Consider the following 144,179-nt stretch of genomic DNA (forward strand, 5'->3'; position numbering starts at 1 on the left):
TTACTGGAGCACTCAAATTGTGAATCAATGGAGATAAACCAGAAAGATTATGCGAGGTCATTGCAAACACGAAAAAGAATAAACAACGTAAATAATGATTCAACGTATACACAGTATAAAAACACTTTATATATTATTATAAGAGGTATATTTACAAAACAAAATACTTTTCTTTTTTTAGAATAGAATAATTCCGATATGATAATATTATACCAGAGAGGAATATTAACAAATACTTATCAAGTAAATATAAAAATGTTTTTTTTAAATGGAAATAAGATACTAAATGTCATAAATATAAATTTTTGGAAAGTTATCCTGGTAATACATATAAAAAATAAGAAAATAAAATATTACAATTTTTATACATATTATATTCAAATATTATATTGTTATAATTATAGCAATTTTCTGATTCGTATTAGGAATCTATAGGAGATGGAACATGTGAATCGTTATATATAAGAAAGATGTATCAGCATTACCGAGTTATATCTAACGAATACTTTAAAGGTTTTATATGCACTACATCATGTCGATCGCTGCTTGTCTTTTAGCAATGAAAAACATGACTTTCACCAATGTCTCCAATATAACTCCATCAAACCAACTACAACGTATTCCTGTGAAAGTACTACGTATTTTCGAGCACATCGGTGAACCTGACAACACTCTAGATTTGGTGTTGGTTGATAAAAAGGTATTCCGGTGACTCCATATTTTCTGTGCATATCACTTCTCTGATATACACATTTTTGTTTTTACAGGGTGATAAAATACATGGATCAATATCAAAAGGGTTTATAAACAGTCTTACAACAGAAGTGAAGCAAGGAGATTCAATTATTCTGTATCGTTTTGGTGTAGTCCTTGTCATTGAAGACTTGAGACCGACGTTGCACAATTATAAAATAATATGGAATTCTCAAACTTATTTTTCAAAGATCCCTTTCTATGATAACAACATCTATCTAAGTATTGTTGAATTTGGTAACATACACAACAATCTCCGAGACCCATTGTTTTTCGTTGGTACGACTTTAGATAAATTAATTAATAATAACATGAACATATATGTTATCTTATATTTACAAATTTTCACAATGACTAACTAATCTTTTTGTTAGATATAATTGGACACGTCGCAGTGATTGGAACATTTAGACACAAATCCTCCAAAATTCAAAGAAAGTGGGGTGATGTTTACGTGGAGCTTCGTAACGAATCGTAAGTTTATCAAAATATGTTTTTCAATTGCAATCACTGTAATTATCAATTTTTACTATATTATTTGATTATTGTATGCCCAACAGAGATGCTAGATTGCAAGTGTTATTACGGAATGACTACGCACTGGACCTGATGACTGCTTTATCACGGAAAGAACACAAAATCAACATATGTGTTATTCGATTCATCCAACTGTTCAAATTCGCACATGGTTGGGCAGCGATAACCGCGTACGATTGTACCAAAATTTTATTAAATCCTAACCTACCCGAAGTCGAGAGAATGCGGACTACAATCACAGAATCAAACCATGGTGTTATATTAAGTCTTTGATTATTATTTTTTTCTGTGTGTCTTGTTTTCGTTTTTCTTTATGTTTTCATAATTTGACTCAATAAACGACAGTACTATATCAAAAATCAAAACTCTGCTTATAGCAATATTATTCCTTTCGTATACCTTATTTTCTTTTTCTTGTTTAAAATACATTTTTATTATATATATACATATCTATGTTCCTAGCAAAATATTGTAATACTTTTAAATCAACAACGGTGTCAGTTGACTATGAACACAATTTTGCATTGAAATTATAAAGTGACAGTCTTTATAAATCAAAAACAATACGCTAAAATGAGATTCTTTGCGAAACAGAAGAAGTTTATAGATACTGAATAATTTATTTATTACAATAAAAATAAACAACATCAATGTTTTTCAAGTACATAACTTATAGAAACGAAAAAAAAAAATTAATATCTCCTACGGAAACTGATCTACATATCCATCATCCAAAGGAGTAAAATCAACCGAAGTTTCAAGCCTGAAACAATATGACAATATTATAAAATCATAAAAACAAATGTCAATAGAATACATATACAGGATACAATATCAAAGATGCGATTTACATACCTCATCTTTGCTATTGCCACTTCTGGTGTAGGAGGATCCTCGAGAATATCAGATATGAATCTTTCTGATTCAACTATCCACTCATCTAATTACATATACATATCCAGTACGCATGTGGAAACAATATATATGTTACACTTCTGATTAATTGCTGCATTGAATAGATCACTAATTGTTAATATTTACGTACCTCTCCACCTATTGAAAGAGAAAAATCGCAATACAATAATATACCTTGAAGACCTATCACGATTCGTCCAAAGTTCTTCAAATTTTATTGCCAAGTTATCCCAAGCAATACATTTCAAGGAATTTCCAGTGTATATATTTACACCAATATATAAGATAATTAACATAGTTTAATATACCAAGAAACCCCAAGTCTGACACCCATTATTTTGAGGATAAGTTGTACTTACCTGAAATCTTCAAGTATAAAACGAATAAGTGGACGTTCTTTGGGTGTATCCGATGTATCAAACATAGGAACTCCTCTTTGAAGTTTTTGAACAAAAGTGACAACCCCGAGAAGATCAACTGCAAAATTAAATGATTAAGTTAGAAAAAAATCATTTCTTAGTTAAAGAGATAAACCAATACAATAACATGTGCATGTAAAAAACTTACCAAGATATCGGTCTGTTTGAATCGATGCAAGCAAAATATCTATGAATGGACAGAAAGAGTATATTTCTCTAGAAGACTTTGGATCGGTTTTTTCAGTGCCTGTCTCCTCGTTGAAACGTATATGACAGTTGTTTGATGATATACTTGGATGGGGTAACCTGTCGGTAACTGCAAAATTACCAAGGAAATACCACTCTCCTTCGAGCAATGCATACTCGAATTTGTCAAGTATTTCAAATGGCATGGTACACAGGATGCGATTGTCCTACATAGTTTTATTAAAAAAGAGTCAATAAACGATTAATTCCAAAAACATGTATAGGAGTAATCTTTGAAAATCTCATAAACTTACAAATTCATCAGCAAGAACTAACATCGGATTAAGGCAACCAATGAGACTAAAATCATAATAATTTCTAATTACTTGGACACAAATACGATCAAAACTTATGAAAACTATCATTCAGCTAGTCCTGGAGACTGGGTCACCAACAACACGTCGCCTCCATAACTTTTATCTATGGTCCCAAACAAAGTCGGATGGAACCTCCGAGTACAAAACCACCCTATTTTCTGAGAACTCTTTGTTGCAGTGCATCCATGCAGTGTATTTAGAATTTATAAGAGGAACACGAAACTCGTCATCATCGGTTATCAAAATCCCAGCTTCTGGACGATTAAAAGGCAACACATTCAAATGAATGCGTCTACCTTTGGCTGCATCTATAAAACATAAGTAGGTTAAAAATACGAATTACTATTACAACTTACAAAAAGATGAAACCCAATAAACACAAATCAATGACAAATTACATATAAAATATACCATGTACCTGATGAACTCATTGTAAATGCCTAAGGAAAAATCTTGATGAAGGGAATTGTGTAAATAACAACAATGACGGTACATATATATATATATAACCAAATATTCTAGTTTTTTTTCAGAATATTTACTTTTTTCATTTTTGGTTAACAAAAATATGAACACGTATATATCAAAACGAATATTCTCTAGGGTATTACAGCACCAAAAAATTTATATAATATTCAGTTGCCACAAATAATCGGAAATTTAACAATAAAATTATTATGATCATTGTAAATATACGACGATGAGTTTTTAGTTACATACATCTACTCGGTATTTAATTTTATTTTACCTATCTCTATATAGTTACGTAACTAAGAACGTATAAAATATTTAAAAGTAAACGTCACAAATAAAATTCCCCAATATATATTTTTTATTGAGTAGAGTATCGTCACAAAATTAATCATAAGATCCACCATCCGAGAATATCCCAAAGAATAACTTCTTTTTTTGCTAACTTAAATAACATAATGATTATAACATCGAATAACAAATCATTAAACTATATAAAAAAATATAATATCGTATAGAATTTCCCTATTTGATGAACGCAATTAAATCAACAGGTCTAAGAATTAATCGTCAACGATCTTCTTCCATAAGTTCAATAGATTGTTCACTTCAGGAAGACCTGGGTCCAACATAAGCTGCGTACAACTATAAAAGAAAACGTCACAAATAAAATTCCCCAGTTAAAGAGATAAACCAATACAATAACATGTGCATGTAAGAAACTTACTAAGATATCGGTCTGTTTGAATAGATGCAAGAAAAATATCTATGAATGGACAGAAAGAGTATATTTCTCTGGAAGACTTTGGATCGGTTTTCTCAATGTCTGTCTCCTCGTTGAAACGTATATGACAGTTGGTTGATATATACTTGGATGGGATAACCTGTCGGTAACTGCAAAATTACCAAGAAAATACCACTCTCCTTCGAGCAATGCATACTCGAATTTGTCAAGTATTTCAAATGGCATTGTACACAGGATGCGATTGTCCTACATAGTTTTATTAAAAAAGAGTCAATAAACGATTACATTCCAAAAACATGTATAGGATTAATCTTTGAAAATCTCATAAACTTACAAATTCATGAGCAGAACTAACATCCGATTAGGGCAACCAATGAGACTAAAATCATAATAATTTCTAATTACTTGGACACAAATACGATGTCCGCTGTTTGTCTTCTGAATTTCAGAAACCCTATCACATGGAGACATTCTTTGTTTTAGTTAGATTGGAGATGAAAGAGGAGAAAAATAAGTGTTTTTTTATATAGGATGGAGTTAAACGGTTATTATATTTTTAACCGCGGATTTAATATACTTAAGAAACGACGGTTTAGTTTCTAAAGGCGTGTTTCATATACTTAAGTAACGACTCGCGAAACTGACAAAATTAAATGACAATTGGTTAAATTGTGAACTTAAATATATATTTAAGAAACAATTCGTCAAAACTGTTCAAACTCACACGTGAATGAGCAGCGATAACCGTATACAATTGTACCGAATGTTCAAACTCGCACATGACTGAGCTGCGATAATTATGGAAAATAATTATGAAAAAAACAGCAAAAATAAAAAGGAAATATTATATCAATTCTAATCAGCTAAACCTAATGCACGACATGCACTTCTAAAAGAAGGATAAACGGTTCCACCAAAAGTTCTAATATCATCAAAGTTACACGGACCCCTCACTACATCTAACAAAATCCTAAGATAGTAATCTTCTCCATACTCTATCGGTGATTCCTCTATAACACATGGACCAGGATTTCCACGTCGTCTTGGTCTCCACAACTTGTTTTTCTGATCCCATACAAATCGAGAAAGTATCTCCGAGTACAAAAGACATCTCGCCTCCGGGTAAACCTGCTTACACTTCATCCATGCATAGAACTTAGCTTTTCCAACCGGAACATATGCATCTAAATCATTAGCAAACAAAACATCTCTTTCGGGAAGATAAAATGGTAAAACTTGCAATCTTATGCGTCGACGCCTGTGAGAACCTGGTCACCAAAGTCATAGCAACGAATCATTATTAAAGTTAAAACAAAGGTTTGAAACATGAAACCAACATTAAAAATACAGAACGACAACAAAACATAGCATAAAAACAATAATTAGTTTATGTATAGCATAATGATTACCTATCCCCTCCATCGCAGAGCCCAAACCAATAACTCAACTCGGAAGTCCATCGTATGTGCACATATATATATATACATATACAACGCTCTTGCTAATCAAAATTAACAATTTTTTATTAATAAAATAACCCGATAAATATAGATGAGTTCCATTTTTATATAAATAATTAATTTTATTATTTTATGATAAGGTAAACTTCCATTACAGATTACAACGGATCAAAGGATGTTATTCGAAATTTTCCAAGTATAAATTTGTATTGAATAGATAAGGAATATTGTCAAATTTCATTATTAAAAATCTGCAATATATATAGCTAGGGTTAACCCGTGATGATCAATCTTATATTACGAATTCTCTCCCTTTTACGATTATTATTATTAGCCGATATATCCTACATACATGGATCCTCATGAATTCCAAGATACCAATCATAAAAAGACTCGACCATTTTGAAAACCTAAAACTAACTTCTTAGTCACATTGATGTAAAGTATCAAATACTTCCATTTCTAATTAGAATTAGAATATATTACGATGTTTATATTTACGTATTCAATTTTGATAGACAAATATAAACTTGTATTTAGAAAATATACAAATCGTTTAAAAGTCTAATAAACTGGTATTTAGAGAATATATCAATCGTTTAAAAGTTTAATGTAACCGTTCAGGAATATTACATATTAAATAAAATCATTAATTGCCAAGACTTTATTGTTTAACAAACCAATGACATAAAAATGATGAAATAAAAAAGAGATAAATAGAATATTTGCTCGCATATACACTACTGAATAAGAACAAAAAAAACGACCGATAGCTGATCCAAGAAGTGAAACCAAAATAGAAGCATAGCATCGTCTAGTACTCAAGACGTACTCTATCTCCCAAACATATCCTCTTATGAGGATACCTACATTCACGAAAAGAAAAATAACAAAGACATCAGATCATCAAAATAAGAAATTAATAATCTACCAATATCATTAAAAACTTACTGCTCCAAGAAATCATCAACTTCTGGGATAGAAGGATTGAGCTCAAACGTAGTAGGATAAGTGGACGATATAGTAATTTTCCCTGCTTATATAAAGACATACATTGGATCAAAACAACTAATATATAATACCAAACATAATACGATAGTAAATTTTTTTATAAAAAAATACCTCCAAAATAATCAATGACTGCCCATCTTAGCACACACACAATCAAATCCTGACCACAGAGCCTTCAAGATGTGTAAAAATCTCTAGCCATCGTTCCAAAAACCACTAAATAAAAACAAAATAATATAATAAACAGAACTAATAATACACATTACTAAATCATACACAAATCAATAATTCTGATAAAGAAATACCATTTGTCCTTTAAAGAAAAAGTAACGATTGAATATGCACCCCATTCACTCTGATCAGTATACTGATCAGATATCAGACCAAGACAACTCGTAGACCGTTTCACATCCAAGACACAACCTATCAAATCTAAGAAATTCAACAAAAGTTAGACCAAATAATCATAATCATCAACATGATAATCAAAAACTAACGCTTATAAGAAAAATAAACACACCAACTAAGTAATCATCATCATGGACACGATCCAATATACTTTGGAAGTTCACGAAGTCAAAATATCTGTTTTCACATTGACGGGATGTCTTGTCAATGGTACTGGATGGTAGAAACACTATCTTGTAACGATGAGAGGTCGGTCTACAGCTACCATTGCAATCGATAACATCAAAAAGACTGATAACAATCCAACTTCCAACATCAACACGTGACTCAACACCAATCAAGTCGTTCCCTCGAGCAGTCGCTTGGATTTTAACACCCTTGAAAACAAAAAGATCATTATATAAGAACAAACGAATGTTTTTATAAATATGTTAAAAACACAAATATTTCTTTACATAAACCAACCACCTGTTCATCTGACAATATAACCTCAAAAGAAGAACGTTTTGAAATTAGCTCATGCGTCCACGTCTGTAAGACCTTAACAAAGATTGTACACTGAACTTTCGAAGGTCTTAAACGCGAGACACATCCTCCAAAACACATCGACCTAAGCGGAATAGTATAAGTCCAAGTAAGACCTCGGCAATCGGAGACACTAACATCTCTCGTGATAAGTATTTCAGACGAATCGACGTTAGGATGATCATCTACGCCATCACCATTTTTAGTCTCACCATCCAATCTAATACCATCATCACCATCACTATCACCATCAGACAAATCACCATTATTTTCATCATCTCCACTATCATCCCATGAATGATCACTCGAGCCATCAGAGCCATCAAAACATTCATCATCGTTGATATATCATCATCAGAATCATAATCATCTGTTTGATCTTTGTCAACAGTATCATCATGCGATCCATAATCAGAATCCATATAATCCTCGAAACCTAAATCTTCATCAGTTCCACGACCAGACAATACCTCAGTATCTTCAGAATGGGTATCATCAGAATCACCAACCACTACACAATTAAAACAAAAGTTTATCAATACATGATAGCGTAACATCAATCATGGATAAATAAAAACAGATATACTATGGTTTAGTATTCATATATACAATTAGCATCGCCGGATCCATTGTTTAGAAACCAAGCATTTCTCTGAAAATCCCAATCAAAGGGGTAAGGAGAGTGTTTGTTCGAACGTCCATGTCCACAAACTAATATAATAACATGCATGCATATTAAAAAACAAATTAATTAGGCCAAAGATTAATAATACAACGACAAAAATTAAAGCATCAGGGTATTCAGAATTACCTTTTCTACTTAAGATCTTTTCATCAGAAACGGATATACAAATCGCAGAACCATGATCTACGTAAAGCAGTAAAATATTAAACTTTATTATAAAAATATTATCTCAAAAAGTACTAATTGTGAAAATAAAAGTTAGCTCATCAAACCTTCAATTATAGGATTGTACGACCGCAGAACCCAAGATTTAATACCAGAATCCATGAGCAGCAAGATTTAATACCCAGAAATCCAATGAAGCAAGCTGGGGTGGGGGGATACTAATAAAGAAAATACAATTAGTTTAGTGTTGAGAAGAAATTTAAATACGATGGAGACAAACAATAACCTTTCTTTTTAGATATATCGGTGAAAACGTAAGGAGTTATGTAACGATAACCCGATATTCCGTTTCATCCATAATCCGGACTCAAGAGATCGGCAAGTTTCATCAAATGAAGAAGAATAACCGTCAGCAAGATCCGGGTTCACGGAACCTGATCATCGTATTAAAAAACATTTAGTATAATAAAGAGTATACACATCATTACTGAGCATGTGGGTTTAAAACATATATATCTGTTGATGCAGACGAAGCTTCCAAAGAAATCATAACTTTAGATAGATGAGCAAATCTGTAGTCAGAAGAACACATTGTTAGGATTGAATGCAAGTGAACAAATATCATGAAGAGCTTCAAAACCCTAGAAAATTTGATGACAAAACGTACAAAGCTCACAAACCAATTTATACATAGGAATAACCTAGAGTTTAGACGAATATGTATATTATTGAGTATTACGGATAAATACAACCCTCCATGAGAATATTTATATAAGATCAAAATTAACATTTTTTATTAATAAAATAAACCGATAAAGGTAGAAAGGATCTCATATTGATATAAACAAACAATGTTGCCATTTTACGATAAACACAACCCTCCATGCGAATATTTCTATAAGATCAAAATTAATATTTTTTATTAATAAAATCAACCGATAAAGGTAGAAAGGATTTCATATTGACAAAAACAAACAATTTTTCATTTTACGATAAAGAAAACATCTTTTTCAGATTATAACGGACCAAATATAAAAAAATATATTGAATAAATAAGGAATATTCCCAATTTTAATTATTAAAAGTTGAATTGGATAAAATTATATAAAAAATAAAAATATTATATAAATAAAAATTTACAGTTTTAAAATTTACACGACAAAGAATTCGAACCCGCGATATACGTATAACAAGAAAGATCTCCTAACCAATTGTGCCAGAATATTTTGTTCGTTGATTACGAAGCTGTTTTGTTTATATTGGTTTGTACTCGGATTTTCAAAAAAAACTTTGGGCCGCCTATATTCAGATTCAGTGCAAATCCATTAACGATCTCAATAAAAAATTTTATAAAAATTAAAAATTACCAAAAATCGTTAAAACCAATCAATTTAAACCAATCAAATTATAACAAACACCGACCAATCAGAAAGCTCAAAATTCATTAGTCAAAACGACATCCCAATCTGTGCATTGAACCACAGCTCGATTTACTTCGCAAATAATATAATGATTTTTTTATATTAATTTGGATCACTTTATGAAGAATGATATATATATATATATATGAATGCACATCAGTTAGAGAATCGATGTATCTACAATTTTTTGTTAACATTATTTAAAAAAATAATAAAAATATTAAATCAATAAAAAATGATGCTGATAATTTTCAATCAATAATAATATGATTTTTATGATTTTTAATATTTGTCCTATATCGACAACTAAGGTAAGAGATAAGAAGTTTTGTTGCTTATAAATAACTATACTTTGACTTTGAATTTTGGTAGATACAGTAGAAAATCTATAAATTTATATTCAATAAACTAATAAATTCAATTAAGTAACAAATGTTTTTGGTCTCAGATTTAAATTTTGACTTAACTCTCTAAATTAATAAAATTTGAAAATCCTTATATTATTAATTTATAGATTTTTTATAGTATTTAATTTAAATTTTGACTTAACTCTCTAAAATAATAAGCACAAGCCCAATTTTTTTCATATCGCATCTATAGCAAACTTTCTCGTTGTCTTTTTATTATTTTTTCGTTAAACTTGTCCATCTTAACTATTTTAAATGGATGATTCAATATTCGCTAATGGGAATAGAGATGATCTATTTGGACAAGTCTGATGGTTTATCATCACAAATTCATTATTTTGTTCACTAATATCAGAGGATTTACATCAACTCTACCTGTTGGGTGAGTCCTCCTTCTAGGGATTCAATCTCTCATTTGGCTATAACTCATTGCCAAAGATCTTCAAGATCTTTTCACGTGATATATTCAGAAAATTGGCCTTTTTTTATCTGAACTATGAAAACATCTTAAATTTATCCCTTTGTGACCAGTGCTATATCATACATCAACTTCTTAATAATTCAAATTTCATACTTACACTTTTGACTTCGTCCTAAAACCTACGAAACCCTACACGGTGTTAACAATCTGTGAACTCATGTTTACATGGCAGCCATGTCAGAGACGACGTTGTTTAGGGGTTGCGAAAATTGTTAAGTTTTAACAAGCAAAATGACGTCATTCTATCTCTAATGTCTAAACTACGTTGTTTTTGGATATTTTTTCTCTTCCTCTTTTATTCAACCTCTTGACACTCGATGATTCACCATTGATACTAAAAGAAGGTAAAAAGATATGGTTATATTACCCTTCTGTGTCAAGGATAACCCAAAGATAAAGCATTGTATCATCACCAAGTATCCAATAGAAAAGAGGAAGAAAAAAAATCCAAAACGACGTAGTTTAGACACTAGATATAAATAAAAGTCACTTTGCTTGTTAAAACTTAACAAATTTTGCAACCCCTAAACGGCGTCGTCTCTGATGTAGCTACCATGTAGACATGAGTTCACGGATTGTTAACAATACTATTTATGGTTTCGTAGGTTTTATCATGAAATTAAAAGTTTAAGTATGAAATTTAAATTATTAAGAAGTTGACGTATTATTTAACACGAGTCACAATTTCAGATATGAATTTAACATGTTTTCATAGTTCAGGTCGAGAAAAACAAGTTTCCTGATATATTCACTATATAAACCATCATTTGATGTGTTGGCTTAAAAATATCATGAACTCTCTTTTTTTCATCTGATATCGCTTTAACCAATTAATTTTATAATAAAAAGACTAACCATAATTTTAGTGGAAAATCTTTTATTTCAAGGAAAACCATTTTATTTAGTTTTTAAGGAAAACATAATAAATTAAAACTTATAAATTTATGAACATAATAAAAAAAATTAAAGTAATCATTGAGTAGTCTACCATATAAATGAGGATGCAAAGCCAGAGTGTATCATGAATTTGAGAAGACAGAGCCTACCATATAAATTAGGAGGAAGGATAACCTTACACTACATACATAATATAAAAATTTTAAAAATAATATAAATGTAAATCTTACCTACATTTTGATGAATGGATGAATGGAAAATCGAAGTTATGGTGTAGGAACGAGTAGAGAGATTACTGTGTGTGTATTATTAATTTGCTTGTGTTGTTTATAAACACTTGTATATTATAAGAGAGATAGAGATAGTTGTAGATGGAGAGAGTTTGATAAACCAAAGCTTTTTTCATCCACTTATGATTTCTCAATATATACAGGGAATAAGTTGGAGAAGCATGGAGATCCCCTACATCCACTTATCATCTTGCTATGATTATCAACAAAATTCTAAGAAACATAGTCAGCTCCATTTGATCAATAGATCTGCAATACGAGTCGGCTCTTCTCACTTGGTTGTCTTCTCACGACCAGGAAACTCAATAAGCTGATCGTGAAGTTCTGGTTTCTTAAAATATACTTTCTGTTTTCGATTACAATTTGCATTTTGATGTAAAAATGATTTTTTGAAAATAATTTAACATTCAATTAAAAAAAAAAGTTGGAAAAAGGTTTTGAATAATTTGGGAAGTACTTAAGTATTAGAACATTTCTTAAATGGGTAAATAATAGATAATTACAGATCCAATTTCAGAATATGTACATTGTTTTAAATTAAACTACAAAAGAAAGATGAGTTTCTGTTTTTTTTTTTCTTTCAAAAAATCAATATCTTTGGCCGAAAAAGATTAATATTTTTAAATTATCACATATCACCATGATTTGCTGAAAGGAAGTTTTGAATATGGGAGATGTTTTTTCTTCTCTCTCTACTCTCACTACAATCTTTCAGAGAGAGAGAGAGCACTTTTCCTGTCCATTTATAAATATTTCAATCAAAATTGGATCTTCTTTTCCATATAATACGAGAATAATTTTCGGCTTTGACTGATAATAAACTTCCAACATGGTTGGATTGTGTTGTTGCCCTCTCTCCTCCAACCTTTGGAACCTCTTGTAAGTGAGGCGACGTTTAGATCCGGCGTAAAGGTCTGTGATTTTTTTTTCTTCAATTTTTGGCATCATCCTCTCTTGATCGAGAGAACTCTCCCCCAGAATTCCATTGTGAACATACAAGGCAAAAGGATGAGTCCTGAGTTTCAGATGATCGGTGGTCATGCCTTAAGAAGTAGCTAGTTTTCTATTCAGTTTCTCATTGGATCTCAAAGGTGGAGACAGTAAACGAAGAATGAGCAGCAGCTTCAAGGTGGGTGCAGCCCCGATTAGAGTTTATCACGATTTGAACTCTTTGGATTTTGGTTCTATGGCGGAGCTCTGACTGTCGATGTATCAGCAGCATCTTCTTCCCATTGCCGACATTCAACTCAAAGCTTCCACGTGTTTCATAATTATCAACTAGGCGTTTGGTCCGCACCTTATGCGGGCATAGAAATTTCAATTTTATAAACCAAAAACTAAAAAGAATTAAAACTAACTATTTAAGAGATACATGAATAAAGCAAACCCAAAAAATAAACATTATCCAAAATTAAAGACAAAAATGTTTACTAAATAAGTGTATTGAACTCACAAACCAATTGAATTAAGACAAAATAGTTCTTCGTCTCCACATAATTGTTTTTCATCTTCTTCTTTTTACTTCTTATTTATTTTTTAGTTTTTCTTCTTTGTCATCCTTTCCTTATATTTCTTTATCCTCTTCCATATTTATCTCCACTTCTTCTCTCACACTTCTTCTTAGTTTTCTTTCATTTTCTTTTATTTCTTTTTCATTCTCCTCTTCATTCTATATGTCTTTTTTTACTTCTTATTCTTTAAGTTTTTTTGTCACATCTTCTTCTTGTTTGCTGTTTTCCTCATCTTCTTCATATTCTACTTCTTCTTCTTCTTCTTCATCGCATTCGTCTTCTTTGTTCTCTCTGACTTCATATTCTTCTTATTTTCCTTCATCACTAACATAGATTTAATATCATGTACCAAGAAGGTTTAACTCTCTCTACCGTTTCTCTTTCTCTCTTTCTCCTCTTTCTCTCTCTCTCTCTCTCTCTCTCTATCTCTATTTCTCTCCCTCACACTCTCTCTCTCCATCAACATGTGTCTGAAGCATCTACATGTCCCTGAAAGCTTTAACTCATTTTCTCTCTATCTCCCTCTTTCTCAAAATTCATCACCCGCTTCCCCTTCTTATTCTTCAATATTTTTCTTCTTGTCATAATTTTTCTTATTATGATTTTTCTTTTCTTTTTTTCAGTCTTCTTCTTCGTCTTTTCCTTCTTCTTTATCATCGACGTCGATTTTCTTATTCCTTATCTTTTTTTTCCTCTTCTTCATCGTCTACAACTTCTATTTCATTTCTCTCTTCTGATTTGACTTCTTCTTCTTCTTCCTCTGTTGTTTTGTTTTACTTTTCTTCCGATTCTTTATCTTTTGGTTTAGTTCTTCTTCGTATTTTTTCTTCTTCTTTTTTTATTTTTTATTCTTTCTTCTTCAATTTTGATTATTGCTCGGCTTTTTAATACTATATTTTTAATTTCGTTCATCATGTCTGAGTAGTTTTATTGTTGGGTCAAAGGGATTTTCGATGGGGATATATATGTTCGATGAGGATTCCATGAGCTATTGAAGCCGAATCCTAGAACTTTTTCTTCTGAATTTACTTTTAATGCATGTGAGTAGCGTCATGAACTACAACCTGATTCACATCCATGGTGATACGAAAGTATTCATCCGGTGTCAGATCTAGTTTGGGAGAGCAAAACAAACATAGGAGTGGAAACCTACCTATGGGCGATTTGTGAATGCTGACGATTCTTAAACATATTGAATGTTTTCTCTTCCAGGGCCAGAGTGGAAACTTACTGGTCAGGGTTGAGAGAGATAGTTGTCTATGACCACGACAGTGTCGTATTCATATGTCCGTGACTCGAGTTCGAAAATGTTTAACTAGGATCTTATTAAATCTACCCTTTAGCAATGTTTTGAATCGTTCATACCCCGGAGAAAACTTCCCTGAAACCCAGCACCTCTTTTCTATTGATTTTCCCAGATTTCATTTCAAGCTTTAGTTCATAATTTTCATTCTCTTAATCGATTTTTATTTAAGCAATTAAGTTTAGCCGTTATTCTCGTTTTTTGTCGATTTCATTAAGTTTAGTTATTAGGTCATTTTAATTCTCGTATTTTCTTGTTAAGATTAGTTTTTACATTTTAAAGACACCACCAAAACCTTCACAAAAATCGTCTGGTTCTAGACTTCCTTACTTTATATTTCTTTTGAAGGCTTTTGCAGGAAAGATCTTTCTTTTCTGTGGATTCGATCCCTAAGTACTACAATCGATCAGCTGTGCACTTGCGGCTATTGATTTCATTTAGGGTAAAACTTGACAACCCTCACGCAGACACACATCACATATGCATGTCAATGAAAGAAAAAAAAAGATCAAAACTAGACAACTAAACTATCTAGAATCACATCTAATGAAAACAAATGTTTCTAAATTGATACCTGCATAGGTGAACCCATGCCTTGTCCACCATTGTATACTCCAACCTTAATGAAAATTGTTAGCAAAACAACTCAAACCTAAACAAACACTCTAAAAGTACTCCTAAAGACAAAGGAGATTTCAATATCAACGAGTTTTCAAACAAGTCTGGCTAACCCGTAAACCGATTAACGAGTTACATTAACCTTGATTATCGATGAAATCAGACCTGATTGAGGTTCGTTCGCCGTCTTTTGGTTTCTCTTCAGCTTCAAAACCTCAATCTCATGACATGAGAATGAAAGTAAAGTAAATAAAACAAGTATAAGAATTAAATAAAATCGAATGATGGAATTACATTTAGGGTTTCTGAAGTGTGAATCGGGGATACATTTGCATTTGCGTCGTCTAGTTTCAGCTGAATTTGACCACCGATTTTGCCTCAATCGCCGGAAACTTTCGGTAAAGCGTACAAATCTCAAAATCGGGAATGGAATTCGAACAGGAATCAAGCTGACGATGAGCACGAGCAAACCCCGAAAACGACACTGAAGGTGATAGAGATTTCCGACGATGTGGGTATCGCAGACGTGAGAGGAATCGGCCGGATGAATTCGATATTGTTGCCGAGGAGATCTCGATAACCCTATAAGTTTCTATTTTTTGTTCACCCGACAAAATGGTTTTTTTTAGTAGACAGAATGTTATAGGTTTTGTCTAAAACATAGTTATTTTTACCAAGTGTTGGTGGGCATAAGTGTTTTCTGTGAGCCAATGCTCTTTTTTGTTTCCGCTCCCATTTTTTTACAGTTTAGCATTTTTAAAACGTTATATCAGAGTACCGAATTTTCCAAATGACTTTTAATAGCAGTTACAAATATTACGCTATATCAATAGACATATTTCTTGTAGTGAGAGAATGATAAAAAAATTTTCAAAAATATATATTAGAAAAAAAAACCTGCGTGTACACGCGAGTAATCTAAAGATAGTGGGTCGACTTATATATGTGGTTGTTACGCACCCTGAATTGTTTTATAGCATTTACGTTCTTTCTCAATATATAAATGATTTGAAAATCAATCACTAGATAGCGGCTCTATAGACTGTTTGCTACTTAATTTCTAATTATGACCAATGTATGTTACCTGATCAAACTATGATATGCATTTATATGGATTGTGTTATATAGATTGGGTTACTTGCCCCCATATCCTCCGTTCAACTACGAGCGAGTTCATATATTTAGGAAACTCACTGATTGCTTAGAAGAAACAAAAAAATTCAATAGTTAGTTAATCATTTGCGGAAGCAGGATATAGGGTCATGGATTTCATAACTCAAGAGCTTCTTTGGTTGAAATGTTTTCTTATAGATATTAGTCTTGATCAGGTTCAATCGATGCCTGTTTCCTTTGACAATAAATTCGCGATTCAATTGGCTGTTGATCATGTCTTCTAGGAGCGAACAAAACATTTAAGGATTCACTATAGGTTTTTCTAATCATTTAAGCTCGACTTTGTTAAGTGGTAGCACTTCTGCTGCATATAACTTAAAAATTGTAACTTGAAACAAATGCATGTCCGTTGATTCACTTTAAAACAAACTTGAAACACAACGTACAACACTAATCATGTATACACGCTTTGTCTTCATAATAGATAACAACTGTCTTTTTTTTTAACTTTACTCCACACATAACCTTATTTTGATTTTACTTTTTGTAACCAAATTGAATCGACGTACGATTGATGTAAATAAGTATTTTAATAAATTATTTTTTATTTCATTAGATTCGTTACTCAAGAAAATTGAAAAGTAAAGAAATATAATTCAACATACAAATTGCAAAATTATTAAGGAGAATCTTTCTCTTATTTATTGCAACAACATTGAGCATTTTGAGGACCAACAATCCAACACGCTCCATTATGGAAACCTCTTCCTTGTTCCTTGACAATCTTTTTGGCATTCATAAGCTCCATACCTAGATCCATCTTGACGGAACCCACATTTAATATCAAGGCAGTTTTCGGGGTCTGCACATATACAATCATACATTAATATTTTGATTTTACGTATAATATATACTAAGACTTAAATAATAATTATTACACACTCAATGTCCAGGATTAATGGCTATTATCAACTCAATATGCAGAAACAGTGGGAAACAGGATCAGCACTATCCAAGGCAAAGACAACAGATTTGAAGAAGATCACACCATCTGGCTCGCAACAAGACACTAAAATTTTCATGAAATGTTTTCTCTTGGTTCAAATTTAAATTTAAGGATGCACTTGATGTAACAGACAATGTTTTTTTTTGTTCGTGAATAAATTTAACATTCCCTACAAAAAAAATGCAATTTCAGAAAAATTGTTGTTCAACTATTGCTATTAAATTATCAAAAATAAATAAAAAATAACAATATAAATTATGTTTGTAAGAAACAACATACGTGCGAAAGCTTCCGCCAAACCTTCGTTCTTTGACAATGAAATTGCGAATATTACTACAAGAAAAAATGTAACAAGGTGTTTTGTGAAGCTCATTGTTTTAGTATTATTTCTATTGAAAAGTAGAGTTATTTCTATAATGTTGTAGTTCTTCATGAAAAGCTATATTTATATGAGGAATATTTTTCCTGGTAAATTACAAAATTACTCATATTTTATTTTTAACCATAAATAGATCTTTTATATTTGCTAATAAAAAATTAGTCAAAGATATTAAGATTTTTGAGTATATTCGCATGATTTAAATTATTTTATATCATAATTATTTGGTATAAATATTATTACAATCAAAGTTATTCTGGCATATTTATAACAATATTTAAATGTATAGACTTACATATTTTATTTTGTGTTTTTCTAACTTATATTATGACTCAATGCAAAACAATTTTTTTTGTCAACCAAATTTATTATATGTCAAAAATGGACTGACTTGCAAATGGTATTCGAAGTCCATCACCCATACAATTGTTAAAGCCCAATCATAACCTACAAACAGAAGATAACAATAGATCTAAAGTAAACACGTGTCCCAGAGTGGACATCTCTAATCTCACCACGTGTTCTCTCTTATATTGTTGGAGATGAGCAGCGCTTCACCGAAACCTCCTCCCGATGAGTTTCGAGCAGGTTGAAGCCGATGAAATCAAACTGATTTCACTCAGTTCTTGCCCAAAACTTTTTGAAAACCATTTGATTAGTCCTTCTTTGGAGATAAAGTCCTTCCACAAAAAACAAACGAAATCGCAGATGGTAGAAAATCTTCTAACCACCAACAAAATAACTTCTGATCGTCTTTAGCTCGAGACCCAGCACCCTCCACCTTGACTAAGGCTCTTCAATAGGGTATTTAGGGAGAAATTTCTCCTAGTCAAGAGAAGACAAAACCAAATTTAGGGACGAGATTCACCATCATCACCGCCTCACATAAGAGGAGTAAAGCTGTAGAAGAAGACAACTCCAAACAATCCGGTCAAGCCGGAATTTTATTATCCGATCAAAGTCTGAAACACAGAAACCGATATAAACGAAAAAGAAACTTCGATCAAATGATCGGAAGTATGGGAGAAAAAGCTTCGTCTCTCTGTGAAAGATGTGAAAGAGAGATCACAGAGAGCGAAGCAAAAAACTCTTAATCACCTCTTCAATCGCCCTAAGGAGAGAGAAGAGAGCGAAACCCCATGCAAAACAATAATCAGCACATTATTGACATTAATTAATTTTTATATGAATTTTGACTAAACTTATTTACAAAACAACTAAAACATATTTTTTTGTTTGTTTGTTTGTAATATTGCAGGCTTCAATCAAAAATGAGTTATAAGTCCTTTCTCTTCATGTTTAAAAGTGATTGGAAGTTAATCACTAATTTCAAATTACAAATAAATGAAGAGGCGATAGCTACAGCAGTCACATAAATTTTATATGTCACTATTGTTAGAAGTATTTTTCTAAAACAAATAATCAATTTGTGGAATTTGAATCTTTGGAAGATAATCATAACATCTCTCCAAAAGATATGAAAAATTTGTGTAGTTTATATATTTGTATGATTATCAGAACATATCTATAAATCATTTAAAGACTAATGGTGATTTTCTTAGTTTATTCTAATAATTGTGTTTATTTATTTTCATTGATATTTGTATTGGAGTAATCATTAATTTTAAATAGACTTAATGAGAGCTCTTGGATCAGACCTATCATGCTTTTGATGTTGACACATAAAAAAAATTGTGATGAAATGTGAAAAGTATATCTTTTGAAATTATAATTTTATATTTTATAATTTATATACTATATTGTTCTAAACTTTTTGAAATCTAAAATATTAGTTGATATATTTTTTCTTTTTGTCAACAATATAAATATCTAAAACAGTTCAAGAATGCAAACCAGAGGCACAGCGTTTATATATGCAATATCATAAAGGTAGGCACGAGCATTTCAGGCTAACTTCCTTCTTTAATTTTTACGAATTCCTCAAATATACTATGAAAGCATGCCACTGCTTTGGTGTAAACACCATCTATACCCGCTAAGAAGAGTGTTGTAAAAACTAGGTTTGGAACGAAGCCGGATATCCGGATTTTTCAAGGTATCCAGATAAAGATCCGGATCCACCGGATAATCAATTTTCCTATCTGGATCCGGATCCGAAAACTCCGGATATCCGGTTTGAACCGAATATTTACGGATATCCGGTTTCATTGAATTTTTTTTTAAAAAGTCTTTAATTTTTAAAATTATAATAAAATAACATAGATAACTAAAATGTATTATCAAAGCAGAATTTACAAATAGCAAAAATTAAAAAGCATTCAAGTAGCATTCAAATAACACAAAATTTAAAAGTTTACATAGCAAAAGAGAAAATAGTAATAGAGAAGTTAATTTATCTTCATGTCCATGTGCTATCCATTTTCTTGTTCTTCTCTCACAATCTGAAATAGAAATTATCATGCAATATGAATTTCAATCATATGTAAAGGTTTTAAACCAAAAACAATTTTCATACATAATTAAAACAAAAAAAATGAATGCATGTCCAAAAATTTCTAAACTGATTCTTATCTCATCTAAACTTCATACTCAAAAATAAATAAATATTACTAAAAAATAAATAAATATTTAGCAAATGGATAACGGATAACAGATATCCGGTTTCAAAATTTTCTATTATCCGAATCTGTATCCGAAATTATCTAATACTTAATTTCACTATCCAGATCCGAATCGAACTACACATATATTCGGTTTTTACGAATCGGATATGACCGGATACTGGATTGGAGACCGGATACTGGATCGGAGACCGGATACCGGATAATAATTCTAGGGCTAGTAAAAACTATGGTTTTAACCCTAGATATAAGCTGCAAGACCACAATAATCACAATAGTATTTAGAAGTCAAATCCACTAGAGACCCAGAAATTGTAACACTACGAATTATGAGAGATGAATCAAGCAAAAACGAAAATAGAAATTGTTTGTGTGGTGATCATTAAATTGCAAGTGAATAAACTTAAAGCAAGTAAATAACTTTGTAAGTATCAATAGAGATTGTGTTGGGCGCCAGAGAATTCACAGGAAATATTATAGAACGATTAAATCAGATAAATTAACAAGAAATCTCAATAGATATTTTCTGGAACTCGAATCACGACTGAAATATTGACATACTCCTGCAGCGCCAATTACTATACCTAAACAACCTAAGTCACTAAACTTCCTCAGGTAATCAAGAAGTTAAATATGCATAAATAGTCAAGATTCGATATAGTCACAAATCTTCATTAACTACACTCGCGCAGGTTACGACGCTTTGCTCATCCAAGTGAGTTCAGGTGATTTATCAAGGTTTTAGAAAATGAATCTGCGTAAAAGCAGTAGCTAGATGGTTCATCAAACATTTATTTCTATTTTATTCATTGAAGCATCCCACACCCACACTGGTGAGACCTGAATCACACAACTCACATTCCATTGAATTAATTGGTTTTAATGACCTCATTTTAATGTATCTCGTGACAAGTTTAAAATAAAGGATTTGGCCATAAAATTTTATTTTTTTGGTATCAAAGTGTAGAAGTAACAAGATGTGTAACAAATAATTGTAGAGGAAAATATGCTTTGGACACTAATAGAGTTCATGAGCAAAGAGACTTTGTGGAAAAGATATTTTCTGTATTCGATCAAAACTCAATGTACAAAGTATATATATACATCTATCCTAAACCAACTGAACCGAGAAAATTAAATACAACTAATCTAACCGGTATTTACAATGTTGATACCCCCTCCCCCTCAAGATGTGGATTCATAGATATTTTGAAAACCCATCTTGGATATGTTTTCCCGAAATAAAGAAGGGTATAAGGCCTTTATCAAGACATCAGCAAGTTGATTCCCTGTTTTGACTTACATAGTCTTGATAATTCCCAAATCAATAGCTTCGCGGACTTTGTGGCAATCAAACTCGACGTGTTTGGTTCTCTCGTGGGAAACCGAATTGCTCGCAATGTGTAGAGCCAAGGTGTTGTCACAATTCAAGTAAGCTGGAGGTGAGAAAGGCACACGAAAAGCTTTAAGAAGTTGACTAAGCCAGATCAACTCTTTAGTCGCCATACACATTGCCTTGTATTCTGCCTCCGGAGTGCTCAAAGACACAATGGTCTGTTTCTTGGACTTCCAAGAGATTAAAGAATCTCCAATGAACATTGCATAGCCCGTTACTGAATGTCTAGTGTCCGGGCAGGCTCCCCAATCAGAGTCAGAGAAACCATGTAAATCAAAGTTAGCTTCATTCCCACGTCTTCTTCTTCAGTCTCCAATTTAAGGCTTTTGCCTTCTTTTTCTGCCCCAAATTCTTCATCTTATTTTTCCTCATATTTTTCTTCTTCTTCATCATCATCTTTGACTTGTACTTTTTTTTCTTCATCGTTTTTTATCCTCATATTTTCCTACTTCTTCTTCATCGTCTATGACTTGTACTTTTTTTCTTCTTCCTTTTATATATCTTTCAATTTTCGTATTACTCACCCTTTTCTTTCATCTTCATCATTGTCTTTGACTTCTTCTTCACCATCTTTGTATTATCTCAGTTCTTCTTCTTTTTCTATTTTTATGGTTTTTCTTGACCTCTTTCTCATCTTCACCTACTTCATTTTCCCATTTCATCTTCTTTCATTTTTTCTTCCGGTTTTCTTCTTTAACTCCAACATCTTTTTTTCATATCCTTATTCTTCTTCACTATTTCGTGTTCTCATCTGCTTCTTATTCTCCATAGTTTTATTCAAATTCGTCTTTTTGAGTTCTAATCATTAACTACGTTTTCTTCTTTATACTTATACTTCTAAGTTATAAGAATTATAGGTGAAAAAAAGTAAGAGCAATATATATGATTTATTAGGAAAACTATTTGTACGTCTTTTTATCAATAAATAAGAATTATGAATAGGTAAAAATAAGAACAATATAGAAATTATGAATTAGCAAAAACTAATTAATCGTTTATTTTTTTGTGATTAATAAATTTAGAAAGTACATTAGGGAAAATAATTAAAATCCAAACACAACAAAAAATCTTAGAAATTGTTAAAATAAGATAATTAAGGAAAATAAATCAAAGACAATGCAAAGAATTAATGAAACTTGTACTAAAAAACATTGAATGGATCTCCAAACACGAAAAGGATTCATCATAGAACCTGCAAGTAACAAAGCAGTGTACATCATTTGAAGAGAGGAGCGGGAACCCATTGACTTGCCTCAATTGCTTCGACATACTCGGTATCATCGTGAATTAAACCCAAAGCATAACATGCATCTTTGAAAGTAGGGTGGACAACACCATTAATTGTTTTTATATCCATATAAATACATGGATCGTGAACGACATGCAATGAAACCCTCAAGTAGTAGGCTTCGCCAGGGTCAGGGTTACACTTGGATATAAGACTCAGTCTGGAGTTGCCGCAAAGACGGGGATGCCATTAATGTTCTTACAATACCAACCCCAGTGGGTCGGAAATGCAGAATACATATACGATATGACTTCAGGATAGTCCTAATTACACTTCAACTAACCTGTAAATTTATCATTGTAAACATCAGCAGAAAAATATTCATCTTCTGTAAAAACGATTTGAGATGGAGGCAGATGATATGGCAAAATCTGAGGATCACGGAGGGGAAGATTGCTAGTCACTATAGAAAATTCATAAAATTTTTGAAGGAAAGAACTATTAGGCCATTGATTTACATAAGAAGAACGTATAGAAGCAGAAAAAAAACATTTAAAGCACGAACTAAAATAAAAAAACATAAATTTTTATTTACCTGACGATCCTATTGTAAGGCGGGAGATGAAATATTCAATTAGCGAAGTATGAAATATAAAAAAATAGTAAGTTGTCATTACGGAAATGAATAAATAACATTATATATCGATTTTTAAAAAAGACATAGATGAATTTTTTAAAAAGATGCTAGACCTTAGAAGACAGAGGTTGTATGTAAGAAAACATGAAGACCGAGAGAAGTATATATAGCCAAAATATCGGTGGCCCATAACAAGAATCAGTGGCTTGAGCCGACTTTGAGATTAGTGGCCTATAAACAAAATCGCTGGCCTATAATCGAGGGAAAAAGATATGTCACAGGTATTTCCATGTAGGATTAATAATCGACCTATCAGAACAAATTAAAATGTCACTTAGTATTTTTTTAATAATGATACGTAGGACAATCGCTGTGAAGACGACACATCAAATTTTTGACCTCGCAAATAATAGTATAGATAGTATAGATAGATCCTTATTTGTTTTGATTTTGGTATAATTGGGCCTCTTTTGTAAAGTTTTGGGCTCGAAAATTGTTGTAACCTGCTCGTTTATGGGCTTCGATATAAACCAAATAGTTGTAAGAAAAACAAAAAACAAAAACTAAGTTTTATGGGCCAGATAAAATTCTAAAAAGGCCTGATTGTTTAAAGCCGAAAAACAAAATGGCGTAGCTTAAAATTACGGCTCGGGATATGAAAACCCTAGTTACTCTTTGCCGTCTTTATAAATCTCTTTTTGATAATTTTTAGCACCAGCGTCTCTCATGTTTTGATCTCTTCAATTTTCTATCTACCCTTTACTCTAGTCGTCGAATTTGTAATTCGATTCTCCGTTGTACTTGAATCTATTGATTTTCGTTTCGATTTCGACTCTCGATTCACTGTTTCAAAATCTCGGTTTTGATTTCTTCGTTTATTTATCATCGGAGTTTATTTGGTCACTATGTTAATACTTAGGATATTAGGGTTCTTACGGTGATGATGATAACATATAATCCCAGCTCTATGAGGCCTTTTGTGGTCTAGGAGTATAACTATGTTCATACATTTATCTGAGCCTTGGAATCTGAGTTTTCGTATTTATTACTTAGTTTCCACTGATATAGTTTTTAATTATGTCTTTATTCGTTTTTGTATTTAACTGTGTTGATATAATGTTTTTTAGGGTTTATGCTGCGATGATGATAACACATTATACCCAGCTCATTATGAGGCCTTTTGTGGTCAAGGAAAATAACTGTTTTCTAACATTATTCTGAGCTCTTAAACCCTAAAATTATATGGTTTTGGTAATTTTTCTCTATATAATCGTAACTTTAAATTTTTCTTGTTCCCTGTGATGATTTAAAATCAATATCATGCTAATGTATACCTGATAAAGTTTTTTTTATTTGATTTGTAAGTGATTTTCTGAGGGAACATTTATGTTTAAAATTAAGAGTATTTTTTTGGTCTGCGAGTATGATCTACTGAAAGCAAATAATTCCCTATGATGGTTTTAACCATGCTAATACTGAGTTCTTATGACTGATTCAAAGTTAAGTTTCTGAGGGAATTTATAAATATTTTTACACAGATTTTGTATCTAAATCAAACTTATTTTCAAATAGTTTCAGCATTAATGAATATAATATGTTGATATACATCAAAAGTACTGTGCACGGATACGTTTTGCTCTACTTGTATGTTGGTGACATTGTTATTATTAGTAGCACTAAAGACATGATCAGTCAAACAAAGATCTTACTAAGTAGCAAGTTCAATATAAAAGACGAGAATAGTCAATGTAATTCTAAGAATTAAATATTTAGACGCTGTGATGTACTAATACTGTCTCATTCCAATTTCCCTTCATTAATAGATATCTTATCACGTTTGAAATGTTCCACCTTACTAGACCACTAGTTATTTTGATATGTGAACCACTGAAAGCTACTGCTCGATGATAATAAGGGTTTTTCAAGGCTCTTGTGGGTTCAATTCCCCTTGTGTTGTAGCACAAAGAGTTATCAATCCATAAATGTGGTGTTTAGTACACTAATCTGTTAGATTTGTATCTTAATCCAAGTAAACAAGTGATTTGGTTTCAAACAAGTGACATAACTAAACTAAACAGGTCTAAACAATGATCAAACAAAACAAAGCAAGCAATAACAAGATAATGATATGAAAATGATGAAAACATGGAGTTGTAGACATAATAGTTGGCTAAGGTGCATAAGTGATCAACCAAGGTGCTAATGACAATATAAAATATAATTGAAGCAACTTTTCCAAGCATTAAAACACAAATCAGATTATTACTCATACTCAATCATCATTGGAGACATAACAATAAAACAACATTATAAATCAATCTTAAAATGTCATATGCATATAACAAACATTCCCATGGTAGTAATGCATAAACCTTTAAAATAGTTGGTTCAGGCACTTCATCAAACATCTTTTGGGTGGATGAAACGCCTAAGATCTGGGTTAGAGAGATCATCTAAAACCCAGCATTAAGATCAAGTATTTAGAGAAATGAAAACATAAATCTAGTCCTAAGCACCCTAATCTAACACTATTGCACTGTAATCTACATATATAGAACTTCATTAAGATAACTACTCACTAATCATGATTAACACACTTAATCATTTGTAAGATGTGTTGTTAATCATGACTAGAAGCTTTGAATGATGGGAAGAGATGATAAGATGTAAAGAAACTGCTTTAAATCTGATTAAACTCAAAAAGATATTCTTCACAAATGATAGTTTTTACATAAAAGAGGCAAGTTCTAAAAGAGGATAAAAGGTAAGTAGGGTTTGGCACCCTAAAATGTATATATATTGATGAGTTTGGATCGGGTCAGCCTAGGAAAAACTGGGTACTGACCCGGCTTTGTTGAGTCCTGGATGGTGTGCCTCAAGGTCCAGTCCCAGTTTCCAACTCGCGGCATGCATGTCGAGGCACAAAAATCTGGGTAAAAGCTCAAGAACATGCGTTGCCTTGGCTTGATTCTTCTCGAGGCATATGAGCCGAGGTGATAACAATGTATTTTGACCACTTTTATAGATCATATTAATGTGTTATGCAGGTGTTTTAACTCTGTTTTCAATGGTTTTAAAGTGTTTTCAATGTTTTAGAGTTTCAAAAGACTTTTCAGAAAACTTGGGCAAAAGATATGCAATTTGGAACAAATGAGCAATTTTGGATAAATGCAGACCGTCAGAAGTATGACAAGCGATGAAAACCTTTTCACCGTCCGATCACCCTCAACATTTGAGACAACATAGAGGATACAACCAGCTTTCTAATACACTTGGTTTGGAAACAATCCAACGGTTAGATCGTCAGATACTCCCGATGCAATAAAGACAAAAATGCAGTCTCGGAAAGACAGTTTCCCCACGGCTAAAGCATGTTTCCCCACGGGTAGGAGCACCATGACCACGGCCAGACAACGTTCACTTCCCAGACGACCTAATTAAAGCCCAAGTCGATTCTCTTTATTATTTTGAAGCCCTAAGTATTAAGGACAACTCCAGAAGCTATAAATACCCTCTTTAGGTCATTCTAAAGGAGGATACGACAGACTTACAGAGAGAGAGAGAGTGGAGAGATTTTCGTGTGAAACCCTAGGGAGGCCGCCGTCTTCGAAGAGGAGCCGTCGAGGAGAGCATCATAGCGCCTCCATCTGCGACTCTGTTCTTCGTTTTTCTTCCTTGTTCTTTTTAATTTCCTGCAACTTTCAACACTTCGTGATGATTGTTTACAGTATGTTTAAGTAGTTTCCCAGTTGGGTTTAAAGGGATTTTTCAAAGGGAAATTTGTGTGTCTTATCTATGAATCGATAGATTTAAGATTTATAATTGTCTAGATGTTCTTCGTTTACCTTTAATTATACTGTGTGATTCTCTGATGGCCACTTAGAAGCCGATCTAGATATAATTTATTGCGAAAGCTTTCATTGATTGGCTGACCTAGGGTGAAACAAGCAATGATTCTATAGGTGTGGAAATCTACCTATAGATGAGTTGTGAATGTTGATGAGTCTTGTTCAACTATTGCATCTATTCCCTTCCAGAATCAGAGTGAAAACCTACAGGTCAAGATTGGGAGAGATAGTTGTTTAGTACTGCAAAAGTAGGCTATTCATACTTTCGTGGCTCGAGTTCTAGAACATACATAGTTTATTACCTTTATCATTTACTTAATTTTGACATAGGTTTAGTCCATGAATCCCTGTGAATACTCTTAAGTCACATCCGTTTTTTATTGTCTACAGCCTTTGATTTTATTCGCCTTTTTACTTGCTTTCACTTGCTAGATTTTAATTGCTTTTTACTTGCTTTTTAGTTTAGATTTAGTGACAACCAAAACCAAAACCCAAACCCAAACCTATTTAGTTCTAGTCTGATTTAAGCATTAGTGTGAATTCGTACTGAAACAACTAAGTCTTTGCGGATCGATACCCTAGGTGCAGACATTTAGGGAATACAAATTTAAAACCTGAATCTTAGTAAAAACGACCAACCCCGTTTACAATCGCATCAAGTTTTTGGCGCCGTTGATGGGAACTTTGATTTGTTTCATTGCATCCCAGCTTCAATCCATTAGAATACTTGTTTACTTTTTCTTTTGAATTTTCCAGGTTACTCGACAATGGGAGACCGGTAACATGTTCCCAAGACTCTCAGGGATCTACCATATCGTGTGCATGGTGACCTGATTGAAGATGACCTGAGCGACGATGAGCTATTCAACCAGCCTTACCAGAGGATGAAAACCCGAAATATGGTTATTCATCCGAACACCCTATGGACCATATCAAGACGTTCGAAGAATTATGTGCAACCATTACAGCAAATGAGGATTACTACAAGTGTATTCTTTTCCCATTCTCTTTGAGAGACAATGCCAGCAAATGACTAAAATTTTTCGAACCTGCTTCACTAAAAACGTGGAAAGAGTGTAAAGCGGCTTTCCTAAATCGCTTTTTCACTAGAAATCGTTCAAATCTCTTAAGGAACAAGATAAGAACTTTTGAAAAAAAAGAAGATGAAGATCTTTTAGATGCTTGGGAGAGATTTTGAGAATACCAAAGAGATTGTCCACACCACGGATATTCCGACGAATACCTGATGGGTATCTTCTACCGAGGCGTAACTCAAGAATTACAACATTCTTTCGACACAGCAAGTAATAATGGAGATTTCTCCACTAGATCCGTAGAAGACGCGCGTGGTTTCATCTACAACCTGGCAGGATGTATTCGTAACCAAGCAATCTTTGGCAAATCTGCACTTCCTGAGAAGAAAGAAGAGATCTCGAAAGTTATGAAGTGTCTCCATCAAATAATGAGTCAACTTGGATTGCAACAACCAAACAAAGTACACAATACGTGTAACTTTGATGGCTGCAACAACCCAATGGATTCTTATAATCAAGAGATGATGAACACTGAAGAAGTCTATCAAATTCAAGATTTTCTTTCATATCTGATCACCGCGGGTACATTCATTCGGACCGCGGCCAAGAGAGCTTTCACCACGGTCGTCCTTTCCTGACTGAAACACCCCATCCCGAGCTATAAGCCCGTGGAGGTTATTCCCGTTCGGACCGCTAATTGGCTCCAAACCATTCAGTCCATTTTAGGGTCATATCCTTAAATCAATCCAACTTCGATATGTATATTCTGATATTCATTAACTTAGAGTCGATATATAATAAAAAAGTAAGAGAACAGATATTTTATTGATATAATAAAGGATTCAATATAACTTAAGAGTTTGCATATAAGCTATTATAAGTTCGCATAATCCTATCTATCTGTTCTACCACACCACCCATCATCCTTGGCTAAATGGTCCGTGCGCCTATCCTTTTTCCTTCCCGCGTTCATCGCTTCCTAAAAACCAGCCATATAAATATATGTATTCCTTTGATTAACTATCATGTATGTGCATGCAAGCAATTTATGCTTTAATACCTAGCCCTTTTATTCGTCCTTGGGACATGTATTCTATCCGGACCGAGGTTGGCTTCGGATCCAGCCGAGTCTCGATGGATTCGGTTCCATCTCCGAGTCGCTCGGCGGTTCGCGCCACACCCGGCCCCGACTATTACTAGCATCTAGCACCAGATATATCTCAATTCCAGGCCGGCGGTTTTCGTGACTCTTAACCAATCCACCCGCTTGACCAGCCGAGTCTAAATCTGGCCAAGCATGGATTTCCCGGCAAACCAGAGTACCAGTTCGGTATGCTAAGCCTTACTAAAACACACATTAGCAACACCGTGGTTGGTTATGCTTATGCCGGCGTGAACTTCTTACGGTTTTATCCATTCTGATCAAGCGTAAATCCCTCGCGGCCTGCCCTTGCGACCCGCACCCGCCGCTACGGCTTTCACCCACTGACCCTTCTGATCACTCCTTTAATCTCTCGGTTCTATGGTAATTTGGGCAAAGTTTCCCCTATGTTCTGTGCGTGTGTAAAAACGAGGACAAATGGGTCTATTTATAGATTATCCTTGTTGTAACCACCTTGGGCGAACTGGTGTGTATGGGTTGGGATACATGTGTGTTGTTTGGTGGAACAGCCTTCGCGCCCGCTCGGCCATAACCACCTTTAACCACCCAAGTCCAGCTAGTTCACTTATCACTCAGCTGGACCAACTGTATCACATCATCCCAGCTGAGCTGAGCTTCCTGGCAGCTGATCCAGCTAGCTTAGCTCACCCTTCCAGCTCGTCTTAGCTCAATCTTCCTTATTGAGCTATCTTTCTCTCTTTTTCCTGGCTAAGTCCCACATCCACGAACTTAACCCATAATTCTGGACCATGGCTCATGTTCTTCCTTAGACTCTCGGCCATTATTCCCCGCTTCACAGCCATGGTCCGTCCCGATGACCCTATTGCGGATCAGAGACGTTACAAGTTTCCCCGCCCCTTTAAAGGGATTCGTCCTCGAATCCAGGCTAAGGGGTAGAACCTTGTTCCATTCCTCAAACCACTCGGGATAATCAGCCTTCATTTGATACTCTGTTTCCCAAGTTTCTTCTTCCACACCGTTGCTCTCCCAAACGACTTTGACCATCGGAATCATCTTTTTCCTTGTTGCTTTTTCTATCTTATCGATGATCCGGACTGGTCTTGTTTCCACGGTCAGATTCCCTTTAAGATCCGAAGGAATCTTAGCCAAAACTTTATCTTGATGCGTTAAGCACTTCCTTAGTTGGGATACATGGAAAACACTGTTGAACGCTTCCATATCCGGTGGTAAGTCTAACTTGTATGCGACTGCCCCAACTCTTTCCACAATCCGGAATGGTCCTATGTACCTCGGATCAAGCTTTCCCCTCTTGGAAGTTTGAGCCCTTCCTTTGAACATTATCATCTTTAGATAGATCAGATCGCCCACCGCGAACTCAAGGTCTTTTCGACGCTTGTCCGCATACCTTTTCTGTCTATCTTGAGCCTCCTTCATTTTTATCTTCAGGAACTTGATTCTTTCTGTGGTTTCCTCCATAATGGCTGGCCCTGTTGCACTACGCTCACGCACTTGGGTCGAACAAAGTGGTGTTCGGCACGGCCGCCCATATAAGGCTTCATATGGCGACATTTCTATGCTGGCTTGGAAACTGTTGTTGTAAGTGAATTCGGCGAAGGGTAAATACTTTTTCCATGAACCGCCCCAATCCAGAACGCAAGCCCATAACATATCATCGGGAATTTGTATAATCCGTTCTGACTGCCCGTCTGTCTGCGGATGGTAAGCTGTGCTCATGTTCACTCTCGTTCCTAAGGCCCTTTGAAAAACCGTCCAGAAGAAAAACGTGAACCGTGAATCCCGGTCTGAGACTATGCTTCCGGAACGCCATGCAAACGGACTATCTCATCCAGATACCTGCCCACAATTTGTTCAACACCATCCGTCTTCTTAATCGCGATAAAGTGAGCTGACTTAGTTAATCGATCCACCACAACCCAGACCGCATCCCGTCCGGTCCTTGTTCGGGGAAAACCAGTCACTAAATCCATCGTTACGTGGTCCCACTTCAACTCCGGAATGGGTAAACTTTGTAGCAACCCACTCCAAACTTGGTGTTCCGCCTTTACCAATTGACAAGTAGGACATCTTGCCACCCACTCAGCCACGTCATTTTTCATTCCGACCCAATGATAGTACCGTTTCAGATCCTGGTACATCTTATTAAGTCCGAGATGAATCGAGAACTTAGACTGATGCGCCTCTCTAAGGATTTCTTCCTTTAACTCCTTCACTTCCGGAACACAGACCCGACCGTTAACCACAATCGTGACGTTGTTTGAGGTTTGGTACTCCGTTTTCCCTTTCTGCACTGCTTTGCACAAGACCTCATCCTTTTCTTGTGCAATCTGAATCCGGATAAGCAAGTCAGCTTGGTCTGCCGCTCCTAAGCCCAACGGTTCTGGTTCGGTGGACAAGGCATTAAGGTTCAATGTCCCAATCATGTTTACTAAAATCTCCGCTTCTTTTCCCGCAGCTACTTCGGACCGTCTTCTGCTTAAGGTATCCGCAACTAAGTTAGCTTTGCCAGGATGGTAAGCGATATCCAAGTCGTAGTCCGCCACAAGTTTCATCCACCGCCTTTGCCTTAGGTTTAATTCAAGCCGCATGAAGATGTAATTCAGACTCCTATGGTCGGTATATATTTGCACTTTAGCCCCATAGAGATATGATCACCATATCTTAAGTGCAAAGACTACCGCCGCCATTTTTAAGTCATGGGTTGGGTAATTCCCTTCATGTTTCCGTAATTGCCTTGATGCATAAGCGATCACCTTGCCTTTTTGCATTAGAACACATCCAAGCCCTTTATAGATGCATCCGTGTACACCACATATGGCTCATCTAATTCCGGTAAGGCCAGAACCGGTGCGCTCGTTGACTTTTCCTTCAACCCGGAGAAACTCTGTTCACACTCCTCCGTCCACGTGAACTTCACATGTTTCCCGGTCAGCCGTGTCAATGACTTGGCTAAACTCAAGAATCCGTTCACAAACTTCCTGTAATATCCCGCTTAGCCGACAAAACTCCTTATTTCCGAAGCATTCTTTGGTCTTGGCCATTCCTCAATGGTTTTGATCTTCTCTGGATCTACCGATACACCTTGGTCCGAGACAATGTGTCCTAGGAACCCAGTACTCCTTTGCCAAAAGCTACACTTGCTTAATTTCACGTATAGCTTTTGATCCCTTAACCACTGCAACACCGCCCTCTGATGACCTTGATGCGTTTCCCGGTCTTTTGAATAAACAAGTATATCATCAATGAATTATGATGACAAACTCATCCAGACAATCACGGAATAACCCGTTCATCATTTTCATGAAGGTCACCGTGTATTCGTCAAACAGAAGGGCATGACCACGAATTCGAAGTGGCCATACCTGGTCCGGAAGGCCGTCTTGCGCACATCCAAAGGCTCTATGGGAATCTGATGATATCCCGAAGCTAAATTTACCTTTGAAAACACAGTCGTCCCTTTTAACTGGTCTAGCAGCTCGTCTATCTGAGGCAACGGGTACTTGTTCTTAACGGTTACTCGGTTTAGCCCTCGGTAATCAATGCACAGCCTAAAGCTCCCATCTTTCTTCTTTACGAAAAGAACCGGTGCTCCCCACGGTGAACTGCTCGGGCCTGATAAATCCCTTTTCCGACAGCTCCTCTAACTGTTTTTTTAGCTCGGCCATTTCTGCTGGAGCCATCCGGTAAGGCGCCTTTGAGAGTGGGGTTGTTCCAGGTTCAAGTTCTATCGTAAATGGATCCGACCGGTCAGATTGTAAACCTGTTAAGGCATGGAACACATCTGTGAATTCATTGACTACCGGAATTTCCCTGATCTCGGCACCCTTGCCCACTTCGCCCATGGTGATTATGGCCAAGTAAGCCTCACAACCCTTCTCCAGCATCCTTTCTGCTTGGATTGCCGAGACAATCAAACTCCCTGAAGTTAGATCGAATTCCTTGAAACTCCAAATTTTCCGTATTCCACTCAAACCGCACCCGACCCGGTAGCAGTCTAGCGTTGCTTTATATTTGCCTAGCCAGTCTATCCCCAATATCACTTCGTGATGCTTGAGTAGGACTATGATTAGATCTGCTGGTAGATTTACCCCACCGATCATTACCGAGATGTCATGGACTGTTCCCTGCGAGAACATGACCTGACCATCTGCGGCATTGACTATCCCATGGTCTTTCCCAGGTTCTCTATGGAGCCTGCCTTTTCCTATCATTTCCGGGCTCACAAAACTATGTGTAGCTCCGGTATCAAATAAGACGTGTGTTGACACACCGCCTATTTCAAGGGTCCCTACACATTTTTCCTAAATGCTAAGTTCCCTAACTTTTTTACCCTGATGCAATGCCATGCTCGAAATTTAAATTATTGAATGGGGTAGGAAACTTACCAGTGATCTCACTGTAACTTCCGGCCTCATCAACTTCCTTGGACAACTCGTACACCCGGGGTGCCACAACCTGTCTCTTAGCTTGCTGTGTGTCCCGCTACGGTTTCTCCTTTGTTTCATCCGTATTTCAGCTTGTAGCTTAGGACATTGCTTCTTGAAATATCCAGCCTTTCCGCAATAGAAACAGGATATTTCTTCAATTTTAACCCTGAGCTGTCCTTGCTCAATCCGTGGACAGCTTTGAACAGTGTGGTTCTTGCTCCCGCACTTGGCACATGCTACAGCCATTTTCCAGCATGTACTCCCGTGCTTTTTTCCACAAATCACACATTACCCTTGTCTAGCCGAGGCTTGACCGCCTTCACCGACCTGATCCCATTTCCGTTTTCTGTTATCCACGATCTTATTCGGCAGGTTGGGACGTGTCGGGCTCTTTCCTTATTTTCTTCCTCGATGCTGGACTCAACAGCTTCAGCCCGTTCCACTAATTCTGCAACCGATCTGAAGGTGCTTGAGGAGCAATGGGTTTGGAGATCTCCTCTTAAGCCACAGAGGAATCGCCGGATCTGTTTATCCTCTTTAACCAATTCCCCTCCAACGCACCGTCGAAGACGGTTGAACTCCACCTTGTACTCCCGAACTGTCCGATTTCCTTGTGTTAAGTCCAAGAATTGCTGCTCAAGTATATCCCAAGCTTCCGAGGAAAAGTACTTCTGATTGAACTCGGCCTTAACTCGACAAAAGAGTCAATACCTCCTGATCGCTTTTCCACCGAGATCCACCAGTTATGCGATCTCCTTCCAGGAAGTGAACCGAAATACCCTTTTTGTAATCCTCAGGGTATCTCGTGGATTGAAAATTTCTGACCAGACGGTTCCTCCATTCGTCCACCTCTATCGGGTCGGAACTGCCTCTGAATTGCCTAGTTCCCAGCCTGGCCACATGATCTAAAACGACCAAGTAATCCACTTTCCTTGCTGGCCTAGCTGGTGATGAATCTAATTTCACCACTTTCGGAGCCACACCGTCTTTCTCTTCCACTATTGGAATAGCCGTACCCACCCTTGTGGATTGCCCATCGGACGGATTCCCCATTGGTGCAGCAGTTTGACTCAGGACTGTCAACTGCGTCATAATGGTTTGGAGTGTTTACCACATCTCCACAGGAGTAGGAACCACGGTCTGGTTTCCTGTTCCAGCCGCCGTTCCTTCCTTATCTCCAGCATCCTTAGCCGATGTCTCGGCTATATCCTCACGGTTCACCGAATCACGACCATCCTGGTCACCCATCGACCTCTTTCTGTCACCCATCGACCTCTTTCTGTGATCCACGACCTTTGTTTGGCCATGTACAACTGGACTCCCATTGCCGTTCTCTTTTTCCCCAGCCTCAGGTCCGGTGGGGTTTAGAGTAGGCGGATCCGCTGCATTGGCCTGACTTGTTTTGGCTGCTTCCTTATTCTTCTTACTCTTATCCGTTTTGTTGCTTTTACCCATGTGCAGAAATCGTTTAGTTAGTGCACCCTAACTATTACCAGGATTCCTAGACAAGTCTAAGCAACAACCTAGCGCGAGACCCTTTTTAGCCGATGAGTGGTGTACCCAAAACCCAACACTACCCGTCCTAGGAGCAAGAATGCTCTGATACCAACTTGAAATACCCCATCCCGAGCTCTAAGCCCGTGGAGGTTGTTCCCGTTCAGATCGTGATGGGCTTGCGGGTCTAGGATTGTTTTTTAACAAGCCCGTTGGTCCTCCAAAAGTTTTAAATTTATAAAACCCTAGTGTCTGCAAGTGTACAGATATACGTTGTAGGACTTAAGGTGTCGATCCACAGGGAGGATGTCTAATCTGCGAGAAACAAAAACCTGGGAAGTAAGCAAAGTCATAAACCAATAAAAGTTTTGGAGTTTTTGGTTAAGATCTTAAACCAAACCTAATCTAATATTCACAAGAAATGCAATGCAGGATGAATTGTTAAGAGAACATCTAAAGCATATCGATTCAAACTAAAAACTCTTAAACTCATAGGTGGTGATTTAGACTTCTCTGGTTTACTCTAATCGATGTATGATGGCATTTCCAATTAGCTTCCGGGCGATTTATCTTCATCTGTTTATGGGAATCTCCATTGAACTAGAATAGACATATGTATGATTAACCAACTGTCGTCACCTTAATCAACTAATCTCTTAGATTTAGCAGTTAACTCTCGCTCTCACTAAACTTAAGATCATGCATTAGACATTGAATTTTTCTGCTCACATCTTCTCTATTGGTAGCTTTCGACTCCTATAGCGACTATGTTCTTCTGAAGCTAGGTACGGATGATCAGATACAGCACTCTCGTGGCTCTGGTCGATCCTAGGCTCAGAGAATAGGTCATGAATCTACTCTCATGCTTTATGAACAACTTAGAAGAGATGAGATCCAGAATATGGCTGAGAACAATAGAAATCCTAATCTATATATATATATATATATGCTTGTCGATATCTTCAAACAACTTGACTCTCTGGGACTAATCTACATGATGCAATGAATGATGAAAGACATAGAAGAATGCAAAAGAATGAAACAGAAAAGTTAATAAGATAAAAAGGAGAAAGAACAATGGATCTGGGGAAGAATCCACATCTCCATCGCCTAACCCTAGAAAAACAGAGTTTGGTGGCTCAAAATCTCATTACAGGAGCACACACCCGTTTAAGGCTGCTAAACAATGTATTTATAGGTCCTAAGGTCTTTCAGGTCTCATTTAGGGCTTCTCTGAAGAGAAATGGCGAAGTGGATTTTGATGTTGGGCCTTGTGGCTCATCCTAAGGTCCACCAGGGGTGAGAGTCTTCCAAGGCAGGTAAAACATGTGTTTACCACGGGTGAGAGTCTTCTGGGACTGGTGAACTGGGTTCACTTGTTCTCCATGTATCTTTTGATTTCACCTTTGGATCTTTGTGATGTAAGGTGATATGGAAAGCTGGTTGTCTCCTCTTGATTGTCTGTAAATTTTAGTTGGATCGGACGGTGAGAAAATCTTCATTTGAGGCTGAACTTCTGACGGTCTGACTCTGAGCTGAAAAAATGGATTTCTTCCATTTTGCTATCATTTTTCCTAAGTTTCCTGAAAAGAGCCTTGAAACTACAAATACATGGAAATTATAATAAAAGTTCCCAAAACTGATTAAAACCTTTGAAAAAGCATTGAAATCAATGGTGAAAATAGGTCAAAATCGGGTGTTATCAACTCTCTCAGACTTAAGACTCTGTTTGTCTTCAAACAAAACAAGATCAAATCTGGAAAATATCATTCAACAGAAATGAGAAGGAACTCAAGAATATCAGCAACCATACTTCTAGACCTTAATTATGGACAATGCATCAATCAGATCAAGTCTAGAAAATTCTCACCAAAATACAAACATAACTAGTCAGTTAATCCGTCATGCGAAATCCACAAACTTAGAACTAACTTCCAGTCAACTAGCTCTTAACATTCATTTAAGGTTTCAGTGATTCTCATCAAAAAAGATATTAAATAAGGCATTCAAGGCTAGGTATCAAAAATGCTTTTTAATGGTAAGGCTGATGTGTTTAGGGTTACCTTTTTCTGGAGAGACAAGACATTATGCAAAACAACAAGAGAGGATGAAACTGTAAATGCCCCCACAGTTTCAGTCACATTCTTCTTGCTTTAAGATTTCTGATCTCCTTTCTTCAGGTCCTCCTTATAGTTCCCCCAGACTTGGATTTTTGTCCAGGTTGTGAATCCATAACTCCTTAAGTGAATACCTAATGCCTTGGCTCAAGTGATTTCGGCTTCTAAGACTCTTTTAGGCTCTTAATTTCCTTTCCTTTCTTTCTTTTTCTCTTTTTCGTCTTTTTATTTTTTTATATTTTATTTAGAAAGAGGAAACTGCCTTTTGACTTGCAGTCTTAGGGAGCACGAAAATTACCTTTAAGAATGAGTTTTTCTGAGGCATCATAAGATTTCTGGCACACTCCCTTCTGGTCTCTTTCAGTCTTTCTCTTGAGTGACTGAAAACTATGTTTTTCCTCCCTCTCCGGCATTTTTGCACATATCTGTCGAATTAGACTTAAAAGAATGCAGGAGGTTAGAACATGAAGGTTTGGATTAAGGATGTGGTACCAGCTAAAGATGAACTGGCCATCTAGGACAACAAAGAGTAGTAAAAATAAGATAAAGATGTTCTAGATGTATATCATGATGCCTTTTTAAAACCATTCATGAGAAAATTAGATGTCAAGACTAAGTCCAAGTAAGATGAGCTAGTATATCCTGTCAGAAAAGATCTTCATGAATAGAAGTCCTCTGGTGGGATTTCGTAGTGTAAGTACTCTAGCTACTGCCTAGTCTAGTACTAAACCTTGAAAGAGCTTTTATAAGTGATTGGTGTAGAAGCAAACAGGTTGGTTATCATCATCAATTTTTTTCATTATTTCCTCAAAATGTATTTGACCTTTGAAAACACTTTTTGAAAGTCAAAAGACTTTTGAAAAGTTATAAGAAAACTCGAAAAAAATTGAAATTTTTTAAAGAAAATGCAGAATGCAATGGCTTATGCAAGGAAAGGTGGTTAGAAAGGGATGAAATCCTCCCCTAGACTTAAATCACACCGCCCCCAGTGTGAAATAAATCAGGCAAGGATGAGATATAGAGTATGTGAAAAATTTAAAAGATTAAGGAATAGAAAACTTACCTGGTGATGGATTGTGAGGTGGTTGTGGTGGTGATGGATTGTGAGGTGGTTGTGTGGATGCTAGGGATCCAAAACAGATTTGGTCAAGGTGGTATGGAGGTGGCCAAGGATGGAATGGAGGTGGCCAAGGTGGGAATGGAGGTGGCCAAGGATGGAATGGAGGTGGCCAAGGTGGAATGGAGGTGGCTAAGGTGGCCGGCTGTGCTTGCCGCGGTTCACAGCATTGCGGCCATGGTGGGACGCGTGCTGACCGCAGGCCAGACCTTCTTGGCCGCGGCTGAACCTCCTTTGGCCGCGGCCAGCTCCTTTTCTTCTCTTTTTTTTGTGGTATACTAAGGCCTGTTTAAAATAAAAGATACAAAACTTTAAGAGTGGAAGCAGGTAATAAGCGAATGAAAAGCAAGGCTGTAAACAATGGAAAACAAACGTTGGGGCTCAAGGGGTTTCGCAGGGATTCTTGGACTAGGCTATGTCGATTTTAAGCAAATGATAAAGGTAATCAACTACGTATGTTCAAGTACTCGAGGCACGGAAGTATGAATAGCCTACTTTTGCAGCATTAAACAACTATGTCTCGCAACCCTGATCAGTATTTTTCCACTCTGATTCTGGAAGGGAGTAGATGCAATAGCAGAACAAGACTCATCAACATTCACAACTCAACTACAGGTAGGTTTCCACTCCTATAGAATCATTGCTCGTTTCACCCTAGTTTAGACAATCAATGAAAGCTTTCGCAACATATCATATCAGATCGGCTTCTAAGTGGCCAGCAAAGAATCACGCAGTAAAATCAAAGGCAAATGAAGAAAATCTAGAAGATTATAAATCCTATATCTATCGATTCATAAGTAAAGACACACGAAATTCCCTTTGAACAATCCCTTTAAACCCAACTGGGAAACTACTCAAACATATTGTAACAAAACATCATAGAGTATTGAAAGTTGCAAGAAATTAAAGAAAACAAGGAAGAAAAACGAAGGGCAGAGTCGCAGATGGAGGCACAATGATGCTCTCCTCGACGGCTCCTCTTCGAAGATGGCGGCCTCCTAGGGTGAAAGCTATCACACTTAGGAGTGGTTTACCTTACAAAGAGCCTGAATTTCCTAAAGATCCCAAAGGTGAGGAAAAGGGTAAGGAAAAGGAAAAAAAAAAAAAGAGAAAGAGTCACGATTGAAGATGTTGAAAAAGAAGTGGTAGTAGACAAGGATGGAGAATAAGTAAGAGAAGATACATCCCGGAAAATCCTCAGAAAGACCTGATCCCCCCTCCACCAACTCGTGTCTATACACCTAAACCGCCATATCCTAGAGCTTTAAGAGCCCCGAAGAAAGAGAAAGAAAAAGCTAAGCTGAAAGAGCTAATCGATAAATTAAATGTGAGAGTACCTTTCGTAGAAGCTTGTGCTATGATTCCCGCTTTAAGAAAAAGCATGAAGGATATTCTAACAAATTATTTAACTCTCGAAGAAGGAATTATGATGATAACCCATGAATGTAGTTCTATCCTGCAAAGTCGGATTCCTCAAAAGAAAGACGATCTTGGGAGCTTCGTACTTTCCTGCACTATTAATAATGTAGCTTTTGAGCGTGATATCTGTGATTTATGATCTAGCATAAACATGATGCCTCTTTCAGTTGCAAAACGTTTAGGACACTACACTTTCCAGCCCACTAAAATTTCTTTAGTATTAGCTGATCGTTCCGTTAGACAACCTGTAGGTGTCTTAATAGATATTCCCGTCGAAATCGAAAAATGTTCCATACCAACTGATTTCGTAGTTGTAGAACTAGAAAGAGAACCTAAGGATCCCTTTGTTCTTGGACGACCATTCCTATCTACAGCCAAAGCCATAACCAATGTCCCGAAGGGAAAAATTGACCTTCATCTAGCCGGTCTAGTTATACAATTCGACATGAACAAAAGTTTTAATAAACCGACTTTGGATGACAAAATTTGTTGGATTGATGAGCTAGACGGAATTATTGAGGAAGTCTATGAAGATTTACTTCTAGCCGACCCTTTAAGTGTCATGCTTTCAACCACAAAAGACGAACGCAATTTCCTTGAAGAAATTTTGAGTGAATGCGCATGAATGCTTGATAAGTCTGAAACTTATAGGAAGCCTCTAAACTATCTAAATCTTGAGGACCAAAAAAACATTCCTACACCTCCTAAAGACACTGCCGCAGAAATAAATGATTCTTGGAGCGAGCTTAAACCTCTTCCCGTCGGACTTAGTACAGTTTCCTTGAACCAAATTCAACTTATCCTGTGATTATAAACTCTGGTTTGGCAGAAGAAGAAACCACAATGCTGTTGTCTGAACTGAGAAAGCATAGAAAAGCTTTAGGATATTCACTTGATGACATACCTGGAATTTCCCCAGATCTTTGTATGCACAAGATAACTCTCGAGGATAATGCTAAAAATTCAATCGAGAGTCAAAGGAGACTTAACCATAATCTCATGAATGTTGTCAAGAACGAGATTTTGAAGCTTTTAGAAGCTGGAATAATATATCCTATCTCAGGCAGTACTTGGGTTAGCCCAATTCATGTTGTCCCTAAGAAAGGAGGAGTCACTGTCATTAAAAACGATAAATATGAAATGATTGCTACAAGAATAGTCACTGGACATCGTATGTGCATCGACTACCGAAAACTGAACGCAGCAACGAGGAAATATCATTTTCCACTTCCCTTTATATATCAAATGCTAGAAAGATTAGCTAATCACCCCGGCTATTGCTTCCTTGATGGATACTCTGGATTTTTCCAAATTCCTATTCGACCGGAGGATCAAGAAAAAACGATTTTTACCTGTCCATATGGCACATTTGCTTATCGACGAATGCCTTTTGGATTGTGTAATGCACCTGCTACCTTGCAGCGATGCATGATGTCGATTTTCACATATTTTATTGAAGATTTCATGGAAGTATTCATGGACGATTTCTCGGTCTATGGATCTTCTTTTGAAGAATGCCTAGCCAACCTTGGTAAAGTTCTGCAAAGATGTGAAGATAAGCTCTTAGTATTAAATTGGGAAAAATATCACTTCATGGTACGAGACGGAATCGTGCTTAAGCACAAGATTTCGGGAAAATGAATTGAAGTTGACAAAGCAAAAATCAAAGTTATGACAAGCCTACAACCTCCCACAAAACGTAAAAGGCATCTGTAGTTTCTTAGGACACGCTCTATAAGCGCTTCATAAAAGATTTTTCTCAAATAGCTAAACCTCTTACGCATTTATTTGCAAAGAAATGAACTTCGAGTTCGATGACGAGTGCTTAGCCGTGTTTCATAAAATCAAAGAAACCCTTGTCTCCGCTCAAGTTGTGCAAGCACCTGATTGGGAACTCTCATTCGAAATCATGTGCAATGCAAGTGACTATGTAGTCGTAGCAGAGCTTGGCCAACGAAAATATAAGAAACTGCATGTCATTTATTACGCAAGCAGAACTCTAGATGAAGCTCAATGTAATTATGCAACAACAGAGAAAGAACGTCTAGCTGATGTATTTGCATTTGAGAAATTCCATTCTTATCTCGTATGAGCTAAGGTTATAGTTCATACTGATCATGCAGCAATTAAGTATTTAATGTCTAAGAAAGACGCTAAACCGTGGTTGATAAGATGGATCCTCCTACTGCAAGAATTCGACATCGAAATTCGAGATCGGAAAGGAGCAGACAATGGAGTTGCAGACCATCTTTCACGAATTCGAGTTGAGGAAAGACTGCCTTTAAATGATAGTTTGACAGAAGAAAACATCTATGCAATAGATGCAGTTCCCACCGATGCAGCACCACCATGTCAACTCATGCGACGATCAGACGCCTTCAATACTTAGGCACATAGTGAATCACCTAGCAGCTGATGTAGAACCACCACAAATTTTCTTATATAGGAAGAAGAAATTTCTGGGAGATGTAAGACATTATTTTTTGGATGAACCCTATCTCTACAAGAGATGTGCTGATGGGTTATTTTGAAGATGCGTAGCTGAAGAAGAGATGGAAGGAATTTTATTCGGATGCCATGACTCGTCTTACGCACGACACTTCGCAACCTTCAAAACTGTTTCAAAGATCTTACAAGCAGGTTTTTGGTGGCCTACTTTGTTCAAAGATACTCTTATATATCGTGATGCGATAAATGCCAACGGATGGGTAACATAAGCAAAAGGAATGAGATGCCTCAAAATTTTTATTCTCAAATTAAAAATTTTCGATGTCTGGAGAATAGATTTTATGGGACCATTCTCGACTTCTTTCGGAAACCAATACATCTTGGTAGTAGAAGACTACGTCTCTAAGTGGGTTGACGCAGTCGCTAGTCCCACCAATGATGCAAAAGTCGTCATGAAGCTGATTAAATCTGTAATCTTCCCACGTTTTGGAGTTCCTAGAATTGCGATAAGCGACAGAATATCGCATTTCATCAACAAGGTTTTCGAAAATCTTCTTAGAAAGAATGGAGTTACGCATAAAGTTGCTTCTCCATACCATTCCCAAACAAGCGGGCAAGTAGAAATCTCAAATAGAGAAATCAAGTCGATTTTTCAGAAAACAACTGCAGTACATTGCAAGGATTGGTATACCAAACTTGACAATGCATTATGGGCATATCGAACAGCTTTCAAAACACCACTAGGAACAACACCATTCAACCTAGTTTACGGAAAGGCATGTTACCTTCCTGTACAACTCGAGTATAAAGCGCAACGGGATATTAATGAGATGAACATGAACCTGAAAACAGTTAGAGAAAGAAGACTACTTCAACTTCACGAGTTAGAAGAAATCCGACACAATGCTTACGAAAACTCAAAGATCTACAAAGAGAAGGCTAAAGCATATCATGATAAGAAGATTATTCACCGAACTTTTTCTCCTAACAATAAAGTTTTTCTTTTCAGTTCTCGTTAAGATTTTCCCAGGAAAATTACATTCAAGATGGTCTGGAACCTTCACGATAAAGGAAGTCAAACCATACAAAGCCATTGCCCTATGGGATAAAACCGGAAACTCATTTACAGTGAATGGACAATGTGTCAAGCCATATCTCGCTGAAGAAAGAGAAGACGAGAGATAAGTGATGCTTTTGATTGATCCAATATCATCCTAGAAAGAGAACAAGGAGTGTCACGGCCCCAGATAAGTCTAATCAAGCAATAATGTCAAGCTAACGACTTAAAACAAGCGCTTAGTGGGAGGCAACCCACTCGGTATCTTATTTATTTCCCTTTGACCTTTATTTTCTATTTCCATTGCTTTGTTTTTTTTTTATTTAATTTCAATTTTTTAATAAGGAAGAACAAACACAAAAGACGAGCACCATTCTCCGGCACGATAAGTACACTTAAACATTTCAATTTTCTGTTTTTCTTACCATTCTTTTCAAGATTTATTACACTGGGGACAGTGTGAAATAAGTCTGGGGGAGGATGTTTATCTATTACTAATGAAATTTGATTTGTTTTGAGTTTGTTTTGGACACATAAAATTTTTCAAAAAAGTTTTCCAAAATGTTTTTTTGAAAAAATTCCAAACCAAGAACATTAATAAACAATACTATCATGAATTAGACCAGTGTGCTTCTACGCTATTTCTTTGTTTTCTGCTCTTTTGTGATTTAGGCTTAGACTATGCGGTAGCTAGAATACTCGCACTACGAACTCGCACCAGAGGACTTCTATTCATGGAGATTCTTTTTGACAGAATATACTAGCTCATTTTATCTGGAATTAATTTTAACTTAATCTTCTCATTGAAGCATTAGATCAGGGATACGAATCATAAATTCAGGACTCTTTTATCCTTTTACCACTCTTTGTTGATCCTGAATGGCTAGTTCATCTTTAGCTAGTTCTCCACCGAACCTAACCTCTTTTAAACCACATGCACTCTTGTTTTTCATTGTCCTATATGCAGATATATGTGCAAAAACGTCGGAGAGAAAGAGGATCAACGCGGTTTTCAGTCACGGAAGACGAAGACCTACGATTTCATTGGAATGATTCAACAAAAGTAGAAAACTCAGTTTGCCTTGGAAAAACTTCAAAATCTTGGTAAATTTTCGTCATTTAGACTCCCTCTCTATAAAAGGTGTTTCCCTTTAAAAAAAAAAAAAATCTGAAAAAGAGAAGAAAAGAAAAATAAGAAGGGAAAGAAAATTTAAAACCTTAGAGAGTCTAAGAGGATCGAATTTTACCATTGAGGCAAGCTAGAGTTCGATTATATGGAGTTTTGGAGATTATCTTTCTGATACCCAAAAAATATCTAAGTCTGGGGGAAGTAGTTATTTACAACAAAGGAGGAAGGATTATGTAATAACATTTGGCAAGGAGAAGTGACTGAAAATTTTCGGACATCAACAGGTCATTCTCTCTCTTGCGGTTTTGCATAATATCTTGCATCCTCTAGATTCTTCAGGTAACCCAAAACACTTAAACTCCACCACTTAAACAGCCCTTAATGCCAAACGCCGTCTACCCTGAATAATTTCTTTGATGAGAATTCACTATTACATTTAATGAATGTAGAGAGCTAGTTGACTGGAAGTTAGATCCAAGTGTGTAGATTTTCGCATGATGGATTAACGGACTAGTTATGCTTGTATTTTGGTGAGAATTTTCTAGACTAGATCCAAATAGATGTTCCACGATAAGTAATGGTTTAGAAGGACGGTCACTGAGATTTTTTTTAGTTCCTGCGATTTTTAAAATTCTTTCCTAGCTTGATCCGAATTTGTTTGAGGACAAACAAAGGTTTAAGTCTGGGGGAGTTGATAATATTTTTATTTTGACCACTTTTATGGATCATATTAATGTCTTATGCAGGTGTTTTAACTCTGTTTTCAGTGGTTTTAAAGTGTTTTCAATGTTTTAGAGTTTCAAAAGACTTTACAATATGTTTGAGTAGTTCCCCATTTGGGTTTAAAGGGATTGTTCAAAGGGAATTTCGTGTGTCTTTGCTTATGAATCGATAGATTTAGGATTTATAATCTTCTAGATGTTCTTCATTTGCCTTTGATTTTACTGTGTGATTCTTTGCTGGCCACTTAGAAACCGATCTAGATATGATTTGTTGCGAAAGCTTTCATTGATTGTCTGATCTAGGGTGAAACGAGCAATGATTATATAGGAGTGGAAACCTACCTATAGATGAGTTGTGAATATTGATGAGTCTTTTTCAACTATTGCATCTACTCCCTTCCAGGATCAGAGTGGAAATCTACTGGTTAGGGTTGGGAGAGATAGTTGTTTAGTACTGCGAAAGTAGGCTATTCATACTTCCGTGCCTCGAGTTCTAAAACATACGTAGTTGATTACCTTTATCATTTACTTAATTTCGAATCCCTGTGAATACCCTTAAGCCCAGCATCCATTTTTAATTGTTTACAGCCTTTGATTTTACTTGCTTTCACTTGCTTTAATTTTCAATTTTACTTGCTTTTTAGTTTAGATTTAGTGACAACCAAAACCAAAACCCAAACCCAATCCCATTTAGTTCTAGTCTGATTTAAGCATTAGTGTGAATTCGTACTGAAACAAGTAAGTCTCTGTGGATCGATACCCTAAGTGCTACAGCGCACATCTGTGCACTTGTAGACATTTCAAGGTTACGAATTTAAAACCTGAAGCTTAGTAAAAACGACCAACCCCGTTTACAATCGCATCACGAGGCAGGCCTTTTTCTTGTTCTGGGTAGTCAAAAACAGGAGGCCTCGAGGTAGTTTAGGTCGAGGCCTCAAGTCGAGGCATTGCACAAGTTGTTTCAGAGCTGCCTCGAGCATAAAGCTCACACGCGGCCTGGACTCGAGGTCTTGGACATTTGTTTTGGGAATTGGCCTCGGCTTGTCTGTAAGTCGTGGCCTTCATGTATAAGCATGCCTAAAGGGTGTTTTGAAGCCATGCGTCGAGTTGGATTCATGTCGAGGCTAATTTGTCACTTGTACACCATCAACTCCACAGTTACATCAGGATCCGGGGAGACATGTGAGTACTTGAACTGGTGTAACTTCCGAACCAGTGATCCAAACGACTCGCTACCAACTCCAGGATAAAGTCAACTCACTTGCCTAAAAATTTAGTGAAGAGCTTGAGTGAATCCGGGGAGAGAAAGGCTTCCCGGACGGCTGTTCTTTGAGGCGCATCAGAATGATCCGGAAATGGCTCCGAGACATAATCTTCTCCCGATTGCTATAACTTTCAGCTCAGTGCTCCAAATCAAGTGATTCTAAGTGTTCTTGAATCTTGACTTAATGCTCACAATTCCTGATGAAGACACCGGAGAATGAATCGGCTAGGAAGGGCTTCATATTAGGACATCTTTGGAGCGTATCAGCAATCAGGAATTTTTGGCCGATGCTCACGTACAGCGGTATACATTTTGGCCAAAAGGAGCTACCCGGTAAGCACTTTTGACCGATTAAAAGCTGCCTGCGGTAAGCTTTTTGGTCAATAAGCTTCAAACGCCCATTTCATCTTTTCTTCATCTTCTTTCACCATTTCTTCCATTGGCTCCATCTTTTTCACTCCAAACAAGCTCCAAGGTACCTGATTGACATCCCAAACATAAAAGACTCACTTGGACCTAATGCAAAGTCCTAAAACTCTAAAACAAAGACAAAACATGAAGAATCTATCTAAAATGCATGCATGAGACTCTATTCTTGGACAAAATGCATCCTTAAAATGCAAAGATATGAATATATCAACTCCCCCACACTTATTCTTTGCTTGCCCTCAAGCAAACTAAAACAAATGAGAGAGAGGTTTGGAGTTTGGGAGTTCACATGTATTTAAAGAGAGATATGATCATTAAAAGATTTCAAGCTCATGGCCCTAGTTACTAGTTCTGAAATGCAATGCAAGGAATACTCCGAATGCAACAAGCTCAAGCCATGATCTATACAAGCACTCTTATCCTTCAGCTTTTTAACATTCATTAACTTGTAACCAGGTGGATCAAAGTGATGCTTACTTAGACAAACTAGTTTGGTTAAGGGTGAGGTTATGAGATGAATATGATTCCATTCAATGCATAGGTGGGTTCAGTTCAGCTCAAGGGATCTCTCTTTGAACGATCAAACTTTGGCAGAATGCTAAAGGTAAAAAGCAACCAATGCATACAAGGGCAAGAACTCATCTAACCCTAATACCTAAGATGCCTCTAACCCAAAGTCTCACACTTAAACCTCCCTCACATGAACCTCACACTTTTCTTCTCACTCATTTTTTTCTCACTAGGGGATTCAATCTTCATTTACAAACACTGGCTTTGGGGTCTAAACTTTAAACTTAGCTCTTTTTCACTTAGCACTGTCCAGCCTCTTTTCTTATCTCTCTAGACACTTGAGCCTTTTTGGCTTCTTTTCTTTCTTTCTTTTCACTTAGAGGCTGGACTTTCTTTTTAAAACACTAGAGCTTTCGTTTCTTTGAACACTAGACCCCAATCCATTTTCTTTTCTTTTCCATCCCCTAGCTCTCATCACTCTCCATTTTTCCATACATCTCTCTTCTCTCACCCAAACAATTTCTCTCCTTTAAGCTCTCACCAACAAACCTTTCCCCTACACTCAATCCTTTCCATGATCTATTAGTCCCTTGATGGTGGAACTAAATATCATGAGAACTCACCCTTGTCGCTCTAAACCTAACATTTTCTGCTAAGTTTGATCCAAGGTGGCCTCTCAACACTCACAAACAGTTTTGGCTTGAAAGAAGGTTGGGTTTAGGGTGTGGAAACTGTTTCAATGATGGAAATCAGCTATTTGAGCTAAGGAAGAGAGTAGTAAAAATGGGTTTCAGCTCAAATATGGATAACTATCCACAAGTTCATTCAAGCAAGCATCACAAGTTAAAAGTTCCACTTGCTAAGGCTGAGTTCAATTCAAAGCTTGTTTCAACTAAGGCCTAAACAATGTTACACATTTCATCACGTGCAAGCATCAAAGAACTAATAACTAGGGCCATGAACTAAACTCTTAAAATAATGCTCTCTCAAAGAAACATATCATTACTCCCATGCAAACGATGCAAACCTATATGATTATGTAACTCTAGACTCAATCCTAACATGTGAATGCACATTTTTTTGTGTGAAAACTTTCAAATTTGTTTTGGTTTTTTTTTCTATGCATTTAGATGCTATGCATTATCAAATGAGACTCAAAATGCAAAAGAAAAAATAAGAATATAGAAAACAAGGTTAGATAACACTAAACCCCTCCCCCACACTTAAATTACACAGTCTCTGTGTAATAAAAGCATGAGAAAGAGGATAAACAAACATGAAAAAAAAAACTAAGAAGAAAAGAAAAACTAGATGCTTGAATGCTATGTACAAGTTTGGAGTGTTACCAGATGTGTTTGTGATGGAATGGAGGAGTGGAATTGTGCATCTTAGGCGGCCAAAAATCATTGGAAGTGTTGTTGTTTCGATGCTGCTTGTTTCACTGATCTTAATGCACTTGAAGTGAAGGTTAAAGCCTGCTTTTGCACCTTTGTACCTTTCCTCGCTTTGCTGCCTCGCCTTGGTCAGTTCTTCATCAACCCCAGGCAACATCTTCTGGGTTTGTACTCATCTTTTCAACCCTGCCTCGCCTTGGATCCACCCGCGGCCATAACTTGAGGTTTTGAAAAAATTTCTTGGCTTTGGAAGCATACACGCCTCGAGTTGATTTTGGTCAAGGCTTCACTTTCTGGGTTGATCCTTCCTATTCCAACATGCCTGAACATGTCCTAGCCCGAGGCAATCCACTCGAGGCAAATTTGCACATTCTTAGTCTTCTCAAAACATCCTCGCCTTGCCTTGTTCCACCTTGTGGCCTCATGCCAAGGTGATTGCTGTTTTCATTCGGCATTTTGCCTCGGCCTGTATCAGCCCGTGGCATCTTACTCGAGGCATATGGTTCTTGAGAAATGGTTTCTAATAATCTATGCCTCGAGTAGATTTGAAGTCGTGGCCACAAGGCGAGGCATACCCAAGCACTTAGCCGTATGCTTCATTCTCACCACCTTGGTCTCCTTTTCTTGGGATTTCATAGCAAAAACACCATCTATGACCTGATAGCACTCAACAAACACATCAAAAACGTTTTAAAAACACAGAATAAAAGATTAAAGGACTATACAAGGATAAGCTTGGGGTGTCTCCCAATAGCACTTTGTTTTAAGTCACTAAGTTTGACTTTTCATACTCTTTTCTTAGTGAGGGAGAGGAGGAGCATTGATGCTCCTTGTCTTGTCCATGAATTCAAGCTTAAGAACCTTGTTCATCAGCTCTTGAACACCATCAGATCCCTTATCCTTGAACTCTGGTGTGAGGATTTCTCTGATTTTGGCAAATGGTCTTGATCCTCCATTGCCTTTAACCTTGTAGTCCACAGCTCCACCATCAAACTTCCAAGGAGTGAGAGTTAAGACTTGAGAAGAAGATCCAAGGGTGAATGGTTTGGTGCATTTTGGATTCTTTTTTTTGGATCCTGAACCATTGCCCTTGTTGTTACTCAGCTCTTTCTCACTTGGTCTAGGAGGCAAAGAGTTAGAGCAAGCTTCATCCTTACTAAAGAAATTCCCTTCAAACTCAAGATCAGGTCTTATTAGGGATTCTTTCTTCTACTCCACAGCTTCTAGGGGTTTAGCTTCTTCTATAGTTCCAATACTCCCCTTATACTTCATCTCATAGTCTTTGAACTCATCAACATCTTCAGATATAACTCCACAAAAACCCAGCAAGAGGAGGCTTAAGAGGATAGAAAACTTCATCATCTACCTTTGTAAGCACCAATCTTTGAGTATTAAAGTCAATCCTTGTTTATGTGGTGTTTAGAAAAGGAGTTCCAAGCAAGAGAGGAAGCTCTTTGGTCTTCTTCTTCTTCATTACCACAAAATCAGTTGGAACTATGCATTCACCAATCTTTAGTGGGTAATCTTCAAAAATTCCATATAGCTTCTTTGAGGATGAATCTCCAAAGGTAATTGAGATGGGGTGATGCTTTAGAGTCTTGATCCCTAGTTTCTCCACCATGTCTAAAGACATTACACTGATGCTTGATCTAGAATCACATAAAGCATTATCCACTTTCAAAATTCCAAGAGAGCATGAGATGGAGAACTTTCCTGGATTACCTAGATTGGGAATAGAATTGGGTTTCACCATTGTTGAATCGTTGCTAGAGACTCCATCTTTTGCTTTGCTTGAACCCTTTCCTGTTCCTTGATTTCAGCAATCTCAAGAGCATTCTTCTTCATAGCAAAACTAGCTGCCTCCCCACCTTCTATCTCAATGTCCTCATTGAGATCATAAAACAGGTTTTCAGAGTCTTCTATAATGGCGTCCTCATACTTAGTGTTGGGGTTTAACTCATTAGAGACTTTTCCATAAAAAAGATATCCAATTTCCTAAACAGCAACAGAATTCTCATCACTTGAGTATATGGCACTGCAATACTCTTTGGGGTTTGGAACAACTTTTCCTGGCAGAGAACTTTGATATTCAGAAGTGGAGATGCCTTTGTTCTTCTGAAGAGTCTTTATTTTGGTTTTTAGTATCTCCATCTTGGAACCGAGTTCACTGGCTTGAGTATTCAGTTTTTGTTGTCCCTATAGAAGCTATTGTAGAACCCCACTGATGTCTGGACCCTGTTGCTGAGAAGTACCCTGTTGAACCTGTGGCTGTCCAAAGCCTGGAGGGTATGACTTCTGTTGCTGGTAACTAACTTGATTTGGAAAGCTATTTCCTTGGTTCTGAACTACTGGTTGTTGAAAACCTTGCTGCCCTGGGTAATTTTCTTAGAACTGATTCTTTGGAACATAACCCTAGGTCTGAACTTGCTGAGGAGGATACACTTGGTTTCCAGGATTAGCTACATTTGGGTTTCTATAGCTCAGGTTCTGATTGTAACAGGTGAACCTGTTGAACTTGTTCTGGTTCCCAATATAGTGGAGCTCTTACTGAGTTAACCCCTCTTCATTCACATTCTCAAAACATTGAGCTTGTCCATCAAACTCACCAACAAATTGCAGAGGCTTTTGAGTAGCAAGTAAGACCTTGTCTAGCTTGCTTTGCAGCTCCTTGATATCCTTTCTCATTCTTTGCTCCTCACTAGAGCCTTCTCCTCTATTAGCCCTATCATATTCCTTTCCATAAGTATCATTGCTCATTGCCAAATTCTCAACTAGCTTCATGGCAGCATTGATCTCTTTTGCTAAAAAGTTCCCACTTGATGCAGTGTCTAGTTGGTTCCTGAACTTGGGAAGAGCACCTCTATAAAGAGTGCTAAGTAGAGAAGCCTCTGAGAACCCATGGTGAGGGCACTGGTTTGTATAGCTCCTGAATATCTCCCAAGTTTCACCAAATGTCTCATTGTTGTGTTGGGTAAAGGATGAGATCTGATTTCGGAGCTTTGCTATTTTTGAAGTTGAAAATAACTTTGACAAGAAAGCTTGCTTGCATTTCTCCCAAGTCTGAATAAAACCCTGAGGAAGGTTCTTCTCCCACTGTCTTGCTTTGTCTCCTAGACTGATTGGGAAGAGTCTCAGCTTGAAACCATATATACACCATTTATCTTTGTGAGGTTGCAGACTCTATCAAAGTTTTCAAGATGGTCTAGAGGATCCTCCATTGGTAACCCATGAAACTTTGAGTTTTGCACCATGTTGAGAAGAGATGTTTTAACTTCAAAGTTGTTGTTTTCCACAGCTGGAGCTTGGATACCCTGCTTATTCTGGTGAGCATTGGCCCTGTCATTGGCCCCAACAAAGATCTGATTCCTCACTTCTTGGTGAGCCTGACGCCTGGGAGGGTTTGGGTGGGCTTGTTGTTGATTCTTAGCAACACCTTGAGGTTGGTGATGCCTGTTCTGGTGCTGGTTCAGGTTCCCTTTCCCTTGTCCCTGATGAACTTGTTGCTGTGGACCCTGAACTCCATTACCCTGAGCTCCATTACCCTGAGCTCCATTACCCTGAATCTCATCTTGAGCCTGGTGCTCTCCCTGGTTTCTTTGCTGTTCCACTTCCACAACTAGACCCTTTTCTCTTGGTCTTCTTCCTCTTCTCTCTCACAGATTGATGTTGTCTATGTAGGGAAGAAGAAGAACACAACTTCTGTATCTTGTTCTCATGCACCTGGAACTTCAAAGACAGAACTTAAAAGGTTTATCAGTAAAACAAAAAGAAAAGCTTGATCTCAAGAACAAACCAAAGAGTATGCTAAATCTCCACACTATGGCAACGACACCACTTGATAACAAGGGTTTTGCAAGGCTCTTGAGGGTTCAATTCTCCTTGTCTGTTGTAGCACAAAGGGTTATCAATCCATAAGTGTGGTGTTTAGTACACTAATCTGTGAGATTTATATCTTAATCCAAGCAAACAAGTGATTTAGTTTCAAACAAGTGACATAATTAAACTAAACAGGTCTAAACAATGATCAAACAAAACAAAGCAAGCAATAACAAGATGATGATGATATGAAAATGATGAAAACATGGAGTTCTAGACATAATAGTTGGCTAAGGTGCATTAGTGATCAACCAAGGTGCTAATGACAATATGAAATATGATTCAAGAAACTTTCCCAAGCTGTAAAACACAAATCAGATTATTACTCATACCCAATCAACACTGGAAACATAACAATAAGACAGCATTATAAATCAATCCTAAAATGTCATCAATGCATATAATAAACATTCTCATGGCAGTAATGCATAAACCTCTAGAATAGCTGGTCCAGGCATTTCATCAAACACTTTTTGGGTGGATGAAATGCCTAAGATCTGGGTTAGAGAGATCATCTAAAACCCAGCATTAAGATCAGCTATTTAGAGAAATGAAAACATAAATCTAGTCCTAAGCACCCTAATCTAACAATTTTGCACCTTAACCTACATATCTAGAACTCAATTTAGAGAACTACTCACTAATCATGATTAACACACTTAATCCTTTGTAAGATGTGTTGTTAATCATGATTAGAAGCTTTGAATGATGGGAATAGATGATAAGATGTAAAGAAACTGCTTTAAATCTGATTAAAATCAAAGAAGATTCTTCACAAATGATAATTTTTGCATAAAAGAGGCAAGTTCTAAAAGAGGATAAAAGGTACGTAGGGTTTTTGCACCCTAAAATATAATTATATTGATGAGTTCGGACCAGGTCAGCCCAGAAAAAACTGGGTACTGACCCGGCTTTGTTGGATCCTGGATGGTGTGCCTCGAGGTCCAGTCCCAGTTCCCAACTCGAGGCATGCATGTCGAGGCACAAAAATCTGGGTAAAAGCTCAAGAACATGCGTTGCCTCGGCTTGATTCTTCTCGAGGCATATGAGCCAAGGCAGGCCTTTTCTTGTTCTGTGAAGTCAAAAACATGAGGCCTCGAAGTACTTTAGGTTGAGGCCTCAAGTCGAGGCATTGGACAAGTTCTTTCAGGAGCTGCCTCGAGCATAAAGCTCACCCGCGGCCTGGACTCGAGGTCTTGGATATTTGCTTCGGGAATTGTCCTCAGCTTGTCTGTGAGTCGCCGACTTCATGTCAAAGCATGCCTAAAGGATGTTGTTAAGCCATGCCTTGGGTTGGATTGGGTCGTGGCATTCATGTCGAGGCATATTTGTCACTTGTACACCATCAACTCCACAGTTACATCAGGATCTAGGGAGACATGTGAGTGCTTGAACAGGTGTAACTTCCAAACCAGTGATCCAAACGACTCGCCACTAACTCCAGGAGAAATTAACTCACTTGCCTAAAACTTTGATGAAGAGTTCGAGTGCATCCGGGGAGAGAAAGACTTCCCGGACGGCTGTTCTTTGAGGCACATTGGAATGATCCGGAAAATGCTCTAAGACATGTTCTTCTCCTAATTGCTATAAGTTTCTGCTCACTGCTCCAAATCAGGTGATTCCAAGTTTTCTGGAGAATTGCCTCAATTCCCTCAAATCTTGATGAAGACAATGGAGACTGAATCGGCTGGGAAGAGCTTCGTCTCAGGACATCTTTTGAGCGTATCGGCAATTAGGAATTTTTTGCCAATGCTCACGTATACACAGTACACGTTATGGCCGAAAGCAGCTACCCGGTAAGCATTTTTGGCTGATAAAAATCTGCCTGCGGTAAGATTTTTGGTCGAGAAGCTTCAAATGCCCATTTTCATCATTTCTTCATCTTCTTTCACCATTTCTTCCACTGGCTCCATCTTTTTCACTCCAAACAAGCTCCAAGGTATTTGATTGACACCCCCCAACATGCAAGACTCACTTGGACCTAATGCAAAGTCCTAAAACTCTAAAACAAAGACAAAACATGAAGAATCTATCTAAAATGCATGCATGAGACTTTATTCTTGGACCAAAAATGCATCCTAAAAATGAAAATATATGAATATATCACTCAACAAGGCCTAGAGCTTCTTGATTCAACAATGTGAAACCAGCCAAGTGGCGTACGAGCAGTGCATCATCAACAGTTGCATTAGACAGCTATCTAGACATAAGCGACATGATACGCAATCAAGCATCTCTTACGAGATTCGACTCAAGTATCAACGAACCAACCCAATAATGCAAGACCTAACCCAACACGTTGATATAGAACGATCTACTTTCTAGGACAGATAGTCTTTATAAATAAGTTCTCCTCCCTAGAGAGAATGGGATAAACACTTTTCTCCCAAAAAAATACTTTATACTTCTGAAATCTCTCTAGCGCTAAAGCCTACACCTCCAAATTTCTCTGAAGGAAAGTCAAAGATCCTTTCAATCACTTTACAGGCTGCCGTCTTTCCGATCATTTGCCTATTTTTCGTTTTGATTCCTGAGATAGCCTACTAAACAAAACAGATATGGTTAATCTAACTTCTTTTTAATCGTGAAGTCTTTAAACCCATTTTTATCTTGTTTTCCAATTTATTTTTTGACCTGACACTCAAAAGTCATGGTCTTTCCTTTTCTTGTCTGCTAACTTGAGCGTACGTAAAACACTCATTCATCTTGTTTTCCGAGCTCTATAATATGTTGTTGCGTTTTGTAGAAGAATTGGTTTCCAGAAGTCAAGAAAAATTGTAAAACAAGTATCATTATTCAAAACTTCAAATTTGAGTTTCATGAAATATATGCTGAGAGAATGGGGCTATGTGGGACCTATCAGGTCACATGTGTCATTGAGAAGCTTTGGTCAAGCTGTATGGACTTCAAAAATTACCTCAAACAGAAAATAAACCAGTTGAGTCTCAAATACTTAATCGTGCACCTCTATGTAGATTCAAAAAACCAGAGACAAATTGGAGTAATTATGTATACAAATTCAAGAACCCAACACGAAGATGGCAGAGCACCAAAACAATAATCAAGGAAAATTTCAAAACAAAAGGAAAAGTCCCACCACAGAACTTGCAGTAGTTCAAAATGAAGAAATCTGGTAAGAGCTTGCAGAAGTTCACTGGACACTATCACACCTGTGGCAAGATGGGCCACAAATCCTTTGAGGGCCATAGCAAAACAGGCTTCAAAGAAAAATGAAGGCAAGAACGAAGTCAATCTTGCAAAATCAAACATGTACACGATTGTAATTGAGGCTAATATTGCATAAAAACATTCTAAGACTTGATGGTTTAAGATGAGTGCAACCAGGAACATTTGCCTGGATAGGTCGATGTTCTCTGACTACACGAAGAACAAGAGTGACGAAAATTCGTCATGGGAAATTGTGTCACCTCAAAGATCGAAAGATACTAAAAGGTTGTTCTAAAGCTTACCTCTGGATCTGAGTTCATCCTGACGAGCGTGGTTCATGTTCCAGACATACAAAAGAATCTGATGTCTGGATCTTTCATAAGCAAGCATGGGTTAACTGTTAAGTTTTCATCAAATGAATGTAAAAATTTCATTTCTAAAACGTTTTGTTAGAAGAGGAGATTTATATGAAACAAGCGCAAGGATTTGTTGTTCCAGGGCAAGAACATAAAATCTTTTGGCTTGTGTAATCATTGTATGGACTAAAACAAGCTCCTAAGAAATGACATGACAAATTTGACAATGTAATGATATCAAATGGTTTTAGTGTTAATGAATGTGATAAGTGCATATATATCAAAAGTACTCTACACAGATATGTTTTGCTATGCTTGTACGTTGATGACATGCTCATTATTGGTAGAAAAAAAGACATGATCAGTCAAACAAGGAACTTACTAAGTAGCAAGTTCAATATATAAAGACATGGGATTAGCCAATATAATTCTTGGGATTAAAATCTTAGACGCTATGATGGACTAATCCTGTCTCTTTCCAGTTTTCCTTCATTCCCGTGAAGCAGAGCTATAAAATTTCAGATGCGAGCAATGGATTTGAATCTCTGAAACTCGAAGCTCTGTTTCTGATGAGGGAGTCGAGGAGTTGATCATCGAGGCCGTAGATCTGAATTGTTTCATGTGTAGTCGATTGTTCCTCTCGATCCAGAGCAAGTAGATTGAAGATTGCCAGCTAAATGAGGTATTTGGGTATTTGTAATCTTGAACTTGAAGTCGTACTTTATCTCATGGCTTCTATCTCATCTTCATCGCCTTGCACCTGGAGATAACAAGTATTCACCAATTTACACAGACCAGATGTTCGTAAAACATTTTCTGTCATTTACTTAAACAATTTAGCTGTAACGAGAATATGATGTTTGATGATCAAGGGATCAAGAGAGGTCACACCATCACGCTTGCTCTCACACTAGCGATTAGGGAACCGAATATCTCCATTATAGTGCTCTCGAAGAAATATGCTTCATCGAGTTGGTGCTTGGATGAGTTGTTGGAGATTATGAAGTGTAAGGAAGATAGGGGACAAATAGTGATGTCGATCTTCTACGAAGTATATCCATCTGATGTTCAGAAACAGACCGGAGAATTTGGGAGTCCTTTTAATGAACCTTGTACTCTTAAAACATCTAAGGTGAGGCAAAGATGGTGCCAAGCTTTGACCATTGCTGGAAACATAGCAGGAGAACACTTCCAAAACTGGTTTGTGTTTCATAAATCATAGTTTTTCTTTTTTATGTGATAATCCAAGAGAAACAAAAAGGGTGCAAATAATGGTATTTTATGGATAAGGAAATGTTTTCGTTGAATGAGTATTAGAAATACAAATGTTGTCTCTATGGTTTTTTTCCCTCGTGACTAGTTTATGTTAAACAAAACTATTTTTCCCCCCTTTATATTAGGGAAATTGAAGCAAAAATGATAGAGAAGATTGCACATGATGTTTCAAACAAACTGAATGCTACACCATCTAAGGATTTTGATGGCATGGTGAGAGTAGAATCTCATTTGAGAGAAATGCAGTCTTTGCTAGATTTAGATTATGATGAAGTTAAGATGGTTGGAATCTCTGATCCTGCAGGCAGTGGTAAAAGTACCATTTCCAGAGCTTTGCAAAGTCTACTCTCTGATAGTTTTCAGCTAACTTATTTTGTGGACAACCTTAGGGGAAGATATCCTATTGGTTTTGATGAGTATAGTTTGAAGTTGCGTTTACAAGAAGAGCTGCTTTCAAATTGAACCAAAATGATATGAGGATATGCCATTTAGGTGTTATACAAGAAAGACTATCTGACATGAAAGTCCTTATCATTCCTGATGATGTGAATGATGTAAGGCAGTTAGAAACTTAGAGGCTTTGGTTAATGAAGCTACATGGTTTGGTCCTAGAAGTAGGATTATTGTAACAACCAAAAACAAAGAGCTCTTGCAGCGACATGGTATCAACAATATGTACAATGTGCGGTTTCCATCTGATGAAGAATCTCTCAAGATCTTATATATTATGCTTTTAGACAAGCCACTCCATTTTGGAATGCTGACACTAATGGTAACATGGCATTATGGTTACTTTCTGTTGGGTTTACACGTGGTGGGTTCATCTTTACATGAGAAAAATGTGGATGAATAGAATCTGTAATACGAAGGCTGAAAACTATAATTGATCAAGATATTGAGGAAGTACTCAGAGTCGGTTATGATAGTTTACATGAGAATGAGCAAACGTTATTTTTCCACATTTCAGTTTTCTTCAACACTGAAGATGGTAATCTTGTGAAAGCCATGCTTGCTGACAATAACATGGGTATTGAACACAGGTTGAAAATCCTCATAAATTAATCTCTGACATATATATTAACCAAAGGGGAAATATTGATGCATATTATGCTACAACAAATGGGGAGACAAACCATTTATAAACAGGTGGCAATGCAGAATCTTAATTGATGCTCAAGAGATTTCTGATGTCCTTGAAAGCAATAAAGTAAGTTTATTGTATATGTTTATCTTTGCACCTTACACTCTTTAAAATATTCCTTGGTGAAAGCTTACCTACTGTGCTAATAATTTCTCTATTCAAAATTTGATTTAGGGTACTAGAACTGTGTCTGGCATATCATTTAATACGTCGGGAATCAATGAAATAGTTGTAAGTGAGAAAGCTCTTAGAAAAATATGTAATCTGTGATTCTTAAAGGTTTATAATACAACATATGATGCAAACAATATAGTCCACATATCTGAGGAGATGGATTACGTTCCGTAGTCGAACTCGAGGTGAGACTGATCGCGGGCATACCCAAGCAAAAGTCTTCCTCAAAGATTTTGCCTGGAAAATCTTATCAAACTCAAAATGCAAGGTAGCCAGCGCGAGAAGCTCTGGGAAGGAACTCAGGTTCGTTTATTTATGTCTATAAAATAATATGAAAAAGTACTTTGTCATTGATTTTCTGATATGTTCCTGTGTGATTTTACATTCAGCCACTACTTAATCTCAAGAAGATAAATTTATCTTATCCTCTGGATAAGGAACTTCCAAATCTTTTGAATGCTACAAATCTTGAAATATTGGACTTGACTTCTTGCTTGAGTCTTGTTGAGCTTCCTTCATCTATTGTGAATGTTCATAAACTAGAGGACATAATGATGACTTCTTGCCAAAAGCTAGAAGTTATTCCAACTCACATCAACTTAGCATCTCTTAAGATGATTCACGTGATTGGATGCTTATAGTTAAGAAGTTTTCCAAATATGATTACTAACATTACAGGACTCAATATATCAGATTGGTAGTAGAAGTGCCTGAAGAAATTATGCATTGGTCTCACCTTTATTACATTGATAAAGAGGAAAGGGAAAATACAAGAACGTATCAGATTTCCCACAGTGTGTAGAACGGTTAGATCTAAGCTATACTGATACATACTGATACTGAGAAGATTCCAGATTGCCTCAAATATCTTCATTGGTTACATCATCTTTATTTATCTTACTGCATAAAGCTTTCATCATTGCCAAACGCTTCCTTATAGGCTCACTTTTGTTACAGCAGACAATTGTGAATTATTGGAAAGTCTAACTTTCCCTTTAAACACTTAAAATGGAGATCTCATTTTCGCAAACTGCTTCAAATTTGACGGAGAAGCAAGAAAACTAATCATCCAGCAATCTTTTCTTAATGGATAAGCATTCTTACCTGGAAGAGTGATGCCTAGTGAGTTCAATCACAGAGCGAGAGATAATTGCTTGACCATTCGTACTTCTGCATCGTCCAAGTTTAAGGCATGCATCGTCCAAGTTTAAGGAACATCCAGAAGTATTAGGTTAAAGTACCATATCATTGGCAAAGGCAGATGGTCAATTTACAAAAATGCTCTTCTCGTCGGATACTGAGACAACCAAAACCGGAGAAACCCTATTAAATAACTTGACTTGCATTCTACACCAAAATGATCTTTTAAACAACATCTGAAAGAGAAAAGAGGGGTGAGTATTTTAAAGATACTCAGTGAGAACGATCCTACATGCCCACTTGATCTATACGAAAAATTAAACATAACCACATATATGTCTATTTAACCTAAGATTAGACAAACAACAATCATAATTTTTCACAAGTATACAGAAACCTAACACACAAGTTCCCACTCACGAGAACGTCACACTGTTTAAATCTGGTGACTCGTCAGCCACAAATCTCACAGGCCCGTCAGCCCATGTACTGTCCATACGTCCTCTATGTATGATCCATCCATGGTCCCACTTCTCGAAACGTCCTTTGTGAAGACCAGCAAGCAATCCATCCATAGGCCAAGATCAATCATGCGCTCTAACGCGCCTAAACTAACACCAATCAAGAATACATACAACAGTTTTCAAAGAATCATTCATGTTCGTTTTAATTACTAATCAATCTCTAATTCTAGGTTCAGCACATACATATACAAATATGTCTAAGACAACCTATAGATCCACAAGGCATGCCTCACCTTTGCCACTTGATGATGAATAATGCATATGGTTCATCTTCGGATAGACTTGACATCAAACAGAAAATGGATTATAACATTTTGGTCACAGCTTGGAATGGGTATCGGAAACATAATCTGGAAAGCTGGATTATTGATCTTCAATATGGTATGTAGATCGCCTTCTGAAGCTTCCTAGATCGCCGGAAAAACGCTTCACAAGTCGGCTGCTCGTGGATCGGACCTTTGCAAATATGGCTTGGGATAACACTCATAACTTTTAGAAGACAACTCCAAATAATTATCCGCTTGCAGCTATAGCTAGATATAATGGTCTAGAATCACCTTACCAAATTTCATGCTGATCTAATCTGATTTGACCATCCGATTATCTCTCACGCCAGAACACGTTGGATCAGCCTTCTAGGTTGCTGCAATAGCTTCTTCTTTGAGGTGTTTTGATGGTGGCTGCTCAAATGTGACTCCGTCAGGACTTCGCCGCTCTGATCTCTCTGTTCCTACTATGCCACGAACTCACTCTATATAGGGTAAAAGTGAGGCTTCTTAGGTTTAAGGTTTTCCAAACAAATGTCCTCTTTTGCCTTTAATGAAACTTTTGGGATGTCACAGATACTCTCAAGCATCCTCTGGAGTTCGAACAGAACATTTGTGTATATTCCATGGTGAGTTGCCTGAAGAAAAAGAAGAAGAAGAGATATCCTTTGAATGTAGCAGCGATGTATTGTTTGAATTCGCCAACAATCCATTAGACGACTACAAGATTATTAAATTTGGTGTGCGAATCTTTACGAACAAAGTGACTAAAGATCAATTTTATGAAGAATTAGAGCTATAAGTTTGAACCCATTGAAGTTTTGGATGACTCTGGGGGATAAAAAATCACAAATCTAATGTTAATTTCTCTTTCTCTTAGATTAATCAAGTATACTTTTTTCACCGGTTTATTTTTGTTATGGTCTTATCTGGGAGATTGGTAGTATAAAGGGTTGGTCCCTTTGCACTCGGGGTTCAATTCCCTCTTTTGAATGGAGAGGTGTTCTTTAAATAGGAAAATCTAAAGTTTAAAAACCGAAGGTCCAGAACTCCTACATTTAACAAATATTATATATATCCAATCATATAGAAAAATAAGTGTGGCTAGTGTTATACCAAGAAAGCATAACTTACCAACCTTTTTATTTAACTAACATATTTCAGGTTTTGTTTTGTCATCTGCATTTGGTGGTTTATGCCTCGTCATGATTCCATTTTTTTAATTGTCGGTTTTTATATATATTTTAAAATTAGGTGGAGTTCTGCGCATAGCGCGGGCATGCGATGTATACAAAACTAATTACAAAATTTGTAGAAATCAAACACTAATAAGTATAATTTTGAGAAACTTTTGCTTCTTTTCATGTCATGCGAAGAAATTCTGCTTGAGGAAATGATCCATTGAGCGGCATGTGAAGAAATTCTGCTTAAGGGAGTGATCCATTGGGTTACACATCGAGAAGAAGATCTTGATCAGAAATATCATTATCTTCATAGCTAAAAAATTTATACTTATCAATAACACGAATAATCTATTAGGCGGCACATTAAGAAGAAGATTCTGATCAGAAATATCATCATTTTCCACTTTATCTACTATGTATTAGTTTTTTTCTCAGACATCTTCTTCTGATTTTTTTTTTTAATTAGATTTTTCAGTAGCTATTATCTAAATATACCAATATTTTTTTAAAAATTATTCTTCTCAGTAAATTTTATTTCGATTCTGAAGTTAGTTAAGTCATTCGCTAAAAATCAAATATATAATACGATAACATAAAAAGTATCAAGAGTTTTGATTACTCATTTTTCTCATAATATACTTATTTTTTAAAATAAAATGTTTTCTGCCAACATTATTAATAAGACACCAAAAATGCTTCATGCTCATCGGCAACAACTAAGTTTATTGCTTATATGAAATTTTTTTACACACACTCAATCTTTATCTTTATCTACATATGATTGTACGCAGTGTTTCTCATATGATCGTATCATCGACAAATGAAATTCATATTGCTCGATAATTTAATAAATAATGTTTTATTGTCTCAAACATTGTAATTACAAACGACTATCTCTCTTCATCGTTGGAACTCTCTTCCCGTTTCGCCAGAATTGTCTTTCCTTCTTATCGGCTCTTATATTTCTCCTAAGCAAGCATGCAATCACTTATTAAAATTGTAGATTTAAATTTGAAAAAAATAATGCATTAAAAATATAATTATTATATAGACTACAATATAGTTTTTTATTATATATATAAACTATTATTCAATATATGTTATCTCCGATTAAGAATATCTAAGGATAAAGAATCGTTAAATTATGTTCTTTCTCACTTTTAACATTTTCTCTATTGTCTTTCACTTTTTTTTTTCTTATGATCTTTGACTTCTCTGACTTCTTATTTCTCTTTCTATTTTTTTCTTCATCTTTTTCCCTGTTGTATTCTTCTGCTTCCTTTTTTCTTCATCTTTTTCATAGAATTTAAATTCTTCATCATTTACGTCTTCTCCGGCATCTTCTTCTTCTTTTTCTTTCTGGTTTATATCTCTTCTGCTTAGTTCTCCTTCTTCATTATTGTTGTCTTCTTCATATTCTATGACTTCTTTATGGTTTTTCTTTGTCTCATTCTTCATCTTTACCTTCTTCAACTTCCTATTTTTCATCTTCTGGCCTTCTTTGTACTCTTACTTCATCCATGTTTATTTTTCCCTGTCTTATCCTTCTTCCAAATCGTGTTCTATCCAATTTTCTTTTACTTTTACTTCGCCTTTTTCTACTTCAACATATTCATCTCATCTGTCTTCTTATTACTTTTCTGGTTTTTTAATTTTGTTTTTTCTTCGTCATATCGTGTTTTCCAACTTCTTCTTCATCTATTTTGGATTCTTCTTTTTTTTATTCCTCTTCTATATATATCTTTCAAAATTACTTATTCCTCGTCTTTGTCTTCTCCAGCTTATTATTCCTCCGGGTTCTCTTCTTCATTTTCCTTCATTGTCTTCTTCTTCTTCTGATTTGTAACCTTCTCCTTCACCTTCCAATCTTTCTTTTACTTCATCATCTTCGACTTCTTCTTTATCTTCCTTCATCGTCTTCTTCTTTTCTTACGATTTTTTTTTGGTCTTAGAGTTTTTCTTTGTCTTCTTATACCGGTTTTTATTCTTCTAATTATCTCCCTCTTTCTTCTTCTTCATGCTCATCTTTGTCTTTCCCATCTTTATATCCATCCATGTTTTTATTCTTCCATTCGACAAAACAATTAGCTTTTATTCTTCCACTATACTAATCAATTAGCTTTTCCATCCGAACGTCAGCCATCTTTACAATTCCAAATAAACTTATAAGGTATTTCTGAATAATGGATATATATAAGCTTCAAGAAACACACGATTACACTCCAGCCGAGAAAAAAAAATTTCTCGGTCGATTCGGACTATCCAAATATATACAATGTATAGTCAGAAAAATAAATCAGCATTTAAGGAAGATGGTATAGCAGAACATGAAAACCCTAAAAATGAAAGCAAATTAGCCGCATCAAAGAAAAAGAACCACATGCCATTACACATGTAACATTAAAACAACTAAATGGACATTCACTATGTTTTTCTTCTTCTTCAGCTTCATAAAAGGTAAATGTAGCCGGAGAAGTGACACAAAGCAAGGACCATTTCGTAGAGACTTATGTTTCACATACTTACTAATACTTACATTGTTCACTAATTACCCCCTCATAATATGATATCCATTTTTGTTTGCTGCTGAAAACATCAGATTCTTTCATAATTGTGAACAATTAAAAACAAAATTAAAGTTAACTCCAAAATGTGATTCATGTCACAAATATTCCAACTTTCGTTTTCTACAAATGGAACTAAGTTGTTTCATTTGAAGTTGAGCACTTTTTATATATTTGCATCAAATTCTAGTTTGAGTTAGTATTTGTTAGCGTATAAAGCACTCAGTGATAGTACAATATCATAAGAGATTACAAGATCCAATCCAACACATATGATTAACTCTCTTGGAATCAATGTAATTTTCCAAAGATCCAAGTCTACACTAAATTGGCTTTTATAAAAATGGTCCTTCTGAAATACCCTACAGAGAGACATCTTCTAAAAGGAGAGTTCTTTCATGTCACAATTCTCAGCTATACTATCTCAAAATACGAAATAAATATAGGATCCACCAAAGTATCAAAAATATTTTTATAAAAAATGATTGATTCACATTCCTTTGCTTGGATACTTCTAGTTTTCTTAAAGTCTCTCTAATTACTTCCAATGTCTCCTACATCAAAGACAACACCATACTCCTCTCTCTTCTCTTTTAAAGCTGTCATGACCTTTGCTTCTGGTCTCACTAATACCAGCCTCAAACACAACAGGTTTATAGCTCAATCTGTAATGATTACATCCAGATTCATAGCTCATGCTGTAAATTGACCTTTGATAGCATTAATCAAACTATGTAGATCGAAGTTCAGACATTGAAGAGATAAAAAGATTGTGCTCTGTTTAATATTCTTATCCCACACTTGAAAGCTTTTGTTTTTGTCCAGTTGGATTCTATCAAATGGCTAAAATCACGGTGACACAAACATATGCCCTTGCAGAGTTTGTTCTCTTAAAAAAAAAACCATTTCTTCCAAAACGTTGTGCTGGTTTTTTGTGAAATTTCACCTGATTAATTAAAAACTCTCATGACATGTTTTTTGTTTTAACCTTGTTTTAGAGTTTGTTCTTTCAAAAAGTGTGGCATTAGCTGTGGTATCCCTAGGTGTGGCCATCGCGAGAGTAACCGATCTAGAATTATATTTATTTTATGCATTGGTTGCTCTTGCTTGGATTATACAAGTGCCATCCAAAAAGTCCTCTGATCTAATCTTCAGCAACAATATAATTTGATTGCCCTAGTGTAGGAATCTCTCTCTCTTTAATTTAACTAAGGCTTAAGCAATATCGGTGTCTTAAGATAATACCTCTGCAATCCTTGTCTCGACTTTGCTCGGCTTTCTTTTCCAGCCTGCTCGAGACATGGCTCTAGGACACAATATCGGGAGGTACCTCTCATACGAGGTTCCATTGTTGGATTTTAGGATGTCAAACCCATTTGGATGGAAACTCGGTATAAAATAGCAAATGTGCCTCTTGAGACAAGACACTTGATTGCATTCCATCCAAGTCAAAAAAATTGTTATGATTTTCATTTTTTTTTTAGTTATCATTGTTAGACAACATAATTTGTGACGAAGGGAGATGGTAAGGTAAAACATGATTCCCTACCAAAAAGATCAATATAATAAATTAGAGAGATCAAAATAATAAATTAGAGAATTTGGGAGTAGAATAATATAACAAGTTAACTATTTTTACACACTTTAAATTTGTAAAAAACTAATTAACAATAATTATTATTTACAATTACCTGTTAGATCTATTGGAAGATATGATTCCAAAAGTTCGAGCCAATCAGCTATAGTTTGCGGGATGAATTCTAGGTTTAAGGAAAAACAATAAAGAAGCTCAGGTCAATCTATATTTACGAACAATAACTGATTACTCCTAAATGTAATTACATATGAAATATGATTGTACATTTTCTAAACATGTTTTTACGAACATGAATATATAAAAAGACGTTTACGAACAATAAAGAAAAAGAACACGACCTAAGAAGATGGTGACGGTTGTTGTATGTTAAAAAAATATATGTAGATGATACATGTATTTATATAGTAGGATAAATGCTTTAGGGTTTAGGGTTTTTATGTTGGTGGTCCATTTACAGATTCGATAGCTATGATCGCGAACAAAATTGTTGGGTCATGAACAAACTCGATTGCCCATAATCGATGAAAAAATGTCATGTCATATATATTAATACATAGATTAATGATTGTCTTATCAAAACTAATTAAAATACTACATAATTTTTTTTAATAATGACACGTAAACGAATCGTTGTGAAAACAATCTATAAAATTTCTGAGTTCGCAAATAATAGTATAGATATAATAATTAACACCAAAAATTATTTAAAATGGAAATAGTGGTGAAGAACATAATTGTTTGCTCACTTCTATGTCATTTTAGTTAATAAAAAAAAAAACAAATTGTTGTTGGTCACTTGGAGTCCACTTTATTCTTTCACATCTCTCTCTCTCTACACGCCAATTTCTGTCTCTTCATTCGACAAAAAAAACCTCCAATCTAATGTCAATGTCTTGTCTTTAAATACTATCTTACTCTCTCTGATACTCTTTCTCACTCCTCTCTCTTTGAGCTATGTCGTTAGGACGATCGGAGTTCGCCGACGGCGTAGCGGCACGGAGCTTAAGCGAGATCTCGGAGGTTGATGCCGTAAGAATCGGAGCTGATATTGTATCCGCGGCGAGACGTCTCATCTCGCTCTTAAGATCCGTCGGAGACTGTCAATGGCTGCATCATCCACCGGTCATTGCCGAAGCTATCAGAAGGTGAAAAATTATATCTTTCCCTTTCTCCTGAATTTTGATCGGACGGTCAAGATTCATCTGTTCCATTTTTTTGCTATTTTTAGTATCTCACAAAACAAATTTTCTCTCCCGACGAGAATCTACTTTGGTCCCGAAAATTTTAGATTGTATGATTCGAATTCCAATTTATTCATGTGAGCTTTGACTATTCTGATCCGAAAGTCACATATTTAAAGTTGTGTCTAGATTGTTATTAGCATTAAATGTCACTTCTTCTTTGTGTTCTTTTAAGGTACGATGAGCTGTGGATGCCGTTGATTTCTGATCTAACGGTTGGTTCGAAGCCTCCGATGATTCTACCTCCTCTTGATGTTGAATGGGTTTGGTTTTGTCATTCTTTGAATCCAGTAAGCTCTGATTCCCAAACTTTGAGATTCTTATATCTTTTTTTTATAACCGGGGTAAATTTTGGAAATCAAGAAACAGAGATCTTGGATTGCATATGTAAAATTTGAATAATGTAATAGCCAAATAGAGAAAATATTTTTCACTAAATGAAGTTTTTTGTAAAACGCTTACTATTAATGATGCTTCAGATTCTCTAGTTATGTTTTTGACATAACAATCACTACTTATAAACCCACAAACGATCAATACTTCTTTCTTCTTAAGAATCAAACAAACACATGACACTATAATCGTGTGTAACAGATTTTGCACCATTTTTCTTGTGAATCTATATTCTCTATTAGGATCCAAAGCTATCTTCGTAGATTTCAAATATTTTGATTATATCTGATATCATAGTTTAATCCATTTTTTTGTCAGGTAAGTTACAGGGATTACTGTCTTAAGAAATTTTCGAAACTTATAGGGAAACCTGCGATTTATGATGAAGAGAACGAGGATTACGCGGTTTTACAATGCGAGAAAATCTGGGTCACGAGATACCCAGAGGAGAGTTTCGAGAATAGAGCTGATCCTGATTCTCCAGAGCCTGTTTCATCATCCAATGAAGATATTAAAACTGAAGTAGAGAAACAGAGATTTCTCTGGGAGAAGTTTTCAGCACCTTACATGTCTGAATCCGTTTACTTGATCGCTGCTCGGTTACGTTACAAAGGGTTCTTGCTTATACTACACAAGTTCAAGGAAGAGATTACGCGTCTTCTTCCAGCTTCAGATATATTGCTTATGTGGCTCACACATCAGGTCCGTTGTAAGTTACCATTTTCTTGGTTTCTTTAATCGTCTCTTGTGGTAGTTGAATTGAAGAATGATGTTTTACAGAGCTACCCGACTATATATACAGAGGATGTTGATGAAATGTTGGAAGAGATTATGAGAAAAGTGGTAAGATATGGAGAAACCGTAGAGAAAAGTGAAGTGGAAACAACAAAGAAACTTTGGAATAGATACTTCAATCAACCGTATGAGAAAGCAGGCGGCGAGTTGACTGTGATACCGAATGAGTCTCGTCTCTGTAACAACACAGTGTTTTATTGGCCTGTCTCTGATGTAGACGTTAACACTTCGTATAAGTCCATTCGACCTAGGTTCGTCTTGGAAGTAAGTAAGACAATTTGTAATGACTTGACTCTGAAGTAATAGATTTCACAATCTGAAATGATTCTTCTTTTTTCCTGTGCAGTTATGTATATTTATAAGGCTAAACCCGAAGGCAGAGTTAAACGAGTCAAGTTTTCTTCGTTTGAGAGTAGGTAGATGTCATCGGAAGCTTCAACTTGATAAGAAAATGACTAATTTGTCCCGTGATGGTTCGTGGGAGAAAGGTTGGCATCTTTACTGCGAGTTTGGAACACAAGGGGTAGTTTTGGAATCTCATTGTGATCGTCCACGTGGGATTTGCTTTAGAAGCCGGAAACCAGAAGGGATGATAGCGTTTCTGTGGAATGATCTGCTAAGAGCGCATTCTCTATCGTTGGGTAGGTTTCTTGGGAAGCAAGTAAGTGTGTTTGCATCGGTTACTCCCCCGGTTCAAGCGCCGTACTTGCTGAGATTTGTACCGGATCGAGCTACCGATGATTCAGGTGCTATGATATCTGATTCAATTCAAAGAACAAACAACTTCAGGCCTCAAGAAGGAAGATGGCTTACTCGAACTGTTCTTGATCACGCTGGACGGGAATGCTTCGTAATCCGGATCCGGTAAACCGCTCTATCTTTCTTCACTCATGAAACCCGGATTGTTTATTCTAATTATAGTTTTGGTTTAGAGTCGGGAAAGGAGTGTTTAAACGTGGAAGTGAAGTTCCATCCCCGGTGAAATCAGAGGAGAGGATAACAGAGATACGGGTAGGTTCTTGGTCTTATGTGGAGGGCTCAATTGGTAAAGCTCCAGGTAAATTAGCTTAGACGTGTGTTTTAACGTTTGCATTTACATATAAACTGAAAAACTGTTCTGTTTTCTAAGAAAGTGAAGTTTTCTTATGAAACATGCAAAACGCAAAAAAAAAAAAAAAACATAGTACAATCACAGTCTTTAGCAACTGTACCGATCATTGTGTTTGCTCGTCTAGTACAGCAAAGGTGGTTGGAACCGTAATTCCTAAAGAAGCGGTGGAGAATTGGGAATCTGCGTGGGAATTTTCAACTGGAGATGAATTGCTCATTCGTTGGAACTCATCAGGATCTATCTCAGAGCTTGGTTTACGTTCAAGAAACCCCGGTTCACTGGTAGATTTTCAAGATTCAAGAGTCTTTTGTTTGCGTTTTCTAAACAGCTTTTTGAAATTTTTGGTGGTGGATTTTGTATAGGTTAGGCTATTAACTGGACGGAGAATGCAATATAAAGGAGACAACGAAGAAGACGACGAAGGTTTTGTAACAATGGTTAGATCCACTGAAGAAGATCCAACAGAAAAAGCTACGGCTCTGATCGATTGGAAGCATCAAGCTGTGGAGTTTTTGCCTGAGGAAGACGCGGTTTTCGTCTTGCTATTGTCTGTATCACTTCTAAGGAGTGTAACACAGAAGAGAAGAGAAGACGTTGGTCAATTACTGGTAAGGAAAAGGATAACCGAAGCTACCGGTGAACGTGAATGGGGTTCGGTTATTGTCGATGCTTCATCATCAAATATATCTTCTACTTCTAGTCCATACGTATCACCGTGGTATCGAAACTCTGATAAGGTTATTGCAATGGAGGAGAAACCACAGGTGGCGAGATATCCATATCCAGTTATGAGTTATTCTAACGTTGATGGTGGTGATAATTTGTACAAACACGTAATATTTGGGTGACTTTAAAGAAATTTCACATAGATTTTTTTTTATACGATTGTTTGGTGTAACCAAAACTAATACCGATGCTTAGAAAGTTTGAATCTGTACTAGTTCATATTCTATGTATTTGCGTCGACCGTCGACGTCAAGTTAGGTTCTTTTGATTATCCAGCAACTGCGTGTAGATGCATATATGAGATGCAGTTCGTTTTTGTCTAATTAAGAGTGCATTTGGAAGTAAAAACTGGATACAAAATGAATTGCATCCAAAATAAAAGTGGATATTTTGGATGCACTTAAAATTAGAGTTTGGTGTAGAAATGCAACCAAAATTACAAGTCTATAATACTCTTATTTATAATCACTAGATGTTTAGTCCGTATTTTGTGTAGGCGGTAAAAATTCAAAAAATCAAAAAAACAAAATTTAATGTTATAAACCAAAGAAAATTAAAACGAAAATGATAAATTATTAAATTTAGGTATTAATCTAAAATCTGAAAGAATCCACGTCAACCTAGTTGGTCACTAGGCACCATCTGACATCAAAAGAAAATCAAGTGAAAATGGGGATAAACCTGACAAGTGTCCGATATGTATGAATCAAAATCGATCAAGTAAGCAGCTTTTACTTTATCATCATGTAAAAAACTTATTCAGAAACAAACACTGTAGTTATTCATAACCGGTTAGAATACATCAAAAAATGGATAAAAAAGATTCACCAGTATGATTAACAAAAGATGGTTGTTGATGAATTTATTGGAAATGCACATAATGTATGATAGGTTTCAGTTCCAAATGTCATGCTTACTTCTTTGGAACTCTGTGATACATCTCATGGCTCTCTCCTCCCCTGGAGCTTTCATTCAAAAGTATAATGTATTTAGTCAGGATCGAGGTATCCAAGTTTGGTATGGAAGATTTTATTCATAGTATAATGTAAAAGAAGATATTTCATAGAGATTACTTGAAATCAACGGATTATACTCGGGTCAATATGGATTTTGTTGATTTCCACCAGTTTTCCAAAATCATCAATAAAACCAATCCTTTCGATGTTTGTCTAGTACCACGCTAGCTCTGGCTGTAGTCCCTTTCTTGTTGTGACGATATTAAAGAAATTAGAGCTTATTGCGAGAGTTCGCCGTTAAAAGTATAAGCTGTAATTATACGTTTCAGAATCCCACTTAATAATTTTCTCAAAAAATGAAATCCGTTTTTCGTAAGACGTGTCTTTAGAATACTGTTCAAACAAGTAAGAAATTCGTTGACCAAGCGAAGATTGAGGTGATGACAAGTTTGCAACCATCACTATTTCGGATAGTATTTATGGTTCTACCTTTTTCTTAGCAACAGGCTTTCATGGTTTTCATGTGATTATAGGTACTCTTTTCTTGATTATATGTGGTATTCAGAAATATCTTGGTCATCTGACGAAGGAGCATCATGTTGGCTTTGAAGCAGCTGCATGGTACTGGCATTTTGTAGACATGGTTTGGTTATTCGAAGAGCAGCGGTAAACGAGTGCGAAGGGAGCGAAGCAAGTTTTTCTTTTTAAGGAAGTCTAGTTTCCTTCAAGCGAGTTGAACGAACAGTGTACTCAAGCTCCTGAGAGCGAGCGGAATAGCCTGGTCTTTCAAATCAAATAAATAGTTAACCCGCAATTGACCTTTATCTTGTCTACCTCTGTCTCGCATGAGAAATCGAATTCGGGGTGATCAAAACTAGCCAACGAACTCAGCTGGTTAGTGTGATGAACCCAAGTTACGGCAGCTGCTGATGAAGAGAAAATAGGGGTATTCGTAACATTACGACAGATTTACGACGATTTGCTAGGATCGTTGTAAATCTATCGTTAGCCACGTGTGTTTGTCTTATATGATTTGTGGATCGGTGGATATTATGTGTCGGATTTACGACACTTTACGACGAATATAAAAACTATATATATGGACGTACCCTTCTCCACTTCATCGCTCATTCCTCCTAGTCCTCTCTCTCTACCTCTGCCTTCTCTCCTCTTCTCCAAGTCCTCTCCTCCTCGTCCTCTCTCCTTTTTCGTTTTTTTTACTACTTTTTAATATATAATTATAATTAATATTAGTTATAATTAATTTAGATTTGGAATTAGTTTAAGTTTAGAATTTGTTTGTAATTAGGTTTGGAATTAGATATAAGGTCCGGAAAATAATTTTAATTAGTATTTGTCTTTTGCAAATGATGCCTCCTCAGAAGACCCACTATATCAACTTTATGGCGGATGGACATTCTCTTTCTCGGATGTCTGCCTCGGGTAATACCAAGATCCCGTCTTTCTCCGGAGCCTCCCAAGTTCCGAACACGGCGACTGAGCAATCTCCACCCACGTCTCCACCACCGTCTCCACCACCGGCACCCGAACCCCGCCCGGTATACAGTGGAGGATCTATTAGCCCTACCAGGACGAGAGGGTTTACGACGTCTGGTCATCGAAAAAGCGGTAACACACTCTTATTGGTAAGTAATTTTTCTTGATCATATTATTTGAAATAAATCATTGACTTAATTAATAATATACTACATTTTTTTTTTATAGGTTTGGGTTGGATAATTATGTCTGTCGGAGTGTTTCCCACATAATTGAGAGCTATTTCGTCGAGGTTCACTACAACTGGGGCAAGGTATCGCAAGACATTTTCGACACCTGGTACAAATGCTTCACGATAAATCTCTTTTGGGAAAATTCCATAAAAATACACCAACTTAATTTCGATAAGCTTTTTAATACCCAAACTATTTTCATACCCATAAAAATACCCCAACAAATATAATTTTCCATTAAAATACCTCAACTTTTTAGATTTTACCCATTTAACAATAACGGAGAGATAACATCCGTTATCTTTTTATTTTTTAACAATAAAATAGTAATATTTACATAAAAACTACATTAAATTCTAAAATCCTAATAAAATCCAACAAATCAAAAATATTTCCAAAAAAAATATAAAGTTAAGAAAAAAATAATTTTAAGTTTTAGATAAAATTATTGCTCTTCAATTTATGAATTTTTGAAATAAAAAATTGAGAAATTATATTAAAAAAAATCCAAAATACCCCTTAAATTGTATTATAAATATGTCTGTTTTTCTAGGATTTATAATTTGTAAGGGCGCCTCACGTTAATGAAAATTATGTTTTTGGCCATGACTGATTATGGTTTAACTAGGGATAAACACAACTTTTTTTTGCTTTAGATTTTTTTGGATTTTTATTTTCTTGGAATTTTATTTTAAAAAATTTAACAGTTTAAATATAACCCAATGTATTTACACTTAAAACTTAAACTTATTTTTCATAACTTTGTAAATTTGTAGATTTTTTTTGTTTTTTTTAGAATTTTTAAGGTTTTTTTTGAATATTTTAAAATTTAATGTAATTTTTATTTAAATATTAATATTTTATTATTAAAAAGATAGAAAGATAACAGATGTTATCTCTACGTTAACTCGGGGCTGTTAAATGTGTAGAATTTAAAAAAGTTGAAGTATTTTAATGAAATATTATATTTGTTGGGGTTTTTTTTGGGTATAAAAACAGTTTAGGTATTAAAGAGCTTATCGAAATTAAGTTGGTGTATTTTTATGGAATTTTCCATCTCTTTTTCTCCTTCTTAATTCTAGTTATTTAAAATTTATTACATATAAATTGTTTTAACAACTATAGTGTTTATTTTGCAGCAAAATGGAACTGGGACATCTCGATCAATGAGGAGGTCCGGACACAGTTCCGCCTGAAAACGCAGAAACGCCTTGTCAACACCGTTTCCGACTGGAAGCGGAAGTGGGAGATAGACGGCGACAACGCAAAGCCGAGCTCGATGTCCACTTACTGCTGGAACGAGTTGAAGGCGTATTGGATGGACCCACATGCACAAAAAGAAGCTGTTAAGTGTTCGGGCGTTCGAAACCGGGTCGGTCCTGACGATCAAAAGTTAGTGACTCCGCACACTTCTGGCCAAATACCGTTTGCGGGAAGACGTCTGATAATGGTAATTAATTTTAAATTTACATTTATATTTTTATATAATATATTTTGTATATATTTACTAATGTTTTAACCTTTTGTTGTAGGTGGAGGAGAACGGAGGAGAGCTTCCTCTAATGACGAAGCTCTTCGAAATCATTCGCCGGAAGAAAGACGGGACTTTTGTATATGCTCGGTCAGAGCAGATCTACAACGAAGCTATGACGAGGATGGCCAAGCCGGAGACCCAGGTCACAGCTGACGGTATTATCCAAGTAGCTTTGACCGTCCTCGAACAAGACAAGATCTTCGAAGAGGTATGATTTCTTTTTAATTTAATTACTATATACTTATCTGTATATATATTTATGATCTAACGTTTTCACTTTTATTTATAGGGTGCTCCGAGGAAGAAAGACCACATCATAGGGATGGATTCTATTAGAGACGGTCACGTCGCCTCGTCTTCGGGAAGCCGCACGTACGAGGATCCGAGTCAACTGGGACAGGAGCTTGCTACAGCCAATGCTGAGATCACAAGCTTACGGGATGAGCAAGTGGCCCAGAAGCAGGAGATCTCCGAGATTAACTGGCTCTTCGATGGCATAGCGGCAGCGGTTCTGCAGTTGACCACCGCAATCTGAGAGAGGCAATACCGGTCACAGATTCTTGGAGAGGTTCTTCCTGTGGATCTTCTGACCAGTAGACGACCTAGGGTCAGATTTCGATTCTCATAGTTCAGACGAGAAACGACGGTACAGCGGCTTCGGGCGAACATGACCGAGAGCCTTCTCGGGACGTTGACCTCAACCTCGAATATTTTGATATCACTTTGTATATTAATTATAATTTTAAAAACATTTTATATTTAAATTTGTATTTTAATATATTAATTATTTTCAAATTTAAATTTTTAATTATAATTTTTTTATTTAATATTAATTTATTTTTAATATTAATTTATTAATTAAAAATTGAATTTTCATTAATATTTTTTTAATATTCGATGTAAAATTGTCATAAATTTAAGTTGATTTTACGTCAAAAATTTTACGACAAATTAAAATCGAAATGCTTTACAATGAATTAACGTTGATAATTTACGACGAATTAACGTTGATCTCTAATAATTTTAATTGGTTTTGATGAAACATATTGTCTCGTATTGTAAATTCAATGTAATATTATATGGAGTTTACGTCGATTTTATGTTGAAACCATAGTCGTTGTATTTTCGTTAAAAACGGTTATGTTGAATTTACGACAAATTCTTTTCGACGAAATTACGACGATTTTAGGGTGTTGGAAATTTTACGTCGATTTTACGACGATATGAGTTTTACGACGATTTTTTTTCGTCGCTAATTCGACACAAATCGATTATTAAATCGATTTTACGTCGATATATTCCGATGTAAAAAGCCTTCTTTTTTGTAGTGGTGAGCTGTCTGCTGAGAAACGTGATGAGAGTAGCTGTGTTAACTTCTCCTGGACTTGCTGAGCTAGTCGCAGTAGAGTTCAGTACCGAGGTGGTGTGTGAAGCTATTGGCGCTTGATCCTACAAAATCCATGAAGTTATCCAAGGAAATGCCCAATCGCAGAGAACAACTCCCTTACGAACCTAAGATCTGGTTTACAAATCTGATTAAAAAAAACTCATTTTTTTCCTTAAAATATCTAGATACTCTTCACTTCTGGTCAACTGTTGACTTAAGCCACATCAGCCGATGCTTCTCTTCATCTTCTACTATCCACGAATCAACATTGTCCAGCTCAGCCATTGACTATTCTTCCTTTGACAGCTCAGCCTCAGCTTTGACGATGAATGCTTATCAGTGGTCTGGACCATATTTACTGAATTATCGATGTTTCGGTGTTTCGATGAGTTGGGGTTGTGACGTCTCCGAGGGCTGGGTTGGTGCTATCGGTTGCCATGGTAAATTTGACTTGCTGAAGCTTTTGAGGAATTCAGTGCTTCCCCAAAAACTCATTTGTCTTAGCTCACTTCTAACATGCTTTGATTCTTGTATACAGACATAGATTCATAATGGATCGACCCCTACATAGCATAGTGCAACAGACATTTAGAGTTTTGTATATTTAAAATTCTGATAGCGGATTCAACCTGAGGCACATCATACATATGATAGGCCTCTGTTTCCTTCCATATCGACAAGAAGCTGCTTCCAACATTGGCTGCTTATGGATCCGATTTGCACATATATGTTTTGGAAAATATTATAGACCATATCGTAAAATGAAAAACCTCTTTGGGATATATCTATATCTCGGAGTCATAGATATCCTTACCTAATTTTGATTTGTTCTGACTATATTTGCGGATCATTTTTTCTCCTCTTCCAAAACAGGATAGATGATCTCTCTCATTCTCTATGTGGCTGTGATGGCTCCTCTTTCATAATGGCTGCCAGACAGTGGCGGAGCTAGAAAAAAACTTTATGGGGGTCAATTTTAATTTATAATGTATTATAAACAAATTTTACGAGGGTTATTTAGCTAAATTATTAATATTATATCTAATTTACATAAAAAAATACAAATATTCATAAAAAAATTTGAATTTCACCTGGGTCAATTGCACCCCCTCCCAACATGCTCACTCCGCCACTGCTGCCAGGTGGTAACTCCACCGTGATTCTGGCAGGACTTCTCCACACCTAAACTCTCTGCCTTTCACCAAATCATGGCTCCTCTATATATAGAGGTGGAGGTCCCTACATTTAAAGTTGGAAAGTTGAGATTACTTTAAGATTAAGGAACACGAAAACTAAGCTAATAAAACCTAGAACATTGTTTTCTTTATAAGTTAGGGTTTTCTTCTTTGGAAGTTATGACTTATGATAAAAGGTTTTTTGGCAACACGTTTTAGTGTTAAGTTTACACGATAAATGTATAGAATCATGGAACTGATGGAAACAAAGGACGAGACACAAGTCGAGGTTCAGGTCGAGGGACAAGACCAAGCTACCGACCCAGATGATGTCCTGGTCGTGCCAGCCGGTCCCATGACCAGATCATGTACCAAAATGCTTACGGGAGCGATCCAGCGTGTGTTCACCGGTCTTAGGAGCCAAAGCCAAGTAACAGACCCAACACCAAATCACAAGGCCATGACCATGATCATGTACTCAGGTCCGAACTAGCCTGGTTGGGATGCTATTTTAATACTCTTTTTCCTTGCATTCGGGTTTGTCCAACTGGGTTTACTGAATGGGGTTTTAACGAGGTTAAGGCAACACCCATCTCACAACCATGGTTCGTTCGCGGCTTGGTACAATGCTTAGAAGTTCAAGAGTTTTATCGAGAGGATGCGAAGGGTCATTCACGGAAGTTTGAACGTTATTCAACGTTTTTCGTTTTTCATTTATTTTCTTTTATTTCCTATGTATGACCGATGGTCTTCTTATGCCTCTATACAAAGGCATCGTTGTACTCAGACTGAGATCATCACTTTTCTCTTAATAAAATTTATCTTTGAGTTTTCTCTTTTGTTCTTCGTGAACTTCTTCGATATTTGGTGGTTAGCCATTTGATCGTTCTGGTTTATCAAGTAGTTAACATCCTACTTAACGCAGCCTTCACTTAGAGAGAGAGATCGTAGTCTTATCCCGGGCTTAGGGATTTTCGGGACTTGTCTCACACCCTAACATCCGATATCGTGACCCTTGTCCTTCTTTGTTCCATCCCCTCGTTTTCGTTCTTTTCCTTGAAATTGGGCCTAAGGATATTCGGATTTACGCTCACGCCTTAGCATCTCTTTCTCCGAAACGATCTGGAATCAAGGATTCTATCAACCCCCACCGAACTAAGTGTGTGACAAGTCTAGGACGGTTCTTATCAAGTGGTATCAGAGCCACGCACTTGCAAAAATTCGGTACTATCTTTCAGAGAGTGAGTGAATCAAAGAGAGTGAGTGAATCAAAGAGAGAAACACTTGTGAGGAATATATGTACTAACCTGTTTGTTCATTTTGCGAGGTACTTGTATGTCATCCGACTTTTCTCTAAATGATTCTAAATTATATACGTTCTGCGATGGTAATCACGTACGTTGGTATAGTCCCAAGGAGATGGAGGCCAAGCTCAATCAGATAACCGAAATGATGGAACGTATGAGCCAACGCATGGAACGGCTTGAAGGACAACCAAGGCAAATGGAGGGAAATGATCAGAACCGCGAGGAACCGATGCATATCCGCAGAGATCGGAACTATGAACAAGAGATCGACAACCCCTTCTATGCTGATAACCATTCATCCGGTAGTAGCCAAGTGAGGCCGCGAGGTATTGGCAGAGCACATCGTGGACGAGCAGGAGGAAACCGCGACCGAGGAAACACCTTTCCTGCGAGAAACCCAAATGAACGCCATGAAGGTGGACGACTACAGCAGCGATATGAAGCCGAACCAGCTAGAGGTCAAAATGATAATGACCTAGGAGGCATGAAACTTCGGATTCCAGCGTTCTACGGAAAGAACGACCCGGACGCCTCTGGAATGGGAGAAGAAGGTCGACATCATCTTTGGATGTCAAGATCTACCGAAGAGGAAAAAAATAAATCTAGCGGCCTCAGAATTCAACGGGTACGCAATAGATTGGTGGGATCAGATTGTGATCAGCAGAAGAAGAAATGGGGAACGACCAGTAGAAACTTGGGAAGAAATGGCCACTCTAATGCGGCAACGGTTTGTGCCTGCGCATTATCATCGTGAGTTGCACACCAAACTCAGACGACTGATTCAAGGCACTAAGTCTGTAGAAGACTACCACCAGGAAATGGAGCGGCTAATGATAAAGGCTGATGTCTTTGAACCAGAAGACACTACGATGGCGAGGTTCTTAAGCGGTTTAAACCGAGATTTGCAAGATCGAATGGAGTTACAGGAGTACCATGACATGCACGAGCTGATACATAAGGCGATTCTCGTTGAGCAACAGCTCAAACGGAAGGGAACGAATAGGTTTACCTTCGGTTCCAGTTCACGGCCAGTTTACCGAGAAGATAAAACCGTTTACCCTACACGGCCGAAGACGGAAGCCAAACCCAGTCAAAACTCCGCGGACTACAAAGGCAAAGCCGAGGCCACCTCAGCCAGGACTCGCGACATTGAATGTTTTAAATGTAGAGGTAAGGGACATTATGCGAATAATTGTCCAAACCAAAGAGCGATGATTCTACTAGAAACCGGCGAAGTCGTATCCAAAGCAGAAAGCGAAACCGAGCCAAAATATGACGAGGAAACTGAGGAAGAATATGCGGCTGAAGGAGAGTTACTAGTGGCACAAGGAATGTTAGTTTCACAAGAACCAATCCGAGAAGAGGATCAGAGGGAGAATCTCTTTCACACGCGGTGCTTGGTCATTGGAAAGACCTGCAGCATGGTCATCGATGAAGGGAGTTGCACAAACGTTGCTAGCCAGAGTATGGTGGAGAAACTAGGGATGCAAACAACAAAACATCTGCATCCGTATAACCTGATAACACCGTATTTTTACCACTTTTATGGATCATAATTATGTCTTATGCAGGTGTTTTAACTCTGTTTTCAAAAGTTTTTAGAGTGTTTTCAATGTTTTAGAGTTTCAAAAGACTTTACAGGAAACTTGGACAAAAGATATGCAATTTGGAACAAATGAGCAATTTTGGATAAATGCAGACCGTCAGAAGTATGACAAGCGATGAAGACCTTCTCACCATCTGATCACCCCCAAAATTTGAGACAACATAGAGGATCCAACCAGCTTTCTAATGCACTTTCTTTGGAGACAATCCAACGGTTAGATCTTCAGATACTCCCGATGCAAGAATGACAGAAAATGCAGTTCTAGAAGAGAGTCATGTGCCGGGACCGCGGCCAACACCTATTTTCCCGCGGGTAGAGCAACCGCGACCGCGGAACTTGGTCGTTCACTTTCCAGACGACTTAATTAAAGCCCAGATCAATTCTTTTCGTTATTTTTGAAGTCCTAAGTGTCCAAGACCACCCCAGAAGCTATAAATACCCTCTTTAGGTCATTCTAAAGAGGGGAATCGAAGGAGAGACAAACTTAGAGAGAGATATAGAGTTTTTCGTGTGAGAAACCCTAGGAGGCCGCCGCCTTTGAAGGAGTAGCCGTCGAGGAGAGCATCATCGCGCCTCCATCTGCGATTCCGTTCTTCTTTCTTCTTCCTTCTTTTCTTTAATTTCCTGCACTTTCAATTTCATTTATGATGCTTTGTTACAATATGTTTGAATAGTTACCCAGTTGGGTTTAAAGGGATTTTTCAAAGGGAATTTCATGTGTCTTTGCTTATGAATCGATAGATTTAGGATTTATAATCTTCTAGATGTTCTTTGTTTGCCTTTAATCTTATTGTGTGATTCTTTGCTGGCCACTTAAAAGCAGATCTGATATGATATGTTGCGAAAGGTTTCATTGATTGTCTGGACTAGGGTGAAACGAGCAATAATTCTATAGGATTGGAAACCTACCTGTAGTTGAGTTGTGAATATTGATGAGTCTTGTTCTGCTATTGCATCTTCTCCCTTCCAGGATCAGAGTGGAAACCTACTGATCAGGGTTGCGAGAGATAGTTGTTTAGTGCTGCGAAAGTAGGCTATTCATACTTCCATGCCTCGAGTTCTAGAACATACGTAGTTGATTACCTTTATCACTTGTTTAAAATCAACATAGCTTAGTCCATAAACCCCTGTGAAACCCCTTGAGCCCCAACGTTTTTCTTTCATTGCTTACAACCTTAGATTTCCATTCTACTTTTATTTGCTTGTTACCTGCTTTCATTCATAGCCGATTTTTACTTGCTTGCACTTGCTTTCGTTTTTATTTGCTTTTACTTGTTTAGCTTTCTAATTTAGATTTAGTGACAACCAAAAACCCAAAACCAAAACCAAAACCTTTTTAGTTCTAATCTGATTTAAGCGTTGCAGTGAATTCGTACTGAAACAACTAAGTCTCTGTGGATCGATACCCTAAGTACTACAGCGCACATCTGTGCACTTGCAGACATTTAGGGGTTATAAATTTAAAACCTAAGGCTTAGTAAAACGAAAACACAAACTCCGTTTACAATCGCAATCTGATTTAAGCGTTGCAGTGAATCAAGTTAAATCAAGTATTTAATGTCTAAGAAAGACACTAAACCTCGGTTGATAATATGGATCCTCCTACTGCAAGAATTCGATATCGAAATTCGAGAACGAAAAGGAGCAGATAATGGAGTTGCAGACCATCTTTCACGAATCGAGTTGAGGAAAGATTGCCCTTAAATGACAGTTTGCCAGAAGAAAACACCTATGCTATAGATACAACCCCCACCAATTCCAATACCGCACCACCACGTCCACTGATACAAGCTCAGGGCTGTCTCAAGGCTTGTATGATCTCGGGACACAAAGCTTGGTTTAACGGCCAAGGGTTGATTCAATGATCGAGCTTCTCTAACCAGGGAATCGTTTGGAGGAAAGATTGCCCTTAAATGACAGTTTGCCAGAAGAAAACACCTATGCTATAGATACAACCCCCACCAATGCCAATACCGCACCACCACGTCCACTGATACAAGCTCAGGGCTGTCTCAAGGCTTGTATGATCTCGGGACACAAAGCTTGGTTTAACGGCCAAGGGTTGATTCAATGATCGAGCTTCTCTAACCAGGGAATCGTTTGGAGGATCGGCTAAGTAACAATGGAATGATGTGCACCACACAAGAGGTGAAAGTCTTGTGATACAACACGGTATTCTTTGGACTAGGAGTTGCTGGTCTCGACTAGAACAAGAGAATAAACAGGTTTCTTTGCTGAGAAAACTGGTTTAAGAAAATTCGTTATTTTATTGATGATCAAAGTTGAAAAGATTACACGGCCGTAAAGGGACTTATATAATGTCCAAGCGGCTTAGACTCAAGAGAAAGAAAAAGACTCAATGCGACAGGACTTGAAAAGGAAAGGTGCAACATCAAAGGAAAATAAACAAGGAAAACTATAAAGGAAAATTCAAAGTACTAAGCTAAAGTCTAGACTATATTCTCTCGGCTGCAACACAACAAAGACAAGGAAATTCGTTAGTCAAATGAAATGAAAGACTTACCTTATTTGTGACCATGATTAGTGTGTCTTTAACTTGTCTTTGACCAAGCTTGAATGTTCCTCTTTAAGTGTCTTGATTCATTCTTGAGATGATGAGCACTTGAACTTGGGCTTGACTTGGTAAAAGAGGCCATGCGTCCTGGTTCTTTGGGCTGTTGTGGGTTGATGAGAACTCTTGAAATGTCTCGGCCCAAGCTTGTAAACAATGGCCCTTGTTAGCCGTCTCTTCTTGGCAATCTTCTAGTTGCTCCTGATCTTCCCTTGGTATTTCTTTAGCTGCGGCTTGTAGGCTTTGATTATACTTGTGTTGAAGTACTCTAGCTCTTGCTCTTGTTATTGGTCCTTCATGCATTGTTGGAACTTCGATATCTTGGAGTTGAGGCTCGGTTAAATCCGGTTCAGGTTGCATGTCCTCATCATCCACTCATGCGAAGAACAGATGCTTTCAATACCCCATGGTTTAGGCACATAGCGAATTACCTAGCAGCTGATGTAGAACCACCACAATTCTTTGGGTATAGGAAGAAAAAGTTTCTGAAGGACATAAGACATTATTTTTGGGATGAACCCTATCTCTATAAAAGATGTGCTGATGGGTTATTCCGAAGATGCGTGGCTGAAGAAGAGATGGAAGGAATTTTATTCGGATGCCATAGCTCGTCTTACGCAGGATACTTTGCAACTTTCAAAACCGCTTCAAAGATCTTACAAGCTGGTTTTTGGTGGCCTACTTTTTTCAAAGATTCCCAAGCTTATATATCGCGATGCGATAAATGCCAAAGGATGGGCAACATAAGCAAAAGGAATGAGATGCCTCAAAATTTTATTCTCGAAGTCGAAATTTTCGATGTCTGGGGAATAGATTTTATGGGACCCTTTCCTACTTCTTTTGGAAACCAATACATCTTGGTAGCAGTAGACTACATCTCTAAGTGGGTTGAAGCAGTCGCTAGTCCCACCAATGATGCAATAGTCGTTATGAAGCTGTTTAAATCTGTGATATTCCCGCGTTTTGGAGTTCCTAGAATTGTGATAAGCGACGGAGGATCGCATTTCATCAACAGAGTTTTCAAGAATCTTCATAGAAAGAATGGAGTTACACATAAAGTTGCTTCTCCATACCATCCCCAAACCAGCGGTCAAGTAGAGATTTCAAACAGAGAAATCAAGTCGATTTTGCAGAAAACTACTGCAGTTCATCGCAAGGATTGGTCTACCAAGCTTGACGACGCATTATGGGCATATCGAACAGCATTCAAGACACCATTAGGAACAACACCATTCAACATAGTTTATGGAAAAGCATGTCACCTTCCTGTAGAACTCGAGTATAAGGCGCAATGGGATATTAAGGAGATGAACATGAATCTGAAAACAGCTGGAGAAAGAAGACTACTTCAACTTCATGGGTTAGAAGAAATCCGACACAATGCTTACGAAAACTCGAAGATCTACAAGGAGAAGACTAAAGCATATCATGATAAAAAGATTATTCATAGAACTTTTGCTCCTAACGATAAGGTACTTCTTTTCAATTCTCGTCTTAAGCTTTTTCCAGGAAAATTACGGTCAAGATGGTCAGGACCCTTCACGATAAAGGAAGTCAAACCATACGGAGCCATTGTCCTGTGGGACAGAACCGGAAACTCATTTACAGTGAATGGACAGCGTGTAAAGCCATATCTGGCTGAAGAAAGAGAAGACGAGAGAGAAGTGATGTTTTTGATTGATCCATCATCAGTCAATGATGAGATCAAGGAGTGTCACGACCCCTGTTAAGTGTAATCGAGCAACAATGTCAAGCTAATGACTTGAAACAAGCGCTTAGTGGGAGGCAACCCACTTGGTATTTTATCTATTTTTCTTTGACCTTTATTTTATATTTTCATTGCTTTGTTTCTGTTTTATTTAATTTCAGGTTTTCAATAAGGAAGAACAAATACAAAAGACAAGCAGCACTCTCCAGCACGATAAGTACTCTTAAACATTTCAACTTTTCTATTTTCTTTACCATTCTTTCCAAGATTTATCACACTGAAGACAGTGTGAAATAAGTCTGGGGGAGGATGTTCATCCGTTACTAATGAAATTTGATTTGTTATGAGTTTGTTTTGGACACATAAAAATTTTTCAAAAAGTTTTTCATAAAAAAATTTTCAAAAATTGTTTTCAAAAATGTTTTTCAAAAAAGTTTTCAAACCAGGAACACAATAAACAATACTATGATGATTTAGAGCAGTGTGCTTCTACGCTATTTCCTCTTTTTTTGCTATTTTCGTGATTTAGGCCTAGATTAGGCGGTAGCTAGAATACTTGCATTACCACTCTTTGTTGATCCTGAATGGCTAGTACATCTTTAGCTAGTTCCTCACCGAACCTAACCTCTTTTAAACAACATGCACTCTTGTTTTTCATTGTTTTATATGCAGATATGTGCAAAAACATCGGAGAGAATGAGATCAATGCGGTTTTCAGTCACTGAAGACGGAGACCAGCGATTTCATTGGAAAAATTCAACAAAAGGAGAAAACTCAGTTTGCCTTATAAAAACTTCAAAATCTTGGTACAATTTCGTCCCTTAGACTTTCTCTATAAAAAGGTTATTTCCTGCTTCAGAAAAAAAAAACAAAAAAGAAAAGAAAAATATGAAGGGAGAGGAAAATTAAAACCTTAGAGAGTCTAGGAGGATTGAATTTTATACTTGAAGCAAACTTGATTCGATTTTATGGAGTTCTGGAGATTATCTTTATGATTCCCGAAAAAGATCTAAGTCTCGGGGAACATCTGTTTACAACAAAGGAGGAAGCTTATGCAACAACAACTGGCAAAAGAGAAATGACTGAAAATCTGCGGTCATCAACAGGTCCTTCTCTCTCTTGCGGTTTTGCATAATATCTTGCATCCTCCATATTCTTCAGGTAACCCTAAACACCTAAGCTCCACCACTTAAATGGCCTTTAATACCAAACGCTGTCTACCCTGAATATAGCATTTGATGAGAATACACCAATATACTTAATAAACGTAGAGAGCTAGTAGACTGGAAGTTAGATCTAAGTGTGTAGATTTTCACATGACGGATTAACGGACTATTTTTACTTGTATTTTGGTGAGAATTTTCTAGACTAGATCCAAATAGATGTTTCACGATAAGTTATGGTTTAGAAGGACGGTCACTGAGATATTGTTTAGTTCCTGCGATTTTTAAAATTCTTTCCTGACTTAAGTTTGTTTGAGGACAAACAAAAAGGTAAGTCTGGGGGAGTTGATAATACCGTATTTTGACCACTTTTATAGATCATAATTATGTCTTATGCAGGTGTTTTAACTCTATTTTCAAAGGTTTTTAGAATGTTTTCAATGTTTTAGAGTTTCAAAAGACTTTACAGGAAACTTGGACAAAAGATATGCAATTTGGAACAAATGAGCAATTTTGGATAAATGCAGACCGTCAGAATTATGACAAGCGATGAAGACCTTCTCACCGTCCGATCACCCCCAAAATTTGAGACAACATAGAGAATCCAACCAGCTTTCTAATGCACTTGCTTTGGAGACAATCCAATGGCTAGATCTTTAGATACTCTCGATGCGAGAATGATAGAAAATGCAGTTCTGGAAGAGAGCCATGTGCCATGACCATTGCCAACACCTATTTTTCCGCGGGTAGAGCCACCGCGACTGCGGGACTTGGTCGTTCACTTTCCAGACGACTTAATTAAAGCCCAAATCAATTTCTTTCGTTATTTTTGAAGTCCTAAGTGTCCAGGACCACCCCAGAAGCCATAAATACCCTTTTTAGGTCATTCTAAAGAGGAGAATCGTAGGAGAGACAAACTTAGAGAGAGAGATAGAGATTTTCGTGTGAGAAACCCTAGGAGGCCACCGCTTTTGAAGGAGGAGCCGTCGAGGAGAGCATCATCGCGCCTCCATCTGCGATTCCGTTCTTCGTTCTTCTTCCTTCTTTTCTTTAATTTCCTACACTTTCAATTTCGTTTATGATGCTTTGTTACAATATGTTTGAGTAGTTACCCAGTTGGGTTTAAAGGGATTTTTCAAAGGGAATTTCATGTGTCTTTGCTTATGAATCGATAGATTTAGGATTTATAATCTTCTAGATGTTCTTTGTTTGCCTTTAATCTTACTGCGTGATTCTTTGCTAGCCACTTAGAAGCCGATCTGATATGATATGTTGAAAAAGCTTTCATTGATTGTCTGAACTAGGGTGAAACGAGCGATAATTCTATAGGAGTGGAAACCTACCTGTAGTTGAGTTGTGAATATTGATGAGTCTTTTTCTGCTATTGCATCTTCTCCCTTCCAGGATCAGAGTGGAAACCTACTGATCAAGGTTGCGAGAGATAGTTGTTTAGTGCTGCAAAAGTAGGCTATTCATACGTCCATGCCTCGAGTTCTAGAACATACGTAGTTGATTACCTTTATCACTTGTTTAAAATCAACATAGCTTAGTCCATGAACCCCTGTGAAACCCCTTGAGCCCCAACGTTTTTCTTTCATTGCTTACAACCTTAGATTTCCATTCTGCTTTTATTCGCTTGTTACCTGCTTTCATTCATAGCCGATTTTTACTTGCTTGCACTTGCTTTCGTTTTTATTTGCTTTTACTTGTTTAGCTTTCTAGTTTAGATTTAGTGACAACCAAAAACCCAAAACCAAAACCAAAACCTTTTTAGTTCTAATCTGATTTAAGCGTTTCAGTGAATTTGTACTGAAACAACTAAGTCTTTGTGGATCGATACCCTAAGTACTACAGCGCACATATGTGCACTTGCAGACATTTAGGGGTTATAAATTTAAAACCTGAAGCTTAGTAAAACGAAAACTACAAACCTCGTTTACAATTGCAATCATAACCTCCGTTGGCACCAAGCAGGTCACGGTGCCCTTTAAAATCGAACGATATGCAGATGAAGGGCTATGTGACGTCCTACCTATGGAGGCTGGACATATCTTGTTGGGACGGTCGTGGCAGTACGACCGAAGGTGGTCCATGATGGATTTTCTAATAAACACTCGTTTGACCACTAAGGACGGCAGGTCATCTTGGCCCCTCTATCTCCACGCGAGGTTTACTTAGATCAGATCCAATTTGAAAGGAGCAATAAAGGCAAAGCCACCTTGAGTGACCCCTAAACACATCCAACACCAAAAATGTGAGTGAGAGTTCGAGTGAACCACCTCAAACGGCCTTAATCAACCAACCCGTGAGGAGAGATACTCTTTTTGTGCGGCCGAGAGAGATTAAACAGGCCATGATTGAGAAGCAGCCTTTTATTTTGCTCATGTTCAAATCAGCTTTGGCTAGCACTTCTAATCCAGAGCAGGAGCTTCCGAGCCATATTTCTTGGGTTTTGCAGGAGTACGCCGACGTCTTTCCGAAGATAATCTAGGAGGACTGCCACCAATCAGAGGCATAGAACACCAGATAGATCCCGTGCCTGGAGCATCTTTACCAAACCGACCAGCGTACCGTACTAACCCGACAGAAACAAAGGAGTTACAGCGCCAGGTCGATGAGTTGATGGCCAAAGGCTACATCCGAGAAAGCCTGAGTCCCTGCGATGTACCTGTACTTCTGGTGCCAAAGAAAGATGGGACTTGGCGGATGTGTGTGGACTGCCGAGCTATAAACAACATCACGGTAAAGTATCATCATCACATCCCACGCCTAGATGATATGCTAGATGAACTCTATGGGTCTAGTGTTTTTACGAAAATCAATTTGAAAAGTGGTTACCATCAGATCCGAATGAAGGAGGGAGATGAATGGAAGACCGCATTCAAAACCAAACATGGTTTGTATGAATGGCTGGTCATGCCATTCGGTCTAACGAATGCACCTAGTACTTTTATGCGGCTAATGAACCATGTGCTTAGGTCCTTCATAGGCGTCTTTGTAGTTGTTTACTTTGATGACATCCTGATCTACAGTAAGAGTCTAGAGGAACATGTGAACCATCTAAAATAAGTGTTAGAAGTACTTTGGAAGAAACGTTTGTTCGGAAATTTTAAAAAGTGTTCTTTTTGTACGGATAACGTGGTGTTCCTAGGTTTTGTTGTCAGTTCACAGGGTATACAGGTGGACGAAGAGAAAATTAAGGATATCCGATACTGGCCAAGTCCCAAGACGGTTGGAGAAGTTCGAAGCTTCCACGGTCTGGCCGGATTCTATCGCCGATTTGTCCGAGACTTCAGCACCATTGCAGTCCCTCTCACAGAAGTCATCAAGAAAGACGTTGGATTCAAGTGGGAACAAGCTCAGGAAGAAGCATTCAAGACCCTTAAGCACCGATTTACCCATACACCTCTATTATCTTTGCCCGACTTTCTCAAGACCTTTGAGATAGAATGTGGCGCATCCGGTGTAGGGATTGGAGCAGTGCTCATGCAGGAAAAGCGTCCAATCGCTTATTTTAGCAAAAAACTTGGTGGTGCTACGCTCAACTACCCGACTTACGACAAGGAACTATATGCTCTGGTTTGGGCCCTACAAACGTGGCAACATTACTTGTGGCCTAAAGAATTCGTGATACACACTGACCACCAATCATTGAAGCATCTCAAAGGGCAGCAAAAATTGAACAAGCGACATGAAAGATGGGTCGAGTTCATCAAGACGTTTCCTTATGTAATCCAGTACAAGCAAGGGAAAGAAAATGTTGTGGCGGACGCATTGTTTCGACGATATACCCTGATCACTACGCTTGATGCCAAAATACTTGGGTTTGAAATGATTAAGGAGGCCTACGCGACCGATCCTGACTTCCAAGAAGTTTTTCTCGCCAGTTCTAAGTTTGCCCATGGCAAATATTACCAGAGTGCCGGTTACTTGTTTCATGAAAATAAACTATGTATACCTAACACTTCTTTACAGGATTTGATTGTCAGGAAGGCGCACGGAGGAGGCTTAATGGGACATTTTGGGGTCCTTAAGACGTTAAGTGTGGTCCAAGACCATTTCTACTGGCCACATCTCAGAAAGGACGTAGAACGGATTTGTCTTCGGTGCATGGTATGTAAGCTTGCCAAAGCCCGCAGCCAAGGCGCAGGTATGTATACTCCATTACCCATCCCAACCGAGCCATAAACCGACATCTTAATGGACTTTATCCTCGGGTTACCTAGAACCCGCAGAGGTAAGGATTCTATCTTTGTCATATAAGATCAGTTTTCTAAAATGGCCCACTATGTTCCATGCCATAAAACTGACGATGCCTCAAACATAGCCGACCTGTTCTTTAGAGATATCGTTCGTTTGTATGGGGTCCCTAGAACCAACGTGTCCGACAGAGATACTAAGTTCCTTAGTTATTTTTGGAAGACTCTTTAGGCTAAATTAGGAACCAAACTGTGTTTTTCCACAACTTGTCACCCTCAGACCGACGGTCAAACAGAAGTGGTCAATAGGACCTTGTCAGCTCTTTTGTGATCGGTTATCAAAAAGAACCTTAGGACTTGGGAGGATTGTCTATCTCATGTTGAGTTTGCTTATAATCGTGCTATTCACTCTACCACTCTGTTTTCACCATTTCAGTTAGTATATGGTTTTAATCCTCTTACGCCCTTGGATCTAACCCCTTTACCATTGACCGAGCGTGAAAGCATGGACGGGAAAAAGAAAGGAGACTTGGTGAAGAAGATGCACGAAAAAGCGAGGCAAACATCGAAAGAAAAGCGGAGCAATTCCAGAAATACAACAACAAAGGAAAGACCAAAAAGGTGTTTGAGCCCGGAGATCAAGTGTGGATCTACCTAAGGAAAGAAAGGTTTCCGGAAGAAAGAAAGTCTAAGCTTATGCCGAGAGTGGACGGACCATTCACTATTCTGGAGCGGATCAACAACAACTCTTACAAGATTGATCTCCAAGGTAAGTATTCCGTCAGTTCTAGTTTTAATATCGCTGATATCATTCCTTTTCATGCAGATGGAGCAGACTTGAGGACAAGTACTTTTCAAGAGGGGAGGATGATAGAATCATGGAACCGATGGAAACAAAGGAAGAGACACAAGTCGTGGTTCAGGCCGAGGGACAAGACCAAGCTACCGACCCAGATGATGTCTTGGTCGTGCCAGCCGGTCCCATGACCAGATCACGTACCAAAATGCTTACGGGAGCGATCCAGCGTGTGCTCACCGGTCTTAGGAGCCAAAGCCAAGTAACAGACCCAACACCAAATCACAAGGCCATGACCATGATCATGTACTCAGGTCCGAACTAACCTGGTTAGGGTGCTGTTATAATACTCTTTTTCCTTGCATTCGGGTTTGTCCCACTGGGTTTATCGAATGGAGTTTTAACGAGGTTAAGGCAACACCCATCTCACAACCATGGTTCGTTCGCGGCTTGGTACAACGCTTAGAAGTTCAAGAGTTTTATCAAGAGGATGCGAAGGGTCATTCACGGAAGTTTGATCGTTATTCAACGTTTTTTGTTTTTAATTTATTTTCTTTTATTTCCTATGTATGACCGATGGTCTTCTTATGCCTCTATATAAAGGCATCGTTGTACTCAGACTGAGATCATCACTTTTCTCTTAATAAAATTTATCTTTGACTTTTCTCTTTTGTTCTTCGTGAACTTCTTCGATATTTGGTGGTTAGCCATTTGATCGTTCTTTATCAAATAGTTAACATCCTACTTGACGCAGCCTTCACTTACAAAGAGTGAGAGAGAGATCGTAGTCATATCCGGGGTTTAGGAATTTTCGGGACTTGTCTCACACCCTAACATTCGATATCGCGACCCTTGTCTTTCTTTGTTCCATCCTCTTGTTTTTGTGTTTTTCCTTGAAATTGGACTTAAGGATATTCGGTTTTACGCTCACGCCTTAGCATCTTTCTCTCCGAAACGATCTGGAATTAAGGATCTATCAACCCCCACCGAACCTAGTGTGTGACAATTTTAGGACGGTTCTTATTAAAATGTGGCATCAGAACAACAGTTTTTTCAGTTAACTAAAGCTATTAGATTTTCATTCTCATTCTCATTTCCAAATCCATGGATTAAAATTTGGAAAAATTAATTTGGAAAAATTGACATTTGAACGCCACAATAAAATACAACGAAGATCATAATTGTGGTTGAAAATACACAAAATATTACAAATTTTTGTTTTAGAAAAAAGATAATACTGAATTTTTATAATATAAATTCTTAAAAATATACAAAAATTTAATAGTTTGAGTATTGTATAGAAAGTTATTAATAGTTTGAATATTAAAATAGATCTGGTATAAAGTTTATATATTTTTTAAGAAACCAAATTAGTTTGTGTATTTTTTCCAAATTTAATATAATTTATATATATTTAGGGTATTTTCCTTTTAATTAATTTTCGTAGTTTATTTCTCGTCTCTCTATATTTGTTCTAGCAGGTTTTATCAACTTTAAAAGATAAGCTAAACTTTGAATATAGATAGCATAATAATAATCTATGTGATTTGTGTCTTTTACCAAAAAAGTTTGTTATTAGTTTTTTTTTTTTTTGAACCTTTTTGTTCGTTTGTTTTTAATTCTGAATCAACAGAATTTAATATTTTATGTTCGTGTCAGTCTAGCGAAATAGAAGTGACTATTCAGGGTTCTTACAATTTCTAACATAAATGAATACATGTTGAAATGAAAAGGACAGTATTTAAGATAATAAAAGCGTTAAGTACTGTTTTTACGTAACATATTTCTGACGTAATTGATAGTAGACAAATGAGAAATGAATATGTAATTTTGTACATTACCCTCTCCTAAAACCTCCCTACTTTTCTCGAGCATTGCACTTTTTCAGCTTTCATTTTTTTTTAATAACAATTACATTTATCGAAGCCCATAATTAACTTCTTGCCTCTTGGTAGTATAAAGAAAAGCAAAAAGTACATGAGTCTTTAATATTTTTTTCCTTATCGACAAGATGTATATGCGCCTTTAATATTACACAATACATGTGAATGAAATTTAAAGTTTTTTATTTGTAAAAGGATAATGAAATTTGAAGTTAAATGTAAAAATCACATAAATTTACATGTCCCCATGGCCCATGCCCAATTGGCATACGCTATGGTATAGCTTGTAGTATTATCTTCGACTAGTACATGTAACAATGTAAAGAGACAGAAAACAAAAAAAAAAATATTCGAACAAATTTAGAAACTGGCAAAAACAAATTTAAGAGTGGTAAAGTGAAGAGTGCGCAAAAGAGATAAAGAACCTGCCAAAAACAAGTTTAAGAGTGAGGTAAAGTTAAATGTGCTTATTTTTTGTTTTTAATTCTTGGAACACATTTACATTAATGTTTGCAATTCCATGTAATGTTTTTTTTTTAAAAAAAAACCTTCTGCTTTAAACTGATAATTTTTTTCAAAAATCATTTTCATGTATTTTCTCTATTTTTATGTATAATAACTCTATATTTTCTACTATCTCTTTATTTATTTCTGTTTTTTTTTTGTGTTGCAAACTTGAAATATTCGTTTCCTTCTCTTTATGTTTATAATAAATAAGATTGGAATTGCCATTTATATAAACTTTTTAATATATAGTTCAAAACTCAAAACATATAATAATTTGAAACGGATGAACTATTTAGGAACAAGAGATACAGTAAACAATATTTTTCTAAAGTTTCCGATTAGTTTGAAAATTTCTAATATTACTCAATATATTTCAAAAACTTGTATAAGTCGTGAAAATGAAGATTCAGTTCAGCTTATTACAAAATATCAAATGTTACGCTGAATCTTCATTTTGCAAATGTTGTTACCAACAGGATTCAGATATATAAAAAAAAAAAACGAATTTAAGTCATGCTATAAGTTTTTGTGCAATCACTTAGCAAGCTTTTGAATGTAAAGAATTTTGGAAGTATTAAATTACTAAATGAAAAATGAATGCAAAGGTAGAGAAAAAAAAAACTTTATATTTAATCAAGATGTGTCACTGGGATAAAACAAAATTATAAAATAAAAATGACCAGTCAGCTGCTCCACTTTACACATCATATAGTTTCCCCTTACAACTAAGCATTGCATCAATGCATCTTCCACTTTTTTTGCTTTCATGTATATTTTCCACTTCAACAATATCGTTTAATCACAAACTAATATTTTTTTTTGGGAGCTTTAAATTAACTAGTAAAAGGATCCCATCAACAACAGAGGAAATAGAGAAAAAGTAAAGTACCTAAATAAATAAATAAAAATTAATCTAAAAAGTTATTTAAAAGTATCTAAATCATTAATATTAAAATAAAAGCAGCGGAAAAAAAGAAACAAAAGCATATCTTTTTTTTTTCCTGGACAACGCTTATCACTTTCTCTAACATAATCATAATCATAGTCTTAAACCTAACTAAAAAGTCTTTCTTTCATAAGACCATTAGCTCACATCCAAGTCTACAAGTTTAAATTACGAGACCACCCTTTACTCATACAAGGTGTATAAGAAAAAGTTATAGGTCATTCTCGTTATTTTCCTTCCTGGTTCTCAATCACATCACCGAACAACCGTTTGGATTCTCGTCGCTGAATAGCTCAAACGAATCGGACGGTCGAGATGGAAAAGGGTTTTGATCGGACGGTAGATATCCCGGGTGCATATAAGCGTACGCGTGCGGTGGCGCAGGTGAGTAATACGACGCCCCGTCTATACTCACCGGAGGTTGAGCAACGTTATAACATAGGCCGTACATAATCTGCGGTGCAAAGTAGTTTGGTGGATAATGATACATATCATGAGGTGGCGGATTGTTATTGGCCAAATTTCGATGGCCATCGTTCCGATTAAATGGACGGTCGTGATCTGTTTCAGGTGTAATGAGCGGCGGAGGAAGTGATCGAGTGCGGACAGGCCCACCGCTAGAGTTGTTATCACAGCTTATTTTCTGCCCCTTCTTTTTCTTCTTTTTACCAACATTGCCACTACTTTCTTCAGCTTTCTTCTCCTCCGCCGGCGCCGGAGTGTCCACTGGTGACGGTGCTGGAGATTCAGCCGGAACAGAAACTTTCTCTATAACAACGACCTTCTTCTCCTCTTTCACCGGATCACAAGTTTCACCGCCGTTGCCGGAACTACACTCTCCAGCGGCATCGGGGTTATCAGATTCCGGTTTATCAGTATCGGTTACTTCCGGTTTTTCTTCGGTCTTCTTTTTCTTCTTATTCTTCCCTTTCGGGTCGACGGCTTTGTTCTCTTTCGGGTCGACAGGTTTATTCTCTACCGGGTCGGGTATCTCCGGCAATAGATGGGCGTGTTTGCCTGACTTGAGAAGCTTCTTTAACAAAATCTCCGGTGAAGTAATTCCGATCACCGTTACCTTATTCTGCTTCACATCAATGTCCACTCTATAAACACCTAATACCAAAATCACAATTGTATGTCCGTAAATAATAAATTAATCAAATTAGTCGTGTAATAATAATATAAAATTAGCTAAACTTCCATAATAAATTATACTACATTTCTACAGAAAATAATAGCTAGTGGTACTTCTAATTGTTTTTTAAACTTGAATGAATCATAGTACCAAATTAACCACAAAGACAAATAAAAAATGTTATTACGAAAGTAAAAATAAATGAAATGAAAAGGTTTATGTATATGTTACCTTCAATGGTGGTAAGGATTTTTTTCACTTTTCTTTTGCAGCCTTCACAGTGAATGGAAACTTTCAAATTGCATGTCTGCGAGTCCAAAAATAAATAGAACACTCAAAAAAAAGAAAATTGTTTCATAGTTAACCAAAAAGATAAATATTCAAGAGATATAATTGAAAAAAAAATTAGTTAAACTATTGCAATAATCAAAGGTTTGTTGTGATGATTCATCTTAAAAAAGTAAAGATTAGAAACTGAAAACATGGATTATTGAGTTCAAGCATTCAAACCTATACTTTTATATGCATGAAGGGTAACTAAATAAGTACCTTGTATGGAAGTGGAAGAGGTGGAGGAGGAAGATCTTTGACTTCTGTGGACTGCTTCTGTTCTGATTTCTTAGTTGCCGGCTTCATTTCTTCTGTTGCCATTTCAGAACACAGAAAAAAACTTGTTAGATCTTTGAAGCGGAAGGGAGAGAGAGAAAGAGAGAGTACTTTGTGTTTGGGGAAGGCAAAAGATTATGGGGAATTCATTATGACTTTATTTTAAAGAATGGAGATATGAGCTTTTTCTCTGGTAATTTTTTTTCTCCTCAACAAATTGCAAAACAAACCTCAAAGTAACCAAAGTTTCCCATATACACCATCACTTCGGAAAATTGCAAAAACAAACAATCGAATTTGAACTACGCCATCCCTAGGGAAGAATGAGCGTTCTCTTACGGCCTCCAGATCTGCCACCCCAGCATTCAAAAGTTCCATGGAGGTTTTATCTGTAGGTTGCATAGGTCTCTATCAGTTCCATCTTAAGACTTAATCACAAAATCTGTTACCAAAAGTATTATGGAGTATTATTACCATTCAAATTTTCAATCAGTATTGTATTCTCTTTTTTTTTTTTTTTTTGAAAAAATGTCTGCCAGCTACACGAAGTATTGCCCATCACTTAACAACACATCCCAACTTTAAAAATGTATATGCAACTACACTAAGAGTTTTAAACTCATAGTAATATATATCAATTAACATAAGTTATATTGCCAACGCTAATATCATCAAATTTTAAATTCTAAACCATCAATAGTGATACGAGCTAAAGAAGCATAAGTGGTTCTAAGATCTTGCAATGAACACATAAAGGGTTATGTACGGTTCTGCAAGGTGTGGAATAGATGTTTTTTTTTTTTTTGCTGGAGGGATCAACGTAAATGATAAAGGGGTCATGAGGTTGTGAACATATCGGAGTAGTAAAATGCTGACACCAGAATTTGGACTGTGATTCATGAAATGCATAAACGAAGAAAATTCTGTTTAGAACAATGAATATCTAACTTCTGGAGAACAATATCATGAGGGGACAAATTCTTGGGAGCTGATACCAAACATGCTCAAAGACATATTGTTCACGTCTTCCGAATCTCCTCCTCATTGCAGTGGTCAGCGACAGTCTCTACTCATTGGAAACATCTTTGAACGAGCTTCGTGTTTATGATATAAACACGAACACTTGGAAGAGACTTGGTTTTGTGCCTGTGAGAGAAAATGTCGCCTTAGGTTAGAGAGTTGCGTTTAAGTCAATTGGAGATAGGTTTTTGGTGATTGAACCTTAATATTCTCAATCTTGGCATAGAAAAATAGTGGTTTACACATGTCATTCCAGATGTGGAAAAGCAGCTTTGGGAGGAATTAAAACACTATGGTGTTCAGCTCCACCAATTTACTCATAATTGTTGCATGATGTTTGCTTAAAAAAAAATTGTAGGAAGAATTTGACCCCATATTTAGTTTGTGTTTGTATTTTTATATTTGTATTTAAAATAAGTTTCTGGCGATGTTGACATCCAAACATAACAAAAGCTGTTGTTTTATGTTGTTTGGTTTTGTTCTGATTTAGTATCCTGTATTAATTTGTGTCTTTAGTTTGGATGTAAATGTTGGTATTTCTGTTTGTTCAATGTTTAATAATAAAAGCATTTGTGTTTGTGTAAAAAAATGAATTTTCGTACTTGTTATTATATAATGCATATTGAATCTTATGATTTAGTTTTTGTTCCTCCTTGGCCACAAACTAACACCGTAAGCTTTAAAAGTCATGGACATTCTTATTAGAACATTTACGACCAAAAGGACCATTAAATTGTTTCTTACTGAAAAATTTGTGCCAAATCTCCTTTCACAAGAACATGCTTGATCAGGTTACCTTTCTTAAAATTAGTTTTCAAGGTGATTGGTTCGTCAAAGTCAATTTGGAAATCGAAGCAAACATTCAGGTGACAACAAGAGATCGAATCATAGATCGCAAATTGTTGTGACATGGAATCGATCGACTCTTTCTGTCAAGGAAGCTGAGCTTAAGAAAATTTCACTCCACTAGATGAAAAATCAGAAAAAAAAAACCATGAAAGAAAGGAAGAAGTGAGAAACTAAAGTTAGAGAAACGGAGAAGAAACATGCAAACCATGAAAGAAACGCCAAAAAAAAAAAAAAAAAAATCTTAGGTTTTTGAGGTTGGGAAATTAGTCTAGATTTTATATTATCTCAGATTTTCCTAACTACTTATGCAGAGACTGCAGAGACATATTTCAGTCCGTAGAATAAGTAAAAAACTGTAAAATTTCTATTATATATAACATAAAATATAGAGATAAAAAAAGAAAGAATATGCATTTAAAACTTATTAGAATATATAAAAAAATAAGAAGATGTATTCTAACTCTTAGTAGAATATAGATAAAATAATATATATATATATATATATTCTAAATTAGGTAGATTATAGATGATATCTACTAACATCGTAGAACAAAAGAATAAAAATTCTAGATTTCGTAGAACAACTAAGAAAATATACTTTTTCAATCTCAATTTTTTTTTAAAAAATAATTTTTAAATATATATATCTTTTTTTTACGTATTTTTTATTTTTTAGAATTTTTTAAAAAAAATTATTTTGAATTTATTACATAGTTAAGAAAAATTAAAATCAAAAATATATTATTAGGACAACAGATAAGTGTTTTTTTTAATATATTTTATATATATTGAGCTGGAACAACTTCATCGTATTCATGGAATTGTTAAAATTGTTGAATCAAGGAAAATGTAAGAAACATCTAACTCATATATAGAAAAATATGATTATAGATAGCTCGATGGTTCGACTGGAAAGATATTTTAGGGTAATCCAAGAAGGCACACAATCGAGTGACAGTTGAGACGAGTAATAATATTAAAAGCTAATCTAGATCTAGAAAGATGTATGAACTTTGGTCCGTTTTTTGTTATGAAAAAAAAATGATTATAGATATATCTTAAAATATCACTTAAATAAATAAATTTAAATTGATAATGGCATATGATCATAAATAAGTGAATTCATTAATGTTTTAGTCACTTGTTTATTGAGATTAATTGCAAGCGTATTACGTATAGAAACAACTTTTCCAATAATGTTATAGAGTTAGGATAAAGAACATTTATATATACAAAAATCAACTTTCGATTTGATTTTGATTAATGAACATGTTATATCTCAAAAATATCTACTTCGTTAATTTTACTTTCCAACTTCTCTGATAACACACAAAGGAAATCGGGTATTTAGTATCTGAACAACAACAAACAATTGGTACCAATTAGTACGCAAAAAAAATTGGTGTGTAAATTAGTATCCAAACTCATAAAAATTTGAATATTAAAATCTGATTTTTTTTTTTTTTTGTTAATTCATGTTTTGACCTATTTTCTGTTAGTGAACCTTTAAACTTTTTAATGGAAATGACTTTCACGGGTTGACTATACCACACCAGTATCCTGGTTGGACAAATTGTCAAACACCATCGTTTTAAAGAAGGAGATCCAGGAAAAAAAATGCCAAAACGACATTTTTTTGGCGAAGGAAAACCAAAAAAAAAACTTAAATCAAAACAATTGAAAATACATAGTAAAAAAACTAAAAATGAAATAACTGAAAACCAATAAACAAATCAAAATAAATAAAGAATTAAATCGAGGCCAGCCATATGTAAAAAGTATAACTATTACTCTAATTTAATGGTCAATCATTTGATTGATCCAATGACTAAGATATAGAATTTAGGGTTGATCAATGTCATTATTGACCCAACGGATGTGGCAATCAGTCAAGGAATTCTCACGAGTAGTAACTACAGACAAGATGCATTATGATGGCATTTCACAAAATCAGGAAGATATAAGGTGGAACAACAGTATTCACAAAATAACACAAAAATCTTCTATGGTCCAAACATAAAGGCACTGCAGGCATATTCATGAAAGTTGAATTGCTCACCAAAGGTGAAACATTTCATATAGCCGGCAGGCATTATCGGACTGCTTACAAGTGATGGCAAGGTTAAAAAGTCGAGGAATTAACTATGATACACAATGTGTACGATATGGAGCAGAAGAGAAAACGATAAATCATGTGCTGTTTGAATGTCCACCAGCACATCAGATGTGGGCACTCTCACAGATACCTACATCTTCAGATATTTTTCCCATATCATCACATTTTGAGCATCTATTCTGAAGACAAACAACACAATTTGCTTGGATTTTGTAGTATATTTGGAAAGCAAGAAACGACAAAATATATTCAAATATTGATAGAGATGTACAAATAACGTTGAAAATAGCGGAAACAGAGGCATCCATTTGAGAGGAGGCACAACAGAGGGATGAAGAGTCCCATTCACATTCTGGTAGCTAGTCTTGATCGAGTGCTTACACAGTACTCAGGATGGAGGTGCTACGTTGATGGATCCTGGAAGGAGACGGACGAAGCCTCTGGGTTAGGCTGGTTTTAATTAGTGTAAAGAGGACAATGACAAAAATATAATGGGCGCCAGAAATATCAGACGAAGTCTGACTCCGTTACATTCGGAGTTAGAAGCGCTTATATGGGCTATGCACTGTATGATTGCAAACAACAAGCTGGAGATAGCGTTCGTCACAGACTGCTCCGAATTGGTGAAGATGGTGTCTACGCCAGAGAAGTGGCCGGCTTTTGAGTTACATGTGGAGAAATTCATGAAAAGTAAGGAGATTTTCATTTTTTTTTTCAATCTCACTTGTCCAAAGAGCGAAGAATATGAAGGCAGACAACTTACCTTGAAGTATTTAGATCTATTCTCAGGACATGATTTATGTAAACTCAATACTGCCAGTTTGGATTTCTGAGCTTTTTTAGGTACTTAAACTGTTGTAAAAAAAAAAAAATTGAAACTAAAATCGAACACACCAATCAAAGATGTGGTAAAGCTGAAGCTTCCCACGAAGGAAATATATATCCTAAACAGCATTTAACCATGTTTAGGATCACAGTGGGAAGAGCATACTTCAGCGTGTACGAAAAAGATTTTGGGCTATGCAAACTCTTTGCTAAAAATCTTGTAGGACCAACCCTCGATTTGTTCTATAAACTTGATATGTGATCTTTCGACAAATTTCTCACCTCTCGATAAGCTTTTTGAAGTTATACTCGATATTTATTCAGAAGAATGCCTCAGAAGCGGAAGTCTAGGCTCTATCACAAGGACCTCGAGATTCATTTCAGACGTACATAACCAAGAATTTATGACACTCATGATGAGATAGCTCTGGCAGCCTTAAAATTGCGATTATGGCAAGAGTCCAAGTTCAGAGATGAAATGATAGTCAACAAACCAGCGACAATCCAATGTACACTTCATCGAGGTGCGAATAAGGCAACATCTAAAGCTTTTGTTGAGCGTTATGGGAACTCAAAATCTTAACCTACTGGAAATCCAAATGCCCCCCGAAGTGAAAGAAGGGAGCACAAGGATAAAAACCAAACTAGAGGCATGCAAACATATATGGTTCTAAAAGAATCAAAGACAAGTGGTGAGGACAGACCCCTGTCCGCTGACATGCACACAAGGGATAATGAAGCGTATTGTGACTATCATTGATGATACATACATTTGACCGCAAAGTTCTACAGGTGGAAAGACATATTTGTAAACATGTACGTGGAAAACATACATAGCAAGGTTAGAATCGATTATTTTTGCACCATCAGGATCAAACGATGACACCTCAGACAAATTGGAGTCTGCAAAATAGGAACAAAGCCAGAAAAAGAAAAGAATCAACTTGATAATATGCAGGGCAAAAATCTTTGGAGATACGACCGTATCAATCAAGAAGCACCATAAACTGTAAAATTTCTAGAATTTTAACATAAATTGTGAAATTTCTAGAATTTTAATTAACACATAAATCATAGTTGATGCCATATTCCTGGAAATCCCAAAGCAAATGAGAATAAGAAAGCTGAATCTCCAAAGTTCAAGGTCACTACTCATAGGGTTCAATGGCGACACAGCGACCTCAATTGGAACCATTGAACTGCCACTGTCAGCAACCAAAGTCATGAAATGGCCAACTTCACCATAGCTGATTGTGAAACTCCCTACAACACAATCTTGGCTATACCTTGGCTCCAAAGCCAGGTGTAAATCGGATTTCTAAATCATTATTTCAAAAACAGTTCTATACTCATTTCTTGTTTGAAGAAATACAGGATGCTGGTGAAACGATTAGTAGCAGTTTCTCCTTCAGCCCATTAATCATCTCCCATACCACAAAAATGAAGGACAAACCCCTCTCCTCCACTTCTTCAGCATTCTCCTCTAGCTCTCCATTCATCTCCTCCAGCATGGACGCCTAACTTCAAGAGGATGGGAGAACTTGAGCGAAGGGAGAAGGGTGTCTTGAAAGACTCTTCCTCTTTGTTTCCTCTTCAGATAGACGAAACAATCCAAAAAAGTATTCATGAGGAGAAGCAAGTTACAAGGCCCGATGTTATCTGATTCTCCAGCTTCTTCCCACATCTCATATATATTACTGTTTCTTGGATGGATCAGAGGTTAGTTTTACTTGTATAACAGTGACAGATATTTATGTATGGCAGGCTTAGGTGATTCATTACTTTCCATTACCTATTTGACAGGTTGATGTAAGACTTGGCTAGTTCTTGAAAATATATGGAGAAGGAAGACACCAAGAGAACGGTCTTCCTCTATTATGAAAGTTAAGGGAATGGCTAAGCCCGAGTGCTTCCGAGAAGTTTGTTTTTTTTACCAAATACCTGATTTCATCAGCAGATTGCCGCTTCTCGAGCACATACATCCATGCTTAGGTGGTCTAAATGTTGCAGCCAAGTAGCATCTTTACTTACTCCAAAACGATTCAGGTCCAAAGATTTCTATTTCTTGCAGGACATTGTTAAGAGAAATGTAGAGATTTTATTTCACTTAACAAGATTTACAAGATTGAATAGCTTCTGAGACTCTCAAATAACAATTCAACCAAATCGAAATCCAAGAAAAATCTCTCGGAAATCGCCCAAATCGCAGAGAGCAGACTCTCCACAATCCAATTGATCTAGAAAATATCTCGATAACTATTCCATACACGAAAACTACTATTTATCTAATATCCTCTAACAGTCTTCTTCTTCAAGCTCTTTCCACGTCAGCGACGACTTTCCGTTAGCTCGTTTCCACGTCAGCGACGACTTTCCGTTAGCTCGTTTCCACGTCAGCACTCGACGACTCTTTCTGTGCCAGCTTAGCCTTTCTCTTCTTCGTACTATAGACCCTCATTGGCCTCTTATCAGACATATGAAAGCCTTGTGCAAGGTGATTCAGTTACTCATCTTCACTACAACATGCTTGACATGATACATTTCCCGTTATTGTAATTTAAAATCATTAACGATGTTATAGTTAGTGAATATAAAATAATATTGGGATGTTGGATATGTATATCATGTATACGTGTTAACGCACACATATGAAGGAACAGTACATACGAAAGAGAGGAAACTAGTGGAAGAGACTGATTTACTTCCAATATTCGAAGCAAGATCAATCAATGGAACATTACTTGATTGTGGCGGAGCTCAATGGGATATCTTCAGGCGCAAGGACCATTCAAAGCTAGCTGAGTATCTTAAAGTGTACAGGAGAACATTTCATAAGCCTATGTATTTGATAGATGACTTTGTGAGTGTTATCATCAAAAATGATTTAGTTTTGGTGTCTTTAACGATTGAGTTTCTGAGTGTGTATATCTCTGGTTTAAGGCATCATTCTCATTGTATGAAGGACATTACCTAAACGAAGACCACAAGAGAACTAAAAGAAGAGTTTGGTAAGTAAAGCTAAAACATTTTTGTTTATTCTGTGGAACCTAAAAGGATGAGACACTTATTCTGCTTTATCGTTTCAGGAGTTGAGCCATTGTTATTTGAGCAGCGTCCTTATTCATTTTTTTTCATTCCGGCTGGTTCACCCTACCAAGTCAGGAATCTAAAGGTAAAAAGAAAAGAAATCTATCAACTTTCTTCTCGCTCTTATCTACGTAATAACTAATTCTTGTACATATATGTAACCAATCAAACGTTCAGGCTAGCATTTGAGTTCTTGTTCCCAGAGAGTGTTGTGGAGGCCGTGTGACTAGCTGAAGAGATCTGGTGTTTACCGAATGTCCACAAGACAAAACATCAGATCCTAGAGGTACCAAAAAAATATTCTTGGTCCTCTTAGAAAATTAGTAACCATGCATCTTGCTAAAACTGTTAAATTTTGGGTTTTGATCAGATTGGAAGGCTATCGCTGTACATGGGCTAGCTTAGCTATCAAAGAGGTTCAGAAACTGGTCTTGGATCCAAAGTAAGTCCCAAAAAACTCATTATGCAATATGTTTAGAAGCAAAATCAAAAACTTTGGTTTAGCAGTTTAAATTCACTAGATTGGTAACTTATTGTAATTGTTGCAAGAGTTGGGGCAGAGCTAGGTTCGAGGATAAAAACTAAACCAAAGCAGTCACGAGAAGTTGGACAATGCAGTGAAGCGGCCACAGCAGATTAGCTGCCAGTAATCAGACCGGCCTTGTACATATATACATTGTTGTGACTTTACTACACTCTAGAGAAATTGTACCTAACATGTAAATGATTTGTATGTGAATCATTCTACACATTGGATCATACACCGTTTATAACCAGAAATGAAATCTAAACCAACCCATTTGACCTAACCCTATATTTTTCTATCTACTTTGGTAGTTTGATAAGAGAGGAATCGACACTGAGTCCTTAGATCATGTTCGTTTCACAATTTCGGTTCTGATTTAGATAAGACTTAAGATAAACGATCTCAAAAGAATAAGATATTAGCCATGGATATGTAATATGTATCAGATTCACCAGGCAAAAAATAAAGAAAAAAAAAAAATCTGTCTTAAAAGCTTTCTTCTTCCTATACACACTTCTTCAGCAAGTTCGAGCTCTAAGATCAAACACCCAAAAAATTATTTAGACTTCAGTCTTCAACGCTTCTTCATGCACGCTTAAAGGGAATTTTCAGAACAATCGGAGGACGTTTAGGGAACTCGGTCTTCTTCGAATCCTCTATTTGATCCATCGGCTTGCTCGCCGTTGTTGCTTTATTCACAAGAAAGCTCGGATCCGAATCCTCTTCTTGGTCCAGCGGTTTACTTGCTGTGGTTTCCTTTTCAAGAAAACCATTGTCTAACTCACCCTGAGTTCGTTTACCCGCACTGGCCGAATGCTTGATCTTTGTAGACCTTTCCCGTTTTCTCGGTTTGGATGTAGTTTTGATGCTCTTCTCTGTAAAAAAGCCCGATTCAAGAGCTTCCAGAGCACGAGTCGTCAATGGCCGTTTTCTTGTGCTTTGTCTTCTTGGAAGATCTGTGTTAGTCTCTTCGTTCTGCTCCCCTACTTTCTGTTCTAATGCTGCCACTTCTTGACTAGTTCCATGATCAGTGGAAGGAGACTTCTTGTCCGCGCCCGAAGGAGGACGCTGAATCGGTTTCTCTTTTTCTTGTGCAGTTTCCAGGTCCTTGGGAAGAACATTTTCTCTCCGAATACAATTCGATTTGATTCCTCTAGTCGTTCTTCTGATGAACGGAGTTCCTGTAGAGCTTCTTGCTTGTCTATAACCGATATGGAACATAACCCATTTGGTTCAGTTTCTAGCCTTTTTTGAATCTCAATCCCATTTCCATTTTCTTCTGACTGCTCAGTCTTGATGTTCATCAAACCAACTGATAACTCGGTGTAGCAGTTTGTTGACTGGTCTAATGCAGGTGGGTTTACCACCGAGCTTTCACCAGAACGTTTTATATCTTTCCTTACACAAGCACTGAGCCGCCTGCGTTTGGGCAAGGGGAGAGAACTAACCGAATGATGGATATTAGATTCTGATTTTCGGACGGACCTCTTCTTTGACCGACCTAGTTGGAAGTTCTCCAAAGGCTCCTCCTTTACACCAGAATCAGTCCCCTTAGGATACTCACAATTCACACCTTTATTTGTGCCAGAATGGTTCTGAGATGAATCACTAAAGGCCTCTCTACTGATCTTGAAGAGATTCTCATCACCGGGCAAATGTCTCCGTCTCTTTATCCCGGATGACTGCCCACCATGGTCCACACTTGTATCCACAATCATGAATCTCATCGGGTCATCCACCAGTTTCTTCATTCGCCTCTTTTCCCATCTAGGTTCATCAGCCAACTTGGCATGGTTCTGTATATCCAACGGCATCGTTTCGAATCTTTCCATACAAGAATTGTTATCTCGTTCACAAGCCTTTGATTGGGAGACTAGAGATTCTGGATTAGGATTCTTCAACTCCCGAAATGCACACAACTTTCCCCCTAAAGCCAAACTAGTAGTGTCCACAACAGTGAACTTCATATGAGTAGAAGAAGAGTCTGGAGACCTGAGGTAACGGCGTTTTTCTTGATTTGATTGGTCGCAAATGTTGTTCTCTTCCATGAATCCATTGGGTGGTCTGATCTCTGCTGTCTCAAACTCAAGAAGCTCAGGCTCGGAAACAACCTTTGTGAGAATGTCACTGATAGAATCAAAGTAATGATTCTGTTTAACAAGTTTCCGTCTTGAAAACTTCTTTACCCCAGGGATGAGGAAGACAATGTGGTCTTTAGACTTCACGTAACCTCGGTCCTTTGACTGCTCAGAATGCCACCCTCTAGCTAGCAAACGGGGCCACACAGCTTCCCAGAAGATATCATTGCAACGGGCTTTACTTAGACGGGAACCACCACTCAATTTTTCTATTATTTCATCTGATGTGAGTGAACTGTACGCCCCTAAACCAGGAGCAACCGCAGAAGAAACTGTGAACCATTGTTTCGATTTTACGGGTTCTGTTGTGAGGACTGTCAGATCTTCTTTGTCTTTACCGATTGCTACAGCCTCTACAAGAGACCGGAGACCCACTAGTTCGTTCACCGCACTGATGTATTTCTCCAGAGATGTATTTCCTTCAGAAAATGACTTTGAGACCTGTTAACGTAAAGATAGCCTTGTTAACGTACATATATAGACTTAAAGAAGTTTTCAGTGCAAGAATGTGAACAAGACTTACTTTCACAAGCTTCTCTTTCTGAGGTTCATCGTGAATGTTCGGTATCAAACGAGACAACAACTGCTGTAGCCTCCAACCTGAATAGAGCTTCTTCCCTTGTATGCATTTCCTGCTTCGCTTCTTAAGGGAATTAGACCAAATTTTGTATTTAGCAGATTTGTAGAACTTTCCGTAGTAAAACGAAAGTATGTCTCCTGTTTCTTTACTCTCCAGCAACTTCTTCACCTGAATAAAGTTCTTACCGAATGTATACAGCCCAAGAACAAAGCCATCTACTTCTAAATCTTCCCAAGAACTGGATGCTTTCTCAGGCACAGCTTCAAGATTCCTTATTTGCTTAGATGTCGTGTTCAAGTCACTCTCGCCTCTGCGGTTTCTTTTTGTTTTCAGAGATTTGAGAGACTCGCTCATGTCAACATTATCATCTCCAAACCCTTGTCCATCTTGATATTTGGTGTCTATCCACATTACTTCGACAGGTAGTCCCACGACAAAGGAACAAGAGGAACCAGAGTCGAGATCCAAACCTAGAGGATTCAAAAGAAACGCTGCACGTTCGGATTCAGACATCATGTGCGGTATCTCAACCTGATATTCATCTCCAACACGAATATCAACTTTTGGATCACCGCAGACAAATCCTACATCACAAGAATCATCCATGTGACTGTTTTCTTCATCCATCAGAAGAACTGTCTGCATAAATTGGATAAAAACGCTATCAAACCATATGACTCAATTGGCAAAGTGAAGATAAAAGATCACATAGTTGTTTTACTCATTTCATAGTTATACAACACCTTCAAGAACATACCAAAGTGTAAACTCCAAATAGTCCATACAAACAATAGGCTAAGACAGTCAAAGATCATGTCCATACAAGAGAAAGATTCATCTGAGACCAAATTATAACACTAGCGTCAAAGATAAGACAATTAGAGGATCTCACACAATGAATGGTTCACTCATTGCCCAAATACAAAAGGCCTTAAAAACATAGCTAACCATGAACATCAAATTAACAAGAAGCAGAAAACATAGCTATGTTTGTGGTAAAATCACATTAGAAAAAAAAAAAATCATATTAGAACAGATGAGGAAAGATACATTCATTATTAAACACTTGACTCTCAGTGCCCGTAAGATCACTGAAACCACCGATTAGAGAAATTACAATCTGTTTCTGATGAAAGAAAGCAAAGAGAATGCTCAAGAACAAACACGTTTACCTCAACTATTTCAGATCGCAAGCATCAAACTGAGAACTCAACTACTTTGAGATCGTAAACAAAAGGAAGGAATTGCATAACATCCGAAACATGATTAGCGAAACAAACGCGAAATCCAAGAAATCCACATAGTGAGAGAGACCCAGAATTAAGAACATGCTTATCACAGACGAGAGGATCCCCATCCCGAAGACATCGATCCCAAACATCAACAAAGACATGTAATTCTCAAACGATCCTATAAACCCACGTAAAGGGATAAGACGAAAGCCACGAAAGAAGACGAGTCTTAAATCACATTGGAAATAGAAGACAAGCCAAAGCAAAGCATAAAGTTGAAATCTTTAAACGCATAGAGAAAAACGTGAAAACACGAATTCTACAACGATTGGTACTTCATGTAAAAAGGATGGATTTTTTTTGTCTGCTCACATCAATCTCCGATTGTTTTTGCTCGATTTCTAAGCATTTATCAGTAACGTTTTGCAAAAAGCACGAGACATCGCACGAAACACGAACGTGGATTACCTAAAACGGTATTAAGAGAAGGAGCAAGAGAGAGAGATTTGGCAACCTGGAGAGGTTTTGAAGGGGAGAAGTGATGTTTCAGCTTTGCATTGCAGTGAGATTTCTCGACTAGGCAACGAGCGAAGAAGTTTAGTTTTTCTTTATTGTGGGGGAGAGAGAGAGAGAGATCACACTGGCCGCTCTTTCAACACGAAGTCTTCGAGAGAACAAAGCAGGAAAAGAAAAAGAAGAAAAAAAAAAACCTCTAGGAGAAAAAAAGGAAAAAACAAACTTACAATTTATATCGAGTAGTATTTTTTTAGCGATTTAAACATTTTTATAATATTTATTAAATAATATGAATTATACATATTGCAATTTTTTCTTTTAAGTCATCATTTGCAGAGAGAACAAATTAGGAACACAAAAGAACACTCGGAACAAAAAGAAAGAAAATTACAATTTATCTAGCAAACATTTTCAGTCTTTTATTAAAAAATTATATGCATTGCATATTGCATTTTTTTGTTTATTTTTTACAATGCGTATATTTTTGAAACGCAAATGAATCCCTAAGGTTTATTTTTATAAAAAAATATTATTAAGTATATTGTATATACATGTCCTCTAATGTTTTCTGAAGTATTTGTAAAAAAAAAAGCAACAAAAATACTGTTTTTTATTGTCAACAAAAAAACATCCAGTATAAATGCATTGTGCGACTTTGAATAGAAATGATAACACATCAAGAACCACATTATCACAAACCTCTATATGACATATCATAACAAATATTGAACAAAAAGTATATATATATATATATATATATATATCAACAAGTATATATTACTAATGTCAACAAGTATGATCTAGAAAAATTATGAGATGAAAGATTTTTACTAATATATATTACTAATATTACTAACTATATCGGTCGATAACCTTCGACCAAATATATTGATCTGAATTTATCATGAAACCAGTTGGTTTCAAAATTTTGATTGAAAATATAGCAGAAAAAGGTCAAAAAATTGGACATATTTTCATAATTTTTTTCAATTAATGACAAATTAAATAATAAAAAAAGTTTCAGAAAAAATATAAATTTATAAAAATGTTAGATTTTCAAAATTTTAATGGTTGAAATTAAAATACATATACCAAGCTGGTAAAAAATTGGTTCATATCCTAAAACAGAAAAGTGAAAATTTATATACAAATAAACATACATAACTCCTCTTCCTCATCATCATCATCACCATAATCTGTTGGAGAAACCAAATCTGGAAATTGCTTGAGTAACACATTGCCATAACCTTCAACAACATAATGCCCATTTCCGCCGCAATTGGCAGTTTTCTCTTTACCTTAATTGCTAAACAGTGTACACAAATAATTACCATCTAACTCTGGAAGTGAGATCTCACAAACAACTATGTTCCTAATAAATGACAGAAACTGTCTATGACACAAACTAACAAATCTTTCGTCATTTTTTAAGTGAAATGTATATGTGCTATCTTAACAATGCAGACATGATAACCTTCCATACACATCCATCCAGATAACATTCTATATGCAAGAAATTCACTGATTGTTCATATAAGCACCGAACTCATCACAAAATTTGTTTAGCATAAAACCTTGTATACTGGAACATCATGATTCCACAACTCTTGCAACTCATGAATCAAAGGCTACAAGAACACATTAAGAGATCGATTCAGGTGGTCAGGACCTGGAATTAGAATAATGAGGAACAAAAATTCTCTTTTTATGCACAAAGTTGGTGTGTACTGTAAGGTGTGAAGATGAGTGGCAACAATGATTATTTCTTACAATGCTTCCAAAAATGGATTGAAGCAATATGTACATAGTTCAAGGTGTATGTTTCTACTCTCATTGGCGAAATCATGATACACTGATTGATTGAAAGTGTTTTGAAGCTTTTGCATCTAAAAGATGCACAATTTCACCTCCGCTTGTATGCTCTGGATACCAATTTATAGACTCTGTTGTACACCCACATATATATATATATATATATATATATATATATATATATGTTGATATAATTTGTTAGTTGTTCTGCTAATGGCAAATACCACATACATTTATACGAGGTTTGAACGATTTGACAACGTGTTAACCACATATGTTGGCCAAAATTTTTCAACCAATTATTGATAGATTTAAATATCCATCATTTTTTAGTCGAAAATGTGTCAATAAATTTCTGACTAAATAAAAATATTCATTCGATTATATTATGTATTTTTCTTATTAAAAGTTCTAAAACTAATTTAGTGATTTTATCATTATGCATACTAATCTTTCTTTATTAATAAATAGTTTTGTTTACAAAGATGGTTTGAATCATAGGCGAAATGTTGGAAATGATTAATTTAATAAGCTAAATGAGATAAATCCAAAGAAATTGGAGTTGATGATCTTTTTACAATGAAATAGAGTTGGAGAAAATTTGTTTGATGGAGTTGTCAAATATTTGGTTTTGAAACATGTGGTCTTTATTTTTAATTGGGTTATTAAGAAATTCATGCATTGTATTTGTGTTGTTTTACTTCTATAACAATTATTTTTAATAAAGTGTGATGTTTAGTGCAGTGGCGGAACCAGCCCAAAATTCTACCAGTGTCAATTTAATTTATCATAAATATAAATTAAAATATTATGAAATATTAAATAAAATATAAATATATTTTCTAAGTGTTAACTGTTTAAAAAATAGTTAATATTTATTAATTATTAAAAACATTAAGTAATATATTTTTGTCAAGAATTAAATAAAAATCTTATATGGTTAAGAACAGAAGTGAAATTTTAATAAAATAAAAATATAATTGAGAAGGAAATATCGAGTATGTGATAATAAAATGGTTCAATTATTTATGAAAGTAAAATTTAGAAGTGGTGGACTTTTGAAAATAATAAAAGAAACAGAAAAGAAACAGAAAAAATAAGAGAACAAAAAGAAAAAAACAGTTAAATAGTAATTAAAATAAGGGGGAATTGCTAAAAATAGGCCACAATTTGAATCCAAATGCAAAAGTATACCCCAAATTCAACCTATTGCAAAAATAGGTCAAAGGAGTAGAGAAATCACTATTATCTCCTACATGAGTAAACAAAAAACGGAGGTCTCTATTACGATTTTAACCTTGCGAAGTCTGCAAATATTAATGAAGTCTGCAGAACAGACTGTAAAAGAAGTCTGCTATATTATTAAATCTTATTTTAAAATTATATAAAAATAATTTAAACTGAAATTTGTTTCTATAAATCAAATGTCAATAAATATGATCTATATAAATTAGAATTTAATAAAAATGAATCATTTTAAATCATCTAAGATAAACATCAAAAATGAATAATTTTAAACTAGGGTTGCAGACTTCTTTATAAATCTGCTAAACAGACTGTAAAAGAAGTCTGCTATATTATTAAATTTTATATTTAAATTTTAAAATTATATAAAAATAATCTAAACTGAAATTTGTTTCTATAAATCAAATGTCAACAAGTATGATCTATATAAATTATAATTTAATAAAAATGAATTATTTTAAACCATCTAAGATAAACATCAAAAGTGAATAATTCTAATCTAGAGTTACAGACTTCAAAAGAAGTCTACTCTATTTTGTAAACCTTATATTTTAATTTTAAAAATTATATAAAAATAATTTAAGCTAAATTTTTTTCATAAATCAAATATAAACAATATTGATGTATATAAATTAAAAATTAATATAACTGATTCAAATTAGACCAAAAAAAAATAAAAATATTTATTATAAGTTTTAATTTAGGGTTACAGACTAATTTAAGAAGTCTGCATAAACCGTAACCAAATTAAAATTAAAATATCTACATAAACCGAAAATAATTAACCTAACCGGATATTTTTAACCTATTATATAAACGAAACATATTAATTGTTACCTAAATTAGAAACCTCGACTCCTTCTCTGTAAAACAGCGCTGCGCTCTCTCAGTCGCTGTATTCCTCTTCCGACCTACTCTCCATTTTGCTGGTTTGCTGTAGTTCATCTCTTCTGTCCCTTTTCATCTTTTTCACCTCTTGTTTTGTTGTTACAGATCTATCTCCTCGCTCATCTTCCCGTTGCTCCACTCTCCGTCGCTCCTCTCCACGTCGCTCCTCTCCACGTCGCTCCTCTCCACGTCTCTCCTCTCCCCGTCGCTCCTCTCTCCGTCGTTTCTCTCCCTCGGCTGCAGAGAATCTCCGATGGAAAACTCCATATCTAGATCCATCTTTGTTAACATTGGACTAAGAGAGTTCAACGGATTTCGAGGTATAGGGTTTAGTTGATGATAGTTGATGATCGAGTATGCAGAATGGCATTATTACCAATACTAGCCAAATTATTGCCTTGTATTGGTTTGAACTTGTCAATCTAACTACAATGATCTGATACTTTTGTGACTGGTTTCTTGTATCTATTTTAGTTTTAATCCTTGAACATTGTAGCACAGTTTTATCATTTTGTTTCTCTTTACTATTTGCTTACAACTGTTAATGCCCTGAAATCAGTTTTCTTGATACGTGGATTTTGTGCTTGTAATATGTGTTGGATTAACAGAGCCACTCCAGCTCCATCGTCAAAGCTGCTATCTATTTGGACGTGAGAGAAGAATCGCAGACATTCCTACTGATCACCCATCTTGCAGCAAGCAGCATGCTGTGATTCAGTACAGGTAAATATTATGACCATGGATCTAACGAGAAGAGGGGTTTTAGGTTAATATTAATGTCACGGTGATTGTCTCTGTCTCAGGGAAGTGGAAAAGGAGAAACCAGATGGTATGATGGGGAAGGAAGTGAGGTAAAAATCTGTTTGCTTTTTCACTTTGCTTTAAATTTTGCAAGTTTTTTGGGTTTAAGATAAAACCTAATTTCCCTTAATGTCACCTTGCAGGCCTTACATTATGGATCTTGGCAGTACCAATAAGACTTACATCAATGTGAGTGCTGAATTGCATCCTTTCTTTATTGTTTCTATATAATGGTTTAGATCAAACGTTTCTCATGAACTTTTTTTTTTTTGCTTTTTCTCAGGAAAGTCCTATTGAACCAGAGCTTTACTAGTATGAGATTTTCGAGAAAGATACCATCAAGTTTGGTAATAGCAGGTATGCTGGTTAAGAACATTGCGGTTTTTTTGCTTTTTCCATTATGAATTACTATCGTGCCTATTTTCGTTTTGATCAATCTTTGCTTGTTTGTGTCCATTGTTTTGGTTAACACAGTGTTGCCTCTTGGCATCTGCTTTCACGTTTTATGGCAGTGTCTTGACATATTTTGTTCTTTTGGTTGCAGCCGTGAGTACATACTATTGCACGAGAATTCTGCTTAGTGAATGAAATCAGAGACACGCAGCAAGGAGAGCGCTTATCTTAGGGATTTAAGAGATAGTTTTAGCAGCTTCGTTTCTGCTTTTCTCGAAACTGATTTCTACTGTGCTGGTGACAATCTCGATATTATGTTAATAACATTTAGAAAGCTTATGATTACTTAGACATATCTCCCAATCTAATGTTGAATTTACGAGAGATTTTAATTTCTATTTTTGGTTTTGTAAAGTGACCCTTTGCTAAGAGAAAAAGGTTGGCTTTTGGGTAATGAGATCAATCTGTACTTTATTGAAGCTTCTTGAGGCGTTGGACCAATCCGTGGGTTGTAAACATGTCAGAAGAAGCAATGTACAAAAGCATGGTTTTACATCGAAGTGTTTGAAGTCATTTAATGTAGTATCAGTTTTAAAACCACCAAGTATTTCAAATTCAGAAAAACAAATTTTACGGCCAAGTAGAAGAAAAGCTCAGATACATAAAAGTAAGTGTTCATATACATAAAATTAAAAATTATTATAACTATGAAGCAATCTGCATAAGTATGATAAAAGCCTAATCAAACAAAAAATTGATTTTTCTATAATTACAAAACTTGTCAAACTCATGTTTATAAGATTTAGGTGTGAATAATAAGAATAATGCAAAAAACTGGAAGCATAATGGTTTGAACCCACGTACTTTGGGCAACAAGTGGGTCAGTTTCCACCAGACCACAAGAGTTTGTTAACGTTGTTTGCGTTAATAAAGAAATTTATATACTATCAAGACCGTTAACAAAAGTGGCCAATAGTTAAAGTTGAGGACAAACCATGACAGGTAAATGCAAGAATAACTGATTTTTCAATCTTATACAAATGCAAGAACAATAACAAATAAAAATAATTGAAAGGAAGTAGACTTCTAAACTTCTTTAGAAGTCTGCGAAAATAGCTAAATCAAACAAGAAAATTCATTACTTTGTAATTATAACACATAATAACGTCAAATTCATATAGATGCAACATAAAAAACAAATAAACATGTCAAGACAAGAAAATCATTTTTACAAGTAACAAATATTTCAAAAATGAATTTTAAAAAAAAATAATTAGGCAGACTTCTTATGCACGCTGCTATGATATGCTACTACGTAACAGCAGACTTCATCTACAGACTTCTTTTAGAAGTCTGCTTAGATGTGCTAATTACCTTTTAAATCAAGAAAATTCATAACTTTTATAATTATAACACATAAACACACCAAACTCATACAAGTGAAAGAATCATACCTAAAATGCATTTACAAATTTAAAAAATTAAAAAAAACATTACAAATATTTTATAAAATTGCATTTTAATTTTTTTTAAAAAATGCAGACATCTGTTCAAAGTCCGCTGGGAAAATTTCACGTTGAAGTCTTCTAGAAAAAGGTTATTTTTGCATTGGTCTGCTAATGAGTAAAGAAGTCTGCTATAGTAGAGAAGTCTGCTTATGAAGTCTACTCTACAAAAGAAGTCTACTCGAGGTTATTTTTGCAATTGACCAAAATATTGACTTTCGAAGCAGACTTCTGCTATGCGCAGACTTCTTTAGAAGTCTGCTTGTAGGTCAGATTTGCATTTGACCGAATCTTAATTAATTTAATAGCAGATTTCTAAAGAAGTCTGCTATTTTTTTTTGGTAGCAGACTTCTTTTGAAGTCTGCTATAAAAGTCAAAAGTTGTCAAAATCTTGGTCAATTGCAAAAATCTTGGTCTGCTATAAAAGTCAAAGATCGACAATTTTTTTGGTCAAATGCAAAACTAACTTTTTCTTCTCGCAGACTGCAAAAGAAGTCTACATGATTTTTTTTGTTTACAAAGGACAATTCGCAGACTTCATTTTGAAGTCTGCTTACAAAAATATGAAAAAAGTCAATTGCAAATCTAACCTTTGCGTTGACTAGCAGACTGAAAAAGAAGTCTGCTTTCGCGAAACAGAGTTAAATGTTAAAGAAAATGAAGTAGATGTTTACTTACTTCCAATTTAAACTCGATTAACTTTGACATACACCCAGAATTTTGTATAGCACCGATAGCAAACTAGCTAAGTCGTTGTTATGCAAGAATCTCCAAAAATAGATGATTTATGAAATTGAAAATTATGAAAAAGAGCATGAAAGAGTTTTTTAGATGAAATTGGAGAGAAATTTGTAGGTAAAATGAAGTTATAAGCGACACAATAAGCATTTAGAGCTTCAAAATTGGTTGGACAAACATTTAGAGCTTCAAAATTGGTTGGTAATGGAGGTTGGCAAAATTGAAGAAGATGGCATTTTCGTAAATAAGTGATATATTTTAGGATGGTTGTGTATTTTTGGTATTTTTCAGAAAAAATAAAAATTAAATATAATGGCATTTTCGTGAATATATGTGGTTGTGAAGAGATAGTAGGAAGAAAATGGCATTTGTTGAAGAGGGAGAAAAAAGAGGTTATTTTTGCATTTGACTTCAAATTGTAGGTCATATGTGCAAGTATCCCTTAAAATAATGGTAATTGACCTATGTGAAAAATGAGAGTAAGTTTAGAAGATTGTCATGGGGTCAGTAAACTGATCATGCAAAAATTAAAGGGGTCAATAAACTGATTTTACAATAGTTTACCAAGTTTTTTCTTCAAATTATAAGTAAATATTTTGGTAACAAAAATCCACATGGGTCATTTGACCCTTCTCCCAAAGAACTACCTCGCCACTGGTTTAATATATATATATATATATATATATATATATATATACCAAAAGAATGAGAAAATAATTGAGTTATTATTTTGACCCACAAAAAAAGAGAGTTTCGGGTTATTGAAAAAAAGTCATTTTATTGTGTTATTAAAACTTTCATGTATTGTATGTGTTTTTTCACTTATCTAACAACAGTTTTTAATAAAGTGTTATTCCATTCATCCATTGTATATATTCAATATGTATCGGTTTTCCTAACTATTTTTTGAAAAATCGCTTCCGCTTCGTTTTGTTTAATCTATTTTTTGATTCCACGCAACCTGAGTGGGCACTATCCCAAAATGTTTTGGACCCATAACTAGGTCGCGTTTAGAAAATCATAATGTAGTGACACGATTTAGAATGTTTTAAACACAAACCTTCTAGTTATATAGAACAACGGTAGATGAACAATTTATACTATTAAAACAGATGGACTTTTCATCTCTGCATGATGCATCCAAACATATATATATATATATATTTTTAGTCTTTGCATCCAAACATTCTTTATTTTTTGAAAAAAAGTTTTAAAATTAATCCAATTTGGTGTAAATATTAAATTAAAATATATTTTTACATTTAAATTTAAAATCAAAAATATAGATATGAATTTGATTATCTTGGGTTTCTTTAAAAATATAGGTTAGATATTTAGATCAAATCACAAAAGTTATTTGTTATTTTATATTTGCAAAAATAAAAACTAAATATTACTTTAGATTTAATTTACATATTCTAATTTAAATAATATTTTCATAATAGCGTAATTAATAAATAAATAAGTTATTCAGTCTAAAATTTCAAATATTAAAATTTAGTAGATATTAATATTATAATATAATATGTGATAGAGCGGGTTAGAGTTATGTTTTATAATTATGTTTTATGTGTATTAGTTTGTCAAAAACATGCAAAATAGTAAACTGATTTGAAGCACTCAAAAAGAAGAATTAGCTCATTTTAACACTCATAAATATATAAATTAGTTATATATAGTTTATAATTAATATTATGTTGATTGTACTTAAATAACTCATATTCTTATTCTACTAATATACAAATCTATAGTATTAGATGATAACAAAATTTTTGATTTGTAAAAAGTTAGATTTACAAAAATTAATTATATATAAACATAAAAATAAATATAACGATATTATAAAGAGATATTTACACTTAAAGGCACTTTTTATAACTCATATTACATCAAAAGATACTTCTAGCTATTGAGTAACTTTCTCCAATATTTGTCCTATTTTTTTCCCATTCAGCCCCTCAGTTAAAAAACAAAGTTACTAATTCTCTTTCCTAATGCTCTCTATCACGTGCTCTTTCTTCTTCACCAACTATGCTTCTCCTTTTCTGACAGATTACAATAATTTAGAATCTGCAACTAAATCGATCTTTCTCACCCTCAAAATACAACCATTTTTTTTATTCCCTTTTCAATTTTGGATTTTATCCTTTAAGATTCTCTCCCTTTTATATACAAACCATACCAAATTACTCTAATTCTCTCAAGTCAGAGGGAAGATTTTTGAAGCAAGCCACGATGTTCATACGCCATGTCAGATCGTGAGTTTTTATCATCTCTATCCTCTTCAATTTTTTCGTGATGAAGTTGAATCTCACCACCAGAATCATCTCCGTCGTTTTTGCCCGTTTTTTCTTTTAGACATTTTCCTGGTGTTTGGTTTGAGAATAAAAAAGATACCAAACTATAGTGTCGGTGAAGATGGTCAACATCTCGTGGATATTGCCTACATGGATGCAGTCTAAGCAGTCGTAATTTAAAATAGACAAAGCAAAGTGGCTATAAGATGGACAGGTATACGTGGATATGGTTTATGAAGTGGATCGTTATGGATATCATCTACTCCTCTTGTCACCATTCTATGTACCCTCTGCTGTGGATACTCTTGAACACATTTCGGTTTCTACAAAAATGTTGGATACCGTTTTTGTTAACTAGCCAGTCCTCAGTCATGAATCTTTATCAAGTGGATATGTGTTTGTGGATACACGCCTGTCACTCCTTTCCATATGGATACGTCAACGTGGACACCCCATACATAAGCCTCCTTTCTATAAAAACGAATCCTTATCAAAGATAGTAACATCTGGTTATGGACATCGATAGTTGGATACGGTATTCATTGAAGGAAAAGTGCCTCAAATAGCTGGACACACTTTTGTGGACACAAATACGTGGATACTCTTGTACTACGACATCAGCAATAAACGTTGTCGCCTCTGTGGATACTCGCTATACGTTGGGACATCAATATCTGGACACAGTTATGTGGACACTCTTATGTGGATACTCTTGTACTACGACATCAGCATTCAACATTGTCGTCTCCGTATCGAATTCCTCATTCAATTCAGGATTTGGAATAGAACGACACATTTAGACACAAAAACAAATTGAACCGATACTTTTCCTGGATTAAATTGTCACATTGCATGTGGATACCAGTATACCACACATATGAATGCAACTGAAGTAGTTCTTTAGTGGATACAACCCCCGTGGATACTTGTGATTTCACCCCGTGGATACTTGTGATTTCATTGTTCTTGCATTGGACGCCATAGTTAGAAGGTGGAAGCGTCTCTTATTGGATTCGAGATAGTTGGCTTCAAACATGGAGCTTAGTATCCCATTCGAGATTAGCCTCATATGTTGCAAGAAAAAAAAATCCAAACCCAATTACCAAAAAACATAAAACCCTAATATACATCAACCCAGATTCTCTAAATCCCAACCAATCAAAGTGAAAGGGGTATGATTAGTTAGAATGCGAAGTAAAAAGGGTATGAGTGAAAGAATATTTTTTTTGGGGTTTACCTACAATATTGGAAAGAAAATTGCAGGAGCGATTAGTTTTAGAGATCTGTACATATCTGCATTGACAAAGAAGAAGATCTGTTTCTTCCACAGTGATAAACAATGACGATTTTAATTTTGGTAGGAGATCTGTTTTGCTTCCATTCAAAGGGGTCGCTCACAGATCGAAAGATTCTCCGTCTTCTAATTATCTAATTTTCTATTCTGGCTATTTTACTTCTCTGCCTATTTTTTACTTCTTTGGCTATTTTTTTTACTTCATAAAGTCGGTGAAAATGATTTTAAAAAGTTGTAAATAGGTATCATTAAGAGGGACAATATGGTCCTCACACATTGAAAAAGTCACTAAATAGCAACAAGTGCCTATCTTGTTATAATAACTCATGAAAGTGCCTTTTACCGTAAATCACTCTATTATAAAAGCTGATTAAAAAAAATTTTCGTGCATCTGCACATGTTTAAAATCTAGTTTTATAGAGATAAAGGTCATAAGTTTGATGTAATTACATAAAAAATGTAAAATAATGGTGAGATCATCGTATGTAGTACGTATATATAGTATGTATACGTATCATTATCCCTATAGTTTATAAACCATATACTTAATAGATGTCATGTTCAAGTTTGGCTTGGTGTAAATCCCAAACATAGTATATTCAGGTTGTGAAAACCAATAAATTACCATTTTATTTGTAAGAAATAGCAATTAAAGTTTGTTGTCTTAGTAACCATAAGGAAAGTCATAACTAATTAGAGTTAGCATCCGAGGTAACAAATATTGTTCAAAAAAGATATTTTTAGAAGTTCAACAAATCTAAACAAGACATATATATATACACACACGCATGTCTTAAAATTTGCAAAACCAAAAGCACCTCTCGGGGAGAAAAGTAAAGAAGTTAAATAAGACAATGAAGCTTCAAATGTTATGCCTCGCTTTGGTTTTACTAGCCGTTGAAACTAATGCAATTAAGCAAGGAAAGAATGTAACAATCCCAGCACTTTTAGTGTTCGGAGATTCAATAATGGATACAGGTAACAACAATAATCTCCCAACTCTTCTAAAATGCAACTTCCCTCCCTACGGCAAAGACTTTCCCAATGGCTTCGCTAGTGGAAGATTTTCTGATGGAAGAGTTCCCTCTGATCTCATCGGTAAATTTTTTGAAGTCTTTAGTTTATTTTTTACATTTGTTAATATAAAATATTTTATTTTGTATCGTGACACATTTGTTTTAATCAAATTCTTTCAGCGGAAAAGTTGGGATTAGCTAAGACATTACCAGCATATCTGAACCGGAATTTAAAGCCGGATGATCTTCTTAAAGGTGTAACGTTTGCATCTGGAGGAACTGGTTATGATCCATTAACGGCTAAGATTATGGTATATTATTCTTCATTAATGTTAGCTTTATATTAAGTGATATATTTTATTTTGATTCTTTAACAAAAAAATATAGTTATATATATAATAAGTACCACATATATGCCGGTTTGTAATTTATATTTTGTAGCCCGTGAAAAAAAAAGAATACACAAGTAGTATAAAAAAATTAGTAATTTTTTTATTGTGAATTTAAAAAACTATATATCAACCTAGTTTTATAAAGGTAAAAAAATTAAAATTCTTTTTTTTGAGGTTTCTATTCTATTTTGTAATTTTCTTAATCTAAACTAAATAGTAATTATTATTCTTATTTGTTTTTCATTTTAGATTTTTAAAAATTCTAATATATTTTTTAATATCCTTATGCTAACCTGAAATAAATAGTTTTTCTTCTTTGGTTATAAACTGTGGTTTTATTCATTTTTTCATAATTTTTATCCTTTTTATTTTTTAGGATTAAGAATCAACTATACATTTTTTTTATCAACTATGGTTTTATTCTTTTTTATCGATTGTTTTTTCCTTAATCCAACCATAATTTTTATCCCCTTTACTTTTTAGGATTAAGAATTAACTATAAATTTTTTTCTAATAAAATTTCTTAAAATATAATTAAAAATTACTTAAACATATCTCAAAATCTGATATTTTTCACAATCTAGCTAGTTACTAACTTTGAATCATTTTTATTTTGTTTTATGCAGTCGGTGATATCAGTGTGGGATCAACTAACATATTTCAAAGAATATATATCAAAGATCAAACAACACTTTGGAGAAGAAAGAGCTCAAAATATCTTGGATCATAGTTTTTTTCTCGTGGTTTCTAGTAGCAATGACCTTGCTCACACTTATTTAGCTCAATCCCATAGATATGATCGTAAGTCATATGCCAATTTTTTGGCTGACTCAGCAGTCAAATTCGTAAGAGTAAGTATTTTAAATATATGTTTATACAGATATAAATCAAACTATGATAGAGTTTAAACTAACACAAATCATTTTCTATATAATATTTAGGAATTGCATAAGCTTGGAGCACGAAAAATTGGAGTGTTTAGTGCAGTGCCTGTTGGATGTGTTCCACTTCAAAGAACAGTGTTTGGAGGTATGCTAACAAGAGGATGTAATAGACCTTTAAACTACATGGCAAAACAATTCAACGCAAGGCTTTCTCCGGCACTTGAATCTTTAGATAAAGAGTTGGATGGTCTTATCCTCTACATTGATGTTTATGATACTCTTTTCGACATGATTCAACACCCTAAAAAATACGGTAAGTATATCTAATATATATGTATGTATATATATTTCATTTGTACTATGAACTAAATTATGAGCAAATTAACACACCATGTTTCAGGTTTTGAGGTAGCTGATAGAGGATGTTGCGGTAGTGGCGCTCTCGCAGTATCTTATATGTGTAACATATTGAATCCATTCACATGCTCTAATTCTTCGGCCTATGTATTTTGGGATAGCTACCACCCCACTGAAAGAGCTTATCAAGTGATTGTTGACAACTTGCTTGACAAATATTTAAGCAAAGTCTTTTGATGTTAATCATCTAAATCAAACTTATTTATATCTTCGTGTTTCTCCATCTAATTCTTGTCTCTATGGAATAATTCTTTCAATTTTCAATGTATTCATTAAATTATTAAATATAAGACTCATTGATTAGAATGAACATGTTACTGAACGAATATTGTTTGATATCCAAGAGTCACATAGAAACAAATCGGATTACTTAATATTGAATTGATATCTATCTAGTCCATGTGGGATGATTTTATTTGCAGTTTATTTTGACATGAATCATAAAATCACATAAGAAGGCACATATATCCATGGGAGAACTCATAGTTCATAAGAAAGAATCAATTCTAGTAAAAGTAACAATGATAATTTACTCAATACATACAACTTGAGATATAGTTGGACTTCTTGGAGGAGAATAGTGAACAACTTGAGTTGAATTTCGTCTCATAGATCAAACTATTAATCCTCTTGAGTCATGAGACAGTAGAACAAAAATTTGGTTTTTTTGCCTGATTTCTAGAAAAATGCACTCATAATAGTAATCGTTTGATGACATCTTGTACCAACCTGTAAATCTCTCTAAAGCAAAAAAAAAATCATTCATTCCATGACTATGATTCTAAAACCATCACCATGTGTTCAACAATTGGAAACCAGTTTATTGCATCTCTATCTCTCTATAACTCTTCGACTGTTTCTAAAATCTCCAAAGTCTGTGTCTTTACCATCACTATGCCCATGCCGACTTACTCCTCCTCTTCCTCCTCTGTTAGATCCCCTGAAATTCCCTGAACCGCGTCCTCGGCTGCTCTTTCTATCAAACTCATCATCAAAACCGCCTCTTCTGCTTCCCATTCTTCCCCCAAATCCACCACTATCTTCTCTGTTCCCTCTTGATCTACTAGCTGAGGAACTTGACCCTCTGTAATCTTCACCATCACTATCAAAACCATTCCTTCTGCTTCCTGTTCTTCCTCCCCTCCCTCTTGATTTATTAGCCGAGAAGCCACTTGATTCCTTGTAGCCATCAGATGCATTATAGTCATTATAACCACCCCGTCCACCTCTCATTCTTCCTCGATTCCCTCTCGATCTATTACCAGAGAAACTCGACCCTCTGTAATCTTGCTCATCCATGTCGTCATCAGATTCTGATGCTGAATAGGAGCTTTGTTTACCCTTAAACCCTCCTCTTGCACCGTTGTTTCTTTGGCCACGCTTTAAACTGGACCTGGGACCATCGTCCTCCAGATCAGACGCGAGCCCGAACTCATCATCCGACCCAAAACTCAGTTTTTTTGAAGGTGGACCTCTCTGTGTCGCAGCAACGTGGCTTGATTTCCACCTAGGAGTGACGGAAACCTCATCATCCGAACTGAAACCGAGCTCATCATCCCTAGAGAAACCTCCCCTATTATTTCCATGTTTGTTTCTACTGTTGTGAAGCCTTGAACCCTCTCTTCTATATGCATTGAAACCAGCCTTTGACTCCGGGAACTGTTCATCCTCTGAGAACTCTTCAGAAGCAAAAGAAGATCGAGCTCCTACTGGGACCTCTCTATCTCCAGTTTCGTCTATCTCATAGCTATCAATGTCATCTTCGTCGTCAAAATCATCAAACCCAACACCAGGTTTTCTGCTCCTGCCAGGCTCAGAACTTTCTCTGACTCCTGGAGGAAGATTACCAAATTCTTCTTCAGGATCTCTCAAACCATCCTGCGGAAGGTTTCCATTCTTTCTGCTGGAATCCGCATATTCAAAAGCAGCCACTTCTGCCCCGTCTGATTCATCGTCATCAAAATCAAAGTTCCAGGCATTGAAAACATCATCCCGTTTCACAACCCTCTCTGTTTGTGATTCAGTAAAGCGATGTGTTTCTTGTGTTTTGTTCTCTAAGAAAGCATCCGGTGGACGCTTGCAATCACAATGAAAACATGCCATGTTTCTCCTATAGTTCAAGAAGTTGCATCTGCCATAACAATAAGCAATATGATCAATTCCATGACATTATAATATTTGTCAGTATGTGTCTTTTTCTCAGATACAATACAACCCCAAGGGCGTAGCAACTTACTCGGGGCATTCCCATTCTCCCGGAAGGAGCTGTCTCTTTGGCCTCTTTGCATCACACTGTAAGCAAATGGTGTTCTTTGCAAAGTTCATGAAATCGCACCTAAGAACAAAAAATAAGTGGTACAAGTATCAAAATTAGAACATAAAAGTAAACATGCGCTTAGTGTGCCGAAATCTATGTTCTGTGGAAAATTTATGATTTGTGAAGCCTCAAAGTCCTAAATTGTATAATATAAGTGGTAACGCTAATAGGATATACCGAAACTGATCCTTAATGTGAAACTCATTATACCAAACCTAAAACTAATAAGTAATCGGTTTGGAAGCCTTAAGATTAAATGTAGAAGATTTATAGATCTCACCTAGCTTCATCTATTATTACTGATGTGCATTGTCGCGTTGAAATCAGGACACATTCTACGATTGACACGAACTCATAAGACTCTTTCTTAGTTCAAGCTAATAAGTAGAACAGGGACAACTGGCCAAAACATGAGGACTTCACGCTTCTATACAAAGCTAAGGCCATGCTTACAGAGGCTTAAAAAGAATTAGACGAGGTCATTAAAAGAGCAAGGTGTGACTTACTTTGGGCACAGCCAATCTCCTTTCTTCATCTCAATGTCATCACGGCCAACCCGTCTTTTAGGAGGTGGCGGGGGCTGCTTGGCTTTAGGGGGCGCTTTCTTGATAACTGGTGGAGTAAGATTAGGATCTATTGGTACGCTACTTAGCTTGACAATCTCATGCAGCAGTTTACGCACCACGGTCTTCACAGACTTTTTCTTCAGGAGAGTTTTGTTGGCCACTGTTCCGCTCAATGGGTCAAAACCATAGGTGAACAAAATGCGCATGAGGTCAAGGGTTCGAGCCTCATCCTCTTTGTTTGTCAACAAAAACGCCTTTTCGCACGAGTTCCTCAAGCTGCAGGAACTGCAGACCTGATATATGAATGAACGTTATCATCTGAAGAACCTATTGATAGTAAATCAATTAAGAAATTAACCATAAATCTCAAATGGAAGAAAACAGTTAGGTTAGCAAAGGAGACTTCATGAAACCTAAAAAATCGAATAGCCACAACCCAATCCTCTAGCTAAAAATAAAAGAAAATGTGTTACAATCGGAACCTGAATTCGATTAAAATGTAAAATGTAGACACAGTAACCAAACCCCACAAAAGAACTAAAGAGACCTGGAGGTTTCTAGTAGATATCACCGAAGTCTCCTAAACCCTAAGCTACAACACAACCAATGAGCCAAAGACTAGGTCTCTCTGTTCCTCCTTTCTCCTATTTGTTCTATTCCTTATCATTCATCCATACGTATCAAACATCTCACATTCTAGTCCCTATCAAAATCTTAATGTAAGAGATCCTCCCTAAACACAAATCAGTGAGATTGAAATGGCATTGATAGCTAATGATAGAAATTACGAAACCACACACCACACAAGTTCATACAAAAGCTAGTCGATTTCAGTATAAATAACTTATAAAAACTTTTGCTTACATCTCCTTCATCGAGATGGACACGCTTCCTCAATAGTTTCCCCGAGAAAACCACTTTTCTATCGGTCGCTGGACATCCATGGCCGACAAGGATTTGAATGTCATTTCTCGACAATGACCTGATGAAAAAATAATCATATAAGCAGACCTCAAAGCAAAAACAAAGACCAGTTGAGATAAGGTTTCAATTTCGACTTAAAAATAACTTGATAACTAGTTGTTCAAATGCAATGCATATAGCTTGATAATACACCACGCAGTATAAAGTTGATCTTAGACGAACAAAATTATAGACCACATCACAGTCAAAGAGGCTAAAAATCGATTCTGGTCTGATCAAACTCAATAAAAATGTAAACTTTATTTGATTGAGAAGCTGAAACAAACCTCAGAATATCGAAACGGTCTTTTCCGAAATTGATACAAGCGTTTTGAACAGCTCTGAAATCCTGAAACAATGCAACTCCAGAATTTTCTTCACCACCTAATCCCACATTAGATGACGATACATCGATCCCCAAACTCTGCACCATCTCGTCTTCTTCGTCTCGTTGCCTCCTATGATCAAAGTAATTCTGCTTCACCAACCTCTCCATAAGCTCCATCCACTCAGGCCATGGATGCACCAGCTCAACCACATCTTTACTCAACTCGCCAGAGCTGAGCTGAGTCGACTCAGCCGCGCGAGAGTCCGGTTCCTCATTAGCCACGGTGGATTCACGTTCTCCAGGTTGAGCAGAAGAAGGTGTTGGCTGATTTGATTGTTTGGATTGGCGCCAGGCACGGATACGCTCGAGGGTTTCGTCTTGCTCAGAGTGACGTTTCTCGATAGCATCGATTTGATCGAATACGAAGCTAAGGCGAGAAGAGAGAGATGAAGCTTTGTGATTTTGATCAGGGGAAAGGTTAGAGTTGTTGCTCTGTGTGGAAGTAGAGAGTGATTTTCTGAGAAATGGTTGGAAAAGGCGGCGGCTTTTAGGTTTTATGTGGAAGAGAAAGATGCGTTTGATGAGGAGAAGAGAGATTGAATGAGCCATTGTAGAGGAAGGGACATAGAAAAGGAATTCAGAGAATGATGAGGGTTGCAGAATCAGCCATTGTAATGGTTTCTTAGGAAAAAGGGTTTATGCCCCTATCTCTCTCTATTGTTAACTTAAACCCATCAAAAGAGTCGCATTTTCTCAGAGACTCAGGCTGTCTCAGATTTTCGGTTTGATTCGGTTTAAACACATTTTTTCAGTCTAATTTAATTGGAAAAATCACACATTTCCCCTCATAAATATCATATAGTTGATAGATTTGTTTAAACATTCAATTTCAACTTAAATTCACCTCACTGAAAAATAAAAAAGTATTTCTTCCAATTAGAAAATTCAAAACATCTTTACACATAAACATTAGTTTGAACGGTTTTGTAATCTAAACTTAATAACAAATTACTTATACGGATAGTAAATCGAATAAAAAACCCTCAGTGAACTTGTGTTCAACTTGTGAACAGCGACATTCAGGTGGATTTCGGATGCAAACTCTATGGCGCACCAGAGACAGTGACGCACGTCCTCCGTGATTGTCAGTTCGCTCGTAATGTATGGCTCCAAACTCCAATCGGCTCCCAAGCTCACATCCATACAGTCCAGATACCTGATTTTCTTACCCAAGCAGCCTCCCTTGTAAGCCTCCCCCTGACTGGACTCCACGCAGCTTCATTACAGTCGTGGATATGTTGGCACCTCTGGACTGCGCGCAATAACAGAGTCTTCTCAGACAGAGTTTTTACAGAACAAGAGGTAATAAACAAGTTGTTTGACGATCCTCTAGCTGAACTGGTTGCTTTGAAGCAAGATAATGATTCTGTTGAAGTGTATTTGGAAAACTTTGAGACTGCTTCTTCAGGGATCCCACTATCTGAGGCTCACGCTATGAGTATATTTCTCTCTAATATGGCTCCACACTTGTCACTATATACTCCCCAGTTCACAGTGACTAACGTGTGTGAGACAGCTCAGATTGCTCAACTCCACGAGTCTTCCCTCCTTTGTACTCCAGTAAAGGCGTCAAGAGCTTCCTTCAATCCACACTACCAAAAGTCTCACTCCCATCAGTTCTACAAGACCCCTGACTCCCTAACCCACCTGAGGCGCAGAAAGCTTTCGCCTACAAACCTGATTACGCCCAGAAATCTCCATCAAAGTCCACCACTTGGTCTTACAACGAGATGCAGGAGAGAATAAATAAAAGTCTTTGTATGTTTTGTGAGGAGCCCTTTACTCCGGGTCATCACCTCAAACATAAGAAAGCTTCCATGATGGATGGCGATGATGAGGACTTCTTAGAGGATGAAGAGGATTCAGATTAAATACAGGGAGTGGATGATACATTTGAAAAGACACCTGTAATTTCAGTCCACGCTCTCAGTGGCACTTCTATTTTCTACTGTATGTGTGTCGTCGGCGAGTATGGTAAACGGAAAATCCATATCCTGGTTGATCCCGGTAGTACTCATAATTTTTTGGATATTGCCGTTACCAAAGAACTCGGTTGTCTATTGGAACAGATCAAGCCTATGACAGTTGCAGCAGCCAACGGTAACCGCCTTCTCACCAGCTTTAAGTGCACTGACTTTACCAATGGTACACTTTTACTACGAGGTCTGTACCCTTCCACTAGATTGCTGTGATTTAGTTTTGGGAGTTCAGTGGCTCTGTACTTTGGGGCCTACATTTTGTGGGACTTTATGAACCAGCCAACAAACTTCTATTGCAAGAACCCCAGATTGTGATGCTTCAAATCAGGGAGTACGATGACTCACATTTTACTCCTGATATGATGCTCTCCCATTTGTCGGCAGGAGTGACTGATCCATCTATTGATAGTTCGTTGCAACCTCTCCTTAAAGAATTTAGTGATTTGTTCAAAACCCCTGATATCTTACCCCATTTTTGAGATGGTTTCGATCACCAAATTCCACATGAATTTGGCGCTAATCCTGTCAACCAACGCCCATATCGTTACTCATTGCAAACAGACAAAATTGAAAAAATAATGCAAGAAATGCTTTCTCAAAACATCATTCAGTATAGTAACAGTCCCTTTGCTTCACCTGTAGTCCTGGTTAAAAAGAAGGATGGTACATGGAGGTTATGCGTGCATTATAGGGGTCTAAACAAGCAAAAAAGTGAAGGACAACCATCCTATATCTTTACTCGAGGATATTCTTAATAAAATTGGGTGGTTCCAGGTACTTCTCAAAGCTATATCTTCGGGCTGGTTTCAACCAATTGCACATGAGTCCTGCTGACGTTTACAAGACAGCTTTCAAGACCTTCAGGCCATTACGAATATCTTGTCATGCCTTTTGGGCTGACAAACACTCCTTCAAATTTCCAAGGGTTGATGAACAATGTGTTTCGCTCTGTTGCTCGCAAGTTCATTCTCGTCTTCGTCGATGACATTTTAGTCTACAGCTCCACCTGGGAAGCTCACCTAGGGCATTTAGCAGAGGATTTCTCTATTCTACATGCCAATCAACTCTTTCTCTAGCCCTCGAAGTGCACTTTTGGTGCTACGGTCATCGAGTATTTAAGACATTTTATTTTTGCTGCAGGTGTGAGTACTGATCCCTCCAAGATCAGAAGTATCGCCGGTTTCTACTAATCAGAAGCAACTCATAAGCTTTTTGGGTTTGGCTAACTATTACCACAGATTTTCAAAGGGTACAATGTGGTGGCTCGCCCTCTCACCAAATTGCTTAAGAAGGCGGGGTTTACATGGGTTTTCAAGGCTACAACTGCCTTTGCGGCTCTTAAATCTGCCCTCACATCATCATCTGTTCTTGTCCTGCCTGACTTTGAGAAGACATTTGTTGTTGAAACCGACACTTCTAGTACATGCATTGGTGTGGTCCTAATGCAAGACAATCATCTGATTTGCTACATCAGCCGTGCACAAGGACCTCTTCACCAGTATTTTTTTTGTTTATGAGAAGGAACTTATGGCAGTAGTTCACGCTGTACAGACCTGGAACACTTACTTAGCTCATCGACCTTTTGTGATTAAAACTGATCAGAAGAGTGTCAAGTACCTCCTGGAACAAAAGGTCTCTACACCGTTCCAGTAAATGTGGCTCTCAAAACTCATGGGGTACTCGTATGAGATCCACTACAAACAAGGAAAGAAGAATCAGAAGAGTGTCAAGTACCTCCTGGAACAAAAGGTCTCTACACCGTTCCAGTAAATGTGGCTCTCAAAACTCATGGGGTACTTGTATGAGATCCACTACAAACAAGGAAAGGAGAATTATGCCGCGGATGCTCTCTCTCGTGTGTCTGGTTCAGAACTCTTACACATCTCTCTTTCACAAGCACATCAGAAGTTTTATGACTCACTACAGCTGTTGTGGGCAATCTAGAGGGCAATCCTAACTCACATCCGGTTTTTACATACAACAATGGCGAGTTACGCAGGAAAGAGAAGCTCGTTGTGGAGAACAACACAGATGTGAAGCTTCACATCTTAAAATGGTTACATGATTCAACAATAGGGGGACATTCAGGTCGTGATGCAACCCTACAAAGGGTGAAGTCTCTATTCTACTGGCCCAAAATGAGTTATGAGGTTCAGAATTATGTGAGGAACTGCGCCATCTGCCAAAAGAGCAAGTATGACTTGTTAGCTAAACCAGGTCTCTTAAACCCTTTACCTATTCCTCTTGGTGTATTGGAATCCATTAGTATGGATTTTATCGAGGAACTCCATCCATCTTCAGGCAACCATTGCATACTCGTGGTCATTGACAGGCTCAGTAAGTATGCCCATTTCTTGGCTCTGTCTCACCCGTACACTGCTCTGGAAGTAGCACAACTCTATTTGGATCAGGTGTTTAAGTTACTTGGGATGCCAAATGATATAATCAGTGATCGGGATCCAACCTTCCTTAGTGAAGTGTGGAAAGAGTTGTTTCCAACAGATCTTCTCTGCTCAACCAGACTCAGATTTCAACCTGGTAAACGACGTCCTTGACCCCCAAATAAGTGCAGAGACCAATGCTCGCCTTATACGGATCCCAGAACCCAAAGAAAATTTCGCAGCAGTGAAATCCATTCACACAAGCAAAGCCCCAGGTCCTGACGGGTTTTCCGCTGGCTTCTTCCATACATACTGGCCTATTATTGGACAGGATATTGTGAAAGTGGTCCAAGAATTCTTCGTCACAGATGCCTTCCCAACTCGGCAAAATAAGACCCATATTCGCCTTATTCCGAAGATTTTGAACCCGAGGAAAGTCTCTGATTACCGCCCGATAGCCCTTCGCAACGTCTACTATAAGATAATAGCAAAAATCTTGAAAAAGAGACTACAAACGTGTCTTTCCAGCCTTATTTCGGAAACCCAATCAGCTTTTGTTTCTAATCGAGCAATTTCAGATAACGTCTTGATAACTCATGAAACACTCCACTACCTTCGCACTTCGGAAGCAAAGAAAAGATGCTTCATGGCGGTCAAAACGGACATGAACAAGACATACGACAGAATCAAATGAGGTTTCCTGAAAGCTTTGCTCTTGCGATTGGGTTTTCATGATAAGTGGATCAAATGGATAATGGAATGTGTAACGACTGTATCATACTCTTTCCTCATTAACGGAGGGCCGCAGGGAAGAGTCCTTCCGCCCAAGGTTTACAGCAAGGAGACCCGTTATCTCCCTACATCTTCATCATGTGCACAGAAGTGTTAGCTGGTCTATGTCGCAAAGCACAGGAAGACGGATCACTAATCAGAATTTGAGTTTCGTGGAGCATCCACCACCTCCTGTTTGCAGACGACACAATGTTCTTCTGCAAATCAGAAGCCACCAGTTGCTGCACACTGTCCTCGATCCTTTGATGGTACGAATCTGCCTCCAGGAAACGTATAAACCTTGCTAAATCCTCCATTACGTTCTCAGATAAGACTCCCAGGACCCAGCATCTCACAGCTAGGAGAATCTTAAACATACACGTGCCACGAGTGTATGGGGATGAGAGATCAATTTTGCACCTATCATAGCCAAGAGAGCATCGTTAAAACGCTCAATGTCTCGAAAGCCTAAACCTCCAGCATTCTTGGGCGCTGCAAGTCTTGACCATGAAATCCAGCTCATTTTCCTCTGATCTGCCTTAACGTCCACCAAAACCGAGTAAGCACATATTTGATTTGTTTACAGAGCGATTTTCGGAGCTTGAAGCAGGACATAGAGTAAGACGGCATCGATGAGAGGATCGACTTGAGCAGCACTTGCTTTCCGTCAGCTGAGAGGAAGCATGATGCCCAGCTGTGAGATCGTTGTCTAATGCAATCCACAAGACTTGCAAAAATGTCACATTTTCAAATCCTCTGAAAGGGGATGGGCTGGCTAGTGGGTAATGGTGAATCCATACGTGTATGGGATGACCCCTGGTTGAGTACAACTGTGCCTCTCCGCCCCTATGGCCCTGCTTCACCGACAACTCAGAATATGAGGGTATCGGTACTATTGGATCATGACTGCAACTCGTGGAATTGGACACTTATTAGAAAAACGATTCCCGAGTATGAGGATCTGATCCGACTCATACCAGTTATCTCATCGAGACAAAGCGACCGTTTGGTCTGGCTCCCTGCAAAAAAATGGAAGATACATGGTACGTTCGGGCTATGGCATCTCAGCAACTGAGATAGTCCCTGTTCGATACTGAAACTTTAACTGGCAGCACAGCATATGGAGACTCCGTACAGCACCTAAAATAAAACAGTTTCTCTAGAAGGCAGCTGTAGAGGCTCTCCCCGTGAGTGTTCAACTTGTGAACAACGGCATTCAAGTGGATTTCGGATGCAAACTCTGTGGCGCACCAGAGACAGTGACGCACGTCCTCCGTGATTGTCAGTTCGCTCGTAATGTATGGCTCCAAACTCCAATCGGCTCCCAAGCTCACATCCATACAGTCCAGATACCTGATTTTCTTACCCAAGCAGCCTCCCTTGTAAGCCTCCCCCTGACTGGACTCCACGCAGCTTCATTACAGTCGTGGATATGTTGGCACCTCTGGACTGCGCACAATAACAGAGTCTTCTCAGACAGAGTTTTTACAGAGCAAGAGGTAATAAACAAGGCTATTTTGAACTCAAGGGCTTGGTAGGAAGCACAGAAACCTGGATATGTCCCGCCACCATATCCTCCTGCAATCCCTCCGACCGATCTTCACACTAATGCCTGCTGCAAAGTTGATACTGCGTGGCACTCATAATCTCAGGCTTGCGGAATGGGCATGGTGTTTAATCTCAATGCAGGTAACCAGACTTCCAGCTTCGCTAGCTCCCGACGTCAAGTCCACTCAGCGTTAGCAGTGGAAGCATGGCCATTGCGTGAGGCCCTTGTTGTCGCTATGGATAGAGAGCTCGATGACATTCAGTTTCTGTCGGACTCCATGACACTGGTGAATGTACTCAAGTATCAGGAGATTCATACTGAGATCCATGCCATTGTTAACAATATACGTCAATTGGCGTTATATTTTTCTACGATTTCTTTCGTTTATGTTCCCCAGTCTCCAATGTCGAGGCGGATTGTATTGCAAAGGATGCTCTTCGAGCTCTTTTGAACCTTTTGATTGATTAATGAAGTTTAAATGTTCTACCAAAAAAAAATATCCATATATATATAAGGGTTTTGGAATTCTGACTGTTTCTATTTTCTTAATTTCAAAATTTAGTATACTTTTTTAAATCGGAATAGTTCAGAAATTTCAATCCTTCACTAACTATAATAGCATGGTGTAATGACGGTCTCAAATAGTTAGGAATTTAAAGTTATTGACAATTGAAGAGAACAGATCAAATAGTAAACATTCTGTTTAAATATGCATTTCATTCGAAATCTTTGTTTCAGATACTTTAAGATCTATACTTCGTTCTTTTAACAACTTTTTTGTTACATTTTGGTTCCTTAAAAGTTTATATAGTATCTACAGTATGTATAATATATTATACCGAAATAAATCATAAGAAAGAGACATGTGCAAGTCGATAGTGTTAGATGTATTATTTAACGATTATGTATATTTTTTTTTAAGAGAACGATTATGTATTGTTTATCTAAAGAAAATGGTTATGCTGCAGATATTTTACATCTGCAACTGTAGGACCGCGAAAATCCGATTAAAATTATGAATCAAAAATAGCAATATTATAAACGATGTGTTAAGGTAAGAGATTATAACGAGAGTTTGAAAACCGATTAAAGCAGACGAAAACACGGAGTCGAAATATGATCTCTTTCCTTAACTCAATAAACCGCTGATAACACCGTATTTTGACCACTTTTATGGATCGTTTTGAAATACTTTTGTATGTTTTTAATTGCTTTTAAGTACTTTTATTACGTTTTTCTAGTATTTGTACTTCCAAGACTCTTTTCAGGTAACTTAGGGAAAAGCTTAACAAAATGGATAGAAAACCAGATCTCAGATCAGAGTCAAACCGTCAGAAGTTCACCCCCGATTGAAGGTCTTCTCACTGTCTGATCCAGCTCAAATTTGGAGATCTTAAAGATGGAAGTATCAGCTTTCCATCACACTTTACAGCTTGGCAATCCAACAGTTCAATCAAAAGATACGTGAAGAGCAAAATGTCCCGTAAACCAGCCGGCGAGCGTTTCCACCCGCGGCCAACAGACCATTCCCAACGGTCACAACCACCGTGACCGCGGCCAGCCACCCATTACCCACGGTCACACACATCCCGACCGCGGCCAGCTAACTCCGACTTTGAAGGCCTATTTCTGAAGCCTGTATCATTTTCCCAGCCTCAATTCCGGAACCCTAGACACCAGAGAGTATTGGAGACTATAAAGACATGTGATTTAGGTTTTTAAGAGAGAAGAAGAGAGACGAAATACTTTACAGAAATTTTACTTTAAGCTTTGTTTTTAGGTTTTAGGGAGAGAGAGATCTGTCTCTTGAACCCTTGTTTTTTCTTTTTCAATTTCGGTTTCTATTCTACTTTTTAATATTATGTTTTTGATTTCGTTAATTATGTCTGAATAGTTTTATTGTTGGGTCTAAGGGATTTTCGATGCGGATTTATATATTCGGTGAGGATTCTATGAGCTTTTGAGCCGAATCTTAGAACTTTTTCTTCTGAATTCGTTTTTACTGCATGAAAGTAGCGTCATGAACTACAATCTGATCCAGATGCTTGGTGACACGAAAGTGTTCATCCGGTGTCAGATCAAGTTTGGGAGAGCAAAACAAACATAGGAGTGGAAACCTACCTATGGGCGATTTGTGAATGCTGACGAGTCTTAAACATAATGCATCTCTTCTTTTCCAGAGCCAGAGTGGAAACCTACTGGTCAGGGTTGAGAGAGATAGTTGTCTATGATCACGACAGTGGCGTATTCATACGTCCTTCACTCCAGTTCGAAAAGTTTAAGCTAAAATCTTATCAAATTTACTCTCTAGCGATGTTTTGAATCATTCATACCCCTGAGAAAACTTCCCTGAACCCCAGCGCCTCTTTTCTTATAGATTTACACCGATTTTCATTCAAGCTTTAGTCTAGTTTATTTACCTTTCAATCGATTTTTATTCAAGCAATTAGGTTAGGCATTTTTCCCGTTTTCACCCGTTTTCGTTAAGTTTAGTTATTAGGTCATTTTAATTCCCGTAGTTTCTCTTTAAAATTCGTTTTTACGTTTTAAACACACCACCAAAACCCTCACAAAACTCGCCTAGTTCTAGACTTCCTTACTTCATATTTCTTTCAAAGGCTTTTGCAGGAAAGATCCTCCTTCCCTGTGGATTCAATCCCTAAGTACTACAATCGATCAGCTGTGCACTTGCGGCTATTGATTTCATTTAGGGTAAAACTTGACACCCTCACGACACACCACATCAATTTTTTGGCGCCGTTGCCGGGGAAGGCACGCGTTTTCTTTTCCGTAAAACCCTAAGAAAGGTTGGTAAATCGACTCTAGAACCCCTTTTTCTGCATATTTCCATTTTTCGGTTATTTTGTTTCCATTTCAGAAGATATGGATCCTATAAATCGAAATCCACGCTATGGGAAAGGTTTTTACAACACTCCTCAAGCCACCAGACGCAGAGAGAAGCAGTACCTACGCGATCTCTACAAAGAAATTCGAACCGAAGACTACAGAACGTTCCAAGACGAGCCATACGTACCTCCAATGGCAAACCCTAGACATCCTATTTATCGCCTACCTCACCAGATTCTCCACCAAGATGAGAACGTCCAGCTCAGTAACCGATTGAGTCAGCTCGAAGGCGTGATCAAGCAGTTCATAGAAGCTCAAGCAACCGCTACAGCCGCTCTAAACGAAAGGATTGATGGGATATCAAAACTTTTCAATGAGAAGATCGATAACCTAGCCTCACAAGTCAAATCAATAGAAGAACGAGCAACCAAGGACGCAGCTATGATCGCTAACAGGTTCGACAGCATGGAGGAAGAGCAAGCGAAGCACACCTATGAGCTTCGCAACACCAAAAACAAAGTCATGGACCTGGATTTCAAACTCGATGATGTGGACAAAGCCCACAACGAAGCCCTCAAACTCGTCGCTTCCGACCACGGCCAAGATGCCTTCTCCTGCGGTCGTGCTTGGTCTACCCACGGCCCATGGGCGTTTTCCCGCGGTCGCGTCCCCTGCAGTCAAGGCCAACCGGAAAAACGTTCCAAAACAGTCCCGTTCAGCTCATACAAGCAGCTGTGCAACTGATACATATCCTGGGATGACTAAACCACTCCATCAACAACTGGTTTGCTCCATCAGCACCCAAAGATATGAAGACGAGGACAAGTCGTGGCCCTGCAACATGGTTTTGTCTTGTGAAGATGAGTATGAAGAACAATACTCTGAAGATGAAGAGTATGAGTTGTTTGTAGAAGATCCAAACGCTGGATGTTCCTCAGAAGACAGTTCAGGAGAAATTCAATGGATCACCAACAACATCAGTAGAGAGAAGCTCATGGATTTCAACAACGTGGTCAGGTCATTCCCTGCTCACCTAAGCTTTGATGAAATCTGGAAGCTTGGTTGTTTGCAAGTCTTTTTCAGGTACTGCAAGGAGTCTAAAGAGGATATCCGTAGATACTTTATGCAAGCTCGATACATGACAACACCAGAAGCAGCTGTCTATGTGATTTACCTCAAAAAGCCTGAAGACTGTAGCCACTACACCAACAAAATCAGCAAAGAAAAGCTCGATGAATTCAATGATGTAGTCTGAAATTTGCCTGAAGGAATCACCTTTGCCAGAGCTTGCAAGGACTTCATGATAGGCCATTACTTCTGTGAGAGCAAGGAATCAATCCCTGAGATAAAAGACTTGTTCAATCAAGCCAGAAGAGGTAAACCTGTTCGAACACTTCACAAAATCGAAGGTGTAGGTCAGTTTCTCATCTCTTGTTCTATTAGAGGAGAAATGTTTAAAAACGTGCTTTGTGATTCTGGAGCTTGCCTTAACATGATGTCCAAGGCAATTGCTTTGAGACTTGGTATTAAACACCTGCGCAGGACTAGAGCAAAGATTACTCTAGCTGATGATTCCAATGCAACGCCTCAAGGAATAGCTCACAAAATTTCTCTGAGAATAGGAGATTGCATAGTGTCTGTTGACTTCTACATTGTCGAGACGAGAGACGCAACATGTCCAGTGATTCTCGGATGGTCTTTTCTAGCAACTTCTGGAGCTATAATGGACTGGCCAAACCGGAGGATTTCATTTGCTAATATCGACAAAGATGTCTTCAGAGAAGCAGTCTCATACAACAGCAAAGCAGGAAAACGTTCTGCAACAGAAGAGTTTGAAGAAGAACTTTGGAGTGACGAAGAACCTGCTAGGCAAATCAAGGAGATGTCGAAAAAGACTTGTCTCAGGACAAGGTCTTCTTCATTGGACTAAGCCACGTCCAACACCAAAAGTCGAGCTAAACGACTTAAAACAGAAGCGCTTAATGGAAGGCAACCCAATTAGGTATTGTTTTCTTTAGGATTTTTCTTTCTTTTTCTATTGATCTTTTTCTTTTTCTTAGTTTTAGGTGTTTCTTATAAAACAAAAAGGCCAAATAAATCAAAAAACCCAAAAAACAAAAAAGAAGGATGGTCCCTGACTGCTCGGCCCAGCAGGAACCAAGGAGAAGCAGGAACAGGCCGCGATATAAGCTCCCGCGGTCGCAGGTGTTCTGACCGCGGGAAACGCATGATCGACCGCGGCCGCGTCTTTCTGACCCCGACCGAACACCGGTTTGCCGCGGTCGCGTGGCTCCTGACTGCAGCAAATGGTCGTTGAGATCAAACCCGACCCCAAACCACCCACTTCACCTCATTCCACCTCACCAATCCCCACTCCACCTCATTCATCACTTCCCACCACCTTCATCACCACCTATCACCTTCCCAAACCTCTTCGAATGAATCCGGTTCATCACCACCAGCATCCCGGATCCAGGTAAGTTCTCTTTGGCCTTACCAATTCGATTATCTATGCATTTTTTCTCATCCAATCTCGACTTGTTTCACACTGAGGACAGTGTGATTTAAGTCTGGGGGATGATTTCATTCCTTTCTAACCAATTTTCTTTCATGTGTCTTGCATTATCTACACTTTTTGCATTTTCCTTAAAGTTTTTCAAAATCGGTTTTCAAAACAAAATACGTTTTAAAGGGAATGGTGAACATGAATCAATGATAGTTGACTGTGTGCTTTTAGACTGTTCCTAGTGACATGCTCATTCATGATTTAGGACTAGACTATGCGGTAGCTAAGCACATTTGAAACGAAGTACCTCAGAGGAATTTGAATGATTTCGATTTAGATGAAGGAATACACTAGCTCTGTTTTATTTGGACTTAATTTGGACTTAATTTTCTCATTGAAGCATTAGACTAGGGAAACGAATCATACATTCAGGACTCCTTTACCCTTTTACCACTCTCTGTTGATCCTGAATGGCTAGTTCATCTTTAGCTAGTTCCCTACCTTAACCAGTCCTCTTTCAAACCACATGCACTCTTGTTTTCTATTGTCTTATATGCAGATAAGTGCAAAAACGTTGGAGAGAAAGAGGAACAACACAGTTTTCAGTCATCAAGGACAGAGACCTGCGATTTGCCGGAAAAGTTCTCGGAAGGATTCAATACAAGAGGAAACTCAGTTTGCCTTAGAAAAATCTCAAATTTTGGTACAATATCGTCCTCTAGTCTCTCTCTCTCTTTAAAAGGCATTTCCTTTTGTTAAAAAAATATATATATATCCGAAAATAAGAAAAGAAAGGAAATAAAAGCCTTAGAGAGTCTAGAGAGGTTGAATTTTAAGTCCCAAGGCAACTAGAGTTCAATTTTATGGAGTTTTGGAGATCATTTTCTGATTCCCGGAAAGAATCTTAGTCTGGGGGAATAGCTGTTTACAACAAAGGAGAAAGGATTATGCAACAACATTTGGCAAGAAGAAGTGACTGAAAATTGCGGTCATCAACAGGTCCTTATCTCTCTTGCGGTTTTGCATATTATCTTACATCCTCCAGATTCATCAGGTAACCCGAAACACTTTAACTCCACCACTTAAACAGCCTTTTAATGCCAAACGCCGTCTACCCTGGATGATGTCTTTAATGAGAACTCACTATTGAACTTAATGAATATAGAGAGCTAGTTGATTGGAATCAAGATTTAGATTGTTTAAGTTTTGCATGACGGAAAAAGTGGACTAGTATCTTTTGTGTATTAGTGAGAATTTTGTAGACTAAGTTGTGGATTGATGCACGATCTTTGGTCCTAGTTTAGGAGTTCATGTCTCTGAGATTTGTGCATTTCCTATTTTTGTTTTCACTTAACCAGGTTAGGCTTTTGCTTTGTTTGAGGACAAACAAAAGTTTAAGTCTGAGGGAGTTGATAACACCGTATTTTGACCACTTTTATGGATCGTTTTAAAATACTTTTTCTATGTTTTTAATTGCTTATAAGTACTTTTATTACGTTTTTCTAGTATTTGTAGTTCCAAGACTCTTTTCAGGTAACTTAGGGAAAAGCTTAACAAAATGGATAGAAGACCAGATTTTAGCTCAGAGTCAAACCGTCAGAAGTTCACCCTGATTGAAGGCCATTCTCACCGTCTGATCCAGCTCAAATTTGGAGATCTCAAAGATGGAAGTATCAGCTTTCCAGAACACTTTACAGCTTGGCAATCCAACGGTTCCATCACAAGATACGCGAAGAGCAAGATGTCCCGTAAACCAGCCGGCAAGCATTTCCACCTGCGGCCAACAGGCCATTCCCCGCGGTCACAACCATCCCGACCGCGGCCAGCCAGCCATTCACCGCGGTCACGCACTTCCGGACCGCGGCCAGCTAACTCTGACTTTGAAGACCTATTTCTGAAGCCCGTATCATTTTCCCAGCCTCAATTCTGGAACCCTAGACACCAGAGAGTATTGGAGACTATAAATACATGTCATTTATGTCGTTTTTAAGAGAGAAGAAGAGAAACGAAATACTTTACAGAAATTTTACTTTAAGCTTTGTTTTTAGGTTTTAGGGAGAGAGAGATCTGTCTCTTGAACCCTTGTTTTTTCTTTTTCAATTTCGGTTTCTATTCTACTTTTTAATATTATGTTTTTGATTTCGTTAATTATGTCTGAATAGTTTTATTGTTGGGTCTAAGGGATTTTCGATGCGGATTTATATATTCGGTGAGGATTCTATGAGCTTTTGAGCCGAATCTTAGAACTTTTTCTTCTGAATTCGTTTTTACTGCATGAAAGTAGCGTCATGAACTACAATCTGATCCAGATGCTTGGTGACACGAAAGTGTTCATCCGGTGTCAGATCAAGTTTGGGAGAGCAAAACAAACATAGGAGTGAAAACCTACCTATGGGCGATTTGTGAATGCTGACGAGTCTTAAACATAATGCATCTCTTCTTTTCCAGAGCCAGAGTGGAAACCTACTGGTCAGGGTTGAGAGAGATAGTTGTCTATGATCACGACAGTGGCGTATTCATACGTCCTTCACTCCAGTTCGAAAAGTTTAAGCTAAAATCTTATCAAATTTACTCTCTAACGATGTTTTGAATCGTTCATACCCCTGAGAAAACTTCCCTGAACCCCAGCGCCTCTTTTCTTATAGATTTACACCGATTTTCATTCAAGCTTTAGTCTAGTTTATTTACCTTTCAATCGATTTTTATTCAAGCAATTAGGTTAGGCATTTTTCCCGTTTTCACCCGTTTTCGTTAAGTTTAGTTATTAGGTCATTTTAATTCCCGTAGTTTCTCTTTAAAATTCGTTTTTACGTTTTAAACACACCACCAAAACCCTCACAAAACTCGCCTAGTTCTAGACTTCCTTACTTCATATTTCTTTCAAAGGCTTTTGCAGGAAAGATCCTCCTTCCCTGTGGATTCGATCCCTAAGTACTACAATCGATCAGCTGTGCACTTGCGGCTATTGATTTCATTTAGGGTAAAACTTGACACCCTCACAACACACCACATCAACCGCCGGTAAAGTGTGACCGTATGGTGCGACTTTTGAATCCTACAATCATGATAAGACTATTACGCAACACCCATAATAGAATCTGCGAACTGAAATTATACTACGCTATAGCTCTCGAGACACTTACGATATTAAGACTAGAGGGATTTTCTGGAAAGAATTATTTGCTGTGTGTTTGGTGTATTCGAGAATTCGATGATTTAGAATGAGAGAAGAGGGCGTCTATTTATACTGGAAGGTTCAACTTGATCTGCAAGGAATAAGCTTTGGCGAAAAGGAATATTCACGAGATATTCTCCTTTTCCCGCAAGTAAAAGGATTCGAAAATCTTCTGTTATTATCTGGACGCAATTTTTTATTTCCTAAGATTTATCCTTTCAATATGCAAAAATTATTTCGCAGGAACTAAGAAGCCCACGACCCACACCCAGCTATATAGAGCCCAAGAGCCCTAAGAGCCAACTAAAAAATGCAACGACCAACGAGCAACGAGCAACGAGCCCGAGCCTGACACCGGCGACAGCGACGGCGACGGCGGTGGCGTGCGTAGGTGTTTTTGCATAATGCCTTTTTACTTCCACAACGCTGTTGGCCCTTATTGTGAGAAGGCTATATATATACAAGAGATTTTTCTTCTTGGTGAGCAATGTGGGACAAATACACTTCCACTAAACTTCCACTTTTAGTTATAGCCAATAAGAACATTTCATTTCCATAGGCTCAAACCCAAATCTCAAATAAATTTATAAGGCCCATTTGCTTATTAAACTTCATTTCTTATTCACACACAAACTCAATATTACAAGTCCAAATGCTTATTAATATTGGGTTCCAACAATCCCCCACATGAATAGAAATGACTCTATACATATGCAGACTCGATAGACTATGCAGACTAGATTCAAACTAGACTACAGACTCGACAGACAGACTTTTCGAGAGTATAAGCGAAAACTAATTGTGTCTGAGGAAGTAGCGTTTTTCAGCCTTGAACCACTCATTGTTAATATCTGTCGGATTTACTCTCCAGGAAGTGAACATGATGTCTTGAACCGCCCGGATTTTGGTGTAAACCAAATCAACAGAGACAACCCAGATTCGTCTTCTCGTAGCATTCAGTTCTCTATTGTGTTCATTGTGGCCTTGAACGTGCCTGGTTTATCATGAGTGAACTTGGAGAGTATAGCCTTGTCTTCGTTCTCCTAGAAACGGGCTCATTTCACACTCACTAGGTGATTGCCAAGTACCTGTCACATACACAGAAAGTATCCTGTTATACTCTATATACATGTATATGAAGGCTATGGTCTTATCTCATTAAAAGCCATAAAACTTAACCTTACATAATTACAGGAAGCACTGTTTATCATCATGGAAGTTGAGCATTTTTCAGTGCTTTTCTCAGATTCTGCTTGATTTAGTTGTCTCTTTGAACTAACCTCTAGGGATCTCCAATCGCGTAGGTGGGGTTTCCATCAAACATCCTCTTTCGTGATAGGTAATAAGCCCATTCCCTTAGATGATTTCATGATTTGATCTCGCGGCAAGCTTTTGGTGAACGGATCCGCTAAATTTTCCGCTGACTTGATGTAATCAACCGTGAGTACACCACTTGAGATCAGATGCCTAATGGTCTTATGTCGTCTTCGTATGTGACAAGACTTGCCATTATACAGATTATTCAGTGCCCGAGAAATAGCTGACTGACTATCACAATGTACATGTAATACTGGCACTGGTTTTTCCCACATCGAAATATCTTCCAGGAAGTTCCGAAGCCACTCTGCTTCTTCTGCTGCTTTGTCTAAAGCTATGAACTCTGATTCCATGGTTGATCGGGCCAGGAGTGTCTGTTTGGAAGATTTCCAGGATACTGCTGCTCCAACGAGTGTAAAAACATATCTACTTATGGATTTGGAATTTCTAGAATCTGAAATCCAATTGGCATCACTGTACCCTTCTAACACTGCTGGTTCTTTACCAAAGTGTAGCCCATAACTCTTAGTGTATCGCAAATAGTTCAACACTCTAGTCATAGCTTTCCAATGAGTATGACCTGGATTACTTGTGTAGCGACTTAACACGTTTACCGCATGCGCTAGATCGG

General features: G+C 36.7%; 5 protein-coding genes, 6 non-coding genes and 1 pseudogene across 15 annotated transcripts; 8 read left to right on the forward strand and 4 right to left on the reverse strand.

Annotated features, from left to right (window-relative positions):
• The first annotated feature begins 24,856 nt into the window (after window positions 1–24,856).
• Window positions 24,857–24,952, forward strand: LOC112082442. The gene has a single exon (XR_002897117.1). It is a non-coding gene; the product is annotated as a small nucleolar RNA snoR69Y (small nucleolar RNA).
• Window positions 24,953–25,056: 104 nt separating this feature from the next.
• LOC112082443 lies at window positions 25,057–25,155 on the forward strand. Its single transcript, XR_002897119.1, has one exon. It is a non-coding gene; the product is annotated as a small nucleolar RNA snoR69Y (small nucleolar RNA).
• Window positions 25,156–25,217: 62 nt separating this feature from the next.
• LOC112082449 lies at window positions 25,218–25,309 on the forward strand. The gene has a single exon (XR_002897124.1). It is a non-coding gene; the product is annotated as a small nucleolar RNA snoR53Y (small nucleolar RNA).
• A 61-nt stretch (window positions 25,310–25,370) lies between these two features.
• Window positions 25,371–25,445, forward strand: LOC112082447. The gene has a single exon (XR_002897122.1). It is a non-coding gene; the product is annotated as a small nucleolar RNA snoR53Y (small nucleolar RNA).
• A 3,451-nt stretch (window positions 25,446–28,896) lies between these two features.
• On the reverse strand, window positions 28,897–29,004 carry LOC112082430. Its single transcript, XR_002897105.1, has one exon. It is a non-coding gene; the product is annotated as a small nucleolar RNA R71 (small nucleolar RNA).
• Window positions 29,005–52,369: 23,365 nt separating this feature from the next.
• On the forward strand, window positions 52,370–52,476 carry LOC112082302. The gene has a single exon (XR_002896962.1). It is a non-coding gene; the product is annotated as a small nucleolar RNA R71 (small nucleolar RNA).
• Window positions 52,477–57,729: 5,253 nt separating this feature from the next.
• Window positions 57,730–59,004, forward strand: LOC18009517 (annotated as a pseudogene).
• Window positions 59,005–67,598: 8,594 nt separating this feature from the next.
• Window positions 67,599–71,161, forward strand: LOC18009502 (glycine-rich domain-containing protein 1). 2 transcript variants are annotated; one of them, XM_006392397.2, is made up of 8 exons: window positions 67,599–67,886; window positions 68,158–68,272; window positions 68,694–69,077; window positions 69,156–69,434; window positions 69,517–70,034; window positions 70,103–70,227; window positions 70,411–70,562; window positions 70,644–71,161. In XM_006392397.2, the coding sequence occupies exons 1-8, from the start codon at window positions 67,696–67,698 to the stop codon at window positions 71,127–71,129; spliced, it is 2,250 nt and encodes a 749-aa protein (XP_006392459.1). In that variant the 5' UTR covers window positions 67,599–67,695; the 3' UTR covers window positions 71,130–71,161. The 2 variants fall into 2 exon arrangements, with proteins under 2 accessions (XP_006392459.1, XP_024005248.1); XM_024149480.1 differs by having other exon boundaries at window positions 70,649–71,109.
• Window positions 71,162–94,503: 23,342 nt separating this feature from the next.
• On the reverse strand, window positions 94,504–96,531 carry LOC18009514 (heavy metal-associated isoprenylated plant protein 35). 2 transcript variants are annotated; one of them, XM_024148420.1, is made up of 4 exons: window positions 96,448–96,531; window positions 96,161–96,252; window positions 95,843–95,918; window positions 94,504–95,589 (listed from the first exon to the last, which is right to left on the reverse strand). In XM_024148420.1, the coding sequence occupies exons 2-4, from the start codon at window positions 96,245–96,247 to the stop codon at window positions 94,727–94,729; spliced, it is 1,026 nt and encodes a 341-aa protein (XP_024004188.1). In that variant the 5' UTR covers window positions 96,248–96,252; window positions 96,448–96,531; the 3' UTR covers window positions 94,504–94,726. The 2 variants fall into 2 exon arrangements, with proteins under 2 accessions (XP_024004188.1, XP_024004185.1); XM_024148417.1 differs by lacking the exon at window positions 96,448–96,531 and having other exon boundaries at window positions 96,161–96,334.
• An 8,536-nt stretch (window positions 96,532–105,067) lies between these two features.
• Window positions 105,068–109,238, reverse strand: LOC18009569. The gene is made up of 3 exons (XM_024149170.1): window positions 109,105–109,238; window positions 107,302–107,997; window positions 105,068–107,219 (listed from the first exon to the last, which is right to left on the reverse strand). The coding sequence occupies exons 2-3, from the start codon at window positions 107,983–107,985 to the stop codon at window positions 105,636–105,638; spliced, it is 2,268 nt and encodes a 755-aa protein (XP_024004938.1). The 5' UTR covers window positions 107,986–107,997; window positions 109,105–109,238; the 3' UTR covers window positions 105,068–105,635.
• An 11,696-nt stretch (window positions 109,239–120,934) lies between these two features.
• Window positions 120,935–122,966, forward strand: LOC18009636 (GDSL esterase/lipase At3g43570). 3 transcript variants are annotated; one of them, XM_024149097.1, is made up of 6 exons: window positions 120,935–121,178; window positions 121,277–121,407; window positions 122,115–122,339; window positions 122,430–122,517; window positions 122,605–122,685; window positions 122,773–122,966. In XM_024149097.1, exons 1-6 carry the CDS (start codon window positions 120,935–120,937, stop codon window positions 122,964–122,966), a joined length of 963 nt encoding a protein of 320 aa, XP_024004865.1. The 3 variants fall into 3 exon arrangements, with proteins under 3 accessions (XP_024004865.1, XP_006392463.1, XP_024004862.1); XM_006392401.1 differs by having other exon boundaries at window positions 122,430–122,685; XM_024149094.1 differs by having other exon boundaries at window positions 122,430–122,685; window positions 122,794–122,966.
• A 518-nt stretch (window positions 122,967–123,484) lies between these two features.
• Window positions 123,485–127,637, reverse strand: LOC18009555. Its single transcript, XM_006392402.2, has 5 exons — window positions 126,923–127,637; window positions 126,537–126,654; window positions 125,613–125,965; window positions 125,026–125,124; window positions 123,485–124,920 (listed from the first exon to the last, which is right to left on the reverse strand). The coding sequence occupies exons 1-5, from the start codon at window positions 127,570–127,572 to the stop codon at window positions 123,621–123,623; spliced, it is 2,520 nt and encodes an 839-aa protein (XP_006392464.1). The 5' UTR covers window positions 127,573–127,637; the 3' UTR covers window positions 123,485–123,620.
• Window positions 127,638–144,179: the final 16,542 nt, after the last annotated feature.

This window comes from Eutrema salsugineum, unplaced genomic scaffold, assembly GCF_000478725.1.
Source record: "Eutrema salsugineum unplaced genomic scaffold, Eutsalg1_0 scaffold_8, whole genome shotgun sequence".
Lineage (NCBI taxonomy): Eukaryota > Viridiplantae > Streptophyta > Magnoliopsida > Brassicales > Brassicaceae > Eutrema > Eutrema salsugineum.

Bases quoted from the DNA above. Each gene is read 5' to 3' on its own strand.
- LOC18009569 (XM_024149170.1), bottom strand. From the start codon at position 107,985: ATGGATGAAGAAAACAGTCACATGGATGATTCTTGTGATGTAGGATTT. The intron at 107,220-107,301 runs GTAAGTCTTGTT...TTACGTTAACAG, and splicing joins AGAAAGAGAAGCTTGTGAAA to GTCTCAAAGTCATTTTCTGA.
- LOC18009636 (XM_006392401.1), top strand. From the start codon at position 120,935: ATGAAGCTTCAAATGTTATGCCTCGCTTTGGTTTTACTAGCCGTTGAA. The intron at 122,340-122,429 runs GTAAGTATTTTA...TATAATATTTAG, and splicing joins CAGCAGTCAAATTCGTAAGA to GAATTGCATAAGCTTGGAGC. The intron at 122,686-122,772 runs GTAAGTATATCT...ACCATGTTTCAG, and splicing joins TCAACACCCTAAAAAATACG to GTTTTGAGGTAGCTGATAGA.
- LOC18009555 (XM_006392402.2), bottom strand. From the start codon at position 127,572: ATGGCTCATTCAATCTCTCTTCTCCTCATCAAACGCATCTTTCTCTTC. The intron at 125,966-126,536 runs GTAAGCAAAAGT...TTCATATATCAG, and splicing joins TCCATCTCGATGAAGGAGAT to GTCTGCAGTTCCTGCAGCTT. The intron at 124,921-125,025 runs GTAAGTTGCTAC...TTGTTATGGCAG, and splicing joins GGAGAATGGGAATGCCCCGA to ATGCAACTTCTTGAACTATA.
- LOC18009502 (XM_006392397.2), top strand. From the start codon at position 67,696: ATGTCGTTAGGACGATCGGAGTTCGCCGACGGCGTAGCGGCACGGAGC. The intron at 70,228-70,410 runs GTAAATTAGCTT...CGTCTAGTACAG, and splicing joins CTCAATTGGTAAAGCTCCAG to CAAAGGTGGTTGGAACCGTA. The intron at 70,563-70,643 runs GTAGATTTTCAA...GATTTTGTATAG, and splicing joins CAAGAAACCCCGGTTCACTG to GTTAGGCTATTAACTGGACG.
- LOC18009514 (XM_024148417.1), bottom strand. From the start codon at position 96,262: ATGGCAACAGAAGAAATGAAGCCGGCAACTAAGAAATCAGAACAGAAG. The intron at 95,919-96,160 runs GTACTTATTTAG...TTGGACTCGCAG, and splicing joins CTCTTCCACTTCCATACAAG to ACATGCAATTTGAAAGTTTC. The intron at 95,590-95,842 runs GTAACATATACA...TTTTGGTATTAG, and splicing joins AATCCTTACCACCATTGAAG to GTGTTTATAGAGTGGACATT.